Here is a 136,068-nt window from a genome sequence, read left to right on the forward strand (position 1 = left end):
GATGAGCAGTTGCTGAGCTTAAACTATTGGTGTGTGAGCCAGCTCAAGCCTCCTGCTGCTCTCCATGCTGCACGGCAGGAAAAGTGGCTTTTTCAGGGCACAGCACTCGATCCTGAGGTCCATTCCCAGTGTCCTGTTTTAAAGAGTTCCTAGGAAAAATGGATTGATAACTATTGAGTCTTTTTCTTGCCACCAGGGGATAATTCCTCTTGCTGTATGTGCATCCAGCCTCCTCAGTGTCCAAAGCGAAGCCTTTAGCCCAGCCTTTCCTCCCCACTAATTCCCATTTCAAAGATGATTTCCCCAGAATCAGCTTCCCCGGACAGGAAAGGGGGGGGGTCAGGGCTAAAAGAGCTTCAGGAGTCGTGGAAGGGACTGGTGACGTCTCCTGGTGTTTTCCAGCAGGTGATGAAATGCCAGAAGGCTCTGACACCTGGCATGGGCTGCAGACATCCTTCCGCTGCTCCCTGCACAAGTTGGAGCAGGATCAGTGCACGGCAGGTAGCCTGGGGCCTTGGTGCCTGCCGTGCTCAGCTCCGGCACCCGCTGCCACGAGGCACCCGCTGGGGCCAGCCCTGTTGCCTTCCCTCGCTTTAGTGTGACAAGAGCTGGGAGCAGAGGATGTGACAAAGCCCATGGGAGGGTTCCTGAAGGGGCACAGTGGTGGGGTCAGTGGGGAAGGGCAGAAGATGCCGGCTCTGCTCCGGGCTCTGCTTTCCCTGCGCTTCCCAAAGCAAGCTGCCTCAGTTCTCCCTTTTCTTTGTGTCCGATTAGCCTGGCTGTTTTTCTGGGTATGTGTTGCTGTTTGTTTTGCTTGGCCAAAGCCCTGCCAGTGGAGGAAAATGGAGGGATAAAAGCCACAGCACCTCTCCACTTGTGCTTGTGCGGCTGTGCGAGACATTGGCTGCGAGCCCCGGTCCCACTCCCAGTGTTAGCAAGGGGCAGGGCAGGAGCAGCACCAGGGGGTTTAAGCGGCTGACGTGGCTTGGGCTGTACAGGTTTTCTCAAAAGAGAGGGCTCAAAAAGTTACTGATCACATTCTAATCTATTTATTTATTTTAACATTACTGGCGAAGTTGCATCGATCCCAGGAAAATGCTGTTTCCTCCTTGGCACAAATCTTACTGAGGCATGCTGTATAAAGGCAATTAATCATCTCCTTTCAGCCTTTGGATTATTAAATACATACCTATTAAGAATTACATCCTCATCTACTTCCACAGTGTGTTCAAGCTCACTTCTATTGCTGTTCACAGAAATAAGCCCAACCAGCTCATATTTTCCCTTGTCTACCATACATAATTATTGTTCTTATTCTTTCATAAGAGTATAGAAGTGTTCGCGTTTTTTTTTCTTCCCAGTTTGTATTCATCTATATTTCTGTTTGTCAAAAGCTCTGTACACAATCCCTTCCAACAGCTCCGTTGCAATGTGTCCACTGGCAGTAGAGGAAGTGTTGTGTTAACTTCTAGGCAGCATTTAAGACCTGTGTTACAAAACACTTTTGCTTCTGCAACGTGCTGGAGAGGCAAAGAAAACTCATCAGCGTGGTTTTCCTCTGGAGCTCTGAGGCTGCTGGGGTTGGGGTGCAGAGTCCTGTGGCTAAGGGGGCTTGGACAGTGCCAGCTCCATCCTGCCTCTGTTTCTGCCTTTTCTGTGACTGGGACCAAGTGCTCTGAAGCCCACCCTGTGTTTTTGGGCCTCTCTAGGACCTGGTAGCTTTGGTTTTCTGCCCATGGTGATTATGGGAATGAAACTTTTCTGCAAACGCCACTGTGATTTCTTCTCTGCTTGCGATTTCTAAATAGGGAGCATGCATGGTGCCTCCCCTACTTCCCCTACGTTCCACTTGCAAACCCGCTAAAGCAGTGACCCTACTTTTTTTCAACTTCTCTGTGTAGCCCCTTGCCAAATGCTGGTCTTGGCTGGGCTGCGAGGTGCTGGTTCAGAGAAGGAACAGGGACGGGCTGGTCCTTGCGAGGTGTGAGCAGTTTGCTCCAGAAGGAGTAAAACCAACAGTGGAGGCTGCGTGCAGGGAGCAGAGCTGCTGTCATCCCCCGAAGCCTGACGTAGCATGAGGACGTGACCAAGGAACAACCAAATGCTGACGCAAACCCACTGAAAGCAGCTTTGTGGGGCAGGCTATGAGCTCAGGGAAAGCGTGCGCTTGGTGGCTGCTGGTGAGACGTGCCTGAAGCATGTGCAATGCGGTGGCTGACCATGCTGCACACATCAAATGGCTTTCTGGAGGATGCTGCTGAGTGGATGTCTCTTCACGGAGACCTTTCCCTCCCTGCCAGCTGGCAGCATCCTTGTTAACTCTGTTTGGAAAAGGGAAACAGCTCCTCCAAGCAGCCACACGTGCTGAAACAGCTGGGCCTTTTGGGAAGCTGATGAAGTTCAGCATCAGTCCCATGCTTGTAAAATGTTTCCCTCAACATGCTTTGCATTAGCTTTCAGATCTCAGCTTCTCCCATCACCCTTTCTCCCTGCTGGTCGGGTACCTCCTCCTGGCCGGCTTCTTGTGTGGGTGCCAGGCTCAGGGGCTGCGGGCGGGGAGCTGGAAACTCAGGCCAGTTTGTTTGCACAGCCTGCTGGACGCGCTTCCACTCGTGTCCTGGATACAGCATCCAGTTCCTGGACGAGCCTGAGGGTTTAGCTGAAATAAACAAAGCAGAGACTTAAAAATAAGCCAGGTTATCGGATCTGAGCTCGTCACTCTGGAGTAGCTTAGCCAATCGCTTTTTGTATTCAAACAAGCACCTTACTGTTCAAATAGCAGCGTCCATTTGGCCAGTCAAAACAGCAGTCTGGGAAATGAGACTTATTGTTGAGTTCAGAAGCAAACAAGCTGGGTTTCACACAGCCTTAGTGCTTTAGCAGAAATCCCAGGTTAACAACACAGCCAGAGGCAGGGCTTAGGCAAAACAAGGGCGCAGGGGTGCAGAGGGTTCCTCCAGTGCTGCTCACGTATGCAGGGTGAGAGGCCAGGTAGCAGCTTGTTGCTGGCAGGCTGCTTGGATGAGCTTTTCTCCCTCCACCCTGCACCCCTTTGTTCAAGCAGAGGTGTCAGAAGAACGTGCCGCAGGGGCTGAGCCTCTGGTGTGGCTCTGACGGCAGTCAGAGGTTTGTTTGCCTATTTTCTGGACTCCAGCCGGCTGTGTGCCCTGCAGCTGACATGAGCCCATATTTTGAGGTGCCAAGGGTGTAAAGCCAGCCTTTTTAACAGGCTTTTCTTCAGGCCTGAAGACTTGGTCTTGGGGGATAACCGGTAAAGAAAATTACCTCCACGGCCCAGTGATGCTTTGCTGGGTGCAATGCTCAGGGATGTTCTTTGTAAGAAATACTGATGCTTTAAAAGGAAAAAATGAAAAAAAAAAAAAAAAAAAGCTGCCACGAGGAGTTGCTGCGCAAGCAGAACAAGCCACGTGCACAGGGCTGGACGCACACGGGACTTGCAGTATGCACCAGGTTTGTTTGTGGTTCAGGTCCTTATCTGCAAGAAATGGTGATAAACGCATCCCAGTGTGGTTAGCCCGTGAGGTGTCTCTGTCGTTAGACTTATCGTTCCTGCGCTGAGCAATGCTGATGTGTCTATGCCCGGGTGTGCTGCACGGCCCAGCGCGGCTGCAAGGCTGCGCTGATAAGGCCGCACCATCAGGAGGCCGGCGAAGGGAAGATCCTGTCACTGTGCAGGTCCATAGCCCTCATCTGGAGTGAGGGGTGACAAAAATCATCCTCCCTGGGAGAGGACAGGGGGTGGGGGGTGTCCAGGGAACAGAGCAGTTGCTTCTTGTTGCTTAGGCACAGCTGCTGGGGTCAGGACTGGCTTTTTGCCTGGAGGTGCTGCCACATCTCCAGGTCTTTTAGGCTGTTTGTGTCCCCACCTGCAAGGCCCTGAGGTGGCGAGCCCACCCCTGGGAGCTGGGAGGGACCGAGGGAAGGCCGAGCTCCCAGCCATGGCCATGCAGGTCTCAGGGTGGGCTGGATGAGTCTGGGGGCCCCATCCCCAGCGCAGGGCCCTGTTCCAAGAGGTTTCATCACACGTGAGTCACACGAGCAAGAAGAACGTGTCATCATTGCCCTTTCACATCTCTGCGTAAAGTGAGACATCCAAAGCACGAGTCACTGGCTGATGCTCGTGGAGGAAATTGGTGACGAAAGCAGAATCCAGTCCTGGCCTGCAGCCAGATACAGACGCGGTGTTTCCCAGAGGCAAATAGGTGGTGTCTGGGCTAACACCCATGTGCCCCGCACGGCATGGCAGCATTTGGGGATGGGCAGAAGTCTGGAATGGCCTGGAAAGGAAGTGTTGTCATGAAGTTTCTCAAAAGCTACAACAGATGAAAGGTAAATGAATGGGAAAAAAAAAAAAAAAAGTTAAATTTTCTTTTGTGGAATTATCCCCCATTTACAGCGGCTAAAGCATAAAAAACGGATTTAAAAGCTCTGCCCAAATTCATGCCTGGTGAATGGTCTTGCACATTAGCATGTGACGTAAGCTGCCACACCAATATCAAGTGACAATAAAGAGGAAAGTTATTTATGAGACTTGTTAGCATAACTGTTCTTCTGAGGAATAGAGCTGCCACTCCGCAGTAACACAGCACACATGTGATTTATGGCTTGCAGCTGAGATCAGCAGTTATTTGTGTGCCAGCCTTTCCTGTACCTCATGTGCAGGCCTTCAGACACCTCTGGCTCATGTTAAAGTAGGTGATTGATGGAGAATCTGAGCTGGCACCTAGAGTCAAACAGAAAAGGAAAATATTGGCTCCCGTTTGGGTAGTTCCTAATCTCAGCAAAATTAGGAAAGCCTTGTGGCTAATGAAGTAAGTCATCTAGATCATCTTGACCAGCCCTTTCTTCTTGCAAAACTGTATTACTGTAAAAGAGGGAAGAAAGCACAAGTTGCCAACGTGTTGAGAATGTGGAGTAGAGATTGCCTGGAACTAGCTGTTAGGACAACATAAATCCACAGAAAGTCCCCTCCACCACTGGGGGGCCAAGGCCATCTCTGGGCAGGCCCATGCAGGCAGGGAGGGCTGGTGAAGGTGCCGCAGGGCTCATCAGGGGACACATCTCCCAGGGGTGCTTTTCTAGGGGCAACGTGTCTCTGTTGGGCTCAGCACTGAATTTGGACATTTAAGAGTTTAAAAACGGAGTGAGAGGGAAATTGAGAGCTGCAAGGCCCGACTCAAGGATGGCAGAAATTGATTAAGGGATTGTACGTGACTTTGCCAAGAGGTGACCGTGGGGCACCAGTGGGAAGCCAGAAGAAAACTTTTTGGTTGCATCTTCAAAACCACAGCCCAGCCTTCCTGAAACACTTTCAGCCAAAGGCTCACTCCTGGCAGAGCAGTGACAAAAAAGGAAAAACACAAACCTAAGTAAAAGGTTAAGGCCTGTCAGTTTTGAAGGAATAAGAATCATTTATTGCAGTAATCATGGTCGGTGATGTGAGATTCATACTTTGCAGAGGTGTGGAAAAGGCAAATTTATTTGCAGTTATTGCAAGGTGTGTGGCTGTTTCTCCAATCAGGCAGATTTCTGGGAAAGCGTGAATGGTAAGAGCCGCAAAGGACAGCCAGGGACATAAAGTGTCTTTGGAGAAATCCCCCAATGAGCAAACACAGCCCAGGATGCACAAAACTGCCTAGCAGAGCCTTGGGCTTAACCTGAGTGATGAAGGTGCCCTTTTGAGCAGAACGACCAGATGGTGATGAAGATACAGCAGGGCCGGCCAGTGCCACGTCACAGAGCCAATACGAAAGCAAAGAAACCAGAACGAGTGACAAAAAGTGACTAATTTGCCCAGAAGGATGTTGCCTGAGTAAGCAGTCAGTCATTTCAGGATTCAGAGCACCGACGAGCCCTCTCTCATGCGGTTATCTTGAAGGTCACAATGGCATGAGGTGCTGGGAAGCAGTCCCAAGGCTCGGTGATGAGCCTAACCTCAGAGCCACCATCACACACGGGTTGTTGAATTTCCCCTCTACCTATTATTTCCTGATTCAGCTTTGGCCCCTGTACCTGTTCTCTGTGAACCTGCAACCGGAGAAGGGACGGGAAACTTTTACCGGGACCGCAAAGGTACAAATGACACTTCAACTCCTTGTTGTTTGCTTTTATCCGCTCAAAAATATGTTTATATACATATATATGACTGAATGGAAAGATGGGGTGGAATTTTTTTTTGGTTGCTTAATATTTCCATGTGTTTTTCTGAAATGATTTAACGAATGGCTGCTGAAGTAGTTTGCGGTAAATGGGTAAGAGGCGTTAGCCTCGGAAACCGTACAGTTAGGCGACTCTCCTGCATCTCCAAGGTCCCTCCACTAGCTCTTCGGCCACGTGCAGTACATGTCCTTGCACTGACACCCCAGTTCCACCTCTGAAGCCTTGCCCTCAGGGCCCTGTGGCTGGGGGAGGCCAGGATGGAGACCCTGGCCTAGCTGCCAGCCCCCCATCGGAGGCACTTCCCGCGGGGCTGGGTGCTCCACCAGGCTGCACAAAGTGCTCGGTCAAAGGAAAATGAGGCAGGAGCCTGATATGAGCAGCTTTCATTCTGGAAGCCTTCCTGCCCATTGTTTCAAATTATGTTTTTTCTTCTTAATCTACTTCTCAGCTCAGAACTGATTAAAAAATGAGTAGAAGTTGGAGTAATTTCAGCATCTGCATGTTACTTTGACCCTATCCGGTGCTTTCTCTACCCCTGACCCACACATCCTTTCCCAGTGGAAACTGCAGCTCCATACTCACCCTGCCAGAGACAGCAGGAGGTGTTGGAGGATGTTTTCTGTTTATCTGAGGTGTGAAATATAATTACTTCTGCTTGATATTGCAAGGGTTTAAAATGATCAATTTTTGTGAAATCTCTGCAGTGGGTGCTGAGCCTTATCTCCTTCCAGTGCGCTGACAACACAGCCTGCATAGGCGAGTCCCCATTTATTTAGTCGAAATTTGCTAGTTGCTTAGTTGACTCAGTTCTCGCCCCCATCACGCGGTGCAGAACAATAACCTCCTGGCTCAGCAAACTGAGTCCAGCCCTGGGTAGGTGCATGTCTCTCATTCATTCTGAATCTGGAGCAGAAAGTCCAGACCCAAACCAGAAAGCAGGGTACGCACCGTCTGGTGGGACTGCTCTTATTTCTGAGCTTGGCTGTGGCTTTGGGACCAGATAAACCGTTAAATCTCTTGGCCCAAGCTCTGAGGTGCAATACCAAAATATTAGAGATTTTACCTTACTTTAAAAAGTTCCTGTGCTAAGCCAGTGGATGGAGGGGACTGGGTGTAAAACAGCCCGGAGTGGCTTGATGCTGGCAGGGATTTCCCTTTTTTTGCAGTGCTCAGAGACCTGGCTGGCAGCGTGGCGGTGGGCTGTGGAGGTGTGCTGAGCGTGTCCTGCCACGCTGGAGAGGAGTGGCTTTGCCACGGGAGCATCTTCTACTGCCTGCAGCAAGAATGTGAGCGTTTCACAAGGTCTGTTTTGAAGTGACTCTCTAAGGTTTTGTGCGTCTGTACGTGTGTGTTTGAGTGTGGCACTCTGCTATCTGTGTGGATGTGTCCCCAGAGGACAGGGGGGCAGCACAGAGGTAGGAAGGAGTTCACACAGTGCTCAGAAGCAGGAGCCATGCCCTGGCTCACGGCCATACCCGAGCAGTTCCTCTAAAGTACTTGGCTTGCTCCTTTCCTCCACTATTCCCTTTTCCCCTTTATCATGACAATGCACGCAGCCTCCACCCAGAGCCAGGCCTGCCTTGTGCTACTCCTGTTTGGCTCCCAGCAGAACCCAGCAGAAACTACCAGACTTGAATGTTTCCTTCCCATCGCTGCCTGTGGGACCTGCTGCAGCTAAAGGGCCAGGGGTGGTGGGCTTGGTCCTTCCCCCCCTGCTCCAACTCTGCTGGGGTGGGCAGCTCAGGAGCAGAAAATGTCACCCTGGGGAGCTGATTGTGCCAGGGTGGAGGAAAACCTGCTGTAGGGCATCCAGCCACTCCGTGTTTGGCTGCTGTTCCCCAGTCACAATTCCCACAGCTCCACACAGACAATAGTCAGGCATCCCTTGAGCCACATCAGCCCCGTCACACCAGCAATTTGTCTGGCAGGTCCCTGATGTGGGCTTTCACCCTCGGTGAAACAACAATTCCCTCCCCATCTCAGCACATGCTGTGTGGCACTTCCAAGTCAATCATCTCCAAGTAATCAGAACCAAGGTAAAACACCAGTTCTGCCTTTACAGGGAAAGGCAAGGCTGTGTGACAGAGCCTGGCAAAAACAAGGCAGCTTGAAGCCACCCCAGGGTACAACCATCTCCCGCCCCAACACAAAGCCAGGACGTTACAGGAGCAGGATTGCAGCAGATTTTGTCTCCAGCCTTTCAGATACACATTGCTGGGAGCTGTTTGCAGAAACCTTGGAGGAGGAGTCGGAGACTGGGGACATGGAGAGCTGCAGAGAATTGGTTCTGGGCTGGCTGCTCACCCCCAGCTTCCCTTCCTTGTTCTGGCTGGGGCTGGGAGTTGCGCTGCCAAAAACCAGCATGGTATCAGCCCATGCTCACCCCCGTCTTGCTGTGCTGAGGCTGAATGTGGTTGCAGCAACAACAAGCCTGGCACAAAGTTTTATTTTATTTTTAGCCTGACTGGAAGCAGAAAGCAATAGATATTTTGCCACTGAGCAATTTCCGTCTCTGTTTTGCAAACTCAAGATGATTCTGCAGCTCAGGTAAACATGCAGAATGCCCCAGGCTTTGCACCTCTCCTTGGCTTCCCATCACCTCTGCCCACCCCGAGCCACAGCAAGCAGAGAAGAAAGGCCGAGGCACCAGTCTGGGACTTGGATGGCTGGCGTGGAAGCCACAGAGCCTCTGTGTCCTTCCATCCCTTGGTTTTGTCCCTGATGGGGCCCAGTGCACAGGAGTGCCCTCAAATTGGGATGGTCACAGGTGTGCTCAGAGCAGCGGCGTGTAAATGCCACCTATAAATAACTGCCACGCTGATGGCGCAAGCAAGACAATTTTGAGCCCATACTGAGCACGTGGCTGCAGCTCGACAGTAAAGATGACACATTGAGAAATAATTCTCCTGGTTACATCAGAGCCAGGAAACTCTCTCAATTAGAGAAATATCCTTTCCACTATGAGACATACCCAACATTCACTTATCTCAGCACTCTCTTAATCCCAGGCGCCATGCCCTGCTTTGCAAGCACCCGGTAAGGAAGGTTTAATTTTGGAGCTGAGGTGCCCCGAGGCTGTAGGCAGTGAAACGTCAGCTGGGTTTTAGGGATGTTGCTTGTAGGTTGCAGCAAGACTGCTTTGGTCTTCTGCTGACTTCGGTGGTTTGCAATAGATCTGGCAGCAGTTGCCTCTTTGGCTGTGACGACCCCAGTGGTTCCACGTGGTAGGACGCAAAGAAAAAGGCCCATCCTCGTGAGTCTCAAAACTTTTTACCAAGTTCTCAATTTTGTTTTAATTTTGATTTTGAGATTTTCCCCATGACTCAGAGCTTGTTCCTTTTCTGCTGCTCTTGAACCGTGGCCTGCTCCTGATTTACTCCAATCCCAATGGAATCAGCCCCAAACCTCTCGTTCCCCACATCACACACAGGCTCCTCCAGCTACCTCAGCCTCCTCCGCCCTCTGTGCCAGGCTGTCCTGGGGCACCCTCCTGCACCTGCCGGGGACCTGCACCAGGGCACGACACGGTTTTCTCACTCTCCATCTCCAAATTCACCACTTATCTTCCTGTGCTCTGTGGTGGCCATCTGAGAGGGACCCAGGGCTGTGCTGGGGCAAAGCTGCCAGCCCAACATGCGGCTCCATTACTCTGAACTTTGGGTGTTCTCATCCTCCTCTGCCCCTTCAGTAATAAAGCTTGGTGCTGCTGGCTTCAGCCAACCAGCCCTACCTGCTTTTTACTTCCATTTTTTAACCATTTCTGCTTCTTTATCTCCTGCAAGCCCCACTGCTACCCGAGCTCTGCATAGGCTGGGCAGAAGGTGCTGAGGCCGGAGCTGATCCCAGCCCAGAGAGCAAGACCAAGGCCATTTGCTGGTGTCATCTGTGGTCCTGTGGCGATGGGGACAGCCCGATCATGGTGGGAGCCACATGGTGCTGGTGTTGCTCTCTGCTGCATTAATTTTTTATTTTTTTTTCCTTCTCTTTTTAGTGCCACTGGCAGAGCTTCCCCGCCTGCTGGTGTGCTCACTGATGTCTCCTGTGGGAACCTTGACAGGCGCCAGCTGAGCCTCCTCTGCAGCTGCTGTGTGGGAAGCCATCGAGGCTGAACCCTAATGGGCCCAAATATCTCAGATGGGTAGATGAGATCTTTGCTATTGAGAGGAAATTGATTTGGAAATGTAATGTGAAGTGCAAGCAAAGCATACAACTACTAAGCCCAAGGCTGTGTTGCCCTGCTTTCACAAAGCTCCCGGTTATTGTTTCCACTTACTGGGTTATACTCCAAAGGAACGACAGCTGTATTTGTTTCCACTTACTAGGTGCTCTGCATCTCCAGAACACATAAAAATGTCTTCCAATTTCCTGAAGCAAAGACAATCTCTTCAAGTAGTTACACTGAAGAGCTCACACTTTGCTAACCTCAAGCTGTAGAACAGGAGTTGGGGAAGAAGGTTTGCTAACATCTTCCCTGGAAATTCACTTTCCTGCACAGCAGAACATGCAGAGAATCTCTCAGGCCCCGCACCAGCCTGCTTTTGATGCTTGGAAAGACCATGAGATGAAGGTGAGCTGCCCGCCTGCACAACCTGCACCTGCCTGGCCCGCAGTGACACCAGTTTCTGGTTACAAGCACAGGGATTCCTGCAGCACTGCTCCCGACTGTGTTTGCAAATTGGAAATACTTCACAAATATCAACCCAAACAACTCTTCTCTCATCTATTTCAGTGCAGCTCTTTTACATGGTGTCAGTCATTCCTCCAGGGAGCAGAAGCACCAGCTCACGCAGCCACCCACTCCCCACAAATAGCAAGTGTCGGATGGGAACAGTCTATCTGAGATTAAAGAAATTTGGAGGTGACTTATTGATCCCAGGAGGAAAACTAAGCCTGACTTCAGTGCTTTGCTCCTCTGCCACGAACCTATGGGAAATGCGTGCAAAGCACTTGCACCAGTGGAAGTGGGAAGCCCTGATTTGGTGCCATCTCACGCTTGTTTTGCACAGAAGGGTTCCTTCCAGAAGCTATGAAGTGGTGTAAAACCAGCCTCGGTTCTTGACACTAGAAAGCTGAGCCAGCCCTACTTCCATAAAGCCCCCCAGAGAAATGACAACAAAAATACCCCTGCAGTCCTTACGGTTTCTCCTGGTGCTGTGCAGAGTGAAGATCTTTGGGACTGGGTCTCTTTCTGTCACCAACCCTTCAGCGTCCTGCTGGCCTTTCTGAAGATGGTTTTTCAGTGCTTTCGTCCTCTCCTCTCTTCTGGTAACAGAGCAGAGTTCTCTTCTCATAGCCCTGGCCCTGGCCGCATCCCACCACCTCCTGCCGTCCCCAGCGGTGAATGAGGTGGTGGCAGGAAGCCCGGCGAGGTCTCTGCACCGCGGTTTCTCGCTCTGCGGTGAGGACGTGGGCATTGCTCACACGGCAGCAGGTGCTGCGGTGCCAGCTCCTACGGCCACTGTGTGGTGGGCAGGGTTAACGGCTTTGTTTTCGCTCCTCACCCACAGAAACAAGCGTGGGTGCCGTCTTTCACTTTTAAGCTCGGTGGCTCGATTTGCCAGGTTGGACAAGAACAAGGTGTGGAGTGGATTTTCTCATGGTCTCAGCATCTCAGGCATTTGGCAGCATCATTTGGTGTGCCTGGGCTCTGTGCTCGTAGGTTTCCTTGTACTCTTTTATTTCACTGTCTGAATATGGTGGTGAGCCAGACTCTTTTGGTCATCTAACCAGAAATACTGTTATTTTATTTTATTTTATTTTATTTTATTTTATTTTATTTTATTTTATTTTATTTTATTTTATTTTATTTTATTTTATTTTATTTTATTTCCTTTCATTTCATTTCATTTCATTTCATTTCATTTCATTTCATTTCATTTCATTTCATTTCATTTCATTTCATTTTTTGGCACTGGACAGCTCAGCAAATAATGGATCATTAAAAGAAAAAAATATATATACTTTTTAAAGAGAGTTCGTGCAAGGTGTTTGCCCACTTTGCTGTCATGCTGGTTTACTGCAACAACTGTCAAGACCACTGCTGATAATGACACAGGAAATTTGATTATCGATACCAAGGACTTATTCTTGTACAAGCAGGTAGCAGCTAGCTGAGGTCCTCCTCCGCCTCTAAAGCATGATACTGCATATTTATATCATAAATAAATAAATTAAATCCCATCTCTCCGAAGGGCAGTTCAGGCAAACACCGAAAGCCTCTGGGCCCCACTCTGTTTCCCAATGCTTGGCATGGGGCACTGGGGGTTTCCTGGGGTGGCACCGTGTCCTGCTCAGCACAGCGCCTCAACAAGCAGCTGCCCTGGTGCCTGCAGTGTGAGCAGAGCCCTCTGAGAGCAATATTTCAATATTTCAATATTTCAGGCATATTTCACCTGAACTCATTCCTCATGCCTGCACATACCAGCGCAGCACTTGGCAACGTGGATGGGATGGGTTCGTGCATTTGCTGGCATCCAAAGAATGAAATACTGAATGATTTTCTGATGAATGAAAGTGAAGTGCTTCGAGGGCTGTGTGCGATTCACCCCCTTCATTCCCTGCCATCCTTAGGGCACTTTCCAAGAGGAAATCTGAACTGGTTCAGTGCCTAAATGTTCCCAGACATCCTGGCGATAAGGATCTGGCTTTGGCTCTGCATCTGCTCTACCTCCTGCAGAGACTGGAGGGGCTCCTCTTGCTTTCTTGTTTTGAGCAACTTATGGGAGGGCTTGGCAATGGCTTGGGAGAAACACAGAGGGACTTTTGGGGCTTGCACAGGTCTGATCAAAATAACTTCATCTCTTATAAGCCAGGAGCAAGCACAGGATACAGCAGTGCAAAGAAGTATGGGAAATAAAAGCCCTGCGTGGCTACTGTAATGAATCTGCACCCAAAAAAATGGAAACTGGAGAGGATGACTTTGGTGAGGACATCTCCCTGCTCTTCGGGACCTTCCTGGGCTTGCCCTGCTTGCTCTTGATGCCCCACTCTGCCTGTCCCTGCTGAACTTGCATTTGTTTTCTGTCCATGAGCTTTTCCATCAACCCCCACAGCCGCCTTTACAGACTCTGTGAACAAATCCACAGCCCCAGGGCTGGCAGCAGCGACATTCCCAGCTGCTGCAGTGGAGCCAGTTCCCTCCGTTTTGAACAGACATGTGGCTTACTTGGGTTTAGCTGAGGTTTAATTTAATTTACTTAAACTAAAGCAGCATAAGGCTGATTAAATTGCAGCAGGGAGCATCCAGGCCAGCTGCTGTGACTACTTCATTCAGCTGAGCACTGCAGAGCTGGGTGGCCTGGGGCTCCGTGCCTCGTGCCGCCTGCACCCTGCTCCTGGATAACCCCGATAAAGCCCACTCCCATCTGCACTTTCACAGATGTTAAAAGCAGACTCCCAGAACTTGTGTCACCTCTTGCTTCTTTATCAGGTCTGAAGGGGCCTTAAAAAATTCCTGTTCTCCCTCTCTGTTGCAGCCTTCTCCTTTACTCGGGAAATGCGTAGATTGGTGGAGAATTAATGAAGATGTCCTGGCAAGGAGACTTCTGCTGGGCTGTTTAAAGCTGTTTGCGTTAGCATTTATTTCACTTGAAGCATTTTGCAATCATCTCGAAGCTCAAGACCACAATTATTTCACCTGACCGATGGTAACACTCATTGCTAATTAGAACCAGGCATGATTTTTTTTTTTTTAATTCAGTGTTGTTTGAAATGTCAAATTTAGGTCAAACAAAACAATTTATTGAAATCTGCATTTTTTTTTTCTTTTTAAGCCAAATTGCTACATTTTAACATTTTTCAGTATAAAATTTTTCAATGTTACATTTAAAAATGAGGCTTCAGTGTTAAATTCAGATACTATTTCATTAAAAAAATGTGATATAGTTTAATTCCCATGAAAATACACAATCAGCCTTCCTCTCCCAACTTGTATTCTGTGTGTAGGAAGAAAAAATATTCATAGTGGATCTGACCTTAATTTTATATTAGATAAAAAAAAATAAATGTGTTATTTCTGAATCACACACGCAGCTTTTGGAGGCTGCAGCACTGGTGTCCATCCCAGCCTGCATCCAGCACCAGCCTCGCAAGGTAGGATGCAGAGCTAGAGGGAGGAAAAGAGAGAAGAGCAAAGGGATCCCCTTCTTGGTAAAGAGATCTGGGAAACCATCTCAGCTGCTCCTCAGTAAGCAGCGTGTACACGCAGCCTGCAGCCCAGCTTCAAGCACAACTTGCCCAACTTTGCTGCAGTCTCCCACTGCTTTCCACAAACTCCTTGCAATTTATGCTGTGAAATCATTGAGCATCTTTGGCGTGGTTGCAGCACGCACCATGCATATGGCCTGCCAAAGCCCAGTTCTTCTAAAAGCCTTCCTGGAGGCCATCCCACAGTTAAGAGACCAGAGAAAACCCCACCAGCTCTGCAGCTAAAACATGAGAATGTGTCGGGGGAACCAGGGAGGCTTGGTTGTCCTTTTGTGCCTTTACAGAGTGAATCTAGGGCAGAGACACGGGGATATCTCCAGCATAGGTCATCTCCAAGAGATACCTAGCTCTTATCAAGAGCCTTCGGAAAGAAGCCATCCAGGTGGATCACCATCAGCTGCAGAAGTTAAAAGCAGAGCAAAGCTCCATGTGTGCTGCACCACCTGAGCTGGGAACGATGGTGGCACCGGGGACCCCACAGGGTCTGCACACCTGCAGCAAGGCAGGAGCTGCTGTCCTGGCAGCTAGGAGAGGACAGGGACAGGCTGCAGGGGTGGCCTTTGCAGGGTGTGATCCAGCATATTTCTGAAGGAACTTTGTAAGTCTCAGAGCCTGCCCCAAGGAGACTTCACCCTGCCCAGGCAGTCAGTACCAACACATCCCTGTCCCCACCACCAGGATGTTTGTTAATGCCCAACAGTACTTTCTTGTTACAGTTTAACCCTGATCCTCTCTGGCATGTCCCAAGAAGCTGTGATAAACAAGGACAAAGTGCCATGGGACAGGTTTTCACTTGGTATTAATTGGCAAAATTCCCCAGAACAAGAGCAAAACATCCTCAGACCGGGGAATCACACCATAAGATCAATGGCGTGACATAGCGGAGGAGTCAGACCTGAAGGCAACTCCCATGCTTGCTGTTGTGATCTGCACAGAATTAGGAATGAATCAAGACTGCAAAACTTGGCTTTATCTGCTGTCTCTCCCAAAGGGCAGGAAGATTTCTAGTCTGGTCCCATGCTGCTGCACTGGCAGATACCTGGCCTGGAGCTATTAGGAAAGACTTAGCATTTACATGCAAATTATGGGCCAAAAGAAGAGCCAACTTTCAAACTCTGCTGCTGCTCTTCATTAACTCAGTCCCTTTCCAGGTGCCTGATGAGGGGCTGATTCCCATATCAGTGTCCTACTAAATCCTCCAGCTCAGTTTCTTCCTTTCCTTTCCTTTCCTTTCCTTTCCTTTCCTTTCCTTTCCTTTCCTTTCCTTTCCTTTCCTTTCCTTTCCTTTCCTTTCCTTTCCTTTCCTTTCCTTTCCTTTCCTTTCCTTTCCTTTCCTTTCCTTTCCTTTCCTTTCCTTTCCTTTCCTTTCCTTTCCTTTCCTTTCCTTTCCTTTCCTTTCCTTTCCTTTCCTTTCCTTTCCTTTCCTTTCCTTTCCTTTCCTTTCCTTTCCTTTCCTTTCCTTTCCTTTCCTTTCCTTTCCTTTCCTTTCCCTTCCTTTCCTTTCCTTTCCTTTCCTTCTTTCCCCCTGCAGAGCCACAGAGCTACTCTTCCCCCTCCTTCTCCCTATCTTTCCCCACTCCTTGAATGAGTCTGGCAGTTTGATTTCCGTTGTTATTAATGTCTATAGGTTCCTTTATTCTCAGGCCTGGAACTTTGCTTTTACCAACCAAATTTATCTCCATCAGAAATATCGACAGATCAGGGGATTCATCCAGGCATCTCTTATAATTGCTTTTTCCTTTTTGCTCAGCGGTAAGCAGGAGGTCTGTTGCTCAGCAAAACAACATTGGGATCGATGGCCCAGTTGTATTTTCATTTTTTGATTATTATTAAAATCTTTTTGAAGCTATTGTATAAACATCAGGAGCAGAAGAAGGAGCTGCAGCAGCCCTCTGTTTTTCTTTGTCTACCTAAGCTATTTCAAAGATCTATGCTGGTATAAATCAGCGAAGACACGAAATGGAGCATTGCACCAGCTGAGAGGGACGTGCCCCACGCCGAACTGTGGGGTTGCTGGAGCATCACAGATGCCTGTGAAAAGAGTGGGATAGATGAAGGCCTCCTGGTCTGCTGGGGTTCTGCGTGCTTCAGCATTTACATCTGCGGCCGGACAGTGTGTGGGCCCTGAGAGGTGACGGAGATGACAGCCGGTACCTCCATGGCAGGTAGGGTGATGTGTGTCCTCCTCGGCCTGCCCAGCCAGCCTGCTTCTCCTGAAAGAGAAACAGGCAATTGCTCATCAAAATCTGATTCCTGAGTCTACAAGGAGCCAAAGGAGGGCTGCCAGCTGCTTGGTTTGATGTTTCCAGCCCCCAGCACTCCCTCTCTCTGCCAGGGCCATGCTGTCAGTGCTTCAGCTGCTCTGCTTGGCCTCCACTCCTCTTCCCTTTTGCAGTCCATCGAGCTGTCACGAGATCCCAGGTGAAATGAGGGTCTCCCCTGTGCATGCACCTCTGCTTTGGGGGATGTGCTGGGAGGGGAGCTGCTACTGTTCAGTTCCCTTGTGCCGTGAAGAAGCTCCCAAAGAAAATGCTGTAAGGAGATTTTAGGTTAAAGTGACTCAATCAATATGGCACAATTTGATCCTCAAGAAAAAAAAAGCAGCATTCATTCCTCTTCCTTCCCTTCCTATGGAAGTCATCTGTGGTACCGCTGCCTAGAGGGTCCAAAATGGACACATCAGTTAAACCAAGTTTTTTGTAACTACCCCACCAGGTAACTGCCCCAAACCAGCAGGATTTGCATTGCTGGTCCTTAAGAAGTTTGTTTTATAACATCTCTTCACCTAAGCAGAGGGAGCTTCTTTGAGAAGCTGTCTCAGGAACATCCCAATGCTGTGCCTTGGGGTGGCCCCAGTGCAAGAGGGCTGCAGGGCAGCATTGCCTTCTAGGTGTGATGGGTAGCAAGGGCATTGAGACACACTTCTGACATCAACATTACACATTTTTCGTAGCTCAGCTGCAAAACCACTGTCTCAAAATACCAGACCTGTGGTTGAGCTGTGGAGCTGGGTTTACTCTGCCTTTTCCTGGCAGTTTCCTCTTGCTAGCATTGCCTCTAAGATTCAGGCCCGAACTGCTGTAACACCCAGCCTGTCCCACAGGGTTGAGGAAGTCATTTCATGTGCAGCCAAGATGACTAAAGCTATTTTTAGTAGTCTGCAGAGCATCCAGATCCATCAGCTTTTTCTTAGCCCTCGAGCAGAGGGACAACCATGTCGCACCTCCTGCCTTACTTCCCCTCTGTACCAGCTCCATCCCCGTGCTGTCAGTAACAGCGAGGGCACTGCATTTCCCACACCTCGAGCACAGGCTGGATGAATCCAGCAAAACCAAGACACCTTCTGGCCTGAAAGCCCCTTCAGACCCCTGACTGCCAAGCCTTCCGGGCTGTGCTGCGCTTCATCCAAGCACCTAGCAGCATGCAGTCAATTACAGTAAGGACGTCAGCGTTCAGCTTTGCTTCTTCCTCCTCCTTCTTTGCAGCCCCTCTGAGCTTGCCCAGCGTCTGTGCTGCAGCTGGGTTCCCCTTTCCATGCCAGCTGCCTGGCAGATGCGTTCAGGAAGCGAGCAGTTCTGCTTACGAGGTTTTGCAACGCTGACTCCTGCTCCTTGCTGCCCTTTCAGTTACTTCTCCTCTTCCCTTCCTGCAGGCTGGGACAAGGTGTAGCTGCTGCAGGAGCACCAGCCGCACGCGTGGCTGGCACCAGTGGTGTCCCAGCCTTGTCCATGAATAGTGTCTAGCCCTGGAAGTTTCCCAGGCAGGATGCTGAAGTGATGGGTGCTGAAGGAACAGATGCTGAAGGGACCAATCCCTTCAAAAAAAGGGCTGTGTGAAGTCATTGTGCCACATATTTGTGATGACAGGCACCGATACCCACAGTGCTACCCACACAGCAAGCCCAGGGGTACCTCCTGGCCACCAGCTAGCAGCCATTCCTGGTGTGACATTCCTTCTGTCACCACAAGAGGAAAGCTGTGTGACTATGTGCCTTAAGCAGCCCGGGACACTGCCAGCTCCGCTGTGAATGGAGCATGGAGCTGCCCAGGGCACCTGGCTCCTCCCAGTGTCCCCATGCTGTGAGCTGCCAGGCCAGTTACAGGGAGCAGGCTGGCAAAGCAAAGGATAAGTTGGAAACTTGGGACCTTCAAAGGTGACAGGAAAGGCACCTGGGCTCCCTAAGCACCTCTTTTTTTTTTTCTTTTTTTTTTCTTTTCTTTTTTTTTTTTTTTTTTTTTTTTTCCAGAGTTCTTTGATTTGCTTAGTCACACTGCAGCATGTGCTGCACGCTAGAGTCTTGGCCTTAAAATGCCTGGGCTTTTCTTTTGCTTTTGCAGCGGGAGCTGTCTTTGTCTTCAGCAGCAGAAAAGCAGACAACTACTCATTTGTACACACTTCATACGATGCTTTTTTTTGTTGTGTTCTCATCTCCTGGAAGATGTCGCAATTGGGTTCGGCTAAGCAGGCGATATTGTTTCCAGCAGTAGGGACTTCACTCCTCAGTTTCCTTGAAACTCTCTGGACTTATGTGACCAAATGGTCGGGGAAGTCACTGCTTCAGAGGGCTTAAAGCAGTGGAAATGTCAGAGATGTTGTTGACATCTCAGGCAAAGCTTTGTAAACATGGCAGAGCCGTGCCTCACGAGGCCCGTACCCAAGTTCAGGATGGTTCTGGAAGAGGGGAACCAAGCCTCTGCTTGCGAATGTTGAAAGAGGCCTGAGCTGCCAATGCCTCTTGGAGACGCCCATGACGAGGTCAGTGTCGCTGTCACGGGGTTCCCCAGAGCTCAGGGTGACAGGGCAGCCTCCGTGCCTCTGTGCTGTCCTTCGTGCCTCAGCAGGCCTGGGAAATTCAGCCCTTGCCGGTCCGTGGAAGCAGGCCAGATTAGATATTTTACAGATTTGCAGACTTGGGTGTCTGCTGAACGCACTCGAGTTTTTCCGGTCTGGCACTAGTTGCATGGCCTGGGTTTGCCATGCATGCAAAAACAACACCTGGAAACCTCAGGATGCTTCTGAGTCTTTTGATCTGATGCTTCCAAGGCAAGGCAAGGCAAGGCGGTGTCTCCGGTCTGAGAATGAATCACTGGAGACCTTTCTGGTCTCCTCCTGTCCCCATCCCCATGATGAAAGAGGTGACAGCCACCTGCAGCACCAAACCAGCATTGTGTCAGGCCATAGCAATTCACCCTCTGCTTGCCCCAGGGCGTGTCATGGGCTGGATATTGCTCTGGGAACACATGTGCTGTGCAAGAACCGAGCTTGGCCAGCACAGCATCTTCTGGCACGTCTCTTCCCAGAGAGCAGGGCCTTAGCACAGACCCTGGACTTGCACAGCTGTGGACAGACATCATGGTCTGGTTTTCTCCTTCAGCTGAGGTTAAAGGTCAAGAAGCAGATGGGTAGTTTTGTAATCTTGTTACAGTAATGACCCTTTTATATAAATGATCACTTCTATTATACTGTGCTGCTTCCTTTCCAGCAATTCTTCAAGGAAACCTCTGTCATATCCAGATGCTCTGCTTGGGACATTTTGTTACTGCAGCTTCTATTACTCAGAGACGGTGCAGCAGCTGGATGCCTGTTAAACTCATCCCACCTCAACTCCAAAACCAGCCCATGGCTGGAAGGATTAACAGGAGAGCAAACAGGATCATGCCGTGACCCAGATCCACATCACAAATTCCCAACTTTGCCTCACTCTGTGGTCAGCATGGACGGATGACCTTAATGTGTCAGGAGCACAGCTACGTCTCCCAGGACTGTCCTTTTCTCTTGATAGTTCATTGGAAACCTTAGGAGTCTTTGAAAACCATACTCACACATGCATTCTGCTGCCACCAATTATTTATTCAAAGGGCTGGAGACTACGCAGTTACTTTAAGAGAAGGGGAAAGGAAGCTGGTAATATTTATTGGGATGTGCTGATTCATTGGTAGTTTACTGAAAGCTCCTCGATGGCATTTTCTTTGAGGATCACACCCAACTCACTGCTCTGGGGATCAACTGGGGAGCCTGCCTCAGACTCAGCCAGGTCTTCCCACCCCGCACAGAAATCTGACGTCCTTGTCCCTGAGGTAGGAAGGGGTTATTCCAGAGAGATGGAATCCCACTGTCCTTAATCATTGTGGTTAGAAAGGCACCAATTCTGCATCATCTGTGTTTCTGTATCTCTACATCTTTGATAAGGGAACCTGGCAACAAACGGAGGCCAAGACCCTGATGACTACTGTTATCTCACCATTTCTCCATGGCAAAAACAACAAAACATACAATTTCTGACTTAATCAGATCACTTCAGAAGATATTCCATAGCGCATTACACATTGTGTGGAAAAAAAAAAAAAGAAAAAAAAACAACAATTAATCGGCACAGTAGAAAGCTTTCTCACTCTAAAGATTTATTTTTCCTTCAGATTTTTTCCCTGATTGTCATGTTTGGAAAGCTCAGAATATTTCTCATTGTTTATTCTCCTTATTAGTTATTCCTTTGGGCATGTCTGTTTGGTTGCCACCATCCCTTCTTAAGCAAGTCTGTTTTCCCTTATGAGCAAAAGCCTAAATACTTCCAAGAGCTTTCTCCTGCAAGCTCAACCCCAGGGATTTAAGTCACTGCTTGATTTGAAAGGAATGTGGAAATTACACTGATGGTAGGGATGTCACGGGGCAAGGTGAGGGAACTTTGGTTACAACATAGTCAGCTCTCTCACCAGCGCAGGCTTCTCAGTTCACCCTTTATGTCTTTCTTTCCTCCCTGGCCCTGTCTCCCCTTCCCTCTGTGCCCATGTCTGGAAGGCATTTCTCGGAAGGTGGACGGGCTTCCCATCAGCCCAGGGGCACATCCTCCCTTCCTTCCCTTATCTTCTCACTGCTGGGGAAGAGCCTTGGGGGTTCATCTGATAAGGGGATTCCTGGTGCAGCTGAGCTCACGGCTCAGTTCCTCCCACAGGAGGGGACTCCAAGGAAGGATCTGTAAAGCCTTTCATCAACATCTGCTTGCACTGTAAAAAATCTTAGAGAATAATATCCGGGTAGAGCTTGGTTTCCTTTTTATTACAGGACTAAAACAGGAACATCTGTCTTAATGACAAGTGAACTGACACAAGACACGTGCTTGGTTACTCGGGGCTTCTTTACGTTTCATTGCTGCTAAGTTCCTCAAGGAGCAATTTGACATTCTGCCCTCACCCCAAAGCAGAACTGACCTCAGGCCCATGCAGCACAAGGGCAAAGCCCTGAGGAATTGAGTCTAGGACCAGCAGTCCTCTGCCCGCTCCATCCTGGGGTGGGTGGCAGACTTCTTCTGAGTGCACTTATTTCTGTATGCAGAATTTGCTGTTGGTTGTTAAACACACTGCCTCTGTGCAAATTGCCAACGAAGAAAACCAAATTTTTTGAATTGTCTTGTAGGATCGAATTAATAAGTGTAAGATTTATAAGTAACAGAAATTCATTGAGGAAAACACTTACAAATAAGCAGTTAATCTATTAGGTTTTCAAAGTCCAATAGCTTTGTAAGAGAGCATAGGCTTGGATCATCCATCTGCCATTGGAAGTCTTTATCCATTTAAAAGCACAATGCATGTCTTTAATAATGTTGGAACAAGTGAGGCTATAACATAATGCTGTGTATTTTAATGTCTCATATGTTGTAGTCCACCAAGGAGGTTATATCATATTTTAAATTTATTCAATTATAATAAACAACTTCACGAACCAAGGAAAGGCTTGAAAATCAAGCCTGGCTTTAGCACTGAGTTTAAAATCCCAAGTGTTTACAATGGAGTTTTAGATGTTAGACCCAAAGGCATACATAAATTAGAAATCCTCTGTTCCCAGAAATTGGCATTCTTTTTTGGCAATTACATTTGTAAAAAGAAAAACAAACAAAAAGAAGCCACAAAACTAGTTACTGGTGATATTGTTAACATTAAAACAAAACAAAACAACAACAATCAAACAAACAAAAACACAAACAAACCAACCAGATCCTTTTGGTTTGGTTTGGAAAACCACACATACTATTCTTCTCATGAATCTGGATGAAGACTAGATGGAAATTCTGCTGAAATGTGCACTGCTGAACTGTTGACCTATGCTGTCAAAAGTTTTTATTTCTTCAGAATGGGTTTATCTGACATGTTCTGGAGTAGAATGCAAGCAGTTTTCTATGCTTGGTAAAATATATCTGAGTTGATAGAAAGTGTCTTCTACCCATCCCTCTCCCTTCTCTGGGTTTTAGTAAAGAACTTCAAGAAGGTATATTTAGGCTAGAACTAAAACCTTTGCTTCAGTGTTGCTAGAAATTTAATTATACAGAGCTTTCTGTAATTTCATCTGGAAGTTATTCAAGCTGCTGCCTCGCACATAACAGCAGTAGTGCAAGAGCCAGACTATTACTTAGTGCAGTGAACACAAGTGATGAGTAGGCACAAACTTGCTGTGAGAAATTCTTGCTTGTACAATGTAGTTTACAAATTACCACCTTGCTTAGAAATTCAAAATGGCACCAGCAAGAGCTTTCTTTATGATAGACCCTGATTTAGGATATAAGCATGAACAGAATTTGCCATTGGATCCTTGATTTGAGTCCCTGTTTCTGGTCTTCATGCCTTTGGTTTTCTTTCACAAATGAACCACTGACGAAGCTGCACTGAGAACAGCATTCAAATTTATATTCTAAGCTCAACTTCAATTTCGCAGACGCTCTTGATCCAATTTCAACTGCACAGTTGCCTTTACTTTACCTTTATGGAAATGTTCTGTGTGCCTTTTTCAGTGCAGCTGGCCTGGAGGGCATTTAGGTTGCTGCAAAAAGCTGCTGGAAATATCTAGCTTGTGTAAAGTTGGGGTCTAAGTTACTGAGCTAAGGTGCGTACATTAGCCCATCCACCCTTATTTTTTGAACAGGATACATAGAGCTGAGTGATATTTCAATTCAGGTTTGGTTTAGACCTCAGTCCCTGGTGTGATTCTGCACAGCAGAGTGTTGTTAGCAATCAGCCGTTCAAGGACAGGAGGCTCAGTGCACTGCTGGAACCTTTTTCACTCCCATTACTCCCTTTCATTTGATTGCATTTTGCTTTCTTTTGTACGAAGCCAAATCTTACTGGGACACAAGTAAAAATGCAATTTTGCATCTAGAAAAAGAAATAGGCAGTTAAGTAATACCCTTTCTATTGTAGATGCGTTGTTTTTAAGGACTTCTGGTTATGAACTGCCTTGCCTGAGAAGCATGGCATTCAGCTCCTGGCCAGGTATCAGGATGGTGCTGCTACTTCAGCTGTGGCGTTTTGCCACTGGCCTCCTTCTAAGTCTGCATCCAAAATGGATGGATGGGCCAGAAAGTGATTTTATTTAGTGGGTAGGTTGTCATAAGGGAGACTTTTTTCTAAAAATGAATGTCAGTTCACCAATGATCTGATCGTTGTTTGTTCAGTTTCTCTTTTTCATATTATTACTCTTAAATGCTAAAAGGTCTTGCTAAATGCAAGTCAAGATGAAAATAAATCACATTGGCTTTTAAGGCAAGCCAAGGGAAATCAATTTCTTTTTGTTGTGCTCTGATCAGCTCTGCTGATTGGAGTGGGGTCAGGCTCACATTAAATTACAGCCAGCTATTTTCACCCTCTTTAGGCTGTTTGTTTTGGCCCAGACTGGAGAGGTCAAAGTCACATTAGCTGAAAACCGTAAGTCTGGTTGCTTGCAAGCTGATGAGTGTAGGCTTGAAAAGACCAACTAGGAAGATGACTCAAACTATGTCAAGAGTTCCCTGTTTGTGATGAGATGGGTAGATGCCAATAGCTCTGCCATTGGTTGTACTATTTCTGAGGTATGAGTAATTCCTATGTGGGATGCTTCTTGCAACAGGAAGGGAGAGGCTATGTAGTCTATTGACTCCAGATATTCTACTGTTGAATATTTAATTTTAAAATTTCTGTATGTAATTTGTCTGAAATTGTATATACTGACCCACAGGGCAAGGTGTACTTGCTGCTACCTACACAGCAGTATTTATAGTGGGCTCATTTGACTAAGCACTACAAATGGCACTCCAATCCTGTTTGTTTCTGAAGCAGGTAAGCATGTCTGAAATCATACATTGGTTATTTGGGACAATACTCAGTGGCAGGCAGTGCAGGCTGGCAGTTTTGAAGACACATGAGTTCTTTGAATCAGAGGGAAAGTGATAGATTTTCCTGGCATTTTAATTGGAAGTTGCATTAGGATTCTTAGTGATTACAGCCTACTATAATTCTAATGAATCAGGTATCCTATTCCCATCCAATTTTAACAGAACACTTGGGAGAAAAACAGTCTTTTCCTGGAAGTCAAGGAAGTGAAACTGGACAACATCCATCACTCTGGCCTCTGACCAAAGATAAGAACAAACTTTACTGATCTCTTGATAGCCTCTATATGAAATGAAAAACAATTTTATATCTAAGAGGGTTTTTCTCTTTGTGTCACAGAAGACAAACTTATTTTGGTTAGCTTTCTCATGCAACCTGAACCCCATGGCCAGGAGATTCAACTCTGTCCAACCTTCCTAAGACTCAGGCAGTACCGATCCAGCACTTGGCTCCTTGTAACCATTGTTCTGTCTGACATGAAGCCTCTCAAGAGAAATGGAATGACAACGGGCACATGGGCTTGTTGTACCCCTGTGCATCCCCGGGTCCCATCTGGGGCTGATTTAGGGAATTCACGCTGCTCCTCAAGAGCAGGCACAGTGGAGTCATCTGGTTCTGGTCTGGCATCCTTCAGTTGCCTCGGTCAAAGGCTCAACCACTGTGATATTGGGAGGCACTTCCTGGCCTCCTGGTAGGCTCAGTTTTGTTCTGGGAAGATTTTGAACTCAGCTGATGTTCAAAAGAGATAATAGGGAGTGAACCTTTCCCTTTGTTCTCTAAAGCATGGTGAGAATCCACCCTGTTTACTGCTGATCCCTGCCAAGGTAATAGCAGGCCTGCTTCATGAATTTAATGTGGTGCTATTAATTCTTCTGGAAGGGCCTTTGGAGAGATATTTTGGCCTCTCCTAGCCAAGAAAACATCTGTGCTTGTTTTCTACAGTCCTGCAGGAGAGATGTTGGTTTTGGGGTTTGTCATGGTTCCATGTGTACATTTGGTTTCCTTATTCTCTGCCTCTTTGCTCCAGGCCAGTTACTTATATTTCGCAATATTCCTGAAGTAATAAAGCTTCACAAAGCTGTTCAAAGCTGCTTGCCCTCGCTTCTCTACCAGATATTCTTGGGAGGTTTTTGCGCTGCTGTTTCATGATGGCCATCAGCTTTGGGATCAGCCTCGTTGCTGAGGCTGGTGGAGTTCAGGACCAGCTGCAGAAAGGCCACACAAGGGATATTATAAAGGTTGAAGAACTGGAAAATGGCACTGGGAACTCTCCTGAAAGTTAGCAGCCCTCATTGCTAGTCCAGCTTTGATGTAGATGAATTCTGTGACCTTCTACTTCACCTCTGGTTCTCTGCTTTTTACCTTTTTGACTACTTAAGCCATGAACAAGTCACTAGAGGTTAGTGAAGGCGCTCACCAGGTTGTCTCCAGTGGTGTCTATGAGGTGTCATGGGTCTAGCATGCAGCACTGGCAGCATCTTAAGTCCCAGGTTGGTTTTCCAAGGTCTTAAGGTCTTAAGGGCACTCTTCTCCCTGGTTTTCATTGTAGTGTGCCATGACAGTGTGTTCCTTCACCTGCCACCTGCGAGGTCTCTGCCCATGCAGGGCTAACATCCTTCTCTGCTTCCAGCCTTGGCCCTAACTTCAGCTCCCCCCGATGCAGGACTTCCCAGGTGAGGCCTGACTTCACGGCCACCCATCAGTGACTGCAGCCGTCTGCCAGGCTCCTGGCAGATGGGCACTCAGGGATGAAAACCAGCAGGGAGATGTGACAGCCCTATGCAGGGGGTGAGACCCCAGCAGCCCAGCATGCCCATCTGAGCCCAGGCTGTGGTTTGGGGTGCTTGGCTCCTTGCCTCTGTGTCATGCACGGTGACCTGAGAGCTGTCCCTGGTCTCCTCAGCACACTTTGAATCACAGAATCACAGAATCACAGAATTTCTAGGTTGGAAGAGACCTCAAGATCATCGAGTCCAACCTCTGACCTAACACTAACAGTCCCCACTAAACCATATCCCTAAGCTCTACATCTAAACGTCTTTTGAAGACTTCCAGGGATGGTGACTCCACCACCTCCCTGGGCAGCCCGTTCCAGTGCCTAACAACCCTTTCAGTAAAGAAGTTCTTCCTAACATTGAACCTAAAACTCCCCTGGCGCAACTTTAGCCCATTCCCCCTCGTCCTGTCACCAGGTATATGGGAGAACAGACCAACCCCCACCAACCCCCACCTCGCTACAGCCTCCTTTAAGGCACCTGTAGAGAGCGATAAGGTCGCCCCTGAGCCTCCTCTTCTCCAGGCTGAACAAGCCCAGCTCCCTCAGCCGCTCCTCGTAGGACTTGTTCTCCAGGCCCCTCACCAGCTTCGTCGCCCTTCTCTGGACCCGCTCAAGCACCTCCATGTCCTTCTTGTAGCGAGGGGCCCAAAACTGAACACAGTACTCGAGGTGCGGCCTCACCAGAGCCGAGTACGGGGGGACGATCACCTCCCTAGCCCTGCTGGTCACAGTGTTTCTGATACAAGCCAGGATGCCGTTGGCCTTCTTGGCCACCTGAGCACACTGCTGGCTCATATTCAGCCGACTGACATACGAGCAGCTGTTGTGTCTACACCATGTCAAAATAAATTAAAAACCAACACTCCTATTTTCCTTATCTTTATGCTTCATAAATACAACATCCTGTTCCATTTCATTAATGTAATAAGCCAAGGACGGGAGTAAATAGCAAAAAACCCCAGAGTTCCCTAGTTTCCCCTACTGTCCCTCTTCCTACAGCGGTATTTCCACAGAAACCTCTCACAGCAGCAAACCAAGCAGAAAAAAGGCAGCCAGGAATAACAAAACAAGGAAAATATCCCTTGCAAGCCAAGGGCAATGGGATTTGGTAACTTCAACATGAGCTGTGGAAAGTATTTATGTCTGCGCAGAGGTTTCAGTGCCGGGAGCAGCTTTGTCTTGCAACCTTCAGACAAAGACAGGAAGAGTCCGAGCTGGAGGTGGCATCGGGTGCTTGCTGCAGGTCAGAGGGCTGCTTTGTGGCTGGAGATGTTATTTGCTAAAGGTCGGAGAGGATAATTTGTAACGATGTTCAAAAAGTGGGGAAATGCTGTCCTGATTTTCTAGACAGGGTCAGTAAATTGCTGAGGCTGGAATCGATCCAAATGTCATCTTTGTGCATGTCTTGCTAATGCATGCCTGAGTGCTATTATCAAAATTGTTAACTGTGGTGTATTTAGAGTTGGTGGTTGGCATGTTAATGCAAAATAAGCAGAAAGAGAAAACTGGGCTGGCTTTGTTGGGGGGGGGGCTCTCCTCTCTGCCAATTCACCAGGGCGTTTTTCCAATGTTTTGTCACACTTTTTGTAAAAAATAATCTTTTTGATGACCTTGAAGACAAAACTGCCTTGTAAAATTCAAAAGCAACTTTGATTTTTTTTTTATTTCCTGATCTATTTCCCTTTTTTATTTTTCCTGCATGTCTCATTTCATTTGTATGTTAAAAGGCTCTTGGTTGTAAGCTTCTTCCTCTGAAAAATAATGTGAGTCATTTTCTGGCTTCTTGTCAGTGGCAAAGTATGCGTAGAACTAACAAATACATACTCCAAGTGTAATGGCATTTTCTTCAAGGTCTGCAATGTTTGTTCATTGTAATTTAGTATGAAATGAGTGGCATGGTACTGAAATACCTGAAGTATATATATAAATATATATATATATACTCTCTCTCTATATATATACACTGAAATACTCCTTTTCAGAGCAATAAATCCACTATCATTCTAAATTTTATTTTTCTGTGTCATGTTAGGTGTTTCTGTGTGGTGGTTTGAAAATGTTTTTTGAAAGAAAGCCATTAAATAGGGTTCAAGACCTAAACTTGAAATTTTATTTGAATAAAGGTTGAATATAACTAAAACAATAATCCCAATGAGACATCATGATACACCAAATTGGGTATTTTTCATGGGAATATCATGTTCTAAAGCAAAACTTCTGGTTTTAAGATAAGGAAACTTCAATGAAAAATGTCTGTAGGGGAGATGTTTTGAAACACCAACATTGGAAATGAAATGTATTTCTTTAGAAATTACAGAAGTTTTTGTTTCAGCTTCTTCAAAGAAAAAAATTCTTGGGTGGCTATATTCAGTGAACTTTTACATTTTTACTTTTCGTCCCCCTTTAAGGTAGAAAAAGCAAATGTCAGAAATTGCCCTGGGATGGAAGTTCTGGTTTCGAGTGTGGTAGACTGAGGCTTCAAGGCCACAAGTCCCTCCGTGTTCCCATCATTTAACTTGCTTAGAAAAAATCATTGTTTGTATGAATTCAACCTGTTCTTCCCTCTTTGCTTTGCTAGTTTTGCATAGTTGAAGGTTATTCAAATAAAGCATTTCAAAGCTGTTAGATGTAGAGCTTAGGGATATGGTTTAGTGGGGACTGTTAGTGTTAGGTCAGAGGTTGGACTCGATGATCTTGAGGTCTCTTCCAACCTAGAAATTCTGTGATTCTGTGTGACTTTTAACTGAGGAGTAAATGCAGAAATAAGTTTCTTCTTTCTTTCTTTCTTTCTTTCTTTCTTTCTTTCTTTCTTTCTTTCTTTCTTTCTTTCTTTCTTTCTTTCTTTCTTTCTTTCTTTCTTTCTTTCTTTCTTTCTTTCTCTTTCTTTCTTTCTTTCTTTCTTTCTTTCTTTCTTTCTTTCTTTCTTTCTTTCTTTCTTTCTTTCTTTCTTTCTTTCTTTCTTTCTTTCTTTCTTTCTTCCCTTTTTTCCTTTTTTTCCCTTTTTTCCTTTTTCTTTCTTCTTTTTTCTTTTTTCTTTTTTTTTCTTTTTTCCCTCCATATCTTTCACAGTAGGGCTTGAAGGAAGGCAAGCAAACCATTCACTACAGATCCTATGGCATGGAGATGACCCCTCACATTTTCCTTTGGGGAAAGGATGTAAGATTCCCATGCTTGCCCACTGGCACAGTTAGGTTCCTGTTACCTATGGACGGCCATCACATTTTTCCAAACCTCAGCCTCTGAAATGTCAGGTTTGATCTAAAACCACCCCTGGGCATGTCAGGGAGATTCAGAGGTGACTTCCCCAGAGGAAAAGCTGTTCTACAGCCCCGTGGCAGAGTTCACTGGTGTCCAGCAGCTCCTGCCATTGGGGATGGGGAAACCAGAGCGAGTGATGCTCGTGTGGCTGCTCGGGGGCTCGCAGGTGAGCGCGGCTCTCAGCAGCTCCCCTCGTAGGGTTTGGTTAATGGGAGATCGTGGGGCTGGGGCTTTGCACCTCTCGTGCAAGTCAGTCACAGGAAAAGAGGCGTTGAAGACATCGGGCTGCATTTTGGAGGTCGAATGCCACGACCAGTCCCCCACTTGGCAGAGCGAAGCTGTCTGTCTCAAGGCACTGAAAAGAACCAACAAAACCAACATGCCCTAAAGCAAGTATACCAAAATGAAAATCCCAGTTTGCTCAGTGGTGTTGAAGAAGTGTGAGCTCAGATCTACCTCCTGGCTGTGCTGTGGAATTTTGGAAAGTGGAATTATGTTTAATTTCCCCATGCTATGGTCTTCAGGTTTTGCTAGTCTCCTGCCCTCTGGGTGCTCTGTTGCTTTGCTCCTGGACATTTCCATGCATTTCTGTGCTGTGCTCCTCCTTCCACGTCTCCTGTTTTGCCATTGTCAACATATCACAGAATCACAGAATTTCTAGGTTGGAAGAGACCTCAAGATCATCGAGTCCAACCTCTGACCTAACACTAACAGTCCCCACTAAACCATATCCCTAAGCTCTACATCTAAACGTCTTTTAAAGACTTCCAGGGATGGTGACTCCACCACCTCCCTGGGCAGCCTGTTCCAGTGCCTAACAACCCTTTCAGTAAAGAAGTTCTTCCTAACATCTAACCTAAAACTCCCCTGGTGCAACTTAAGCCCATTCCCCCTCGTCCTGTCACCAGGCACGTGGGAGAACAGGCCAACCCCCACCTCACTACAGCCTCCTTTAATGTACTTATACAGAGCAATAAGGTCACCCCTGAGCCTCCTCTTCTCCAGGCTGAACAAGCCCAGCTCCCTCAGCCGCTCCTCGTAGGAACATATCCCTTTGCATGTTTATCTTGGCTCCAGCTTTAACAGACAAGTCCTTAATTTTGCTTAAGTAAATTTGGGAAAGAGAGAGCACTTGGTGAGGTCCTGGGTGAGAAGCCCTGGTGGCATCTACAGTGCTCAGTCCCTGGGGTAACTGCAGGGAGGCTGGCTGTCTGTCTGTGCACAGGAGACAAACAGTCAAGGTCCCAAAGTTTTTTTTTATTATTTTTTTTTTGGTGAGTTTGCTCAGCATACTTTGTTTATTCAGTGAGTCTAGTTGAGTAAGGGAAGAAACACCCTAGGGAGGGATCCCTAGAAATAGTGAATCCGTTCTAAAAAAATACTTGAAGGATAAAGTTGATAGCGACTAGCCATTCAAGGAGAGGGCTTGTCCAAGAACCTTGGTGCATGAACACTTGGTCAGTTCAAGTTAAAGCTCAGATGCAGTTCAGCTGTGCAGGCAGATGTTGTGCACGTGGTTTTTGGCATGGTGCAGAACAACATTTGTGCTGCGGTGCAGCCAGGCCCCTGCATTCATCCAGCCTTTACTCACAGCATCTGGCAGTCTGCTCTGGTGCAACTCTTGCCAGAAAGACCTTCAGTCCGACACCCCAAACTCTCAAAAGTGCAGCGATCTACAAATCACGCACAGCATGCAGGTTTTATGGCTCTGTTAGATGTTGTTCAGGAAGTCTCTGATTTCAGAGAGATTAGTCAAATAAAAGGTTATCTCCAGGGGAAAACGAGATTAGTCAAATAAAAGGTTATCTCCAAGGGAAAAAAATATTTGGACACCTAATCCCAAAGATTCCTATAGAAAAATGTACTTGGAAAATTCAGAGTCTGCGTAGAAGTCTACGTAAAAGCTTGTATACAGCTCCCTGGGGAGAGGAGGTGAGTGTCCTGCTGCCAGTCAGCCTCCTCTGCGGTGATTTACCTCCTCCTCTTGCTGATGCTGCTCCAAGGAGGCCAATGCTTTCCCTGGCTGTGGAGCATGAGGAGCAGAGATGCTCCAGGGTCTCTGCGGGAGCACTGTATTTGTCAGCCAGCACAATTAAACTCATATTTTTCTGCTTGCTTTGGCAGACTGCAGAAGTTGGGGTGCTAACTCAGTTGTCCTCTGGGATCTCTGGAGTGCAGAGTGTGACTTTACTCAGCTGGAAACATCTGTGGGAGGTGATGTCTTGCTTTATGACAGCATGTTTTCTCATGAGCTGTGTCTATTTAACAGGTCCAAGGGTGCATCTCAGCCATGATTTGAGATCACACCCTGGTGTGTAACAACAACCACTGCCCCCAAACCACAGCAATTTCCATGGGGGGGACAGCTGGATGCTCAGGACAGGCGGCAGCAGCAGCTGGAGCTTGCATTTCCCACTGAGCTGGGAGAGGGGGGCTCTGGCCTCATGTCAAATCGTTTGCATTCAGTGTGGAAAAAACTTCTGCTGATGCTGGTGGGGATTGGACAGGCTCTGGGAGAGGACAGGGGCTCCTCTGCTGGGCATCAGCCTGTCCTATCGAGGTGAGGATGGCTGACATGCAGCCACTGATGCTGCTCATGGGAATGTTATTTAGGGGACTTCACAACATTTGGTGAACAGCCCCTGGTAATTATTCTCTGGCACCTCCTTCTCCTGCTTGTTGCAGCGGTTGGTGAAGGTGTTTCATGCCAGCAGATTTCCCCTTGGAGGCCCTGCCACGGGGATCTCCTTGGCTCTGCATTACCCCTGGAAACTGGTGAGGGGCAGCCAGGAGGAAACACGGGGTGCTAACAGCAAAGCAAGCCACTTGGCTGGATAGTAAATGCTTCGCAAAAGTTTATTACTTCACCGCAAATCTGGAAGATGGGACAGATATTTGTTACCCAAAGGAGCTGTGTGTGGGACCTCTCGCTGCCCCTGTGACTTCAGCAGTTTTGTGGGTGGCCGGGGAAACATCAGGGAACTGCTGAGCTCTGAAAGCTCCACACAGGCTTTGGGCAGCTGCCGGGCTGCAGGTGTGCCTGCCTGCAGCTCCTGAGCAGCACTTGTCCCTGTTGTCCCCAGCTGTCCCCAGGGCTTGGCAGGCTGCTGGCTTCCTGGCTGGTGACTCTCTGGAGTGAGACCAGGAACTGCAGTTGCTAATTAGAGGCTCTCATCTTGCAAAGGTGATAATAAGTCTGGGAATGAAAGTGGATGACCATAATCAAGGACTGGATCAATAGCTTTAGTTCAGGAGCAGAGACGGCCCTTATTAATTCAAAGTAAAACCCTCCAGGCTGGGATTAATCTGTCTTCCTTTTTTTTTTTTTTTTTTTTTTTTGGTGTCTCCAGCAGAGGTGGATGAGGACAGGAATGTTGCGTCGACATTGGCTGTGGTTTCCCGTTAAGACAGCAACAGACTGGACATGAGTGTGGGGAGACACATTGCGGGGCAAGAGGAGAGAAGCCAGCAGGCAGGGATGGATGAGGACACAGAGGTGAGCCCTTTGCCAGCCCCATAGCTGCTGAGCCTGGCTGTCGGTGTTCACATCTGCTGCAGCAGAGGTCAGAAACCTCTGCTCTGCTGCTTGCTAGGGAGCCTGATGGACACATCCAGTGTGTGCTCTGCTAGCCCATAATAACTGCTGGCAGCTGCGTGGCTGTGGACCTTCAGCAGTTTCCTGAGTGCAGGGTATTCCCCTTGGCTGTGAGGGTTTTCCCAAGGGTATCCAGTCCAAGGCACACGTACGCTGCAGAGCCAGCCTGCCCTGGGGCCATCCTGGAGATTTTCTTCTCTGGCCCCACTGTGATGTGAGCTCTGCTCACTAAATCCTGACTTCCCTCCCCTTTCCCAGTGGGTCACCACAATGGGGGTCATCCTCTTCATAGCCCAAGCTCCTCAGACAGGACACATCCCATAAAAATGTCACGGGGAACACAGGAACAACCCCTTTTTTTACCCAAAGAGGGTTGCATTTCCACTGTATTTCCACTCTGTTTCTCCAAATATATTTCCACCCCTGATGACTGACCATCGGGGGCTCTGCACTGCCCCATGGGGAGTCTGAGCATGGTGTTCCTGGGATCCTTCACCCACCTGCTCCTGCACTCATCCAAGCCATCTCCTCGGTGGCTGCAGGCAGTGGCGGGCAGGCACAGCCCATGTCACAGCTCAGGGGACAGCAGTGGCCACCGCTGGCTCAGCCTGTGCAGGAGGGGGAGGTCTGCACCATCCCTGCCTGCCCGGCTCCACACATGGGGGCTCTTGCTGTCTCCTGACCAGCAGCTCCCACATCCAGAGCTGGGGAATGGCAAAGAGGTGAGAGGACAAGCGGCGACCTTGGGGGACCTGTCTGATTCCCTTTTCTTCCTCCCACTGCAGATTTCCTGTGTGACTGTGGACGAGTCATTTAGTGTCTCCGCAGTTCCCCATTTGCAAAAACGGACTTTCCCTATCTCACAGGAATGATATATGGATAAATACGCTAATGAGCCTCAGATACCGTCCCAATGTAGGCCAACCGAATCCTGCTAAGTGAATACCTCCGCTGAGTAAAAAACCACAAAACATCCTGATTTTCTGAGAATGCATTAGTTATTCCTAAGAAAACAAGCAATATATTTTATGACGGCATCAGAGCACACGGTGGTCTTTGGGAGACATTCTTGATAACTAATTTGATTTGGTATTTATTGAATACTGTAATTCAGTTTCATTACAGGATGCTGCTTTCGGTTGTTGAATACAAGAAGGAAAGGCTGTAAAGACAGAGGAAACAGAGAGTATGGAGAACATAACGTGTTCTCCAATGTAGACAGTAAATGTTCTTGTTGAGAACATCAGCAACAAGGAGCTTACTAGTGAAGGGAGCCATCTGTGGATGGGGATCAGGGCATCACTTGCAAGTGGGGTGCACAAGTCAGAAGACTGGTGATGGGAACCTTGGCTTGGAGGCCAGCCCCATGCAGCAGGGGAGAAGGATCCTAGAGATCTCAGAGGGCTGGAAAGCACCAAGGCAGTGCTAGAGGGTTTTGATCTGGTTTTGTCGGTTGCTGTATTTTCCTGAAGAGGGAGGTGCAGCACAGAGGGACTCACACAGAGCTTGCACTGGGTTGGAGAAGTCCTCCCAGGGCAGATGGGCTGATGGGGTGGCACTGGCTTGGGTCAAGAAGGTGTTAATGATGGCTAATTGGCTCCATTAGCCCCAACTTGCTTTGTTCCTGCAGCTGTGTGCTTGGGGAAGATGATAAATGGGTGAGTGGGAGAAGCAGGTGGTTGTGTTGTGCTGGGGGTCCTTATGTGGGGGGAGGTCTGCAGTGTGTGCCAGGGCCCATGTGTCTGTATGCCCTCATCCCTGAAGGTATGGGGGAAAGTGAGGTGTTTATGTCTTGTCTGGGGAGGCTGGCTTCTTACGTTGTTTATTTAGCTATTTAGTCAACTCTGAAAAATATTCTCTTTAAGAACATGAGTGGAAACTGCTCAAATAATGCAATAGTTTAGGCTAATGCTTATGTTATGTTTCCTGTTCCATGTGACTCTGAGTTAGTGCTCAGCTTCTTCAGCCAAAGGCTTTCTCTGCTCCCTATCCACAGAAGCAGTTGATAGGGATGACTACTGGGTGAGTGAGGAGATGTTATTCTGCTGTCTGAGACTGTTGGCTTGACTTTTGAAATTCCTTGTAAATCCCTGCTGTGTGAGAAGGCAGTGTTGTGGCAGATAGCAACCTTATGCTCCTCCTTAATCCCTGGAGCATGGCTCCCAAGAAGCGTGGGGTGGGCTCCTGGCTCTGTGACCATGTGCTCTGGAATCAATTGGGACAGAAGAGAAGAAATACATGGGGTTTGTTGAGGAGCCATATGGGAAAGCCTAACAAGCCAGCTGATCTGTTTTCTTTCTGTCTCCCACATCAAAGACTAAGGGCATGTAAAGATGAGGGAAGGAAGGCAGGACAAAAAGGTTTATCTTCTCAGTGGTGTTTCTTATCAGAGATGGGAAGCTAGCTGGGACTATCACCTAGTCCTGGCCTCTTTGACTAAGTTGGTTCTTACAGCTCCCTTTGACACAGGGCCGTAGTAAGGATCTCTCTGCTCAATGGAGAATGCTCTCTAATGTTGCTGTAAGCTGACTGCCCTCTGGGTTATTAGCATCTGTGCTGATTCCTGTGGCTTCACATCAGACTTGGTAGAGAGGAATGCCTACAGCTCAGATGCTGTATCCCTATGGGAGGGAAAGATTATGTGGTTGTGGCTTCTGATGAGGTTCCTCTAATGTGCTACAGGATCCTGGATGACAATCAACAGGAAATGTGGATGTTGACACAACTGTCGTGTTCCAAAGCCTCAGCCAAGAAGGAGAGTGTCCCGGATGAGACTAATCTCATAGCTCCTGTGCTCCAGGTGAGAGGTGCTGCCCTAGCTCAAGGGCTTTTCTAATCTTCAGGCTGAAACTGATAGGAGTGTTCTGGCACAGCAGACATGGAATTTAAGGAATCCCTCAGAGGAAACTAAGGCACAAATAATTATTACCAACTTGTTTACGGAATGACTAATCTGTTCACGAGTCTTTCTTTTAGTCATGAGTTCAATATTAAAAGGAATAGGCATGAATGTACTTTCTGAAATTATTGTTACAGTGAATGGTGATGCAATAGTACAGGAGGGAAATGCAACAAAGACAGTGATCAGACCCATGTGTTTTCCCTAAAAAGCATCTTCTACCACTGTTGTTAAAGGTCTAGCCTGATATCTTGTGATGTTTCTTGTGCTTCTATGGTCTTCAGTCTTTGCTTTAGTGGGAGAATGCTCTTGCTGCTGGGTTATTGACTGGCAGTGTGTCTCGTACACCCCAACAGGCCTCCTGGGAGGTATGGGCTGTGTGTAGAGCACTTGGCGAGGGGAGTAAAGGTACATTCAGGGCCCTGTATGAGAGCCTGGGCAAGAGGAACCTGCGGCTTCTATCTTCTCCTGGTGTGTGTAATTCCTTCCATGGAAAGCAGGGGAAGGGGTGAGATGGCCTTTTCCTGGGTCTGTGTGGTTTCTGGTTCTTGCCAGGTCTCTTTAGACTTGGCAATACTCCTGGCTATTGTAGCTTATGTCATGTGAAAAGCTCCAGCTCAGAAAAATCACTTTTTAGTGGCACAATCCTTGGAAGACGGGTCAAGGGCTCTGAGAGCCTTTGTGGAGCATGGCAGGGCCTTGCAGGAGGGGACCACTGGAGGACCTGCACTGTGAGGACCCTCAAGGTCTCCAAGGTTGTTAGAAATCTCATTTCTGACAATTTTTTTTCAAGAACTTCTGTTAAAGCTGTTGTCTCCTCACAAAAACCTCTTGTGTTACCAAGTGGTGTTCTGGGAGGTGAAGGGGTGACCTTCAGACTCATACCAACAGCTTGTCCTGAGGCAGAGCTGTTTGCTCCCGTGACTTCCGAGAAGAAGGGAGTGGCAGTGTGAGTGTGATGTTAGCCTGACTGCTGGATTGATAACAAGTGTAAGAGAGGTCAAAGATGCCACTTGGATTTCTTCCCCTCCTCCTGCAGCTGCAGTATGGGACAACTCTGAAGTAGTGTAAGAGAAGCAATGAACTGACTGAAGTGTGCTGCACGCAGCTGGTACTGTATGTGTAATGGGGTAAAAGTCTGGTTTCCTTCCTCTGAGTGCTCGTAGGTTGCTTATCCAAGGCTTGGAGGAAAGCCACTGAAGGCAGAGTGTTCTCAGAAGCTGGGGGTAGTGATTCCTGAGGTCAATAAATTATGCTGGAGCCCTTCAGTGAGGACCAGGAGTGTGTTTTGTGAAGCATGAGATGAAGTTGCTGTTTGTTTGCTGACTTCTAAGCTGTAAAAATATAAAACTAAATGTGTAACCAGGATGTGTACTGAACTGGCACTAGAGAAGTCTTAATGTAAAATAGTCTAAGCTGTATTGTCTACTGTGGGAGCAGAGGGACCTGGGAGCCTTTAGGGTTGGGGGATGAGTTTCCTTCTAAAGGGGTGGCGGGGTGGGTAGAGACAAGCTATGTTGGGGCTGTGCACATCAAGGAAGCTATCAGTTACCTTCTTAGGCTACCAGAAGGTGGGTATGAACCCATAACTTAGGAAATAAGGATAGCTGGCTTTAGCACTTGGAGTTTTTATCCTGGCAATGTATGTACTAAAGGGTGGGTGACACAGCTCAGAACCGCTGGGCTTGGGAGTGTCCCAGAAACCTGCCTGGTGTCCCTTGGTGTCCCTTTTCTTCTGGCCTGGGCCTGGCTTGGGTCCCAGAAGATGCAGGCAGGTAGACCACAGGCACTGCTTTGACCTTCTCTCTGCCTGCAGGAGGTCAGCCCTGAGGTCACAGCTGACTCACTGCAGCCATGCTCATAGCATGTGTGCCTTCCTCTGGGATTTTCCACAAAGTAGAGATCAGGTGCTGGTGTAGCATGATAGTCAGCTTTATCACTTAGGAGATCCACCCTGTGACACAGTGGGGCATTTCTGGGAAGAAATTTCATGAAAATTTCTTGTGGCAACTGTGCCAGTGTGCTGCTTTGCCCAGGATCACTGCAGTAAAAATAGTGGGCTTTCCTCAGCTACCTCTTGGGAGCTGTCTATGAGAATAAACAAACTAAAACCTCCTTAAAGAACTATGGTGTCCTTGTTGCACTTACAACCTTAAAGCACAATCCCCACGGTGCCCCCCTGAAGCAAGAAAGGACTCCCAGAGAAAACTATGCTTGCCAAAAAAAATGGTTTGTGGTTATGTGCTTTGCTTTGATTTGTTGCATAAGCACTTTCCTGAAACTTGGACTGTAATTGAGGAGCTGGGGTAAGGAATAGCAAATGTATTCAACAGGATGTGCCAAATGAATCATCATCCAAGTCTGGTTTACGACTGTAGAGGGGCAGCAGTAATGGGATACACAGATCAGTCCCATGCTTCTAGCCAGAAGTGACAACTAGATGCAGACAATGGGTAAAGAAAAAGCCTTCTTCAGTCCTCTTTGTGTCACCTCTTCTTTTAACCTCCTCCTTTAAAGTACAAAGGGATGACCTCTGAAGGAAAACTAATGAGATGTCACCACGATTAAGGTGGTGGTAACAGCCCAAGGAACTGTCTAGTTTCAGAGGACCTAGATATTTGTACAGACAGGGGAGTTCTCCACACGTTAATACCTACTTGCCAGATAATTCAGTAGTGAAGAGGAACAGTCCCACTGCTATAGGAAAAAAGTTGTTTCATATCTCCTTGTTTTTGTTCTAGAGATTCCCCTGATTTACATGCAGAAAAGGAAGTGGGACATCTGCAAAGAGTGAAGTCATCCAGCTGAAGGGCTGGGACATGAGCAGCACTTTCTGCTAGCCGTCTCTTTGAGAGGATGCCGTTTTCCCACCTATGCTTTTAGGAACTTATGAGAGAGGGGAAGTGTAGTGAACAAAACTATTTTGCATGATTTGACAGATAATCCTGCTCTGGCAGCTGTTTGCTTGATTAAGTTCTCTTCCACTTTCACCTTTGCATGCACAACTGCCTCTGTGTCCTGCCTGCAGAGGGGAGATGGCTGCGTGCCTCTGGTAATCCCCTGGCTGGACCATCAGCAGGGAGCAATGGACCTCTTCCCCTCCTGTGGTACAGTGTAGGGCTCTCCTACTTTAATGAATTTATATCAGATAAAGGGGTGGAATACAAGGGAAAAGCCAGATGCCTTACTGTAGTGTTGGTTGTTGGAGGGGAACAGCCACAGGGGCCGGTGCAGTAGCCAGCTTCAGGTCCCAGTTCTGGCAGCTGCTGAGAGGCTGCAGACCAAATAGTCACTTTCTTAACCCAGAACTGAAGCTCAGTGTGTGATTTCTACTGCTTAACCTCAGCTGTGCTGGAATTTCTAGCTGTATGCAGTTAATAGAGAAAGGAACATGTACCCAGAGCGCAAGTCACCCCATCTCCCTCTGGCTGCTGAGGAAGTCAGACTAATGACAGGCTTCTGGACTGCAGGTAGGAATCACCACTAACTTTATTTGTCAGCCATGAACAAAATGCATTACTGATTTTTAAAATATTTTTTTCATTGCCATTCTGGCAGAAATATTAGCTTATAGGGTTGGTCAAATGGATCGTGTTGTGAGACTTAAGAATTCAGTTCGCCCACATAAAGTTCTTTTCTGGACTGCAGATGTAGTCCTGCTCAAATGTTATGAAATTCTATATGAATCTCAGAACATAATGAGTTTTTACTAAATATTACTGGTATTGAACAGAAAGCAGTTAAATAGGGATTTTTTTCATACCGAAGCATGGTAGGTGGTTTTCTGGATATACTGACTCTTTGGTGTTTTTTTTTTCTTTTTTGTTGCCACAGAGTTAAGCACCTTAAATGATGGTGAGATTCAGCTAGCTTTGTCTGGGGGAAGGGAAGGGGGAAGAGTAACAAGACTATAACTTTCAGTTCCCTGATATGATTGTACACTACTGGACCAAAACATTCTAATTGCAGGTGTTAAAGGCTGAAGAAAATGTCTGAAACTGGTTCTCAGATGAAGACCAGTTCCATGCTCCTGAAATACCAGGATTTATAACTTGCTGAGTGTATATTCTGTATGCAAATGTATTAATAGCTTGCATACAAAAAAATCTACACATCTGTGAAGTCATGTATTTTGTGAAAAATATAGCACACTTAACCATGTTGTTATGGGTAAACAAATGTCTGCCTTTCCCAGCTGTAAATATGAGCACTTGGTAGATATTAGAATACAGACAGACTCAGGAATCAAGGTGAATAGAAGTGCTTTTATTTTTTATTTTAAGACATGTATTTAAAAAAAATATTTATAAACTTGCTTGTCAAAAGACATCAAAGCCATCTGCTAAAGTAAATAGTTAAGTTTAATAGATCTCAACTTTATACCTTGTCTTTTACAATTTCTTACGTATAACTGACATCTATATATACAGTACCAATAAATATGCAGTAAACATTTTCAGTGCCTTTTTGGCATTCTGATAAAACTTTACAATCAATGAAAACATAGCTTGATTTGTACAAGAATGAGAGCATCTGGAAGCTAGTTTAGTTCATAATTCAGCAAAACCACCCAAACCTTCCTATTTACGGCACTTAATAATATAGTATTTAATAATTTAAGACAATGTAATATTAAATAACTTAATGACATACTATTTACAGTAACCTGGTGTTAATGGGTACTAGGCTCTAACTTGTGAGGCACTGTCTTGCATGCTATTCCAAAGGACTTGTAGTAATACTTCTAAGGCAAAATGAATTTGGAACTGCTGCTATTGATAAACTTGGCTTGTTGCTTCACTTTTGAAGAGATTCCTGTCTGGCTTTGGCACCAGGTGTCAAAAAACCCGAATCAATGGATTCTTAGCTTTGAGAACCTGTCTGACAGCTGCTGAGTGTGTTGGAAAAAATGGGCCCTTATTCAGCTGCCTGTCGATGAGCAGGGACTCTTGAAATAAAGTCTCTTCCTATGAGTGTTCCTTCCATTCACCCGCTTTGTCTCCTAAGCATCTTGCAGGAGCACCAACTGAGACAGTCTTCTAGCCCTGCCAGAGTGAACTCAAAGCCTCTCCCAAAAGCTGGGTGTATTATAAGTGACTTTTGAACTTGTTCCCAGCCTGGAAAAGGGGTCTTCATGCAAGAACAAAGCTGGTGTGAGCAGATCTAGCTGTGGTTGAGCACCTCAAGAAGCTAAACTTCCCTACTGTCCAGGGTCAATTTAATGGAATAACAAATGCATCACATGAAAGTAAGATTCTCCCTTCAATACCCATGTCCATGGATGTAGTTAACACCAAACCCCGTGAAGATTCTGCTCGGGCAGTAACTGTCTGGGCAGCTTTATCCAGCCTTCTTGGGAAGGGAGTGCAGTGTTGTGTGGGGGCTGGGGATAGCTGTCCCTTGCTGAGTGCTGCTATTAGAATCTCACTTGCATTTAGCTAGTAAAAATTTATTTTCATACAGTCCGCTGCAGCTTTGGGAGAGAAGAAGGTCTCATCTCCACCCATTCCAGGGGATGTAGCCTTTTAGAAATCTCTACCCTTGCTAGAAAGAGAACATAGAAATTCATTAAGAATATCCAACTTTTGGATGAGAAAGGTAGGGAAAATGAAGTAAAATCTTCATGTGGAGGGAAGGTACATGCCAGTGTATTTAGACCACAAAGATAGTAACTCAAGCTATTACTGCTATGCTACTGCCATTTCACTCTAAACAGAGTAAGTACAATAAACTGAGGGAATTCTGCTTAGCTCATGCTAAAGCAGGAAGTTTTTCTTAAAAAAGGAAAACACTTTTTGTATTCTTCAAATCTGAGGTAGCTATTGAATTCAAAAGAAACGCACCGTTTTGTTGTGGAATTCTTATGGGCGAAAGCCTGTTTCCTACTAATTAACTCCTGGCTGCCACCTGCCTAACAAAATATCTCAGGTATGTGAGTGGATGAAAGCCAGGGTAAACATGCTTCCTCCATCAGAGTTTCCAAGTGAAAACCTTACTTGAGTCAGAGCACGTAGCCATTAATCAGAAATCACTTCTGAATTAACTTAGAAATGATACTTTGTTCAAGCCAGGAAAATGACAAGTTGTGGAGATAAGAAATATGCCTACTGGGACAATGTTTCTGAATTTTTCTAGTGGAAAAGGAAGAGTTTGTGCTCTTGGCAGCAGAGGATTGAAGCTAAAACCATCTGGGATGAGAAGTAGATATCCAATGGGTACTGCTACTCCACTGAGAGTGTAAGGACAGCAAAGCTCAGTGCAGAACAGGACCAAGGGTGCCCAGAGCTCTGTTGCCTTCACTCAAGACTTGAACCCTCACTTGTCCAATGCTTCCCAGCTGTGTCACCTCTGACAGTCAATAGCAGAGAAATTGGAAACGCTGAGTTTCTAAGCTGCTAAGGTGCTCTCATGTATAGCTCTAGTCAGGGCAAACTTATTTTTTTTTGTTCGGGTGACGATTTAAAAAGCTGGCTGGAATAATGTGGTTCCCATCTCCCTTGTCTGCTCAGCTTTGGGCCCTGACTCAGGATTGACAGTATGACTGTGATGCAGTTTCTGATGAGCACTGTTTTTCCACAGGGCTTTCTTCAAAATATACTAAGAAATGGCAAAGAAAAAAAAAAAGGAACCAGCTGTTTCCCACACTGCAAAGGGGAAAAATGAATGAAAAAGAAAATCTGGTCAGCTTTTGTTTTGCCTTTCGAAAGGGAAGCCCTATTACCTCCTGGGGCAAAGAAAAGCGTTTGAGTTTACTCAACGTGGGTGCAGGATTGCTGACTGCAATAACAATGACTAACACACAGCAGCATGGGTGTTTGGCTGTATTAGCTGATCACCCTTATGTGTGCAGTTGGGTTAGTGTCTTTGGAAGGGGACCAGGATCAGAAGCTCTCACATTAGTTAACTTGCATTTTTATTATCATAAAACTTAAAAACAAGAAACTAAGTCTGTTCTACTGGTAAAAGTGAACATCAGTACTGAAGCATAAGACAATATGCAATCACTTAATGAAAATACATTACAGTAGCAAAATGCTATACTGGTGCTTAATACCCAGATTTGGGCAAAAATTCTTGACGCTGTCTGATTCTTCTAAAGAACGAATTTTCTTCTCATTTCTCATCTGAAATGATGGGCCACCCAGGAGATTAATAAACACAGAGCACAGTGTGGTCAGTTATACAGAGTTCAAAAAGACAATCTTTCAAAATATGGCTTATCTGTATTGAAAATCACAAGTAACACCTTAATCCATCCCACTTGGTCTGTGCTGCACTTTGATACAGACTGGTTGCATCCCTTCCTTCTGGGGGTCTACTCAAGCTGACATCTGCTAAACTGCGATGTCCAAAATCATCTCGGCAGCCTACTGTTTGTTCTTTGGGTCATGTTTTACTAAGGAACATGACTTTTAACTTTCCACCTCTAGACCCTAATCCTGCCAACATACATGTGCTGACGATGGTCTGTGAGTGCTCCTATGTTTAGGGGGTTACTCCTATAATAGTGTAGTTCACGGTAAACACAGTTAAAACATTTACATCACTTTTAATTTGATTTTACTCCTCCCATACACCAGATAGGAAAACTGAGCTCACTTTTACAATGTCACTCATCTTAAGCGCATGCTTAAGACTAAGTAAAGCGTATGTTGGTAAGATTGGAGCTGTAATCCTCTGTAGCTTGATTTAAATTTACTTGGATATCTATACAGAGAGAGAGTTAATGCTTATTAGTTTTTAAGGTGAAAGGAAGCAGTAAGTAAGTGAACCATTATATGAATTTCGGTTATATTTAGTGTTAGCTTTTTGGAGATCAAAGAGATTGGGGAAGAACAAAAATCCAAAGAACAAAAATATTTTGACCATGCTTCATACTAAAAAATAAAATAAACATTGGAAGAAAAATGATTTTTTTTTTTTTCTGTATAGTGCTTAAATATCTCTTTTACTGGAAAATGGAAGGGTCAAAATCTGAAATCACGTAATTGTTTTAGTTCACGTAGCACGAGCTGCCTACTTGAACCCTATTCCTCCAGCTTGGAGTTTTTCTTATAACTTCTAGTTTCACATCCACCCAAAACAAAACATTTTCAGTCTGACCACAAACTGAAAGGTCACTTGTTCACAAGGCCTGATTTCATCATCTTCTCATTCAAGTGAAAATGCTGATGTATATGCATTTTCACATCTCCAGAAATGATTTACATTAAAGAAATGTTCTAATTCAATAAATGTGATTTTCTGAGAACACTTCTATCCTTATTTAGCTCTGGGAAAATCAGATCACTTGCAACTTGGGTTCAGTCTACTTATGATATTTCTCTTTGAGCCTGAATTGTCTTAAGCAGCTTTACCCTGAGGTTGTGCCATTGGTTTCTGTGGAATCCCTGGGTCAGAAGCAGCCTGTGTACTTGCTATTATACTTGCTAGTCACTGTTACAGAAGCATTAGCACTGTATGTGGGGGAAGAGAAGTGAAGGGGAGAAAGGGGGAATTTCCTCTGGGGTAGATGTGTGCACGTTAATATGCCTGCACCACTTTAAAACAAGTAATGCCAGATAAATTACTTTATGATATATACAAAGTGTGCTACTGTGCTAAACGTGCTAGAAGCTGGTGTAAATAATGGGGTAGGAGAGCTTGCTATGGACTAAAATAAATATTTTTGTGGTATGGCTAATGGAACAAGAGTCATATCTGCATTGTTAGAGCAGCAGTTAAGTTTTTGCTTGAGAAAATTATCATCAGTGTACAGTGGACAAAAATGATGTACTTTGTTAGAGAAAGGGCTCGTTATTGCCAAAGCACTTCCTAAAACTTGTACGGAATATGCATAAACACACAAGCATGGCTATATCTGTATGTATTCCCTAGAAGTTTCTTTTGTTATATATTAAATACTGCATGCACAATTCTGTCCTCTGGAACTCATATTTATCATATTCAGTGCAACAGTCATTAAGTGATGATGACTTCAAATTCAGTTTTTATGGAAATCTGCTCTACAAACCTATCAGGATTGCCCTATGGTCTCAGAAGAATACTATGTTATCTCACTTGTAGAAGTAAAGAGCTTTCTGAATTTCTGTAACTTAGTACAGCTAGAATTGGCTTTCCAATTTTCTCCAAGGATACGTCAAATTCATCCTCTATAACTTCATAAAAGCTTTCCCACGTAGTTGCTGAGAATCACCTGTCCTGGAGTGGTTGCTTAAGTCTCCTCTTTATGACATATGCCATGTTCTTTGCTGTGCTAGTCACATTAAGTGCCTCCATATGGTGGTCTGCAAGACCTGCAAATATCATGTTTTCATGAATTTGGATCATATTTTGGGCACACAACGAAGGGATCAGCAGCTCAGAAGGACTTGGTGTGGGGTACTGAGAGAATGTTTGAGAAAATCTAAGAAATGGCAAGTCTTAGGGTTTCCCTAAGAACATCTTTTTCCTGAACTTGCGATCTCACCACATTTTTTGATGGTACGAAGGGAAAAAATGGGATTTCTGAGCCGTAGGAACAGCCCTGCCAAGGTGGTGAATGATGAGTTGCCCTTTCAGAGAAATAACAACTAGATTGCATGCTAGGTGCTGAGTAGATACATATGGAGTAACTCTTATGCTAAAACTACCTCTTGGAGACAAGAGACTGAACAGATGAAGGAAACATAGCAATAAGGGTTTAAAAATGGAAGTGAATCTAGCTAATAAAAGAATTACAGGATATTTTGGCCAAGAGCATTTGCAGGTACACCACCTTCACTTTCTGATGTCTTGATCTATTTTCAAATAGCAGTTTTCTGACATGATTATAAGAGAGAAGCGTGTAGAAATTTAGATTTGGGCAAAGGGGTGTATTTATACTTAATGGATAGGGCCAAGAAAGAAGGAAGGTGCCTGAGGGAGACATGGATCAAGAGGACAGCTGGGATGTGGGTGTGGGGAAAGTGAAGACTTTGACAAGTCAAAGAAAGGATGAGAAGCTGAACTCTAAGGAAGGTTTGATGCAGCAGCAATGTCAAGGTGTCCTAGGTGGGCTATACTGCAGAGTGGACCAACATCTGATGCCTAGACTTGAGGAGCAGGAAGCAAGAAAGACATCTGCTGAGGAAAGAAGAGCAAGGCAAGATGCCAACACCCTAGCTTTAAATACTGTGTATTTCAGTACTGTGCTTAATACTGCCTCAGTGTAGATAAAACAGTGAAGTGTGACTGAGAATCTACTATGGGACCAAGGCACTGCAGAATAGGGAAGGATGGTCAAAAAGCTTGCTTTTCTGAGATAATTTAACTAGATAAAAGATCTGCCAGGATTAAGAAGCATAGTCGTGTTGTTAGCCCAGAAGTGCTTATACCCAGGCCATGAAGAGGTAGAGACCCAGATATTGGTTGGATTTCTCACCTCTCTGCCTCTCTCTTCCCTTTGTACCCTAATCTGCTTGGCCCTTCTCTGTGCTTCAGTTGTGTTTTGCCTTCTCATCTCAAACAGATCTTTATATAGCAATAAATAGTCTCTGCTTGGAAGAGGCTTGCTGTGGCCAAAGCAGCCCACTGCTGGTCAGGCTGCAATGTCGCACGTGGTCTTTTGTAGCTGGGCAGTCTCTGCCAGAGAGCTCCTCTGCCCACTCAAGCTGTTCATCTGCAAGCCCCTGTCCCCAGTCCTGTGGGTCCCCTGGCCTTGGTGCCTGTGTGGCACTAAGAGCGTGCTTTTGGGCCCCGCCATGGCTTTGGGTGGAAACAATAGCTAGGGAATCACGCCTTGCTCTCACTTCCGCCCAAGAAGTAGAAAACAGAGGGAGCCTGATGAGGTAAGGAGGAAAAAAAATAAAAAGAGCTGCAGTGAGCAAAGCCTGGCCACTGGCCAGCCCCTGCAGAACAGCTAAATGGTAGGTGCTTAGGTGTGAGACCTCCGGGCAGTTAAGAGTGTGAAGCCTGCATCTACTGGAATATGACCTGAGTCATTGTCAGTGATGTATTTATTGTGGGAGGAGAAGGAAAGCTGCGGAATTTCCCTGAGAGACAGCAAGGCCCATGAAAAACAGTAAGTGTGAGATGGGAAGTGAGTGCTCCTGAGCTCTGCACCTGGCTGTGGCTCACCATGACCTTGTCTTTAGATCCGAGAACCTTTTGTATGGGCGGCTGGTTGGCAGCCCTCGCCCAGGCAAAGGCTGGGGAGTCCTTTGAGTTTCGCAGACTGCTGTAGCAGTGGTTGCAAGGGGGAGAGCACCAAAGCAGTGATTTTTTTTTAGTTGCACTTGCTTTCAATTAAACGGATAGGAAAACCAGCTATTGCAGAATGTTTCTCTTGAAATTTCAGTGGTTGATTTTCAATAGTGCAGAAAATTTTGTTGCGTGCCTCTGCTTTGTTTTTTTTTTTCTATTTTCCTAATGTTAGGATCTGACAGGGGGATTCCACTGTCATGCTGAAACAGAAAGCATTTCTGCATTTTCCCTAGAAGTTTTACATAAAGGCCTAAACCTACATATTGACTTACATAACTGTAAACAATTTACTGGAAAAAAAAAAAATCAGGTAGCTTCTGCAAAACGCGATATAATTTTAATCTACTTTACAGGGAAGTTGGAAGGGATTAATTAAGCAGTTAATGATTACTGTGGGTTTTATATTAGTGCAAAGTACTGATCAAATCTATTTGTAAGGAAATGATAAAAAATAATTACCTTTTAGAGCTGAGAGTCTAAAGTGAGGTAATGGAAAACTATACTGGAAGTGCCCGGGAAAGTTTAAAGTGCTTTTTTTTTTTTTTTTTTTTTGAGATGTGGAAATTATATATTAGAAGAGGAGTTAGTGATGCAGCCTAGCTGTAGTATTCAGGATAAATAGGCCTGTCCCACACATATAACAGGTCCCTCCCAAGCAATCAAAGTTTTGAAGAGCTCTTAGCTTTTGCTTTCAAAACCTTCTATTTTCCTCTAGCCTGACTTGCATTTTTTCTGGAGTTTTTTGCTTTGTTTCAATTCAGCCTGTGGCTTCAGCTTTCCCTACCCCATAATTTAAGGCTGCAGAGAGTGCTGCAGGTGAGTGACAGTACAAAAGGAGAACAGCACAGAGACCAGCACCCCAACGTGCCCTCACCAAACCAGAGTCCTGCAGGGCCATGTCAACCCCCACCAGCTGCTGCCAGAGACCTACAGTAAAAAGGCACCGAAGAAGGTTTTGTGCTCCTTAGTGTAATCCACCAGCTTAATGTCGCTAACGTTGACCATCAGCTTGTCTCCCACTTCTAAGGAGACCACAGCTCCCAGATAAATGGGCTGGAACCAGCTGTTCCCTTCTTCACGGAGGGTCTTGGTGCTGGTCAGCAGCTGGGTGGGCTCGGGGTAGCTGTCAGTGACTTTGGTGATGATGGCCGTGACAGAATTTGCTTTCCCTGAACTTTCAACGTGCCCTCGGAAAGTGACCTGAGCATAGACATAGTAGTCCCCAGACACAGGTATCACCAGTGAGTTGCTGAAATAGCTCAGGTTGTTCTTGGTAAAGGCCAAGCCTCGCTTGTCTTCCCACTGCAGGATTGGCAGGTGGTTTCCCACGGTGCTGGCAAAATCTTGTTTCTTCACTGTGGGACAAAGAGAGAGGGAGAAGAGATGGGTTACTTTGCATCCTGCTGAATGTGCTAACGGATCTCTACTCCAAAGGGGAATTAAAACACCAGGAGAGAAACCTTCTTATTTTACAGCTAGAAAGCTGAGACAAAGTTGGCTGCAGGCCAACCGGCAAGTGGCATTTTTGGAGCATGCCTAGCAGTGTCCAGATCTGAGCCATCAGGGGCCAAAACTGAAAAACCTTGGCCAGAGCAGGTTGCAGCAGGGCTGGGCTACAACTGGACACCCTAGGTGGTGTGACAAGGCCGTTCTTCCCAAAGGCTGAATCTCACAGCACCATGGGGAAGTACAGATGGCTGAGTATAAACCTTGTCCTGAAGTGAAAGCAGTGCTGGGGAGTTGTACAGACCAGTGCTGCAATGGTTCACACCTGTACATCTTGGTTCGGGGCACTAGTAACAGGCATTAGAGCAACGTTTTCTTGAGTTGCAGTGGGCTGAAGTTAAGTTTATGCCACCATAGTGCTAATGCAGGATAACAGATGCTATTTGCTTGCAAAAGTTTCACAACAGTCAGCACGATCTGTCATCGAGCACTGAGACCCTTGAACTTTTCCTGCCAAGTTGCTTTTGGTTAGCCCTTGCACCCAGCTTTCCCTGTGGGTGTTCACAACAAAATCTTTTGCTGTACAACTGCCTTTCATTTACTGGTGCCCTGTGATTTTACCATAAAACTAGAATACCCCAATGTGCTTTAAAAAGACCAGTTTCAAAGTAACACTTTGTATTAAAACCCAGTTTTATCTCAGTGTTTTGAAAATGTTTCGACGGAGCAAAACACTAAGCTTGATGTTATCTTCAGCTTTATTTCTTACTTAACTGCCAGACCATTTGTTTGTTTTTTAACAGAACTCTAATCCAGGCCCTAGCATTGGTCTGATCCAAGCAGAGGCTGAGGATGCTCCTCAGGTTGCAGAGGCTTTCGGGAAGAATCAGGGAGCTGCTGCCCTCTTCCCTTCACCTCTCCTCTGCTGCTCTGACTTTATTCACATGACAGTCAGCAAAACAAGCCTTAGGACTTATTCCTTCTGCACAGCAGCAAAAGAGCTTTCTCTGCCCTTAACCAACTGCCACATAAAATTGTTGTGCTAAAACAGCAGCTGAGGTGGTGAAGAGCATACATACTGCGGAGATTCTGCTAGGTGTTAGAGCAAACCTGGAAAGTTGATGTTAAACAGCGAGAAAGACTGAGTCAACTGATTTCCAGGAAACCAATCCTTTTTCTTTTTCGTGAACTTAGGTTAATGTTTAAACTTGATTTTGATTCAGTGTTTGGGGAAGAGGTGTGTGCATGGGCAGGGAGGCAAGCTGAATGCAGGTAAGGGAGAGCTTTGAAGTGCTTGGCAATGACCTTTAGGTTTACCCTGGGTGACATGAGATTCAGGAAAATGAATATGCTCAGTCCCGTGGCATCCTTTTTTTCTGGCAATAGATAACCAATGAGGAGACAAGCAGATGTTAGAAGTGCAATTTCTTGCATATTCTTCAAGTAGACCAACAAAATAATGGCATTTTTTTTTCTCAGCCTGCCTGTCAGCGCTGCTGAAGAATTATATCTGTCTATTTTTACCCAGGAGGCAAAGCACATGAAGAGAGTATTTCTGTATGGGAAGGCAATAGACAGGGATTGTGACAGCAAGCCAAGCCAAAATATAGAAGTATTATAAGGACTATGAGGCTTACAGCCAACAAAGCGTTGCCTGATACACAAAGAGGAGTAAAAGAAAGTGAAAGTATTTGTGGTCTGCCTTCATCCTCCTCTACCTTCATCTCATCTGCCTCGGGTGCCTGTGCAGGGACTGGGCTGCATCCTGGCAAAAACTAAAGTAGCAGCTGGGTCACGCTGATTACAACAGCTTGGGGTAAGACCTCTCAGAGTTGAGGTGGTAACAGAGGGAAGCTTGTTTGAGGTAGAGGATCAGAAAATTTCCCAAAAATGTCCTGGGCTCTTTTCCATCTTGTGAAGTTTGTGGGAAAATTGAGGAGAAGCTTCATGAGAATTTTTTTTTTTTGTTGTGTACAATGACGCACTTAAAATGTCAGTGACACTCAATTCTTCAATGTTTTTAAATAACTAAAAGGCAACTCGAAGTACATGATTTCATAACTTCTAGAATTAGGCAACTCTAAGTTTTGGAGCTATAACCTTCCTTTCAGGCTAGTGCTCACTGCAATGATGCTCTGTTTCCATGTTGGTTATTTTTTTCTATGCTTTAGAGATATGCCAAGAGGAAAAAATGCATGTTCAAATGCCTTTGAATATGGTATAGCTTCTTTTCTAGCAGTATTTGTACTTCTCATTGATTTATTTCTTAAATATATGGAGCTGCACTTTCAGCAAATATACATATTATACTAATCCTCAAAGTAAATAAAATCTGCTTTTAGTAAGGGATTCATTGCTACAGCTCCTTCAAGTTTCCACTGCATTTTTAATTTCTGGTATCACGTGCCAGATTTCTTCTATTTTCCAAAGATCCCTTTCAGTTTAGTTTCTTGTTGGGGAATCCCCATTGCTTAGCAGCTCTTGGGTGCATTCATGGCATGTTGGTGAACTTGTGGGGTTTCTACAATTCATGGCCCTCACTGGTGTGATGGCCTAATACTGTCAGCTGTATTATAAGAAAGATGAGGGGCTGAGTCTCCTGTGGAGTACAGCTTTGTGTGGCATGTATTGCAAAGCGCAATGGCTGCAGAGTCACTGTTGCTCAAGATCATGCCCTGGGAGTTTAATTACTATTCTTAGAAGGCTCGACAACCAAGTTGAACCAGAAAGTGTTTTTCTACCCAGATTTAGTGGAGTGCTGATTATAATTAGCATCATGATAAATGCCACCCAGGTACTTGATGGGGTTTCTGCAACATGCTGCATCCAGCTGTGCTCCAGGCTGGTGACAAGGAGGAGTAGGCATTGGTCTGCATCTTTCCCTTTATGCTGATTGTGCCATTCTTTACTAGCTACAGCCACCAGGGAGATGAGATGTCAGTGTCATGATAGGTTCAACATGCTCGATACGTGTTAAAAAGGCCAAGAGCAGGTGGAGAGTTTTTCATAAAGGAACAGAGACCAAAACATTGAGTCATCCTGCTACTGTTAATTCAGTGGTGCATTCCCATACTAAGTACTCCAGCTAGTTCTCATTCCCCTCACTCCTCTGTTCTCACCCTCATAATATATGTTCCTAAACCTAGAACGAGACAGGAGCAGATAGAGATCTGGAAGAGATTTCCTGTGAGGGAGAGTACCTAGTCTACTATTTTCACTGTGCAGATGGTGCCTGATTTGGTGGAATGTAGGAAATATCTAAAGAATAATTATTCCTTTTTTGCTTTCTATGCACGAGTCAGTCACAGTTCCTGAGAACCAAAGAGCAGGATGACACCCAAGAAGTTACTACATAACCAAGTTAGAATAGCACAGCTTTCTGACTATGGTGCACCACTAAGTTTGGGAAGTCATTGCTTACAGGGTGTGGAGAAGCCCCAAAATATGCCAGGGCTCAACAGGCTGCCCGGAGGAGCTGTGGGTGCCCCATCCCTGGCAGTGCCCTAGGCCAGGATTGATGGAGCTGGGGGCAGCTTGGGCTGGTGGGAGGGATTGGATGGGTTTGGGCTTAGATGGGCTTTAAAGGTCCCTTCTAACACAAACCATTCTGAGATTCAAAAAAAAAAAAAAAAAAAAGCTTAAAGACAAGTTCATGGAAGTCTGGTTTCCTGATGGCTATGTAGCACAGCAGCCTAGGTCCTGGACCCCATTTTGCACAGAAAAGGAGTGAGAAAAACATGTCAGCTTTTTCCTTCTCATGGCTAACAGTGATGGGGCTGAAACAGCAGGCTGGGGAGGACAGGCAGCGTCCTGGGGGCACTGCTTGGGAATGATGGTGAAGGAGTTCTTGCAAACGGGAGGCCTGAGGAAATTTGTAGTAAACTGTTGGGTGCTTCCCTGCGACAAGAGGACTTTTGTGCAACCCAGGGAAGTTCCTGTCAGCAGCGCAGCGCTTCGGCTGCAGCTCTGAGTCAGCCACCCCGGGAGCTTTTGGGTCTCAGTCATGTGGCAACTTGGGAAACGGGGGAACCTCTGTTAGCAGATGTGGTCCTTCTGCTCCTGCCAGCTTGCATTTACGCAAGGATGTGCTTTGAGCAAGGACAGGCCCATTTGGATGTTCTAGCAACCTGCGTGAGGAAGGAGATGGGACCGAGGGTGTGCATTAGGAAGGAATTTGTGGATTAGTGAAAGTAAACAATGCCAGGGAAAAACTGAGCCCTGAAGCACTAGTTGCTTCAACCCCGTATGTAAATTTGTGTGAAGCTTCATGCAGCTTCTTGCGTGGTTCAGGTTACTATGGTGCTCCCCTGGGACAGCAGCACACAGGGTGCTGGAGAAGCCTCTGCAATACAAATTGCCTTAGTGGACAGATGGGAGAAGCTCAGAGCAGCTGGGGGGTCCTTCAGCACTCCGTCCCATCCAGATGGGAACCTGCCGTGAACCTGTTCCCCTTCTGGTAATCCCTACATTTTCCAGGAAGGTGGCACTGGTGGGAGGGGGGAGGGCTCAGGACAGCAGCCTTGGTGTGATGGGAGCCCCAGCTCCGTGGTGAGATCACCCCCCCCTCCCATGGCAGCGCTTTGCGAGGGCGTTTTCCTGTCACGTACGGGCTCAGAGGGGTTCAGCTGGGCACAGCTCTTCCCTTGCTTGCTCCAACGTGTTAGAGATGATCACACCAAAAACAGGCAGCTATTTCATAGGAACGTAGTATGTGTGGCTTCAGTCAGGACTTGCAAAAATAGGGGCCCTAAAACTGGACTTATTGACCTCATTTGGCTTCAAAACTGGTAGTTCTTCCTAAATCACAGCTCACTTGGGCTCCTTTCCTATGAAAGTGGGCACTCATGCTTGGTTTCAGGGGCCTGAGCACTCACTCAGTGGCAGCAACCACCAGGAGAAGTGGCACTGGTCCCAGAGGCGCTGGCTGCCTCTCCTCTGTGGGCCCTTCCCTACGGACACCTCTGTGTTAAATCTGCAGCGCTGAGCGAGGCAAAGCCGATGACTATTTCTCCTCTGTTTCTTACAACACCTGATCCTATCACAGCCATATAAACTGAGGTTTTTGCACTGCAGCAGCTGTAAGGCCCGAGGGGAACGCTTTGGTATTGAACAAGCATTACCTGTCAGGTGCGCTCTTGGCTTCTCTGCACTGGGAATTGTATCTGTAACTGAAGGGAAAAGAGAAAAAAAAAAGGGTTAAGTGAGTGGAGGGGGAGTGCTCCTCTGCTTGGCTGGGCGCAGGGTGTGCATGGGCTCCAAATCTGCACTTTTACTCTCTGGGGGAGTTGTACTGGTTCCAGTGAGCTGCTGGGGAGGTGTGGGCCCATGCTGGGATGGGGACAGAAATGCTTGTCCCTCACTACAGCCCCAGCTGTCCCCCATCTCCCTGTCTCCTGTGGCTTACTCTGCCCTGCCTTGTGTGGATCTGGGCCATGAGCGTGGGTGAGGAGGTGTCGGCACTGGGCGCAGAGGCAGCAATTGCAAAACCTCAGTAAACAAAGGTGCCGGGGATGGGAAAGGGACAGCAAACTTACCAGTGGCTACTGCCCGCTGCTTCAGAAAGTGAGAGCCCCGCTCGTCTGCGACCTACGGAAGAGAAGTGCAAATGGTTACCTCCAGGGCTCCTCCACAAGGGTCCGGTTTGTGTTATCCCAGAAAACGTGGGATGGTACACTGATACTTTCCACCTCAGCTACAACTTTTAAGTAAAAGGACAAGTCCCAACAGAGCTTTGCCTGAGTTTTTTCAAGAGTTTTTGCAAGAGTTTTTTCTTTTTTTTTTTTTTTTTTTTTACTGTTTGTTTGAAACCACCCACATCTTAGAAAAGGTGCCAGGGACAGGCTCCTGTGATGGCTGGGTTTCGCTCCAGCCTTGTTCATGGCTGGATGAGCCCACGGCAGTGCTGGGGCAGAGGCCATTGCTAACTCTCCTGTGTGACCATGTGTCCACCCAGCACTGCTGCTTGGTGACTCCTGTCTCCATGCATGCAGCAAAACAGAGCAAGCAGAGCAATGTGAGACATTCTTCCCTTCTTCCCTGCTTCACATCTCAGCAGGGCTGAGTAAATTGCATCCAAAACGCTAGCAAAGAACGTGAGAGGTGTACTAGCCACAGACCTGCTGCTTCCCCTGCATCCCTTTCTGAGTTATTTCAGCCTGTAAGTCTATCGCTTAGGTCTGCCTTGAAATCTTGGGAGCCCCAGGGCAAGGCAGGCTGTTTCATGTTTGCTTGCATCTTATATGTAAATGTTCCTCTAGCACTGAGCACCAGCATATTTATGACCCATCCTTGTGGTAACAGGGCCTGTACCAAGCGGTGCTGACATTTGGGTCAAGCAGCAAAAAAGGGGCAGCCACTGGCTGCATGCCATGCGCCTCCGGGTGGCTCCCGACTAATCCTGCATGGCCCGTGGCTCCTTGCCAGGAGCAAGCCCTGCTATTGCAGCCTGAACCCAGCATGCTGCAGGGGGAAGGAAGGAGCTGCGGGATGCTGACACTGGATGTGGCCTCCCCGTGGCATGGGGAGCATCTGCCCTTGTGCTTGTGCCAGGCACAGTGCTTGGTAGGATGATGCTGGCAGTGCGGCTGCAGGTAGCTGGTGGTTGGGGATATGCGGCCAGCTCGGGGCTGCCTGGTGAGGTATGGTGTGTGTCAGGGATGGCTGCAATGAATTTAATGGGGACTGCAAGCTGCCACTGACCGGCTTGCAACAGACGGTGTGATGCGTATTGGTCAAAAACCAGGCTGAAATAATATCAGCATGTAGGTGCTGAAGTTGTCACCTGGTGGCTGCATCTCACACAGCTCCACGTATTGCAGGAGAAGTTGAAAATGCATAATTTACACAGGTCATGGCAAGGAGAGTATGTGAGGAGAAGAATCAGGTTGTATGGGACTGCTGGCTGCTCTGGTGAGCCCGAAGATGTTTCACCAGCAGTGAGCAGCCGTGTGCTGCTGCAGAAAAACATCATTTCTGAAATAATGGCTACAGTGTGTTGGAAAAGAAATGGAGAAGGAAAAATCTTTTTTTTTTTTTTTTTTCCCTTCCTTTCTGCTGTGAACACATACACACAGAGCCCAGGCACAGGCTGCCCTGCAGGAAAGGTCATCTAGGAGAGAGGCTGGGAGAAAGATGGGTGATGGCTGAGAGAGGAATGGTGCTGAGGTGTCTGCGCCTCTCGTTATCACCAATGACTTTCTCTGAGGTCCTGCCTGGTTGCTGTGGTGTCTGAACACAACTGATGGGACACAGTCAGAGCAAGGTGACTGTCCTTCCCCTGGTGAGAAGCACAAGGTCGTGTCGAGGATTTCCCTCAAACATCCCCCTTGCTTTCTGCCAGATGTGTATATTTGCAGCTTTATTTATGTGGCCCTTCCTATATATTTACCAAGTTACATATTTCCTAACAATGCTAAGTACCACAGAGTTATTAATCAATCACAAACCTATGCTTAATCATCTAACTTCACTAGGACTGGTTATTTAAAGCCCAACTTCTGCCGAAGTAGTTTATATACGCACAGCGTTGCAATACAAGCAGAAATGATGGGGAAGTGGGAAGGATCTCAAGAAGAATCCTGCTGCTGTATCAAAAATGCTCAATTTACTTGTTTCCAAAGAACAACGAGTGAATAGTCCTCACAGAGTGGCTGCTTTTCTACATGCTAAGGGACAGCGCATTGCATTAGATAAGCAGGGCATTACAGGGTGTGAATTATTCTTTTATGTGGCAAAGGTAGTTTTTTTTTTTTTTTTTTTCTTTTCCTGATTGTGCTGTTTGATTGGGATACAAGTCTTCTAAAGATAAACGTTCTAAACGTTCAAAGAAGAATACTTCAGTACCAGAAAATGCTACATAATGGTATTAAAAATATTTGTCCTAAAGATTTACATTGATGGTGCAGTTGAGGTGCATAAAGACTTTTCAGGATGAAGGAAATGAGGGAGAGCCAAGCAGCATGAGACAGTACAGAAATCATTTACACAATTAGATTTTTTTCTCTGTTTTCCCTTATTCATTAGCTGTGATTCTGAAAAGTTCAGACCATGGCCTCAGTTTTCCCTTCAGTTACTCCAGAGAGATTGTAGCCAGTGCCAAGTGACTTTGAAAATGCTACCCTACAGCTGACGTGGGGACAAAGGATTTCTCCAACAGCTCTGCTTACCCTGAAGACTGCAGTATACAACACACTGCTCTATTGCTTTGATACCAAGGATGTCCAAAAGCCCCAGTGCATCTACATCCATGTCTCGCTAAAGCCAAGGAGAAGGACCAAACATCCCCTGAGCACGTGCTTTGCCTCTCGTACCTCAAGGACAGGCTGGGGTTGTCCAGGGGAACTGCCTGGGAAAAGCAGCTTGGTGCTGGAGGCAGGGGGATTAATAAGCAAAATCCCCCCCTGCCTCCCCACGCTCCTTCACTGCTCTGTTTTTAGCACAAGATGCTAATTTACAGGCAGGTCTCTGCGGGGCATGCACGGTACCCGCACCCCCAATTTTGTTTGCTCCAGGGGTGCTGCATGGCCTGGACAAGATATGTCTGGTCCCCTGCTGCTGAAAGCTGCCCTTGGTGGGAGCTTTTTGGCTGGGCCATGGCATGTGCTGACGGCTCTGCCCATGAAGCATCAAGCAGCACTTTCCTGATATTTGGAAGGGCAGTCCCGCACACGTAGGACTGGATGCAGTGCTCCCTGCTGCTCCCCAAATACCTCCCCATCCCTAAGGATCAGGAAGCCATTTGGGGGTCTCATTCCCATTTGGACAGGCCACGAGGGCTTCTGGCTCTGCACAGGTTATAGTTCTGCCTGTTTCATCTAAGCATTGCTGCTGTATCCTTTTGTACTGCAGGAGGGAGATCCAGGTGGAGCTGCTAAGACTTTAAAGTCCCTCCCATCCTGTGGCACCTCCCGTCTCCATTGCAAGGCTGGCATGGCACACGCATTCATGTGCAACCCTTAGGACTGTTTCTGGATTGAGTTTCCCATTTCACTGCTTGTGGCCCTGCCACACAAAGGATGCCACCAACAGAAGCCCAAATACCAACATCTGCAGGTCAGGACTTGACTCTGCGTTATGGGGCTAGCAGAGTGAGTTGCTAAGACAGATGGAGATACTTTCCTGGCTGCTGTGTTCTTCCCCTTGGTGGATCTGTGCACTCAGGCTGAAATTTGACTTCCCTTTTACAGATTTCCTGCTAATAGCCCAAGCCATGTGTCATTGCTTAAAGATCTCTCTTTCCTCACCTCGCTCTGTCTCGAAGCACGAAAGAAAGTGATTTGTACTTCCAAAAGGGAAGCTGTGTAGTGAGCCTGGAAGGTGTCCAGGAAAGCCAGCATCAAGGCATCAATTATTCATGCAAGACGCAACATACCACAAGAAAGAGAGAGCCGGTGGTTCACACATGTTGCTGTAATGACATAATTTGCCCTGCTCTTTCCTGAAAGGGGCATTTCCAGAGGAAAAGGTGAGTTTATGCCCCTTCTGAGGAGTATGTGACAGCATGTGCACCCACACAGAAGCTGAGATGAGCAAACCGTCGTACCCCGTAGGCAAACTGAAGAGGCACACCCCTGTTGCACAACCCTTCTCATCCTCCTTGCTCCAGGAAGGACGGGTTCAGGGATTTACTACGTTTGCTGCTCACCTGCCTGGCTGCACCGGTGCCTCCCAGGAGGTGCCGGGGCCAAGTCCCTCCTGCTGCCCCGGGCTGGCCCAAGTGCAGGAGGAGGGGACAATCCAGCGGGTGCAGGCTGAGCTCTGGGCCTGGGGCAACAAGAGAGCTCCTCCTGTGAGCTCAGTGCTGCAAGGGACAGGGAGTCAACTCGCATCTGGTGCAAACTGGGACCAGTCCACCTGCTCCCAGTATGCCCAGGACACCCGCACCCAAAAGCTGTGTGCAGAGAGCTCCAACATGCATGCCTGGTCCCAGACAAGTTCTTCTGGCCCAGGATATCAAGGGTGTGTGTGAAGAAGGCATCCTTTAACCATGTGGTTCACACTCTTCAAATGCAGATGGAAACGCAAAAAGATGTGATCCTGAGAGCCTATACACCCAGAAACTCTCCCCTGGACTGAGCTGGGCTGTGCTGAGCTGCAGGACTGAGCGCCTGCACTCAGCCCACAGCATGGCTCTTAGGGGGATTAACAGCAAACTCCGCAGGCAGACAAATCCACCCAGCTGCGCTCTGTTGCTGGACAACACTGGTGACGCTGTCAGTGATCCTTGGAGTGAATGAAATAGGCAGCAAAGGCAGGATCCTATGGAATTGCAGCTAGGCACTCCACCCACTTGGCTTGGCACAAGCGCCGTGGGCAGGCAGCCAGCCCTGATGATTTTCCCTCCCTCAGTAGGACACGCGGCTGTAACTCATCTGATCACCTCGTTACATCACTGTGGGAATACTATGCACTAACAAGTCAGTGTAGATGCACGGAAGTACATGCTCGTGTAATCCAGGCTAGAGCAAATCTAATGGTTTATACTGCGTTTTTCCTCTAAAGAAGCCAAACCTGGTCACAAGTATTTTTCTCCGCTAACTCTGCCAGCAAGGTTAACTGCCAGGAACACGTTAGTCCTATCAAACAGCTAGAGTTATATTATTTCTTTTTACAATTGTTTCAAGAATGGAACTTTCTGCTTGGTACTGGAGAACCTCAGAGGATGGGAACAGAAAGAGCAATGAGACCGTCCAAAATGCCTTTTCACTCTGTGTGCACCCGCTCCAACTGGCCTAAATAATAGCGAGGACAGCGCAGCAGCATGTACATGTGCAAGAAATCAGTAAATTCAGCAGTCTGATGTACTATGCAGGGCTGTCACACTTCCTTTCAGCTGTGCCTGAAGTTACAACTGGGTAATGTGGATGGACTCAGGAGCTGGCTCTGTTTGGGTGCGAGATGCCAGCCATACAGACTTGGGGTCAAAGCAGGGCTAGTGCTGCTCTGTGCAGCCAAGCACGCACATGCGTGCAGCTACAGACACAGCTGACAGACTGTCCAAACATCTGCAGGCAAAATGTTCCCTACATCTGAAGTTCGCTCTTAAGGCCGCTTACTAACACAATTTTCTTTTGCTGTTCCATAAATATACATATGTGACAAGCAGGCTAATTAGGTGGGGAAATTAAGACCTGAAGCTAAAATTCCTTTAAACCTTAATTCTTCAGACCCAAATGCACAACTCTTCCTCCTGGCATGGGGCAGTCCTGCTGGATTCATAGTCTGCAGTGGGCATAGACACTTGCAGGCTAACATAAGCAGGAGTGGGGCAGCACAGGAGAGCATTAGAAGTGACCACACCAGCCAGCCTGTATTGCTAGGAGCAAAGAGTTTATCTGTCTGTCAAAGAAAAAGAGCTCAGAAGTTCCCTGGATATAGAGAAAGCTTTGATGGGGAGTAAAAAAGTGGGATGCAAGCTTTAGGATCAGACTGTAGTTGTCCCAAATCTTATCTCTGCAGGAGTTTGCATTGATAGTACAGGACAGCCCCAGCTGTCTGCCCGATCATGTACACATGCACTGACCCACTGACATCAGCAGCACGCTCAGCAGATGTTTGCTGGAACAGGACATGGTAGGGGAAGTCTCAGAGCTAATCCAAAAGAAAGGTGGAAAATGAGCCGTAGTATCAAAATCTGGCTGAAATCAGTGGAGACACACAAATTTCCATCAACTAGAGCTTTCTCTTAAGCATTTTCTGCAGCACGCCAGGAAAAGTTTTAAAGGTGTACGCTGTGCTGTGACCTTAGTGAAATTACGACAAGAGGAACAGAAACCGTTAGTTAAAAAGCCCGAACGATCGTAAGAGTTGTCCCTGGCAGACTGTCTCTGAGTAAGGAAGGTGGAAGGTAACGGTGAACTTCTTGCCTTCCCTTAAACACGAGAAACTCATAAAGAGAGAAGAAGAACCAGAAAAACAAATAAGCAAACGACGGGGGAAGGGGAACGCCACGCTCCCCTCCTCGCGGGGCAGCAGGTCCGATGCACGGCAGAGCCTTACCTGGCCAGAGCAGGAGGTGGGGGCTCGCAGGTTTCCAACCAGCAGGTAGGCGGTGGGCAATGCCAGCAGCAGCACGGCCAGCAGGCACAGCAGCACGGCGCATCGTATCCTCCTCAAGTCCTCCTTGAGGTGCATCCTGGAGGCTTGGCCGATCACCGGAGCCTCCTCCTCCAGGGTTATCTCAGCCCCGCGGTCCATGCCGGCGCTTGACGTGTGAGCTGCCGCTGAGCCTGGCTGGGAGCTGGCAACGGCAAAATCTCCTCTGGCTTCTGCCCTGCATGGAGACCCCCATTAAATAAGAGCTGCCCCGAGTGTGGGAAGGCACCGACACACGCACACCCTCCCTCCCGAGGAATGCACCGCCTACAATAGAAACCTAGCTCAGGGAAGGGAGCACCGCGGCTCATCGAGCTCCCCGAGGTGCCTGCTGCCTGCCTCCCTCTGCCTTTTTTTCCCCTCGCGTGTAGGAGGAAGCTAGGAAAGTCCCAGTGGGTGGAACCAGGATAAACTCTGCTGCTGGGCTGGATGAGCTTGAAAGCTTTTCCGTGTGGCAAAGGGAACGTGAAACCAATGGGAGTGAAAGTGAGAAGCAAAGGGGGGGCGCGAGGGCGAGTGGCCGCAGCGCCACAGTTTCAGCGTGGCCTGAGGACAAAAGGGACTTTTAGGGAAGGTGAGCAGGCTGCAAGTGACACCCAGGAGTCTGTTTCTCTGAGATGTCACTTTGTTCCCACATAATAGGACGTGAGGCAGGCTGCACGATGAGTGCCTTTTGCACCAAGCAGCCCGGGCTCAGGCCCCAGCCCGGTGTTTGGCTCCCTGGCCGATGGGGGCTTGCTCTCTGAACTCGTCATCGCCACACTTTCACAGGAGCCAGTTGTCATTACTTGGAAAGGGAAAAGCTGTGACTTTATTGCACTTGGAAAATTGTGAGGTCATTTTGCTTTATTGATAGCTGCTATCTGAGATTAAAAAGGGCAGCTGCCTATCAGCACCCCAGGTGCTGCAGGGCAGCAAGATCTGGGGGCGCCAGCTCGGCTGCAGCGCTTCCTGGCTGTTTGCTACAAGGGCTGCCTGTGTGCTTGCCCCGTGCCGCCTTGTCCCCAACCATGTACTGGCCTCAGGAGGGCCTTGCTAACAGCCTTTGATGGAGATGAGGCATTTGGAGTGATCCAGGTTTTTGAAATTGGAAGGTTTTTCCCGTGAAAACATGGTCTGATCAAAAATGAAGCTTTGATTTACACACACACACGCTGATGCATAGAAACTTCTTTTTTTTCCCTCCATGTGGAAATGTATTTTTTTTTTTTTTTAGTGAGAGAGCAACAAGTTTTGGTTCCCCCCACCTCCCACATTAGAAAAAAAAAGACATTTTTGTTATTACAAAATTATACGTAAGGAGGAAAAATTTTTGTTCATATCCTAATGTCTGCCACTCCCAACCCCCCACCCCTAATCCCTCAGGGAGGACGAATAGTCAATCAAAATTCATCCAGCTGTTATCACTTGCACTTTGATAGCACTGTTAGAAATCTCCCTATTGCAATAGTCCTGTGCAGTTGGGTATATGCTAGGAAGCCAAAAGCCATGCTGTGAGCAGAAGGTGTCTGTCTCGTCGTGGGTATGGCTGGGGCCCCCAACACCTAGGCTGGGATCCTTACTGGGGCACAGTGTTACAGGTCAGGGAAAGTGTGAAGGTAAAGCAGGATTTATTGAAGAATGGTTTGGTTTAGGGAGGTGAGATGAAAGCTGCTAAAACACCAAAGGATGTGTGCTCTAATCTATGCGAAGCCACATAAACCGTTTGTGACCTTAGACAGGTCTCTGACTTTATGTCCTTCTCTAGGTATTCTTCTTTCTTCATTGTTTGTGTTCATTTAGGCTGTTAAATCTCGAGGACAAACACTATCCTCTGTTTCTTTTTCCCAGCATCTGGAACTGATTTGAGGGCATGTGTGACTCCATTTGTCTTTTTTTTTTTTTTTTTTTTTTTTAAGAAAGGGCAGGAATGTGCTCCTAAGAGTAGTAGCAAAAAGAAAACTCATATTTCTGTGGAAGGACTGTGGGGAGATGTGATTTTCTGTTTGCTAGAATTCCAGATGTTAATTCTAGGGCACAGTGTTACAAAATGAGTACTTGTATTGTGAAGATGAGCATCAGAGTTCATTTTCTCTTCACCGTGAGTACCTCCAACTACTTAATGTATCTTCATGTTATGTGACGTAAAAGCAGGCAGCCACTGCTATCCCCACCTCCAGGCCAGCAGACCCTCTGGAGTTGATTTTTTTTTTAAATTTATTTTCTAAGGAATTTGAACAGAGCCAGTTCTGAGCTAAGGCAGCTCGCACCAGTTTCTATTGGCCGGAGAGCCCATATACTGGTATGTGACCTGCGGACCCCGGGCTGTAAGGGGATGAGCTGCCGGAGCCTTTGGGATGAGATGGGGGCAAGTTCACACCCTGCCCTTGGCACGTTAAACCAGGCTCTGTGCTCACAAAAATCTCTAGAAAGGAAGGAGATTTTTTTTTTTTTTTTTTTTTTTTTCTTGTGAGAGCTCAAGTGCACCTTTTGTTTGCCAGAGGGCAGCTCAGCAGGAGCGTCCCAAACCAAAGGCACAACTGCAGACCTCCTGCAGCCCAGCTGTGCTGCTAGGCACAGGGAGCACCAGGTTTCGCTGCCATCCCCTTGCTGCCCGGGCAGGACCAGTGATCCAGGGTACTCACGAAGTTCCCATTGCTCCCTCCCGCAGTGCTGGGCTTGTGCAGGCATACTGCAAGCAGGGTCGGTCCTGCTCGGCTGTCTGTCTATTTCTGTCAGTCCTGGTGCTCTCCAAATGCCTCATGCTGCTCCCCCTCTGCCCCCAGCTCAGCCCAGAGTTGGGTAATTTCCCCTGCTCATGTCAGGCATGTCCCCGCCTGCAATCCCTGACAAGTTTGTACTAATTAGAGAAAGTCTGCAGTGATTACCAGACAGCTCACTTCCATGGTTTAGTAGGGGGGGGGGGGGGGGGGAGATATTTTACTGTAGAGTTAGATAGGACTTAGAGATGTTTTTGAGAAGGAAAAGTACCAAGGGAGTGAGGCATCCTCAAGAGGAGGAAGAACAGCTTGCCATCGGGGCTTGCCGCATGCATGCTGCTGCCTTGTGTCTTCTTTCCGCAGTGCTTTTTGTTCTTTCTGCAAGCTTGTGCATGATATGCATGAGGACATCTTGTCTGAAGTCAAATATGCTGAATCACGTATATTGTGAAATCAAGTACTACACACACAGGTGGTACTTCAGGTGCTGTTTGTCCTCTGTTTGGCAGATACTCAGCACGCAGCATCTTCATTCATTCCTTGTCTACATCAGGTAGTGGCTGCAGTTTTAGTGTTTAAGCTTGCAGCAACTTTGGAGAAATATTAATTGAGCATTCAAAGACTATGTCACATATGTTCTGAGAGTGCTCTTTTTTTTTTTTCACCATGTTGAGCATGGTTAATGTTTTAGCTGTGAGATTTAATCCCATGAGGTTCCCTTTAGAAAGGCAGAGCATCCTTCAGCTGCGAGGAGAGGACCTGCATGTGATATCTGCCCCTGTCAGCCTCGCCACCTCCATCTGGCTTGGTGTCTTGCGAGGAGGGATGGATGCTCATCCTGCAATGCCCAGCAGCACCTAGGAAGAGATGTGTGCCCTGCTTCGTGCACCAGGGCTGTGGGAGGGTTTGCTGTGGGCACAGGCAGGTGCGGGTGTGTGTTACGAGGGGCTTTTCACACCCGTCTTTGCTGTTACACAACCCCGCTCCCAGCCACAGATGAGCAGAGGTAGGCCACGGCCGATGGCTGTGTGGAAATGTTTCCGGTTAGACTGGGTTTGTCTCCAGAGAGGAGATGGGGACCTGCTCCTCGAGCTGCCCCTTGCCAGGGCATGACGTGAGACGGGAAGGAGTGGGAGGGCTCGGGATGGTTCCCTACCTGCAGCGCCATGTCCCGGCCGTGACCTCTCATCTGCCTGCTGCTGCGCTTCCCTCCCACGCACACCGAGGAGACGATCAGCCTTTACAAACTCTCCTGCGGTGCCAGCAGCTGCAGGAGAGGGAATGTCATGGCCCGAGGGGACGCCACTCCTGTATCCTTGGCACCAGCCTTGGCTGGGGAGGAGGCAGGGGCTGCGGGATGGGAGCTGCTTCCCCAGCTGTGCCAGGGCCTCTGCGAGAGCCCTTCAGAGCAAATCCTGGTCTATCTCTGTGTGTGTCCTTTGGCAAATTGTGGTCCCTGTTGGCATGATGTAGACAACCTGAAATATCCTGAATTTAAAGCAGCTGCTCTGGGCGCCGCTCCTGTGACTGTGCTGAACTGCCTCACCCCCTGCTGCTGCCGCTGCCAGGAGATGTTCCCAGCAGCAAGACACCAGATGGGGCACAGGCAAAACAGATCTTTGGTCTTCTCTGGTGCCCAAGCAGCCTTTCTGCACCCCTGTACCTTTACTGCAAGGAGAGAAAGGCAAATAACACACAGGGTGGTCTGCACCCTACCAGACTTCTTGTATTGAGGGCACTGGGGTAAAGTGGGATGGCATAAGGGGAGGGCGAGGTCACAAGGTCTCCTAGAATAATTTTGAGGCAATAAATTGACAAAACTCTGATATGGTTCCTGTGGGGTGTAGACCCTGGAAGAAATCATCTTGCATTACCCCGTCAGGGAAACTACCTGGTTTGCCCAAAACTGGTGCCCAAGAGGGAGCAACATGCACAGCTTTTAGGTGACCAAGGGATAAGGATCATGGCATGACACAAAGAAGAGCCAACTAGACAAGGGAAGAGCACCTTGGTGTCTACCCAGTCTTTTGAAGCCAAGAGACCTCAAGTGAGGGCTCTCTAGTTCTCCTCTGATTCAGCTTTCTTCATTTACCCAGGGTGTTTTGCTTCCAGCACTTTCTTAGGAGCTCTGGCAGTTCAGCACCGCAAGGTGGTTTACTTGCTCTGAAATTCTTTTGTGGTGATCTGAGATCCTTCCACTGTCTTTGTTCCTTTCCATCCATGAGCAACTCAGCTTTTCCTTATACTTTTCCTTCTAACAAATTTTCCAGGATCAGAAAATAGTCAGAGATAAGGAGGAAAGGTCACGATTAATAACAGTGGAAAATGTTCTGTGAGCCAAAATGATCGTTTGTCATTTAGTTTTGCAGTAGTCCATGCATAAAAAGTCACAGAACTGAGAAAAGTATTCTTAGCCAAACTTAAAGCAAGGTTTTAAAAAAGATGCTCAGTGGCAAGTGCTCTGCTTCTGACCACATCAGTACAGATGAGTTGAAGTTGGCTCATGAAACCAGTGCACATCAGTCAAGAATGAACTGCCCTGCTGTTGTCCGTGTGAAGTTCACACAATGTACCTGTGCATGATAGCAAAGTCTGACCCCTGCTCATTGTCAAGACTTTTTTTTGGGAACAGACAGTGCCTGAGGGAAATAATATGATCAGGTCAGACATATAGGGTTTTTCTCCTGGGCTGAGTATAAGGTGTATGTACAGAGGTGTTGTTTATCCCCGTCTGTTGCTGGAGTATTGTTTGCTCAAGTTTTGCAAGAATGCATTTGTATTGTTAGTAACAGGTTAGCTGGATGTTTCCCCACCTGTTTCAATAATTACAATTTAGCTGGCTCCATGAAGTGTTCTTCTCACGACACAGGGTTTTGTTTTCCTCCTTGCTGCTAACAGTCCCTAGCAAATGAACCAGTGAATCAGGGCTCTTGACTCCCAGGACTAACGTGCCTGTTAGTCCTACAGAAGCACACCACAGCTACCAATTGTTGTCTTAACATAGAGTGGTTGCTGAGGATACACCAAACAGCATCACAGATGCATATTTCTGTGGTAAATGCAAACAAGTGAAGAAAATCTGATTACACAGTGAGTTCCTGGTAATTTTGTAGAATACATTATATGGCATAGATTAGCGGAAGAATGACCTTATCGTTGCCTTACTTTTATATGTCATGGCCCGTCACAGTTGAACTTTCCTTTTCCTGTTGCCTTCTCTGGGAACAATGCAGTCTGGAAAGTGTCAAGTGTGAGCAATGGGATCACAGTATCCTGCAGCTCACTTGGTCCAGACTCCAGCTTTCTGTATGCAGGGCATTGGTGGCTTACTCTCAACTCAAGGTCTCAGCATGTATCGCCCTATGTTCTCAACGTCCCCTATGTTCTTTGTGGCTCAGGCTGCCAAGGCATGTTTGTGAGTGATGCCCATTTCACTTTTGAGACAGGGATTCAAGTTTTAGGCTGTTACCAGCATATAATGTGTGCAGGTACTGGTTTAGGCTGGGATAGGGTTAATATCCTACATAGTATCTGGTATGATGCTATGTTTTGGATTCGTGATTAAAACAGTGTTGATAAGACACAGATGTTTTAGGTGTTGCTGGGCAGCACTTACACAGTCAAGGTCTGTTCAGTTTCTCACCCTGCCCTGCCCACCACCAGGTTGGGGCTGAGAAGGGACCCAGCCAGGACAGCTGACCCCAACTGACGTCATGTGCAGCATGGGGAAAAGAAGAGTTATACTTATTTTCCCAAATAACTATTAGATGTGATGGATCCCTGTTTTCCTGGAAATGCCTGAACACTTGCCCACCATTGGGAAGCAGTCCTTATTTTGCTTTGCTTGTATGCACAACTTTGGCTTTATTTTTCAACTGGCTTTATCTCAAACCATGAGTGTTTTCATTTTTGCCTTTCCCTATAGGGATGCCCCATGTCTCTCCAGAAAAGGTCTGCTATTTCCATAGATGACATCTGCCAAATTAGTCCCAGGTGTGCCTGAAATGTGGGATGCTGCTGTCATGCCAAGCAGCAGGGCTGTGTGCCAGCCAGGCACACGGAGCAAGAGCTCAGCAGAGCCAGGGTGCCATTGCCACCGCTGCCCTTGCTCCTGCTACCCTGTGCTGCAGAGGCATCACCAAAGCATGCAGGGATGTATTCACAGGCAAGAAAAATTAGGAAGCAAAAAGCAGATGCTTTCAGATGAAGCTCAGTGAGAAAGAGTTGTTTTGCACAACGAGTCAGGAATTTCAGGAGGTGTCTTCCAGATATGCTCTGAGAAAGTTTGTGGCACAAGGTTTGTGTCAGATCCATTTTTTTCACTGTATTTCTGGTTTCTGTATTTCTCCAGTGCTGAAAAGCCATTTTAGAAAGGAAAAGGTTCTGACATCAGACTTGGCTCAGCGAAGAGAGGTGTCTGTGGAGCCACAGAGAGAATAGCTTGGCAAAAGATATAGCCCCCTCGCTGACTGAGTACCGAGATGATTGAATGCAGACTCACTATGCTTTGGGAAACAGAACATTCCTTGGGATAGAAAGGAAGATTGCTCTGCTTGTATCAGAGCATTGTTGTATCACTTTGCATAAGCCAGTATGATTGTAAAACCTCATCTCAGGCATCAGGCTTGGGCCAAAGGCAGAGGCAGGAAACAGAAGTCAGTGTGGATTAACCTTAGCATTTCTACATCTTTCTGTGCATGCCAGTAGCACAGCAAACTTTAGCTTTTGTATCTGAGAGTAGTTAATGTTTCTCTATGTGCTGACAATTTCCCGGTGCTGATATGACCCTGTTTTTCTCTTGAAATGAGCTGTGTGGTATTTTCATTCCTATTTACGCACCTCCTGCCGCACTATTTTATCAAATATTTTGCTCTTCATGTGTTTATTAGCTTTAAGGCTTGCTTTGCTGGAGACTTTATGGCCCATTTCCCTTCACTACCCTAGCAGGTAAATAAACAAGCACAGGGTCAGAAACCTTCACTCACCCTTATTTCAGAGTTCTTCCCCAATGGTCCTGGACTATGCGTGAGCAGAAGAGACGCTTAACTCATAGCCACATGTTAGACATGCGCTGGAACTTTGACTCCTCAGCACGCAACTTGGAGGTAGGACTTGCATTTGGCCCAGCTCAGCCATCATTGAGCTTTGTGATGCATAGACCTGTGGTCTGTCACCATATGAAAGTTATTAATGAGCATCGTGATACAGAGAAAAGCACTTGGTTGGGTGGAGAGGATGTAATAAGTGCATGAGAAGAAACCTCAGTGAGGTCATTGCCTCCCTGGTTTTGGCAGGATGTTCAATCTTCAGCAGACCAGAATTTCAGATATTTAGAATATTTAGATATTGCTGGTGAGGACATCTACAGTTTGGTTCACACTGTGGTCTGTGAACATCTCAGGAAGTTGCATATGTACTTTACTAGCCTTCACTGCCAGGTCTTTATGTCCACCACAACCCAAACCACTTAAATTAAAGATGGGATGGGTTTGCCAGAACGTAATGAAAATCCAGCAGGAGATATGTCCAAAAAGAAAAAGAAAAAATAATATATATATTTTATCCCCCTCCATATTTAAGCTGTAGACCTCCTTTTTGGAGGATAACATGGATGCTGAAAGTTGACTTGGGTTCAAGGGCTTATTAGATATGTTTACAGAAGGGAAGTTCTCTGTGGGTGGCAAATATTCAGAATTCGTGTCTGTCTCAGGAAGACTATGGACCTCCAGTTGCTGGAAGCTGGGGAAATGTTTTGCTTAGGTATTTTAAATGCTTGCCCTGTACATCTACGTCTGCATCAGGGACAGAGATATTTGACATGTTCCTGCGGAGATGCTCTGGTGGAGGATCTCCAGCTGCGGGCAGCACTGGGACACATCTGGAAACATCTCCAGGGTGACTTCCTGATACTGGTGACTTATCACTGCTTCAAGGGAAGGAAATAGATGGAGTCACTGGACCAGGTCTCGAGGCTATAGCTGCAGACTGGTATGGGTACATCTTCATGACCAGCAGATGACGGGCACCCACATCAAAAGAGGCCTACGCTCAGGCTGCTTCCTTCTTTTGTATTAGTAAAATTAGACATTTCCTGAGCTGAGCCTTTCAGCCCACTTGTTTGTCTTTTCCAGAAACTTGGTCATTTGTGTAATACCTCTACAGTTTCCCCAGGTGGGTTGCGGAAGAGTATCCCCAAAGGGATTGCTGGCAGTCGTCTTGTGTGCTCGGCGTGGGAGAATCCTCGCTTGTATCGCTCCTCTCCTCCCGCCGACACACCCTTTCTGTTGGCTGCAATTCTAAAGAACCTCTTGCCCACACAAAACTCTTCCCCTGTCTCAAAGGAAATGCAGGTACTTGAGATTAAGAAATAAGTGCACTTTAATAAAGGCTGGAGAGTCAGCTTGGTTCACATGTCTGTTCCTCAGGAGCTAATGTTTGAACCATGATGTATTGTGAGAAAGTTTGGGTTTCCAGGGTGGAAATAGGATGGGAAAGTTCCCTGAGATCAGTTTTACATTTCTGAATGTGTGACGGAAATACACGTTTCAGACCTGAAGTAGGCTGAAAAGGGCAGGGAGACTGTATGCAGCATTTTTTTTCAATTTGATCTTAACATTTCATCTCTTCTCTCTTTGAGGTCCTGTGTGAGACTGCACAGTCTCATTAAAACAGAAGGGGTTTACTTCTAATGACAAAGAAATTATGAACTTGCTACAAGTGTCTTTTTGTTGAATTAGAAGTAGAAACAAGCAATTGTAGATTTTTGTTATGACAGAAAAAAAGATGCAGGTACTAATATTGGTCAGGCTTGAGCTCATACAATTTACCTTGCAATGGGGTAATTGCTGCTTATTGATTTTCCTCCAGTAAAAAATATGCTTATTGGTTAATGAAAGCAAATATTTCATGGTACTGCAGCCCAAATATTGCTTTGTAGAGATGAGAGACAGCAGACTGTTAGATGTATAAGAAAGCATGGTGAATATCCTTCTGTTTCGAAGCTTTTTGTTCAAGAGGGATTAATAAATACTGTTGCCAGAGGCACAGAAGATGCTCAGATCTTGCTGAGGGGAGGACAGTGAGCTCTTAGTGTCAGCCTTTGGATGTGTTTGTAGATATATGCTTGGAAGATATAGATACGTACTGAGGATGATGTTTCTTTGTTGCAAAACTCTCAATAGATGTATATATTTTCCATATGTATATACATATATCGTACACCTGTATGGCCTGGTGATATGAGACAACTTGTCAGATAGCATTAACATGTTTTCCATCTATCCATAAAAGGTTGACCTTGTTTTTCATCCCTGGAAATGGCAATGCATAAGTGGCTCTGTTGAATTATATACAGTAAAGATCTTTGTGATTCATATGGGTGTTTCAGCCTGAAATGCAAGAAAAAAAAAATCAAAAATCAGAAAATCAAAGCAAGAGACGCTGTGGACTTCAGGACTCAGGAGCTGCTGCTGTTGGTGGACAAATATGTATGGTGAGCCAGGAAATCAATTACCTTATACGAGGATGAGTGGGAGAGAAGAAAGGGAATTACAAAGAGATAGAAGACACTATTTTTGTGTTGTACAAAATATGCTGTCATGCCTTCCAATGCAGAAGTGACACAAATGTGAATGAAGAGGGCCTGACTCAAGCCTCGTTCACTAAAGCTTTGCTATATTTAGTGATGAACAGAGTCGTGTTTCAGAGCTGAAATAAGCATCCGGAAAATCTGAATAGAAGAGCAAAACTATGTTGGTTTTACAGAATTAACAAAACAATCAGATTAGCTCTATGCATCATTTACCTTGAGTGTTTACATGGCTTCTCTCACTGTGTTCTGTCAATATTAACTTTCTGGACCTCTCAGCACCCAATAATGCAGATATCATATGAACCATTACTGAGGTCTGCTTTTCTTTGACAGGTTAGACCTGTTAAACTTGGACTAATGTTCATAAAAGTGAAACAAACTGCAGCTTCCCCAAAGACAAAGTGGTGCATTCCTGAGATGCACCATTTGAACTGGAATGAAGCCAGGGAATTACCTTGTTTTCTGAGCTGACTTTTGTGTGGAGGAAAGTCTCCTATCAGGAGAGCTATGCGTTTGCATGCATTTCTTCCAATGCAAGTGCTTTGAGTTTTTTGCTTCGAGATTCATAATTTGACTTGAGATTTTGATTTCAGATTTCTAATTTCATTGAAATTGGTCAGGGAACTGGGAATTGGTGCCCCCTTAAGATTCGTTGTGGGAGTATATCCAGTGGCAAAAGTACACCTGCAGCTTACACTGGCTCACTAGTAAGCTGAGACAATCTCCTGCTGCGACCTCTTGGTGTGTGCAGAGGGCTCACTGCCCAAATGCTGACCAGGGAGAAAATAGCTATCTGCACCAGAGCCAACTACAGACCAACAAACTGAGTTACAGTACAACGGAACCAATAAAGAGAACCGCCCAGGTCACTCTGTCGAGGGGGTATGAACCTGGTGTAGGTAGGAACTGACATAGGAAGTGAAGTTCTGTCATGAGCAGAGCAGACAAAGGAAGTGCTTCTGGTGGACAGACTTGAACCATAGACATATCTGGCGTTGTGGATAGATGTGGCAGAAGGAGCACAGAGAGCAGTCAGGGAAGACTTGATTTGTGGAAGGCTTGATGGCTGAATCTCACAGTTAACCTGTGCAGAAGGACTTGGTGCAGGTTGGTAATTGCTTAGCCACTAGGATCTTGGTTGAGTGGACCTGAGGTGTGAAAATGAATCTACTATGTCCAAGAAATCAGGTTAGAGAAGGCTTGAATGCAACCAGATAAAGTGTGCTCCAATACTGAGCCAGTTTTGGTAAAAGTAGTGGTGTAATTAGGATGAAGCTGCACCTCTGAAGCCTACCTGTTTGGGACAGTAGAAGAGTATAAGAGGAGGGAAGATTCATCTCAGCAGAAGCAAAAGCTGCTGGGGTGTGGTTATTAGGCAATTCACTGCAAGGTAGTATTGCACTGTCAGCTTCCTAGGTTAAATTACCTATTGAGTGGGTGAGGAGGGAGACTTGTTGGAACAGCCCAGGTTCAGATGAAGGCTCCTGGTAGGAGTCTCTGAGGCTAACGTTTCTGGTTGCTTTCTGAGGTCAGAAGTTTGCTTCTTCTTAATTGAGCCTTTCTCAAGGGCCACGGAAGTTAATGAGTCAATTCCTGAAACTTGTGGCAGGTCGGTATCCCTTATCTGTTTTCCTGGGATCTCTTGGCAGAATCTCACCTATGGGATGCGGAGCCCTCTGCTATTTGCCCAGTCCCAGTCTGTGGGTGTGCTCTCAGTCCGTGCCCCTCCTGCAGGCCAGAGCAAGAGCTGGGACCACAGCATCCTCTGGCTGCTCGGGGATGTGCGAGTGTGGGCATGCAAATGGGGAGAAAGCCATCGTGTGCTCCAGTATGTCCATGAGCCTGGACAAATGGTGCAACAGCCCTCATCTCCCAGTCCTGCTGTGTGGGCCAACTCACTGAGTCAGTAACCTCTGGGAAAGAGCAGAAATTATCTGTGTGGAGCATTGGAGCTGAGATTTCCGGTGGTTGAAATAATAGGGTTGCTGGTGTATAGCAGTGGCTCTTGGAAGGATCACTATCTCTTGACACAGGATGTGACTATACCACAACCAAAACTCTGACTTTTTGACTATCTGATGAAGCTGATAGGGTCTAATTAAAGTGCATTACTTTTGCGGAGCTGAACTCTCAGCTGAAGTTGCTATAGGAAGTTATTGGTTAACCTGTGCAGATACTGAGCTGCAAAAGTTCAATTTTTAATAGCTGGGATCAAGGAATTATCTGAAAAATCAAAATATGCTAACAGCTTGTTATTTTGTCACACTTGTGACCTCTCTGGCGCAGCAAAACAAAAGGACGGTAGTGGATATTAAAAGTATTATGCAGGAAAAATTCTTAGAAACAGCTGCTCAAACAAATAACATAGTCTGTGCGTTATCACAAAATTGTACCAAATTATATAATTCATATCTTTAAGTGCAACTCATTTCCCAGGTTAAACATCAGCTTGCCTTTATACTTTAGTCTAAAGTCATTGTTACTTACATATAGTTGTCATACCATAATGCTTCGCAAATGATCAGCTTTTAGAAAGCTTAATTACCCAATTTGTTGGGATTTGAACCAAACAAATTAACACACTGGCATTGGTGATCTGAACACTTTGTGAGTTTTGAGTCTTATAATTGGAGAAAAAATGTCTTGATATGCCTAAGCTACGACATGGGTAGCATGCAGGCCTCTCAGAAAAGATGCTCCCTGATACCTGCCCCCATTCAGTTGTTAAAGGCAAATAACTTCTGTTTTTTCTTTGATCTGCAAAGTTCTGGCCGTGGTAATCTAAAAATAAAAGTGTGGTGAGACTGTAGGGAGGGTGAGAACACTGCAGGAAGTAAAAATTCTGTTAGACAAAATGATATCCTGCAGTGCAAGGGAAGAAGCATGTCAGAAGTATTCTGTGTTCCTCATCCAATTTAATCTTGCGGCATATAAATGTCATGTAACATACATACAGATAGATTAAAGTGTTCTGGCTGTATCAGCCAACAGTGATGTGTCCATCCAGAAGGCACCCTGGGCCCAAGTGCATCCTGCTCTGCAGGCACAGAAGTGCCTTCCCAAGGACATCTATTTCCTTGTCAGCTATGTGGTGAGCCCAGCTTTAGGACTGGGAAGGGGCCAGATGCAGGGCAGGTTGTGGAGAAGTGCAGATGGACTGTGAATGGGCCGTGGTAAATTAAACAAGTTGTAGGCAGAAGGATTTCAGTCTCATCTCCTTATTTATTTTTTTTTTCCTGCCCTTACATCTCTCTACTACCAAGCTGAAAAATGTGAACCAGGAATTTCAGAAATATCTGGAGAATTTGAGCAAATCAAGTTTAGGGGTTCAATCTGAAGTACTTACAGAGAATTTGATGTTTAGGACTTATTAAACAACCTGGAATAAGAGAACTGGCACAAATCACAGTCTCTCCCTCCCTCATGCTATACACATGTGGAACAAGTAAGGTGAACACAGCTTCCCTCTGTGCCCCACTGCTCTCCAAAATCTGCAAAATAAAAATAGCCAACGTTCTAATCTCTCTATGTCATGTATAGGTTGCATGGCATCATCCATAGCTGAAGGACTAATGTCCATTTATTTGCAGTTATTATTGAAGAAAATCTCTTCTTTTGTTGCTGGCTGGTGAATTATTTTGGAAAGCTATAGCAGATCTCCATAATGGCTAATAAAGCTTTTCCATTTGTACAAACACTATGTAAGTTGCCACGTCATTCCCAGAAACATTTCCTGTAATCTAAAACTGTGAAGTATAGCAAGTTGGGAAAAACATACCAAATCATCTTGTATGCTGAGAAAAGCCAGTGACCTTAAAGTAATGAAGCTGTAGAAATCCACAGGAGGGTCATTGTAGTGACTCCTACAGCTTTTCAGCAAAACAGTCTTGACAGAAATAGTCAACATGCGTTCATTTTGAGTACATGCCGAGTGAAATATCCCTTGCACTTCCTTTTTCCTGCTCCACTGAGCCTTTAGTAGAGCAGCCTTCCCAGATACACGGGAAGAAAGAAATGGACCCAGATCACGAAGCAGTTCCCACTGAGCTGCCCAGGCTAGCAGATTCCTCTTTTTGTTTTCCAATGGACCTGTCCACCATTTTCTTGAGTCACACTGTTTCTCTTGTCTTCCCAAATTGCTCCCTTCCCTGTTCCATCCCCCTTCCTTGCCCTCTGGGTCATTCCAATAACGATTTTTTTATACCACTGAATGTTCTTCCTCTATAATTTGGACCTTAGCCCCAAACTCCCAGTGTCATATTTCATCACTGAGCCCTTTGGATTTTGCAGGAGCTACCTAAAGCCTTTGGAAATCAAGGAAAAATCTCCCTTGAGGAATTGTCTAGGACTAGTTCTTAGAACAAGTCATGAAAGGGCATTTGGGTCAAAAGGTATTAATATGAAGAATGACCAACTATTGTCTTTAATGGAAGTTACAGACATTTGGTAGATAAAAAAGCTAGTAAGTCAATAAAGGCTTTTATTTCACCTAGGGCTGTCTTGTTCTTTCTTTCATTTTCCTCTCTCTCTATTTTTTTTTTTTTCACAAATTGTGTTTAACACCACAGTGCAGAGGGCTTCTTGCAGGTATCAAGCTGTTCAGTTCTTTCCTCATTCATGGGTTTGACTGTGCTTGACTGCTCACAGCAGCCAGATAATATAAACAGGGCTAATAGCTCTCATTCTCATGACTGTTCTGGTGGCAGGGAAGTCGTCTTGGCCTTGGAAATCACCGCCACTTCTTGCACAGTCCCTGGCACCTACAGCACTTAAAGATGTGCCATGATCCACCTTGTGCTGAGGTGCCAGGGGACAGCTCTGCAGCAAGGGACAAGGGTGGCTCCATTGTCAACCCAACAATGTCTTGTGCAGCCAAGGTGCACAAATCACCTCTGTGGGGAGACATGGTCCTTTGGGGGACCATCATCTTTTGGAAATCACTTTCAGAGAAGGCTAGTCAACTCTGTGTGTTTCAAAGCAGCTGAGCATTCTCAAAGAGGTTTTCTATTGAGCTCCCATGGAAAATAATACCTGAAAGAACACCATAAGGTGCTATCTTGTACTTTCCTCTAGCATCTATGTAGCAGCATGTTCAATTAAGGTCTTCTAGGAAAACTGAGTGAGGACTACTAGAGGTACGGAGAATGTAAACAGCATGAGGCATAAACACAGATGAAGTATGTGGTTAAAAGATGGCTGCAAACTTATTTGAAAGCTACAGTTATTGCATAAAATGCCTTCAAGAGGAGGAGAAGGACAGAGTGCTGACCTGCAGTTTAAAAACATTCATTCTGCACTGGCTAGTTGCTTTGCTTGTCTGGGCTTTGAATTTACACCTGGAAAATACAGGCTATGACACTGGGCTTCTTAATTGTAAAGCGCCTGGGGATTTCCATAATAAATTATTACTATTATGTAAAGAGTTGTCTTCAGCAACAGGCATTATTTACATGCTAATAATGTTTTCACCTGCAATAACAGTGTTGTCAAGATTAACCTGTTTAGGGGTGCAGCTGTAGTATGGAAGTATGTTTTATATACGTAGTATGCTTTCTATGTCTCCCCAGATCCTATAACACAAAGCGCATGCCATCTGCCACGCTGACTGTGGAGAGGGGAACTTACACATCGTTCTTAGAGGGCTCACTTTTCTGTACTGTTCTTTTATTCATTTGGGAAACCAGGTGTGGTAACGTGAGGCTGATCCTTGGTGCAAATGCAGTAACACTCATCTGGAATGGTTCTCATGTAATATATTTAGTTGCTTTTGGAAATCATTCTTGATGCCTGTCAGTGAAATAGGTGTTGAAGTGTTTTAAAAACCTGACTGCTACACAATGGCCTTTGCCACAATGGTCAACTTCAAAAATAATAATAATCACGTATTCAAAATAATAAAAATCACGTATTGCCTCTCAGCTCCATTGCAAGACAGTTTGAACAGGGGTTGTTTCATGCTGTGCATGCAATGCATGCAGCACCAATGGGTTGCACCACAGTTGGTGCAGTTTAACACAAAAATACCAAAATGCATCTGTATGAAAAGGAGGAAGGACTGTCCAGGACAGAGAGGTGGTAGCAGCTGAAAGGAAACTTGGGCTGGCAACTCTAAGGGAAATTTGTTGTAATTTAAGACCAGTTAGCTCATGGGACTCTTCTCTTGGTCTGATGGGAAACCCCTTCACTGGAATTAATACAGAGGTCTGCCAGCCCCAGGCTGGTCACTTGCTGCATTTGCCATATGCTGCAATGATGAGCTCATCTGGAACCTGAGTCAAAATCATGGTATGGCAGAGAATATGAGCACCAGAGATAGCCTGGTGTTACAGGGTTCAGAAAGTATGCGATCCAAGCCATCAGCCCCAGGGCACATCCATCCCTTGGCCCGTCAATTTGTGCCACGTTACATATGACCAGAATAATTCTGATAGAAATGTTTTTCCTCTGGAAGAAGATTTTGCTTGAATGAACTGAAAACTCTTGGAGGAATGGCACTATTTTTGTCAAGAATAGTCATTCATAGGTTTAACTATAATGATGCTTGGTTGTCCTGTTTTGATTTACTTGGACAACACTTCCCCCCCCCCCCCCCCCCGCCTTGGCTTGGTCAAAATTGCAAAGAAGCATCTCAACTCTTATGAAATTCAACCTTACACAAATTATGAAATTCTGTTCAGGAAAAAGTTTACATTCTTTTTTATTTTGTACTAGACGAAAACAAACTCAGAAGTCTGAGCGTTGCCCACAGAAAGGAAATTCCAAGTATTCTTGCAGTAACAAAACAAAACCTATGACTGTCATAGTATGCGACAGTGACCATGAGAAAGCGAGTATTTATGGTAATACAAGCTGCACTGCACAAGCGCATTTCCAGTTGTTTACCATGTCTTGAGGTCACTGGCCAAAAACAGCTGTTGCATTATTTTCCTGTGCAGTAGCTTTGTTTTTGAGCTTAGAAAAAGGACTGTGCTAAAAATAGAAACAGAATTTTAAGCTATTTCATGTTAAATTTGTTATGACTGTGGTGCAATCAACAGACGTTCGCAAGACGGTCTCAATGTACCCGTCTGTCTACTTTCCTCTGATAGTTTTTCTATGGGTTCTAGCTTACATTTGCCAGTTTGAGCTCTTCCAAATATTCTCTGAGGCTACAAAAGAGACCAGACCCCAAGGCAAGGCCGGCTTCTGATCGTTCACCACCTCTCACCTGGCCATCCATCATCTCTGCCAGAAAAGTCTAGGCTACGAATGACTAAATGCAGAAATGCAAAGGCTTGGGTCTGGGACCAGGCTTAGGGATTCTCCAAATGTCATTTTTTGCAGAGCTGGATGGCTTCGACTTTTGATACTTCCCCTCATACCGTTTCAATCAGATCTGCTATGTACTCATAGCAAGCAAGACTGGGGACAACCTCCTGATCCCAGGTTGAGAGCTGCACAACTCGCCACCTCGGTGCGTCTGCTTGTGCCAGTGGGTGTTGGTCTTTGCACAGTGGTCCTCAACAGGACTTCTCCTAAGAAATATAAGAGAAAGACTATTTTTTCTGCTTGCAGTTGCCTCTCTGCTTTCACAACTGGCATCCTGTGCTGCTCTGAGCACTGAGACCTCTTGGTTGTGATCTTGTATCGAAGCAAGCCCTGTCTGGTCAGCCCAGCATTGAGGCTGCCAGCTTCAACGTCTGTATGGTGCTTTCAGTCTTCACCAGCCTCTCTTACAGGTACCACAAGGTGTCAATAATTCCCCCTCCCCGTTCAGCACCGACCAGGGGGTTGGGTATGTCTGAGCTGAATCAGAAGTTTTAGTGCCTCAGAAATGTCCCTGCAGTGATTTTTGACCTTTAGTGGGGGGATACCTCAAGACAGCCACTCACTGCATGTTTCCTGAGAGAGATGCTCTGGGGAAAAATGCTGATGAACCCAGGGCTCTAGGACTCCACCTGGCCCCTATAGAACTGATTAAGTCAGAAGATGTTTAAGAAAGAAGTCAATATATGTTCTTTTCTTTTTTTTCTAATCCTGTTAGTTGAGTGGAGCCTAGGAAGGGAGGGACAGCTCTCTTTATTTCATAAAGGTCTTGAGCTACGGCAGAAAAAAATCCCATTCTTTCTGCTGGGCAGGAGAGGGAAGTTCCAGAAATATGGCAAAGTATCATTTTCTTGCATTATTGTTCACATGTCCAGTTCTTTCCCACTTCCATCACTGTATATGGTTTCTGTAAAGATGCGTCTAGGAAAAAAAAAAAAAAGAAAATCTGGGAACCTGTGCTTGTGACCACATGGGATGAAAGTCCCATAGCTCTCCTCGACACCCACTCTGAGAGATGTTTCCTCCCCACCACTGCATCCGGAAGCTGCTGAGAAGGCTGCTTCCATGCAGAGAACCTGCTCTGCATTGCCCTGGCGAATGAGGTGCCAAGGAATGATGTGGGTGTTGCAGCCGCAGGGAGCTTTGACGCTGCCAAGGGAAAAAAGGGATTTAAAAAATACTTTCCAAGTACCTGGGCTTGAAAGGGATGCAGCGAGACGTAATGTTCTCTGCAATCCCGGCTGGGTGACGCTGCTTATTTGAACGAGGGAGGGGGAAGCCCGAGTATCCTAGGAAGGAAAATTCAAATTTGTGCTCTGTGGGCATCTGGCGGCATCATCCGATTTGTGGCAAAGCCAATAAAATACGAATGTCTGATCCAGTGAAATAAGTGGAGGGTGTTCCACTGTTTTTGATGAAGTTCTGAATCAGGCCTCACTACACCAAACTGAGGTGTAGGATTGTAGGTGTGGGTGGCAAAGAAAGATAGTTTCTTTACATCATGATGAAAGTCTGGAGGAGTGCGGCCAGCAGACCAAGAGGCATTGTTAGACCCACCACTCTGTTTGGTGAGGATGAGGCCAGATCTGAAATACGGTGTCCAGTTTTGGCTCAGGAGGGATGCAGAGAACCAGATAGAACATCATGGGGACTACAGGGATGCTCTGGGTCCTGGGCACCATGACCTACTAGGAGATGTTGAGGGAGCAGGGCTGGTTTAGTCTGACAAAGGGGAGATGAAGAGCCTTGGTAATGGGCAGATAATATATCAAAGAGCTATTCACAGCCATGAAGGGCATATTAGGAACCTGATGATGGACAGTAAGAGGAGCTTTTTCACTTGGACAGTAATAGAGCAGAGGAGCAGGCCATCGGAGAGGTGCCCAAATTCCTTCCCCAGGAAGCTGTCAAGGCTTGGCTAAAGAAAGCCATGGCCAATCTGAGCTAGTGCTGGCCGTGGTCTGCCTTTGGGCAGGAGGTTGGGCTAGAGAACCCGAAGATCCTTTCCAGGCAGTATAAATATGATTCTTTAACTCATCAGTTAAAGAGAGGAATGCATCAAGGTGCTTATGTCTCAGATATTGTAAAAAGTGAAAACCAAGTTCTGTAGCTAAATTCCTGCTACTTCCTGAGCTAGCTTCAGCTTTGCTTAACATATCTGTAAGATACAACCAGCAAAACAATGTTTTTTTCAACACACAGTTCTGTCTATTGCTTTGGGACAGGTTTGGTTATCGCTGCATACAAGTTTATATATGAGATAACTTGCTTTATCTCAGAAAGTCTGGGGAGACTTCTGTGTGTCCTTAAGACACAACTGCAGTGATAACTGCTCAGTGTAAGAGAAGAGATGGCCACATGCCACTAAGACAGCACAAGGATAAGAATGAAGCGAGTGAAGTTTCTGTGCCTTTGGCAGGGTGTGCTGAGCAGAGCTGCCAAGGGCACAGTGGGGACCTCAGCTTCTTTTTGATCTCTTTGGGGCAAGTCATCATTTGCTTCCCCAGGGTGGTGCAGCTCCAGGGAGGCAAAGCAGGCTGCGTGGTGGCAATTGGACTTGACTTCCACAAGAGCCCAGGCACCAGATGTGGTTGGCAGCAGCTCAGATGCACAAGAGCAAGGACCTGGAAGGATCCCAGGGAAGATGTGGGAATGGGTTGTCACCAGCAGCACTGTGGAGCTGCAGGAGGACGGTGGGTGTCGCTGGGACAGGGGAAGCTCTGTCCTTCCCATGGCACTTCCAGATGTGTGGTTGTCCACAGATCAAGGTCCCCTCAGTGGGAAAGCAAGTGTGGAAAAGGCTTACCCTTTCTGACAGCTCAGCGGGGGAACTAGGAAGCAAAGCCATGTCTCCAGAGGTGAAACACACCTTTACTGCCACCCTCTGCACCCTGTCCTTTTGGTGGGTTAACTGTGAAATGTCTCACGGCTTAGGATGGATCTGGACCCAAGGGCTGTCCCACGTAGTTTCTTTGTTCAGTCTTTCTTTTCTTCAAGTGTATATCCCAGAAGCAGAGCTGTCCCTCCCTGTCGAAATGGGATTGGCCCAAGTCCTGGAGTCACTCAGATCCCTGTCAGGATGCTATTTATTTTGCAATGTGCCCAGTCAAATGTGCCAAAGAATTGACCTCTGCGTGTTGCAGAATGAAGCCAAGAGCAGAGGAAAGCATGTGCAGGGCTCCCTGCTGTGCACCGTGCAGATTTAGGTGCAAATGAGAGAAACTACGATGGGAGGTACAATAGGACCTTGAGGTCTTGTGCTGATCTTGATGAAAATATTAACATAAAACGATGTCAAGTGGGTTGTTGGCTACTTGTCTGGACCTTTGATTAATGTGAAAACTCTTAAAATTAATATTTCAAGCCCTTTGAAAAAGGGGGAAGCTCTTTCATGGCATCGGGGTTGTGGTGGAAAGCAGCAGGAGGTAGGTGCTGTATCTCAAAGGCGTGTCTAAACACATGTAAAATAGGAACGTTCAAGATCTGCACTGCAAGGATGTCATCGTGCTATTAGGAAATTACGTAGGTTGTTTTGTTCGCTTCTGAGCAAGAAGCCAGGCATATAAGGGGAGCATGGAAATGCAAGGCAAACTGCTCTGGTTTCTAGGCTTGTGATCTTCCTCCTCATGCTCCTCATGCCCCTTCCTTTGTAATGGAGCTCCTTGCTCAGTTATGGAAAAAAGCGGTAAGGATGGTATCGTTGCCTCCTCTGTCACAGAGGCCTGAAAAGAGACAAGGCATATAACAATCCTCTTAGCAGACTGAACAGCAGTTGCTGGCTCATGTCTCATAAAATACTCTCATTCTCCCATCACTTTTCGCTTTTAGCAGTGGCACCTGGGAGCCTCAAGTGTCACTGTCTCGGAGACTCGGGGACTTTTCACTGCTTGCATTTGAATCACATCTTCCACTTGTGCAGGACTTGTGCATACCCCTCTTTCCATCATGGAGGTGATCAGAGGTTTTGAGCTGACCTCGTGGATCCTCTCCTGCATGGTGTGCAAGTTGTCACCAAAGGCTGGCTGTTGAATTCGGACCAGGCTGCCCCAATGCCTGAAAAAAGAGTGTGTAAAATCACCTCCCATTGGTCTGCCTTCAGTGATTTCCTCCTGTTACTCACCCAAACGATTTGCTGCATGAATCAGAGCCTGTTATTTTTTTGTTTGTTGGTTTGCTTTGATTTTTTTTTTTTTTAATTTATTTGTTTATTTGGAAAATTACTGGGTATCTTTTAGAGCCTTGCATTAGTAATACATATTTGCCATTTTATCTTGTGGCTCCATTTGTATCTGCTGACAAACAAGAGGGTCAGGCTGCCAAAAGCCCTTCCTTTCCTGATGAAGAAAGTCACAGGAGTGACAGGAAAAATACCGGCATTCCCAAAGAAATTCTCTGGGTGGTAGTATCTGGCTCACCGGGGAAAGGAACAGCCCTAGGGATTTTCCCCTCCTCACCATGGCTATGGGATGTCCAGGCCTGACTGCAATGAAAATCAAACTGTGTGACTTCATTAACGACTTGCCATAAACAAATGAGGTACTGAGCTCGTGTCGCAGCCAAGAGTCGGCTACGGGATTTGCTGTTCCAGATCTGATTGCAGCTCGGGTTGCGGTGGCTTTGCACTGCACGTAGACAGCTCTGCTGCAGGGGCGCCAACCCGGGGAGGGTGGGGACGTGGTGGGGGAAAGTGTGAAAACCAAAACGGTTCTTGGGCTGCACGCTGTGCTTGACAGCTGCTGGCTGTGAAGGGAGGAGGGCTTTTCCTTTTCAGTCATAAAAAGGAAGAGAGGGAAGGTAATGAGAGTCATGCTTGGAGTGAAACATATGAATAACTGCATAAACGTTGTTTGCAAGATTTCGGGTATTCAGCAGCTCCAGGTTAAGCTGGTAGGAGTCTGTCCAGTGTTTATGTTTGCCTAGGACCTTTAAGTAATTTTTCTAAATATTTTCTAAAAACTAATTGAAAGAGAAAGACCTTCCACTGTACTATACAGATAATTATTTTTCTGCATAACATTATTTTTTTTTGCCCATTCCTTCCAACTCATTATAATGAGTCCAAATTTCTGATACACCATGTCAAGATTAAATTATTTTGAGTAACCTGATATATTGCAAATAGAAAATATGATTAAATAGCAACACTTTGAACAGAGGAATGGACTGCAATTTAAAATTCAGTTTAATATCAATAGTAAACATTAGCAGAATTAAACTTTACAGCATTTTTCCTCATGATTTGTTCCTTGGAAGACATCTCTTTACTTGTGGTTGAAGTCCTATGTGTGATGAATGATTGAAACATCTTCCAGCTATCTTCAGTCTATCTAAGCGGTCAAGTTGCTGTAGTTATTTTGTGTTTTCATATAGAATAGTTGGATCCTGACTAATGGTACTGTGGGATCTGCCTGCATCACTTCTGTCACAGGGATTGCATGCCTGGGGGTAGTTCATGCACACCCCATAGGGAAAATCAACCTTTTAAACCCGTGTCTTCTATGGATACATTTGTCATCATCATAAGTTTCTCTGTTGGGGTCACCACTGTAATTTTGGACCGCCCGTCTCATGATGCAGAGCTAACGTATTGTTAGGTGTTTTATTGTGGATCAGAAAGCATAAGACTGAGGTGGGATATGAGCCAATGTTTTCAAAAATGGTTGCTCATTTTGTGCAAGTGCTTTTGGAGGACAGTGAGGGCAAAGATGCACCTCAAGCAGTGCCTGTGAAAATGAGGACAGCCTCCAAAGGTTGCTCTTGACTTGCTGGAGCTTGCAGATGATGCATTTGCATGCTGAATGCGGTTTTCAGCAGGATCCTGACTCCAGCCTTGCTGTCCTTTTGCTGTCCCGTGCTGTCAAAGCATGGTCTGAGATGAAACAGAAACAGGCACAGCATGAGACTCGGCAAGGGATGTTAAGGAAAAGTAAGCCTTAATACAGGCCATGAACACATCTGTCAACAGATGCACTTGGCCAGCCTCACTGCCGGCCCCGTAGCAACATCACTGGTCCCAGCATCCTTCCCAGGATGGCACTAGCCTTGCTCCATGTGGCAGGGGTGGGACTTGACATACCCTGACCCCCACAGGTGCTGTACCAGCAGCATCCAGCACTGCGACCAACACCATGCAAAGACAAACTCTGCCCTGAGGTCAGCGCAGGCACAGCCATACAGAGACAGTGACAGAGCTGGGAATGCATAGAAATATGAGATCGAAAAGAGCTGGTGGTCAAATGTCAGAGAGTTTCTAAGCAAGCTGTGTTCTACTCCAACTATTTTTCAACTTCTTGGAAAATCCCAGCCAAAATCCATCCTGAGGTCTGGCAAGTCAGAAGAACATTGCGTTCAACTCACAAAACTATTTTCTTTTCTCTCCTATTCCTGCCACATTTTTTTTTCCTAAGAAGAGGAAGCAGACATTGGTGTCCCAGTGCCCTTCTGCTAATAAGTTTCTGTCTGCCTCTGTCTTCAAGACATGGCACCTCTCAGTTGCATGACGCTGCCCGAGAGTGCTGGAGATGAAGGTGGCAGAGACCTTAGCCAGCATGAGCAAACGGGCACAAGAGAGAGATGCACTCGAGGAAAAGGAAAGAGGAAGCACTGGTCAGTAGCTTGCACTTTCCACCTTCCTCTGTGGGAAAACAAAATAAAAAAGAAAATAGGTCCTGGCACATGTTTTCCATAGATGGCTTTGCTTTTAAGAGAGGAATCAGAGCCTGATGCCAGGAGGAGAGTGAGGCATAGCTGGAACATACATAGGAATGTGGGTGAGGGTGAGTAGTCCCGGTGCTGCTTGGTGACTGATGCTGTTCCACGCACTCTTCCAAGGGAGTAATTTGCAAAATCCAGGGGGTGGGGGATGGGAACTGCCCTCACCAAGGAGTTGCATAGGATTTTCCAGATGAGCCCAACAACTACAGTCTGTAACTGTTGAATTTGGCTCCAGGATTGCTTGTCAGTTTTGCAAGTACTGCAAACCAGAGAATGGAAACCTATTTTCTAGACCTCTGGTACATGGATAAGGCATTCAGGTTCCCTTGGGTGAAATCAGGACTACCTGCACCACCGACCCTTCCACTGGGCCCCTGCAGTGCTTTTGTCGCAGCAGTAATCCCCAGCTGGGAGGGCAGTATCTCCTCTGCTGCCGAGGACAGGGACACCCCAAAAGCATGTTATTTATCCTGCCTCTGGGGACAGCCAGGCCACCTGGATATTTTGTGCTCATGTCTTGGTCTTTCTGTGGTTTTGACCAGAAATTCCAGCCTGGTCTTAGCAACTTCTGCTGATAACTGTTTCGGTGAAACTGGTGCTTTCCAGATAAAGAGAAAAAGTGGTTTTGTTGAAAACTCATGGCTTTCACTTTCTGGGATATTGTTTTACCTTGTGGGGCTGAGCCCTGCAAACTTTGAGGAAAATAAAAAAAAAAAAAAAAAAAAAAGAGGGGAAGAAAATCAATTTCATCTTCTTTTAAGAGAACTGGCCTTCTTTTAAAGGCTGGTTGCCTTTAACTTCACCTGTAGGCAACTACTAATACAGAACTGAGAAACAAATTTTCTTCTTCTTCTTTGGATCCTGTTCTTTCAGGAAAAAAAAAAAAAAAAAGGAAAGGAAAGAAAGACAGAAGGAAATAGAAAGAAAGAGAGAGAGGGAAAGGAAGCAAGAAGGAAAGGAAGGAAGCAAGGGAGGGAAGAAGGAAAGAAGGAAGAAAGAAGGAAAGAAAGAAGAAAAGAAAAAGGGAATGAAAAGAAGAAGAAAAAGGGAAATTTAATACAGTTTCCCATCAAGCACAGATGCGCATTTGGTCTTGGAAGACTGAGAATATTTTAGAATTCTGAAGGATAAATCAACTTATTAAGCCTATTCACTTCTGAAAACAATTAAAGGATAAACTTTCTCACTATTACAAGCCAGAAGTTTTGCTAATGAACCAGAACAGATTTGAGTCTGATGGTTTATGTGTTGGTTTATGTGTTGTAGTTACTGTTGTTCAATGCATTCACTGTGTCCATTTGACAGGTTGTGTTGCAAAACCAGATGATTTCTACAGAAACACAGTGTGTAAAGCCAGAATAGCTGAATGATCTCAAAAATTAAGTAGGCGCTGTATGACTTGGCTTTTCTTCATTCATGTTTAACTACTCCATCTTTCATGCTTTAGCTTCCACTGCCTACACTTCAGTTAAGGATGGTTCCTCCCCACATTTACTCACTTTCGCTTGGTTTTGTGGATGGCTTAGATAGCAACAGGAGAGAGAACATGTGGGATAGACTGTAAATCCCCTAAAATCAGCTCTGACACCTCAACTGAGGGACATTTGAGTCACATCTACTTTTGGAACATAATAAGAAAAGCCAAATAACAGTGTGTCACTCTGACAGAATGGCATAACCTACAAATGAGGAAAAAGGCTTATTTTTTCCCTAAATCTCCAAAGAATTCATCCGTGGTTGCTATGCTCCATGATGATCGTGAGCTATGAGATTTTAAGCTGATCTGTAAAAGCAATGGGACGTTTATATATATATAGCATGCTAAGAATGATAAATGGAAAACATGGTGTGAGAGCTGCAGGCAGTCTGTGGGGACAGGATGGTGCCGGGGCACAGGCACCATCTCATCCTTCACCTGTTAATGGGGGTTCAATGGGGGGGGGTCAGACTTCAGCTGGCAGTCTCTGATAGTTGCTGCTAGTGAAGCCTGTCCTTGACAATTAATAACATCTTGGTGAGTCTGCCTTAATAATTCATATTTTTCTTTCATTGAAGTCCTGCCATTGGTAAATCTCAGACCTCAATAAAACAAAAAAAAAATCACCTTTTGAATTGTACATGGTGCGTCCCTTGTGGTATTGATTATTTATAAAGCTGTTTTCCAGTTTCTTTATCTTTTACAAGTGAGTGCCTTTGTTTGATCTGCACAGAATTTACAGTAAGAGAACTTGCAGGTTGATTCATGCCTATTTCTTTTTTTATGCAAATGTATGGTTATAATTTTCATTAATAGTTTAATTTAAAGTTTTAAAAAATCAGCTTAATAATTTTTTTGATCTTTGACTCTTCAGTTCCTGTTATCCTTTGAGTGACTTTACATAATACCTAAACAAAATGCACACCAAAGTCCTTGGTGCTTAGTGAGTTTTACAACCTTAAAGTTGAACTGAAATTATTTTGAGCTCAAAAAAATATATATATATATATAAAAATTACACAGCAATGAAGGATCAAAGTCCAAGGAAAAGCTCAAATGACTCTTCACAAATATTGGCACCAGAAAAATACACAGTAGTGAATTGTTCCTGTAATGCCATGGTCCGAAATTGCTCAAGCTTCTCATACAAAAGCACCTGAACTCTTGCACTGTGTCTCTCCCTGTTTAAAAACACTCAGGGATTTAAGTGGCTGTGTGGTTTCAGAGCCTCCTGGTTGCTATTAAACACCTGCTTGTAGGGAAGTGTACCCTGCAGTGTTCCCCTGAGCCACAGCACAAGTACTGAGAGCTTTCCAGGACTGGATTCCAAACCTTTAATTAGCACCCAAATAAATGTTTTAGCCAGTCAGTCTTCATACAGACATTTTGTTGTCAGCAGAGAAAAGCAAAAATTTGCAGAGCATTGAAGGACCCTGCTCACTTTGTGCAAGTTTCTCTGCCTTTGTGAACTCACTGCAGGCTCGCAGCTTCTGTTATGTTTTCAGGGGCCAGATCCGCCTCTCAGATTCCCATTGTATCACCCAGACACTGTGTTCAGGCGTTTTCCACCCAGACGTGTTTGATTAAAGACACGCTGCACTGCAATATGAATCAGACGTGTTTATTCAGGAAAACACTCCCTCCCCACCCCCAACTCAATATTTTAACTGGAATAATTAACAACATCAAAAGAAAAAAACTTACGTCATTTTACATGATACAATTATTTTGACATTTCATGTGTCTATTGCTAAAGCTCCCAATGCACTGTCTCACAACACAGTCAGGTTTATACATGAAAAAATACCCTTTAAATATAAAGGCTCTGATATTCTGCACACAATCTGCTTGCCAAAGGCAGAAGTTCTACTCTTCTACCACTGTCAAGCTTGAGGAACTCCTTGAAGCCCCTGGAATTTACATTCATATAAAGTATTAAAAAACTGCATATTCCCATTTTTAAGCATTAAACTTATTATTCCTCTTAAGCGTAAGCTTTAGAAATACCTATTTTTAAACTGTTGCATATGCCAACACACACTCACATCCTCAAAGTTAGAGTATCAATAGACCTCATTTAACTGTTCAATCAGTTTTTTTTCCCAACTCTTCATGTTTTGGTGGTTTCCTTCCTTTTTCCTCCTTTACATTCTAATTTTTTTTTCCCATCCATTTTTATGAGAATGAAAAATAGAATCAAAAAGGGGAAGAAGCAGAAAAACAGAAAAACATGGAAAGGAGGAATTTTCAAAATTTTTCTGTCACTTCAGTGCCTTCAGCAGGTTTGAAAAAACAACAACAACAAAAAACAACACTTAATAAACAGTTTTAAGTGAACAAATGCTCCCTTCAAAACTTAAATACTTAATTGGTGCCTAATTCCAAAATGTTGCCCCCCCCATCAGTTCTGGACAAGTCCAAGCAACATGCACTAGTGGTAGTGAAATGGCCTAAGTGGGAGAGACTTATTATTTTTTGCACTCATACATCTAACAACTTACTCAGTTGGCACTGGCGTTTTATCTTACAAACGTGCTCTGCAGGAGAGCCGCGGGCTTTCCAGGAATCTCACCCTGCCTCACAGCACAGGTAGTGCTCTGCTCAGAGCTGTAGAAAGTGCCATAAATTATCAGGCCACAGATTAAATGATCGTTTATCATCTCATCTTGAATGGAGCTGTTGAGAGCCAGGGCTTGGTGGACTGAGTAAAGATTAAGTCACCAGCTGACAGTGTGTAAAATAGGCGGCTAATTTGGGTACTCTGACTCACCGCCTGGACATTCTTGCTTTAAGACAGCTATACAGGGAAACAGGGATCCTAAATTTAGATGGTGTGGACATGGCTGAAGGGAAATGGTGTGCCAATATCTGCAGGATATGGCATCTGAGGAAAAACTGATCTTACTCATGGTCTACGACATCCTTGTCTTGCAGCAGAGGAGGGTGGTTGCTGCGTACAAGCAGCCCAGAGGTGATGGTGAGTGTGGAGGGGCTGAAGGCTCTGGCTGTGATGCAAAGGTCTCACAGCAGAGCCTGCATGCTGGGAGCTCTGGAGCTTCACTCTCCCTAAGGCATCTGAATTTTGGAATGCGCTGTGCCAGGCTTCTTTGGTCTCTGCTCTTTTCAACTCCAAATCTTCAAGCTCATGGGACCATTTCTGAAAACAGAAATCAGGGGGTCCTAAACCTGAGCTCCCCAAAACATTTTTCCAAGACTCCATATCCTCACAGCCCATCATGTTTTCTTGCAGTTGAGCCTATTACAACCATAAAAAGCTGTAGCTGGAAGAGGTTTTGAAGGTCACTCAGTGCAACTCCTGCTGTCGCAAGTGTTGCTTGTAAGAATTTGCGTCGTTACAGCTGTTCCTCCTACGGAGGATGCCTTTGCTTTCCCTTATTCTTCATACTGAACACACATTGTATCACTTCCACTTTGGAAAGACCTGCCAGCAGACGCAGTTAGAGGTCCCCAAGATCAAAGGCTTCTTATTTATTTTGCTTTTTGGTTGGGTATTTGTGCTGGTTCGTCCCTTTCTTACTTTAATTGCATGATAGGGTACTTGAAAAAACATAGACCTGCTTGCGCTTTTCATATCTAATACTGAATTATGAAGAATAACTTTCAGAAGAAAAACATACTAAGAGCATGAGCTAGTGGCTGAGGCTTCTGCAGAATGTTGTTTGCTCTCCAAAGGAATTTGGGTACGTAAGAGGCATGTGGAGTCAGGCAGTTAGTTGGCAGAAGGCCAGCGCGGCATTGATCCAGGTGAGGTTTTTCAAACAGGACCATTCATTTTTGGGTAATCCACAGCCCCTTGTCTGGCCCATGGCACAGTAAGGAATTTCTCTCTAAGTGACTAAGATTTCCTCCTTGTGGGAAGTGTGGAAAAACATAAAATAAAACAAAACCAGAAGTGAAGCGAATGCAAAACTCCAACTCCATCCATCAGCACTTGTTCAGCCTAACTAGCGCATGTGTGTCAGATAAGCCGTGACCTCATTTTTGGATCTGCACTTTGAGGAGTTTGGGTTCAGGCCAATTTCATGGGAGGTGTTAATGAGCCCTGTGCAGTGTAATTACAAGCCTGAATTAAAAGCCTCTGCAGCTTTGGGGAAATTTGGATCCAACTATGTAATCTCTGATATTAAGCTTGATTTGATTTTGATTTGCTGCCCCCGGGTGAGCTTGGATGGAAGTGTATTGCATTGACTTAACTTCATTTAAGTTCCTACAAACATTTCCTACAGCAATTAACAATGGCCAGAATTAAACCAGTAATACACACTTTTTCTATTAACCAGGATTACAAATAACGGCATGTATTAACTCCTGTAGATGCTTCTTCCTCAAGCAGAACACGGTTTAAGAGAGCAATTTCTTCAGTGTCTGAGAAGGGCCAAGAAACCTCATCAGAGCAGACTTCCTTGTGAGATTGCTGCAGTTTCCTGTTTCTGGTCAGGTTAGCAATAGAGCATATGCACAGAAAGCCACAGGTTTGCCACATCTGAGGACCAGGGGAGGAATTTTCAAAATTTCTCCGTCACTTCAGTGCCTTCAGCAGTTGCCCTTTGCCATGGACTGATGGCTGTGGTGGGGCACCAGAGCAGGTTCTGCTGCTGCTTGGGAGCTCCAGCGCTTGGGGAAGGGCAGGTCTGGGCGAGGACCTCAGGAGCAAAACGGCTCTGCTGCCAGCAGGGAAGCTGACACCACGGGAACAAGTTCTTCCCCAAAGCATTGCTGTTGTTGAAAAGATGTGGTGGTGTGTAGGATCCGCTTGGATTTTTTTTTTTTAAGTATTGTTGTCAAAAATAATCTGCCTCAAAGAACTAGGAAATAAAAGAAGGAAAGTGATGAAAGAGTGAAGTGACGTGGAGTCTGCCAGAAAGTAAGGAGTCTGTGCTGCTTGGCTCGTGGCCCTGTTTCAGTGAAAGCTATTTAACATTTTTATAACTGATGGCAAAATTGCACGCTATTAATGGGCCCTCTTTATGGCTCTAATTTATTCTTATTTCTCAGAGGCAATGAAGTAGAGGCCAGATTGCTTTATCCTGCGGTATTAAAAAGCCTGGGGCTGAGAAGCTTAGCACTGCTTTGTCAGGATTTTCTCCATCTGGCAAAATAATAGAATAAAATCATCCTATGCAGAGAGCTGCTTTTTTTTTTTTTTTTTTTTTTTTTTAAAAAAAATAATGGTCTTTCTCCTTCAATTCAAAGCCTTCAGGGAAAGGCAGTAGTGGAGGGAGTAAATGCATATTTTCATTCATTAGCTGCCTTTTCGATATTCAGGAGCTATGATTCCTAACTGCCAGACTATCTTAAACTTCTCTGAGTATTAGTGGTGTGTATCGAGGTGGAGGCAGACAGAGGTTAAAAACCCTGTTCCAAGATGGGATAGATTTACAGGGGCCAGGCAGGTAATGTGATCCGAGTGGAGGTTACAATGTCATAGGCAAGGCAAGGGAATTCTTATAAATATAATTTTCCTTTCTTTAAGGAGGAAAGAGAAAAAGAAAACATGAATTTAGTTTTTTTTTTTCTTTTTTCTTTTTTCTTTCCCCCAGCTATAGTTAGCAAAGGAATTTTTGCTTTCATCAGTATCTGTCAAAGCAGAAAGCAGGTATCCCTAACAGTGAATGAGCTTGACTGTTCATGATCCTCTGAAAGGTTTTTGTGTATTTTGAAATCACCTGGTCAATGGATTGAAACCTCAAGTATGTACCAGGAGTTTCCAGTGAAATAACACAAGTAGGAAATTAGTTCCATGAGGAGTAATTTGAGTGTGCTCACACAAACCGTTCATCAGATAAGCCTGAATAATAAAAGACTTCCTGGGTTTCTGATGCCAGAAACTGATTTTTTAACCAAACTCATGACTAAAAGGTTTGGTGAAAACTGTTCACCCAGCTTAATTATGTATAAGGAAGAATGCAGAGGTACCCAGGGCTGAGTTCCAAATAAAACAGGCTTTAGTAGAACCTCGGTGATGAAGAGAAAAAGGAAAGCATGAGCCCTTTGTAACTTTTCAATCCCTCCCCTCACTTTAAGAATTACATAGAAAGTAAAAGTCTGTGTTACTGAAATTCACAGAATAAGAGGGCCTGAGATTATTTTAAGTACACTTAATTATCTAAACTTCTAATTCAAAGAATATCAAATGACCTATGTCCACTGGACTGTCTGAAATCATCTTTGGGGAAGTCTGAACCTCAGATCTAAATCTCGGATTTTCCAGGAGTGCAGTCTTTGGGTGTGTTTGCACACCGGCATGCCATCGTGTCACTCAGGAAACTGCCAAACAAGCAGAACAGGATTTGAGGAAAATACATCATAACAAACTTCTTTGTTATGTGGCACAAGATTGTTATTTTAATACTCTTTATGGAAAAGTCTAAAAGCCCTGGGTGAAAACAGAGGCTAAGCATTGTGCATATACGAAGTCTCTGCTCCAAAGAGCTTAATATTAAATAGAAAAAATGGATAAATAGTGAAAAGGAAGACACTTGGAACTAAATTGCATAAAGTCCATAGCAGAATGAAGCCTGGAAATGTCTGGTGAGTCCCAGGTCTCCTACATCCTGTCCCAGAGTTTTAGCTACCAGCCTGGGAGTCAGTAATTTCCTCATCTTTACTCTCTATGTTCTATCCATAAACCTGCTCCAGAGTTGTGGTTGCATGCTCTAGTTGAAAAAAAAAAAAAAAAAAAAAAAAAAAAGCCTTAATTACAAGCTTTGACTGTTAGTTAATTTTTTTTAATGACCTTGCCAGTGACTAGACCATAAAATTTAGACAAAAGGATTTCTCCATCTCCTGAGCACAGGCACCTTGCCAGCAGCGCATTAGCCAAAAAGCCTTGATATTGTGTACTCTTCCCATAATGTGGTTGTATTTTGGCCTGTATTTGCACAGCATTGTTTTGAGGAACCACTGGCACGTCTGTGGATTGTGTGCTGGATAGTCCAACACCAGTCCTACCCTGAGCCAAAGCAGAGCAACCCTACATCTGCCAGATGTGGGTCTTGTAGCTTTAGATTTCATTCTGGGACACAAAGTTCCTTGTTTACCCTAACAATGAGGTAAGATAGGAAACGTGAAACAAGGTGTAGCCTAGTAAAAGCAGGCTGCTGTCATTCAGAGAAAGACAGAGAAAGTCTGGGCAGCAGTGGGAAGTCAGAGGACTTCTCACATTTCATCACTGTACCTCAAGACCCCAAGAACATTATCATTGGGAAGGGAAATTTCATTCAATAATTTAGGATGATTAAGTGTTACTGATATCCGGTCCTCCACGTTCAGGTACGTCAAATGCAACTGGAACAAGGTCTTAAAAGTCTTTTCTTGGCACGTGTCTGATGCGCACCATGTGGATAATGTTTGCCGGTTGACTTTGCCGTTTACAAGGAACTCTATCTTGAGGTCCGTGGGGCTGTTTGAACAGTTGGCAAAATGAAAGTTCAGGTGGCAGTAGATCAAGTAGAGGCCTTGTTGCCGTATCACCAGCTCTTCACTCTTGCACTGGATGTCTTCACATATGCCCTTCCCAACCAAGCTCAGTTTTGAACCATTTACTGGACTTGACACTAGAAAGAAAAGCAAGGAAATTGTAAAATGAGCTGACGAACTTCACTGAGCTAAATTCAAATGTATGGGATGTGCAGCAAGGTATTTTCTAGTAAATAGAGACACCTGCTCTGAGGTTGTCCCATAGGAAACTCCCAGAGAGAGCCCCAGCAGGGTGGCTGTGAGCTCACTGATGGAAGTGGGGTGCTGAAAAGTCGCACGGACTGTGCAGCCCTTTGGGAAAGCCGAGACAGGGAGATGTGGTTTAAAATGGCCTTCTGCAATATTTAAGGGAAGTGGAGATGCATGTTTGTGTGTTTGTGTGGGGAAGGCATCTATTATGCCTTTTGAAGTTAGAGAAAATATTAATGGGATCAGGCAGGGCACCTCACTGACCTCTCATGTACGCAGCGGCTCCCTTGGTCGGGACATTCTGTAGAATTCTTAAAAAGTCTTCGGAGGTGTTCCCTGAAGGAAACAACACGTTAGGTGACCAATCCTGATTTCTTTGTACTGTAAGACACACCGTCAGTGTTCGGCACCTCTCCTGCTGCACCCGGGCTCTGGACAAACCGCACAGCAGCAGCCAGAGGCGTGCGTGCTTGGGAGCTGGTTCCTGCACCTTAGCTGGTAACACCTACCCTGCACGGGGCTGCCATAGCGCCGTAGCTCCCTCGGTAAACCCTTAACACGCTACAGCGCCTGTAGGACGCGTTTCTCGCTCCCAAACGCCGGCTCCCCGCGGGCCGGGGCTGTTCGTGCGCTGGGTGCGCGGGGCCGGCTCCCTCCCGCGGCCGCGCCCGGCACTGCCGGCGGCTCCGGGGCGCCCGCAGCGCAGCCCGGTGCCACAGCCCGGCCCTGCAGCCCAGATCCTGCAGCCCGGTGTCACAGCCCGGCACCACATCCCTGCACCACATCCTGGCCCTGCATCCCAGCTTCTGCATCCCAGCTCCTGCATCCCAGCTCCTATATACCAGCTTCTGCATCCCGTCTCCTGCATCTCACCTCCTGCCTCCCAGCTCCTCCCTGCCCCTATCCCCTTCCCCACCTGCTGCTTCCTTTCCCATTTCACCTCCCTTTCAGCCACCTTTCACTTCCTCATCTACTTTTCCTAAGCCTCTCCTCCTTACTGAGCGCTGAATGCATGGCACTGATTATTCCTTTTATTCTGCGATTATAAAGAGCAGAGTTAGTACAGCTCCGTGTAGCCCGCATGCCTGTGGATTCACAGATGAGATGTACATTCGGGAAAAGAGCGTATCCCCCATGGGGCAACCAGGCAGGTTGGTGGTTGTTCCTCATTGCACTGACCTCTCCTTATTTACATCTCCTGGCCCTGCTGAAGCTGGGGAAAGAGCAGCTCAGATGGGAGATTGGGAATTCCCTGTGTTTTATTCCACAGCTGAATACAAGGAATGCAATATGAAGAAATTTCAGGAAAGCCCAACCAAATTATACAACCCTGTCCCAGGGAACACAAATCATCTCTATTTTCCTGTGACTTCATTTACAAAATCGGTATGAGTCATCCACCCAGAAGGGTCCCTGAGGTACCAGTTAATACGCAGAATTAGATATCCAAGACATCAGATGACATATAAATCATTCCTTACATGAAAAGTATAGAAGTTTACTAAATACAGAGTGAGTCAAGAATCTTAACTTCCACAGAATTCCTGAAACTAAAGGTACAAGAAAGCACTTCAATCTCCAGATGCTTACAGTGTCTGCTTAGCCTGATTTTTCAGAGATGCTTGGTCAGGAGGATAGATAAATGAGGGAAAAGCAGGTCTCATACACAGGTCCCACTGGTTTGTAACAGTGTCCCCTTTGCACTCATACTGTTGGAGGAGGCTATGTATGTCTTGAAAGAACTGTAATCTCTCTCTGACTCGATTAGCTGAAACACTTTTGAGGGGAGCAGGTGTTCCCTGCTCTCCAAGAATGAGTAAATCGTGTATCAAAGTCCCTTTTCTGTGCTGGAAATCCCCAGAGAAAAACCAAAGCCTGCTTTTCTGATGTTAGTCATATCAACACAGAGTTTTAATGAGTCTTAATGAGAAATAAGGAGATGGAGAATAGAAGAAAACTCTTCTGACCCTTATTTCAGGCTAATGCTGATACAGTGATAGCGAGAGTCTCTTCTATGGCAATGCACGGCCAGCATCCTCAGCCCACTTGCATTACTGATGTCCTTCAGGAAAGAAGAGTAGTTTTAGAGAAACTCAGTGCCATTTCGGGGCTTTACCCTACAGAGCAGAAAATCCCCTGCTGCTCAAGCAGACCTTGGAAGCTGCAGCCCCACAACTTCTGCTAGGCAAGCAGAAGTGTTGTACCCGCATGCAAGCACCTTGATGTTGCCAGGAGCCCCATCAGCCCTGAGCTATCTCAGGATTTTCATGGCATCACTCAAAACCTACCCCTCACTCATATGGCTGTGCTTGCACTTTCAAAGCTGTACTTACACCCATTGATGTCAGCAAGTTTTGTACATGTGTGTTTAAGCCATTTGTTTGGTGACATCAGCTGTGTTTCTGAGAAGGCAAGTTATGGAAAAAAACGTATAGAGACATTTCCTGCCCTCGCTCTGCTGAGACAGCTTGTAACCTTTTTCTAGTTTTATTTCTCAAGTTACTTCTTTTATCTGAAACATTTCAGCACAAGCCGGCAAAGACTGAAATTACTAGAGCTTCAGGACTGATCAATGGATATGTTCAATCACATCGCCTAATTGGCTTTTCTCTAATAGCAGTGTAAATCAGAAGTAATCCCACAGAAGTCAATAGGATTATATCAGTTTAAAAACACTGTGAGAAGGAGGAATAGCAAAGCCACAACTGGGTCTAAGTACCAAGGAGCCCACACTGGTTTCATGTCCGCTGTGATGCACGGACGCTGCAGATCAGGTTGCTTGAAAGAAACCTGCCTATAAGGAAGGACTCGTAGCAGGAAGCCATTTAGGTTATTTTGTCCTAAGGAAGCCCTTCGGAGACAATGCACTTTTGTCTTCCTGACCCCTTTTACCACAGGATAAGCATCCAGAGGGGGGCAGCCCTGAAGGAAAGGACTGAGCAATTTTTGTGTGCGTTACGAAGCTTTTCCCCACCAAGCCAAAGGGGCTGTGAAATGGCTCAGTGGAGCTGCAGCATCACTGCCACCTCCACGATTTCCACCTGCAAAATGGAAAGAGCCTTGCATTGAAACAGCAGGACCCAGAGAGGCTGTGTCTGCCTGCCAGGAGGAACCTGAGGCTGAAGGACACACGGTTGTGTCTGAGCCAGGTCTAAGGAGATGTGGCTCCACCTGGGGAACATTCCTCACCACTTGCTGCCTCAGTTTCCCCACCTGTGAGATGGGTATAACAGGAGCAGAGGCACAGGGCAGTGGTACCAAGAGCCAAAAGTGGCATGACAGATCAAAGCATTGCTACCCGGGAAGGAAAAGCCCCTTAGATGTTTTGTTTGTTTGTTTTTGAGGCTCCTCCTAGTACCAACCACCCATGTGTTACGGTGAGGTCATACAGCATTAGGGCTGGCTGGGGGCTGAGTGAGGACAGACAAACAGATCAAAAACCTATCTTATCTTAAGGATAAATTAAATAAGAAAAATATCCTTAAAGGTAAAGAAGGCAAGAAACAGCTTTCAATCCTTTCTTATACTCTACCGATTTAAATGCTGACAAAATTAGGCAAAGTGACTTCATATGTTTCTGTCAGAGTGCTGGAGGCAGCAGATCTTGCTGTGCTTTATTTCTTTATGACACCCCACAGCTCTCTCTGACCTCCCCCCTTCCAGTTTCAGTGTTCTGCAAGCAGCTGCTGGCCAGCACTGGTGGAGAGCCCCAGCTGCGTGGTGCTGTGACAAGTGCCAGCTCGGTGATGTCCTCTCCTGGGCTCCACCTGTGGCTGCGCTTGTTGTGCATGCACTGGGTGTCTTTGGTCCTTGGGAGCCCAAGGACAACCACACTGGTCCTGGGCATGCAAAGAGGCAAGAACTCAGCTGGCAGTTTTGCCTCCTTCCAAAAATTGGAGGCTTCAGAAGCATCCCTTTCTTTCCTTCGGATTTGGGAGTAGCATCTTAGGAACTCCTCATCCCAACAAACCTGACTACTGCAGGGTTTTTTTGCACAGAATTTAAGGCCAAAACTCTTCAAGGCTTTCACCTGCTTGCCAGTATGGCGTGGTTCACATAATTTCATGGAGCTGTTTGTATATGTATATATATGTTCATCTATAACTTGCATTTTTAGTATTGGAGAGGCAGAGGATCTAACATTTAGCATTTTGGCAATACTAATCATCTCGTTACTAGCTAAATAAGCCCCTCTTATGGCTAACTGGAATCAGGCTAGCAGCAGTTTCCGCTGGATGCTTGCCAAGGAGCATGCCTCTGCACTCCTTCTAGCATTTGCAAGCCCAGGCTTGACAAAATTTTCTGAACCGAGAAACACAGCTCATCTGCCCTGACCTTTCTGAGAGCAGACAGACCCTCATACAGTTTTACATATATTTGCACAAACATGCATGTGGATTGTAGCTGATAAAGCAAAAAAAAAAAAACTGATGTAAACATCAAGTGTCCATTTCTGAAGAACCTGTCTGCACTCAGATATTTTACCACAGTTCCGGAAAGACTGTTTGCTTCGCCAGCTTCAGCCTGATTTACCCTAGGGTAGAAAATAATGTATAGGTGAATGTCACCTGTATTATCTTTAATTCCTGGGACCAGATTTTCTATTTGCGAAGCTATTTCCCCTTGCAACTGTGAATGGAGTGCTGAATTTCCTTTGAATTACCTTTATACATATGAGTAGTGCACGTGTACCTATGTATCTGCAGGTTTTTCATTTTGTGAATGAGAGCGGATTTGGTTTAATGTCTCTGTAGTCCCAAATAAAAAGAAAAGCCACCAGTCCAGGTTTATAGCATTTCAAGGGAAATGAGGCTTGGTGAGGACAACGAGGAGAGGATGAGGACTGAACATCTCCAGATGCTGGCAGATCATAAATTTCTCTGTGCCTTGTTTTTTTTTTTTTCCAACAAAATGAATCTACCAATCATATCCTTCTGGCCTGTATTAATATTTATGGCAACCTGTGATTCCATATTTATGAACGTGGATGAGTTTCTGCAGAGAAATATTTCCCCAGAAACAACATTTCACAAACATTTACCTCACGATGAATTTAATGCCTTCCTCTGTTGCTTCAGCAACGATGGCACAGGGGTTTTCAGGAAATTGCTATCGTTTTTCACACAAACATTTAATTAGCTGACGTTGCATCTCAGCTACTGCTTGCACATTTCTGGAAACCCATCCATTGAGGACAGAGAGCTGAGTCAGGAACACAAAACTCCTATAGATCTGCTTTAGTGCCCACTGGTGTATAGCTAATAATAGAACACAATCTCCTTGGAAATCTAAATGCAAATCACAGTGTTTTTCCTGCCTTGAGATCTCTAAATTAATTCAGGGAAGTAGCCACGTCTGGACCACTTTCCCTTCGTGGTGCAATGCACTCTGCCCGAGTGAGGCGCAGACGTTCCCACCTGCACACTCCTGCATCCCCTGTTAGCATCTCCGAGAGGCTTTGCACAAGTTGGCCCCTTCAGCCTCCCCATTTCTACAGACACAGGGTTGGAGCAAGGCTGAGCACCCAACTGGCAACTCAGCAATGCTCAATTTGCTTTCTCGGCCTCCTTTCAACTCAGGGCTTCCAAGTCCCGTTGTGAAGCAGGGTGTGCAACACCCTCCAAATTACATTATCAACACTGTCCGAGGGGCAGGCACAGATGCAAACCTAAATCCACAGCCACTCCAGCCTCACCACCATCGCCATCCTGCAATATTTCTTATGCTTCTGGTCTTGCTCTGCAGCTGTGGGATGGGCCTTGCAACAGCCACTGAGGCTCCCTGCTTAGAAGTCAGCAAGCGATGCCTGGCAGCGGACAACAGAGCTCTGTGCCGAGGGGCCCGCTGTAAATTACCCACTGGGATCTATTAATCAATTAGCCCTGCTTTATGCATTTTAAGAGAAAAATAAAAGGCCATTGTAATTTGCTCACACTTTAATGCTCCATTACCCCATCAGAGCTGTGCAATAGAGCCTGACAGGAGGGGAGGTGTAGGCTGATCGAGCACCTGCACACACTGCAGACAGCTTTCGGCAGCCCTTCCTGCCTTGTGGCATTTTGCTATGCCCTCCTTTCTCTTACACTAATGGCATCACTGCAGATTTAACAGCAGAATTTAGAGCAACAGGATTCCTGTAATTGATATTGACCCAAAGGCAAAATGTTTTCTAGCTAAGGAAACACGTCTTGTAAATTCCTGGAGAGAACATGCTCCTCCTGCCTGGCACCTGCCAGGTGTTGATGAGGAGAAAGAACAATTGGCACAGATCGTGAGATTTGAAAATAAATAAAATTGCAATGCAACTTTTTTTTATTTTTATTTTTTTTTTTCTCAATGTGAGACCTCGCCTTCCTACCCTGGGAATGCCAGTATTGCTTGTGTTTTGCTTTTACATAACCCTGACCTACGATAGGGGCTCAGTGGCTCCTCCTCTGTCAATCACTAGACACCTCTCCGACGGCTTTCACTACCTCTTTCTAATCGGTGGTAAAACTCAGCCATGAAAACCAGCGCCGTTCTGGTGATTTCTCTGAGGTTGGGCTGGCTTGTGAGGCAGAGGCTCTGCTCTGGGGCTGCACCGCTCCACAGGCACTGGGGACTTGCTGCCACCATGGGGGATGTGGGCAGCCAGGCTGAGGCTTTGCAACCACTTAGGTTTGCAAAGCTCCTTTCTGGGCACTTTTGGGGATGCACTGGAATGAGGCTGTGATAAGGCTGCCCAAACTCCCTTATTCAAATCTGCCCTGCATGTTAAGACCCTGCTTTATTTCTGAGGATCTTCAAGTACGAGCTAAAGTACCAGAAAGCCATAGAAAAACTTAAGGAGATATATAGAAGATACACAGAGATAAAAAAATGCAACTAGGGGACATCCTGAGGGGAGAAGAAAATCCCTCCTGTTTTACAGGAGTTTGAAAACACACAAAAATGATGGTGAGGTTGATGCAAAGTTCTCAGGAAGGGCAGTGGGACAAGCAGGGACAACTTCGTGTGGTATGAAAAAAGCCCAGTACAGAACAGTCCTGGATTCAAAAATTCTGCTAGTTAGAGTGAATGTTGCCCAAATGCTGCATTATGTCACCTGTGCACAAAAACAGAGGTGCAGAAAATATAGTTATGTAAGGAAGGTTTTCTGGACCTTGATCACTGTGCTTCAGTTTTCCCATCTGAGGAGTGGGAGGTGATGCTATCTCATATCTTCTGGGACTAACTAGGAACTTGTATTTGCAAGTCAAAATACTTGGTGCTAAGACCAAAGAAACAGGAAGGCAATAGAAATTAAATAAACAGTGCTTCTCTGATTTATGCTAAGGGAAAATAGAATCTTGGTTGGCTGTCTCTGCTAGTCTAGTTTGAAAGGTTTCTTCAATTTTGGGTTCCCTATGTCCGTACTCTGCTTTGTTTAAATTCCCTGCTCCTTGCCTTTTGCTGCTGTTTTCCAGATGCCTCTCCTTGACCTACCCCTTCCCCCCTCCCTTCTTCCTGCAAGCCAGTAAAAAACATGTAACTACTCCAGACCAGAGGAGTTCAAGAGTAGCTCCTGTTGTTTTGAAATATGTGCTAACACATTTACACCCTGTCCGAGGACAGGGACCAGGGACATTATGTCCCCATGTGCAAGAGCCAGCCCTTAAAATAAGACCTAATAGAATGATGTTCACATCCTCTGGCAAAAATGCTTTCTTGCAAAGACAACTCAGGGCAGATTCAGAAATGCTTGTTATTTCCTCAGCTATGCCCTGGTTTCCGGAGGTACCGAGTAATTTGAAAGTTTTGTTCTTCTTCTTCTTCTTCTCTCTCTCTCTCTTTTTTTTTTTTTTTTTTTCCACTTGGCTTTTGGCTTTTCACCAAGAAGTGACTTTATGTGAAATGTTGAGATGTGCATAATTGCCTTACTCACAATCCTGGGCAATATTTGCATTACAAATGAAACACAGCACAGGCTGTCAATTTAGGTGTCTTACCTTTGCGGATGCGTTCTGTGATGCCCTCTGTGGCAGGATCAGCTGCCTGGAAGAGAAATGAGAGTGGGGAGGTTATTCTGGGGACAGGACACACCTGTGTTCAAGTGGGACTCTACTTGTCAATATTAAAAGTTTCCATTGCATCCCAGGAAGACACTGCAGAGCTGGGAGTTACACAGCATGTGGCTCCTACAGAGCACCCCAGCATCCCAGTAAGGGAGAGCTGTGGAGCACAGCCCTTCAGCAACTCTGCACTTAGAAAATTCATCCTCAGTCATTCCTCATCACAGCTTTTTTGTTTGTTTGTTTGTTTCCCTGAAAGTAGTAGAAATCTACATTTCTGACACAGCAGATTTCCCAGTGCTGTACGAAATGTGTGTGGCTTTTGTTGGGGTTGTTTTGGAAGCAGAAGCCCTGAAGCTCTCCCTGTGGCTTGCAAAGCTTGGGGGGAGTAGGACAGAGTAGGACTGGACACCCTTCAGAGCCAGTGTTTGGCCCTGGGAAGCCTGGCTGGATGAAAATAAAAGCTGCAGAGCCCCAGCACGGGTCTGGGAGCAGAAGTGTTGTCCTGCCTCACCTCTTCTCCTACTTCTTGCTTCTTGACCCAAAGGTCAAAAAGGAATGGGGAATTGTCCTCTGTCAGCATGGCCTGAAAACTTCTCAGGAAACATGCTCCAAGTGTGAAAGGTGGTAGGCTTCCTCTGTGGTCTAGCTTCAGTTTTGGCATACCTCTCTGCTTTCCAAACATGAATTCCTCGGGCCTGTGCCTGCTTGTGTATCTACTTCCATGCAGGTTATAGCTCTAACAGCTCATAACTGTACATCAGTGCCCCCAGGGAGCAAACAAATTTTCCTGACAGCTGTGGAAAGAAACTGTGAGTGCCTCAGCACTTGAAACTCTGTGTCATGTCCCTTCGCTCACACACAGTGCTAATTTCAGTATCAGGGAGTGGTTTCTATTCCCTTCCAGGCTATCCTAAACTGACTCTTTTATTCTCAAAGCTAATGACCTGGGCTAATTGTGCTGTGTAACCTGGCCAGGCCCAATTCAGCGTGTCCAAGGATTAGAAAGTTGGGAATCTGGTACTAGCTTTGGCAGAACATCTGTTATCTCCTGGGAAAAGCAAGGCAGCCTATACACGTGGCAGGAGACACCATCATCCGCAGTGGTCTGGAGATCTCAAGGGTCTTAAAATATGAGCACTTTATTTCTAGGTGTAAATAGAATAATGTGTGGCATGAGGAGAAAGAAGATGCTTGGACAGTAAGAGAAGTCACACTGTGTCTGTTTCTGGTACTTAACGTTGTGGCCTTAGATGTTTAAGAATACATTTAATTTTGACTTTGGCCTAAAGTGACCATGCTTTCAGCTACAGCTGAAATGTACAGAAATGTCTGTTCCAGGCAAGCTGAAATTATCCTTTGGTCTAATAGCAAGATATTGCATCCTGCAGATAGAGATTGTATAGGTGCTTTGTGATTTGGGAACCTACAATATCTGAGTCGTTCATTTTCTCTTCCCACACCCATGTAAGACAGGGAGAAAGATGCTATCTCCCCAGCAAGATTACGCTCAATGAGATCAGAAAGAAAAGCCATGGCTGCCTACAGAGAGGTTGGTAAAGTAACCGAGATGTTACTATCAGTGAGGTGCTCGCCTCTCAGCCCTCCCTCAGGGACAGCATGCAGGATGAGGCTGATGGCACACAGCATGCTTTGTAGCCAGGGCAACAGAAAAAGAATTAAAATGAATTAACATATTGTGTCCTCACTTGGGAAGTCTCCCAGTGGGTGAAAACATGAGATATTAATTCAATTTATTTTAGTGGCAAGTGACTAGGTATTCAAATAACACTTTAGATCTTGCTTTGAAATATTACTAGCATTGCTGTTTTCTCTTGTGACAGCCAGCACATTGCGTGTAATAGTGTAATTTGGAATGCACAGGGACACATGCTAGGAGCTCAGAGAGGTTTAACAGAGCACTGGCTCAGGAACCATTCGGTACAATGAATTCACCCTGTCTGCAGTGATCTGGGTGCTGCTGATGAAGGATCTTAGACATGGCAAGCAGAAGAATTTGAGCTTGCTTCATTAGAGAAAATGATAATCAGGTGCCAGTGAAAGTCCTGTCTTTCTTCCTTCCCTTAATTACTTTACAAGAAAGTTTCCCAAGCTGAGACAGACCGATGCTGTTACAGTAGTCACTGAACCACAGAATGGCACGAGTTGGAAGGGACCCACAGGGACCATTGCATCCAGGGCCTGGCTCCGTTCAGGACCACCCAAAAAACAGACCCTATGTCTGAGAGCATTGTCTAAATGCTCCTTGAGCTTTGGCAGCTCAGTGCCATGCCCACATCCCTAGGGAGCCTGTCCCAGTGCCTGACCACCTCTGCGTGCAGAACCTCTCCCTAACACCCAGCCTGAGCCTCCCCTGTCACAGCTCCATGCCGTTCCCTTGGGTCACTCTAACACCCGGGCTCAGAGCTGAGTATTTGTTTAACCAGAAGTCTCCAAAATGCGTGCCCACCTCTACAAAGCCCAAGACAACGCACCCCAAAACACAGTGCCCCAGAAACGAGCCTGAGATCAGCTTCATGAGGCCCAGGGCTTTCGCAAGAGTGTGTCCCGCAGGTCCCAGCAACAGAAGCTGAGGACATTAATTAATCTCCGGGCCTCAGACCTTCGTTACCCGTGGCTGGCTGAGCCGGGGGGCAAAGCAGACGTACTTTGGTGTTCAACGAGTGGGAAATTGCTGGCAGGGGCTATTTTCATTTCCTTTTTCCTTCGTTTTTGTCAGGGTTGTCCACCAGAGGGGGCCAGCAGGCTCCGATGGGCCTGCTCTCGGCAAGGCTCCTTACAGACCTGTAAGCAGCCATAAATCAGCCAAAGGCAGCGCAGGGACGTGGCTCCTGCAGCCCCACTGCTAACGGGGTTTGCAGGATAACTAGCGGCAGGACAAGAGGGAACGGCCTCAAGTTGCACCAGGGGAGGTGCAGGTTGGAAATGAGGAGACATTTCTGCTCAGAAAGAGTGGCCAGATGTTGGAATGGGTTGCCCAGGGAGGTGGTGGATTCACCATCCCTGGGGGTGTTCAAGGAGAGGCTGGACGTGGTGCTTGGGGACATGGTTTAGTGGGTGACATTGGTGGTAGGGTGATGGATGGACCAGATGATCTTGGAGGGCTTTTCCAACCCTAATGATTCCATGATCGACTCCAGTGGCCTGAGGAGGAGACCAGCAAACACAAAGACCAGCACTGACTCCTAGCAGTCAGCTGGTGCCTGAGCCACACTGAGAGGACTTGCCCATGCCGCTTAGAGGGTAACCATATGGACCCTACAAAATGCAGAGCAGTGACAGACTGTCCCAGACTTCACCCAGAATCTGTTCATAGTGCTACACCTCATGGCCTAGGTGTCTAATACAGCGTACCTTGCAGTATAGTCCAAGGTGTCCTGGGCTTTATGTGTCCTAATTACAGTTCTCTATTCCTTTCTTACCTCTTCCACTGATTTTCTCTCTCTCCATATATATAGACATCTACATAGGTGTGTGTGTGTTTATCTATATCTACCATCTATATCTATCTATATATCTAGCAGCAGTGAACCGCAGCAAGCAGAAGCACGGAGGCCTCATGGCCCTTCTAACAGTGTTAAGAGGGAAAATGTAGGCAAAGGTCCACTATGCAGCGACTGCTCTTGTCTGTGAGGAAAAACAAAAATCACTTCTAAAAGATGTAGGTAAGTGAATGGGCCAATACAAAGTGTTTCTGCAGATGAAAGCTGGGAACTGAACTGACTTCAGCTCTGAATGTAGTTCCAAAAAATGACACTTCCCAGGTCTGACACTGTGCTGTACTGCCTTTCTTGAAAACAAAGTGTAAAGGAAATTTCTTAGGGTGTTGGAAAATGTGGGGGGATGAATAATGTTTCCAAATCTAACACTGTTTCCGAAGCAGCTGCAGTAATGTCATTACTCTTTTAAATGAAAACCTTGACTCTTTCAGTAATATTGTTCCTCTGGCAACTGGTGTAACTGCATTTATCCTGATGGAGAAGTAATTTAATGCTTACTTTCATAATAAGTACAAATGAAAGCCTCATTATATAGGAAAACTGTGGCAATTCTGTAATTACCCAGGCTGTTATTTTAAAGATCTCCCTTAATGTCCCACTATTTATCACTTGAAAATCCCCATGTCTCATTCTAACTGTCTCCAAACTGCTTCTCTTTTGGAAGAGCGCTGATTTCAGGTAAATGACTCCTTGCTGGTACAACTTAAAGAAGTATCAGTCAAGCTTTAATGGTTTAATTTCTGGGTAATGAGCATACACAGATACATAAATTGTACAGGATCAATTTAGTAAGAGAAAATATTGTGCTGAATGAACATATTTTGTTTTCCATGGCCAGCATCATTCAGCAGCTCCATGCTGGTGCTTTCATTCTATGAATCATAGCAGAGATGCTTCAGCACTTAGATTTTTGCACTAAGATTTCAAAGGCTATAAAACTTCTAACATGATATTATACTCTGGTAAAATTCGTAGCAACATTCCTGGTAGGATCAGAAATGCACCTTTTGTATTCACAAACCTGTACCTCTGTCCTGGCTGGACCTGTCTCACTGATTCCCCATTCAGTCCCAGATCCTCTTTATTTTAAGAAGGGGGAAATGTCTTTAGGCAGAGGGAAGAGTTCTTTTTCTCAGACCTTGTCTCACTTACATCCTTCAGCTATCCTTGCTATAACTATTTTTTCATTAAAAAATCACTCCCAAGAGCAAGACTGACAAAAATGTTGAGGCATCACGAGGTTCCTTGCCACATCCACTGCTCAGGGTCGTTCAGGGGAGCTCTGCTTCACTGCCTCTCATGGCATCCTAGCAGACAGCACCACACAGCGTCACACAGCCAGATGGCTTGTACTATGTCCATCCCTAACAGACACTGCCAGACCAGGCAAGACCAGACCAGACCATCTTGGACAGCGGTTGCTCTCCAGAGAAGTGGCAGGGGATACATATAAGCCAGGCAGCAGACACTGAGGCACTGATATGTCTTCATTCCACTTCTGCTCCTAACTAGACTGGACATAGTGTGGATTGACTCTTGGATTATGAGCTTCCCACTTCCATTCATAGAGAAGAAATTACACTCTAGAAATAATGTTGCCCATGGAGCAATGATTTCTTTTTTGAAGGTTCTTTTCTCTCCCTCTTTGTTTTGTCCCCTATCTTGTGTGTGTACTCATTACAGGTGGCAGAGATTAATCTGCTAGCTACAGAATATTATTTGGAGAGAGGGAGGTTACATTAGAAAATAAAGAAAAAAGAACAAAAGAAAAAGGCAATGAATTAAGTGAGAAATTGCTTACCGTCCTCTGAATGACTAAGACCATGATGGTGGCTAGTGCAAAGATGAGTAATGTGGCGAGGGTAGCGATGATGAAATACAAACATGTTTTGTTAGTGGCTCCAAGCCTCCTTGAAACGGTGTCTTCACTCACATGCATGGCTGATTCATGAGAGTCCTTCACCTGAAAAAGTGTTTGCTCTTGTGCCGAGCACATTCTTATATAGCTCTCAGGGTACTGCTCTGTATCTCCCCTTGATCAGGTTCAGGTCGCAGCCCATCTCTGTTCCTGGCAGGATTTTCCCCCTTCATCCTGGCTCATGTGATCTGGAAAAAAAACTTCATCACTTGTGGTACGAAGAAAGAAGGACCTGGGGGCGTGATGCAGGTTGCAGCTGTGAAGAGGGGAAGGAGCTTCATGTTCTTGATCAGGGATTTCGCGACAGCCGTCTTGTATGCTGCATTGGAGGTTTCTGATGTCAGAAGGTGAATAGTTACCAAGATCAGTCCCCCCCCTCCCTGCCGCTGGCTTTCTGTGAAACAGAGAGCTATGCAAATTTTGTTTCATTTTATACTCAGTGCAGCTACAGCTCGGTACAGTACCTCACCCCAGAGCGCTGCCTTCCTGTTGCACAGAGTAATTTCTTGTGATTCTCCGCAGCGTCCCAGCGCTGTGATCGCCGGCGCTCTGCATTGACCTGGGCTTTGTGTCTGGTGGCTGCTGCTCCTGCCTCTGAAGTCTGCAGATGCTGGGTGAGATTATGCTTGAACATTTCTCAGAAATTGTCAGGAAGATGTCTCTGATGCAGGACACAAATTCTAGGCAAAGGCATAGACAGAAAGTGGTCACACCAAAGTAACTGAAAGCATGATGTCAGGATGTGCCCGCAGAGCATGTCTGTATTTGCCTCCATGCCTTGACAGCAGCTGCTGAATTTATCCTGGTTTATCCCTTGCCCACAAGTATCTCTGTTCCAGGCTTGGTCTAGCACCCAGCCATGAGGTTTCTCACCAAACCCAATCGAGACTTCTCTAACTGGAAGCATCCCCACTCCTTTCCAGCGTGGAATCATCAGTAATACCCAACCCTGCATTTTTTGTGTGAGATGACTGCTTTCTGGCTAGCCCAACTCGAAAGACATTTTGGTGTTCTGAAAATTTTCACAGTTAGATGCATGTCCTCTTTTGATTCATAACTATGGAAACCAAATAACTTGTGTAACAAATCAGGATGACTAGGATTATTATTTATCTTAGCTATTCCCAGTTCACTGATGTACGGTCATCAGAATGAACAAACAGGATCTTACCAATGGTCCATCTATCTCAACAGCTTACCTTCTGTAGAGCACAACAGGAGATGCCTCGGGAAAGATATCAGAACAGAAAAAGCAGGTAAAGTTATTTATTGAGTGTAATTATCCAGGTTCCTCTGATTTTGGCTTATGGGACTCCCAAACCAGACATGGTACCTTTCTATTTTAATCCAGTTCTGCTTTATGCCCCTGACATTAAGGCGTCCTGGCACCTTACTGTTATTAATACTTAGCTTTAAAAAATATCATCAGAGCACAGCAGTACAAAAGCTTGTATAGATTTCCAAACAGGGTTTTTCAGAGCATCGCTTATCACTGTGGAAACAGGCAGTCTATTTTAATCAGGAGACAAAGGGAAGAAACCTCCTCTCCTGAAAGATGAGATGATAGAGTAAGATGCTTGGTCAGGGCTTCCTCAGGAAGTCTGTCACTCAAGCCTGGGAGGTGGGATGAGGTGGATCTTCACCCTCTCAGTCCTGCCTCATGGCAGCAAACATTTTGGACAGCACCTGGAAGCAGTGGTTCTCAATCACCCTGCTATGCACTGGAAATTAGTCTTGATTTGCAAGGAAAAGAACTGCACATTCCTGAAGGCTCTTTTGATTCCTTCCAGCAGCCAGTCCTGCAGAGCTTCAAACCTATCCTTGGGAAAGCAGAGCGTGGAGGTGTTTCCAAAGAGCATCATTGCTCCATAGCAATGTGACAATTGTGAAATGCAGGAAGATCCAAACTGCAAAGATCTTGCAGTGACTGACGGCATCTATTATACTTTAAAAGATATTAAGCATCTCTTGCTCATGGTGGAGCAGATACATACCTCAGCAAGGAAGATGACTTGCAAGAGAGTAATGGTGTTGTAGTTTTAAGAATGTCCCAGCATCCTCAGTGTCATGAGGAGAGCACCGTCCTCTGTGTGCTTGTAGGTGTTTGTGGCTGTACAGAGATGTGCATGGTCAGCTCTACCTGCAAATGTCAAATACTTGTGCTAGCCTTACGTATAAGTAGACAACCAGATACTGCAGTGGTGATAATGATAAAATGAGATCAATGAAGGCCATTAGAGGAAAATGGGAAAAGTTCAGCCCCTGTGCAAGCAGGTGCAAACCAGATTAAATTTGGCTTGTTACTTTCTAGACTAAATTCAGTCAATCCACTAGCATGGCACTTGAATGCTGCAGCGTTTAGTGAGCCAGCAATGCTGAAGTCTGCGCAGAAGGTCACATATAAAATATATGGCAGGCACAGAGCATCTGCTTGTGCAATGATATCATGCAGTACAGATTTCCAAGACAGCAAACACCTAAGAATGCCCCAGGTAACAGCAGGATCAATGGATGATTCCCCTTCTTTCACCGAGGAGGGTGAAATGCCTTGAATTGTCGAAGGGAAATACTGCTCAGCTGAGCCAGATGTACAGCTAAGGCAGCCAGTAGTTTTGCAGCAGGATAACATGACAGGTTGACTGGATGCTTCTGCTCCTGTAGCTTTGTCTTAGGCAGTAGATAAACCACCTCACCTCCCTGTGAAATAGCTGCTCTTGGGGTACAGTGGCTGTATACCCTGGCTTGAGGGTGATGATGCACTTTAAGACATAACTTTAATGCAATGCTCTGTTACCCTTTATGTCCAACAACCTCACTCTACAAAACCTATCATGCCAGCTGCCTGATTATGCCTGATTTCCAGAGCCCAGTTCACTGTTTTCATGCCTTCTGAGCAATGTTGTATCCATTCTCACAAGCTCCAGTTGAGAGGCTAAATAGCAGGTGCTTACCCTGTATTTGCATTGACTCTTCAATATGAGGCGCCTGCTGCATCCTCTGCAGCAAAGAGCTTTGCTTAAAAGGACAAAGAGGGAGAAAACAAGTGAACCACAACATCAGCAGTTCTAATGATTTCTTGGTAGAGTTTTCAAGTGAGTGTCTTTAGAAGAAAAATATGAAATATCCCAGCCCCCTTTTTAATATTTATTTATCTACTCCTCCACTGAAAGGAACCAAATAAACTTACTGAGAACTGAAAACCCATCCATGTGGTCAATGGAAATTCACCTTTGACTGAAGTTTGTGAGAACTGAAAACTTTTCTGAAAGACATTAAAAGCCAATTCTTCAGAGACATATATGTGCCAAGCTGCCACTAAAATCCAGAGGCGTGAAGAGTGCAAATGCCTTTAGCAGTTTCTGTTTTGATCCTCAGTGGGAACTGGGTCCGTTTCTCATCAAAACCATCATTCATGTTTATGCTCATATAGTTTACTGCCAGAGCTTTGTCTTTAGATTTCCACGATCTAAGAGAGCTTAGAATATGTACCATGATGTATCTTTTATTATCGTGTATGATTCCTCACCTCATCCTCCTAATTAAGGGTTTTAGATAGCAAATATGCTTTTGGGCTCTTACCTTCAAAGAGAACCTCTTAAAGAAAGAGCTCTTTGACTTCAGCTAAATTGTAAATCACTTGAAATGGAAATGCAACATCAGTAAACTGAGGTTACTGCAAAACATCATTAGTACTCAAGGTATGAATCACAGGATTTTAAGTTTCCTCCGATGAATCATTCTCTTGTATTGTGCTTCGGTGTTATGTATGTACTCTGCATCTCAGCCTGAGCTGAGGGAGATGGATGCCTGGGCCAGGGTCCTTCTGCTTGAGCACTCCTCACTCCTGAAAAATGCTTCAGTAATTGATCCTGCAGGAGTAGCACATGCACTCATAACCATGGATCAGCAGAGGTCTGGTCCACCTTGCCTTTCATTTACTGAGACATGGTAAAGTACGTTACCTGCTAGATGGGCAGGTTATTGTGGGCATCTCCAGAACAGTTCTGCCCCCCACCAACTTCCACCAGGGGGAGGAACTAAGAGGATATTCAAAATCCCAGTGATGCCTAATTTCCATTGAAAGTCAGCAAGTCAAGGATTGAGAAAGATCTTTTAAAATGGTATTTATTAAAAACTGTACCTATTTGTGTGATCCTGATCCAAGGCTGGTCACAGAAGGAAGTAAATGACATTCCAGTATCACACTAACACTGCTGTGATGATATTGTTGGCAGTTACCATAAAAGAGTCTTCTGAGGGAGATGCTGCATATCTCATCCAGGCCTTCTTCTGCTCTTGCAACACATTGGAAGAATTCCAAGAAAAGCAATGTTCTTTTCTCATTTTGTTTCTCCAGTAAAATTACTGAATAAAAATAGACATCAGACAGTAGGAAAATAAGAGAAAATAAAAAAGGTTAGAACTGCCGTTGCACAGTATTATCTCCTCGGGAAGCTACGTAGTGTTTATTTGTGCTGTGCGACTGTCTTTGTTGTTCAAAAGAATTATATCACTCAGCCTTGTAAGGCAATAGAAACACAGGTATATTAAATTAGCTGAAAATTGGCTATAGGGGGAAAAACATCTTTTTATACTGGAGGTGATATGCACCATCCATCTCTCTAGAAGTACAGGTAGAAAGCAGAGGTGTTAAGATAGATAATAAAATGCAGTAATAAAGCAGTATAAATGGAACAGTTATAAAAGTACAATAACTTCCACAGATTTGTCAGAGAGTGCATTTGCTCAGTAGGAGTTTTTCTCTTCCCAGACAGTACCAGTTCTGCCCATGTAGCATCCTTCCCAAAGAAAGGAGCTGCCTACTCTCCTGGAAAATCTTTGGTATTTTTCAGCAACATTTGCTGTCAAGAGTCAATCAAAACAGAAATGTTCTTTTCGGAGCACTAATCCCCTCTGCATTCTGATGAATGGCTTGGGAGTAACAGGAAGGAGGTAATGCATGAATCACCAAGCTGTAAGAAATAGGAAGATTAAAAACATACCTTAAATCAGAGGTGCAGAGTTCTTTAGGATGTGATTTTTTCAAGCATGTCTGGAGTTTTCAGGTACCTCAAATTCCAATTATTCAGTGAAAAAACACTGGAAGAATCTTCATGCCCAGCATGGTGTTCATCACTTCCTGAACACCAGGCCATTTCTGAGTGATTTGAGCAGTGTAATCAAAAATGGAGCCACCCAGAGCTATACTCAGGCTCTGGTGCCTACTCTGGATTCTACATTTAAAAGAAGAAGGAGGCATGCATCACTTTGCATGGCAGGAAGAAATAGCTGTAAGCACTGAAAGTTGCAGAACCGAAGGACTTTTGGAAGAGGTCTGCAGAGACCGTGCTTTGACCCTCTGCTGTGAGGGAAGGCAGCACTGCAACCCGCCACATCCAGACATCCCAGGGCTGGCAGAGAGATGCAGCACTGTGACCAGGGCATCTTAGAAAAGGATCTTACAGTCAACATACATAATAGATTCCTAGCTTTTAAGTCAGGAAGGGGCTATTAGATCACATAATTTGGCATGCTACTCAGGTAAAGGCCATACAATATTACTCAGTCATTCTCAGATCGGCCAAAAACCTTGTTGGTCATTTTGTTTGTTTATTTGTTTTCAGGAAAACAAACAAACAAACAAACAAAAAAAAACAGGTTGATGAGCCATGCAAAGAAACATCAGGTGAGGGCTGAGTTGTGAGACAGGCAGATTTTTGTTTTGCTTGAGTTGTGAGACTCAAACGGATTTTTGCAGCTGTGTATGGCCATCCCACCCAAAATAAAGAAGGGTGAGGCACATAGACACCTGGGGCTGCAGGTGAGCAATGGGTTTGGTAATGAGAACAATGCCGATGGAAAAGGGAACTGAGGTGTCTTTGAAGACATCAACATAAGTGCCTAGGGGGAGGAAATGCCCTAGGAGGGGCATTGCTCTGGAAAGTTGAGTCTGCAAGAACAGGAATTTTCCTGTGTATGAATATGAACATGAATATGAAACTTGGTAACTGGTAAGAAATTGAATCCTGAACTAACAACTAGTTGATCTGAGTTAAGTCAAAAACTATTATTTGTGTTCCTTGCATGAGAAGAGTGTATCGAAAACATTTGATTGAGGAGCGATGAGTAATTTGGAGATCAGGTGAAAAACAGTGAAACATTCCAGGGGATCAAATCATCTCTGGTTAAACTTCACTAGAAGGGCAGAATTACATGACACCTGAATTTAGCTGACAGTGTAACATACACAGATCAGAAATAAAGGCCACATGAAAGCTGGTCTTTATTTGATGGCTAATAAATCTCCCTGTGTCTTATAAAAAGGGAAATATACATAACTTGCTCGGTGTGGCATCTGGACATTAAACCCTATCGGGAAATAATATGTGAACCAGGGAAAAGCCAGTCACATCTAGCTTGAAGCACAGTTCATATATCACAGCAGGAGCATAACTGCATTGTGAAAACATATTTATAATTCTGGAAAGGTGAAAGACTTCTGTAGTTCATCCTCCTCAAAATAGTAAAATACCATCACTCACCTTCTCAAAGAGGAGCCTGGGAAGTTGTTTATTTTTTCCCAGTCCCTATAATGTGAGGAGGGAAAGAGTTTGCAAAAGCTGCTACGCCACTGTAGGCATATTGTGGAGTACATGCTACTGTATACATACTGTACATACATGTGTAGTGGGTTTATGTGGCAAGGTTTTGGTAGCAGGGGGCCATAGGGGTGGTTTCTGTGAGAAGGATCTAGAAGCTGCCCCATGTTTGGTAAGGGCCCCACTGCTGACCAGAGCCGAGCCAATAAGCGATGTTGTTTTGCGCCTCTGTGAGAGCGTATTTAAGACAGGGAAAAAAACGCTGCACCACACAGCAGCTGGGAGAGTGAGAGGAGTGAGGAACGGCATCAAGGTCAGTGTAGAAGGAGGGGGAGAAGTACTCCAGGCGCCACAGCAGAAGTCCCCTGCGGCCTGTGGTGAGGACCATGGTGAAGCAGGATGTCCCCCTGCAGCCCATGGAGCACCACGGTGGAGCAGGGTTCCACGCTGCAGCCCGTGGAGGAGACCACGGTGGAGCAGGTGGCCCTGCACCGACAGAGGCTGCCGCCTGTGGAAGACCCCTGCCGGAGCAGATTCCAGGCCGGACCTGTAGCCCGTGGAGAGGAGCCCACGCAGGAGCAGGTGACCTGGCAGGAGCTGCTGCCCGTGGGGGAGCCAGGTTGGAGCAGTTTTCTCCTGAGGGATGGACCCCGTGGTACGGACCCATATCTGGAGCAGTTCTGGAAGAGCTGCTGCCTGTGGGAAGCCCACTCCGGATCAGTTCATCAAGGACTGCATCCCGTGGGTGGGACCCCACAGCACAGGGGGCGAGAGTGACCGAGAAGGAGCTGCAGAGAAGTGCTGTAGACTGACCATAACCCCCATTCCCCTGTTCCCCTGCGCCACTCAGGGGGAGGAGGTGGAAGAGGGTGGATGGGGGGGGGAAGGTGCTTTTGGTTTCTTTCCTTTGTTTCTCACTTCTCTAGCTTGTTAGTAATAAGCAATAAATCTTACTGTCTCCCTATGCCGAGTCTGTTTTGCCCGTTACAATAATTACTGTGTGATCTTCTCGTCCTTATCTCAACCTTTGAGCCCTTTTCATCATATTTTCTCCCCATTCCTATTTGAGGAGGGGGAGTGAGAGAGCGGCTGTGGTGGAGCTTGGCGGCCCACTCGAGCGGAACCACGACAACATGCTACTTCACTCCCCCCCCCCCAAAAAAAAAAAAAAGTAAAAAAAAAAAGGTCATAAAAAAGGAAATAAACACTTTACCTGCTCAGACAGTGACCTAACCACCAGGCCATGGTTTTCCTCAGGATGTGGAACTGTAGAAATATTAAGAATGGGGCAAGAAAATTGTTTCAGTAATCATTAAATGATGAAATATGGCGCTTTTTATTTGTGGCTTACTCAACGAGGTCAGGTAGAAGCCACTGGCAGCTTTTGGTTACTATCAGGCAGCAGCTGCTTTCTAGTGGCCCATAGATAAAGGTGAAAATCACCATAAGAAGAGCAACACATTCCCTCCTTGGAGCCATATAGCCCTTGGGCGCAATCAGCACCTCTAAATGGAGATGTTCAGAGTCAAGCCCTACTTATTTACAATTACACTGATTTAAAGTTGTGTTCATTTACATCTCCAGATGAGCATTGCTTTTGCCGTGAATTTTCAGAGTTGTTTAGCATCAGGCAAACTTGGTTCTCACAAGCTCTGCTTTTTGACAAGGGGCAAGATTTTCAGAAACCCATTGGACAAAAATGCATCTGGGCTCACCGGGTCAATCCCAAAGACAGGTGTCAGCGTGAGCTAGACTGTGCTTCCTTGGTGTTTCACCCCAGCCAAAAATAGTTGAGTTATATGGGGTGAATCATTTTGGTAGTGCTTGTGTTCCGAACCAATGGCATGGAGAGATTGTGGAAACAGCCTAGACAAGTTGTTCGGTCTAAGTACCTGTCAGATTTCTAACTCTAGGGAAAATGACTGGGGGATCTTGTGATATAGGATCATAAGCCTAATGAGCAGGCAGTAGATGAGAGTCTAATTACCAGAATTATTGTGAAAAATCACACCCACTATGTGGGAGAAACACCACCTTTCTGAGAAGGAAGCCCAATTAAAGATAACACACCACGTTTGGGAATGAAATAATAAAAGGCCATTATCAAGCAGGAATGAAGTAGGGATCGAGAGCTACCTCGGCTAGGTGCATCCAGGGTGGAGTGGTATCAGGAGGATGCAGAAATCATGGCATCACTGCGTCACAAGGCAGCCAGGGCTGCCCTGGAACTGCCAGGGTGTAATTGCCTCTGGAAAAACTACTTGTTCATTTACTTAAGCCAGAGAAAATGTATGAGTCATTGGACGATGAAAAGGCAAAATTAAAAAGACTGTAGCCTTGAGCTACAGTCCTTTTTTGTGCGTAAGAAGGTAAATATCAGGCAAAGTAATGCATCTGACAGTATTTTCACCAGACCCTAAAAATGTCCAAAGCTTTTATCAAAGCTGTATTTCTTATCCACAAGAAGGACATCTCCAACATGGATCCGGTTCTGTCTGCCCTCCCTGGAATTAAATTTGGTGTTTCTGTCTTTGATTTCAGTCACTGCATACAAAAGCTCTGTACATTTCCATTGATATTCAGAGCATTTCTACTTCAGCTTCCTTTGAATTAATGTAACCCAGGAACCTCAGCAATGTCAGTCTCAATTTATGCAGGCTTAGGCTGAAAATTTTAATCTTGTCTGTTCTTGATTTTTTTTCACCAAATTCTTTTTTTCTTTCTTTCTTTGATGCCTTTATGCAAATATCTCAGTGCCTCAATGGGTCTACAGCACTCCATTGTTTTTTTTTGTTTTGTTTTGTTTTGTTTTGTTTTTTTTTTTGATGGAAAAGCAGTTTTTTCATCCTGTCCAGAAGAGCTAGACACTGAGATGTTCCAAGGACAATCAAGAAAACTCATCAGCATGAACAACTGTACCAAACAGCAAGTGGTTTTCTGTCAATGTTACTTCTCCATACTTTTTCCCCAGACTTTTATACAATGGAGGCATGCCGGCCAACACAACGGTATCCAGCTGATAAGAACAAAACAGATGGAATTCTGCAAGAGGAGTCTCAGCCATGCCTTTGAAGGTGCTACCTTGAAAGCAGCAGAACACAGGTACAATTCACAAGTAGCCAGAGAGTCATGGAGTCCACCAAACACCAGCCATGGTTCAATGAGTCAGCAGCAAACACAACGCAGAGCAACTCAAAGTGCTGCTGAGCTCAGTTAGCAAACCTGACCTGCGGTTTCATACAAACCCTTTTTCCTTCTTTTAGACTACATGGGTTCATGCCCCCTGAATTTCGCTCTCAGTTTCAGGTATGAATGAATTCAAAATCTTTAGGTAAAATTCAGTGAGAAGAAACTACCTAGTTTTGACGGGTTTCAGTACAAACCCAAGCAAAACCACAAAATTGCTCATGGTTTCCAGAGCAAACCATATATTTCACCTAGTTTTTTGGGGGTTTCATTATGAAATTTTCATGGAGTCAGAAAAAAAATAAGCATGCAGCTTAATGTCCCCAAAGCACTTTGAACTGCTATCTACACTTCTGTTTTCTGAGAATAAAATATTTGAAAGTGTGTATCTTTTCTATCAGCCAACGGCAAGATAACTGATTGCAAAGAGATGGTTCTCTGCACCGTGTGAACCCCCAGTTTGCTTTAAGTGCAAATAGATTGGCTTACTGACCCTCCTTGGCTCCTGGGCTTTGGATTTGATTTTGGTCCTTGTGTTGGGCTTGTTAGTGTAGCTTCAGCCTTGAGTACTTGCCTGGAAGAGAAAAATAAATAATTCTCCTTCTCAAGGTGGGAAATCTATGGATGCTGCAGGCACAGCATAGGCAAGTCTGAATCTTTTACACTTTCTAGAGTAAAGAATATCTCTGGGTTTAAAGAGACTTGGAAAATACTGAGACTCCAATGGTGTTCTTTCTTATTGCTTAATAGTGGTTTCTTCCAGCAGAGAATAAAGCTTGTATCATTTTTAAGTCAGGTCAGGAAATTCGTCAAGCATTTGGTAGCTACAGCTACTCATACATGTGTAAGTGTGGTGCAACAGAGGCTGTGCATACTAACATAGCTTCGGACTCAAACTCATGATAGTCAAGCAGCAGACAAAAGAAAATAGCAGTGAGGCGAAGACACTGAGAGACATATATTTTACTACAGAAAATTTATCACGAGATATAATGCATTTTCTGTGATACATAAGCAATTTTTTTTTTTCCTGGACACATTTCTGAAGGCTGTGTCTCACCTACTGAACCAATTCTGTCATCTAGAATACATCAGTACTAATTCTCTTGCTGAATTCCATAGGAACTAGGTTATTGAGCACAACTGAACCAGGAAACTCAACTAGACTAGAAGATTTCATTTTAAAAGACGTCTAGCTTTCTTTTCAAAGACTTCAAGCCATGATGGAGTTGCCATTTCTTTCAAGGAGTCATGCCAGTATTTAAGTAACCTCAGCTTCATGGATTTGTTTTTCTCTCCTGTGGAGTTGACAGAGGCAGGCAGACAGGGAGATAGAAAAGAGGAAAGCCCTGGGGTTTGTTCACCTCATCTGTCATTAACCCTCACTTCCAGTGGTCCAAACTTTCCTTTTCCCAGTTAAATTCACATGGACCCAGCATCAAATTTTCTTCATTCCTCAGTTTGATTAAATAAGTAGACCAAATTGCTTACATTTCTCTAAGTAAAGGCATTTTCTAGACCCTTGATCATATACTCATGCATACCATTATAACTATTTAGCAGGGAAAACTTGTAACAGAGGATTTTTCTCAGAACATGCAGGATGGGAAACTGCAACTTCAAATAGTGCTTCGAATGAAAAAAAGAACACACAGCAAATAATTGAAAGTTAGAGACACCCACTCAGATGCAAAAATATCCCATACCTCTGTGGCAAATGTAAATGTAATTAGGCAGTTTCAGGATGTGTCTTGACAAGCTGTTTTGTTTTGTTTTGTTTTGTTTTAGATGTTTTCTGGAGGGGTATGGCCTATTGGTAAAACTCAGACTGAAAGGAAATCTGGTTTCACATCCGGGCTGCACCACAGCCTTGCTGTGTGACCAGTGCCATGTCACTCCCTGTGTCCCCTTCCCTGGCTGCACAGGGAGGGAAGCAGCACACTTCCCAAGGCCAACATACGGCTTTGCTGTCTGGCAGCATCCCTTGAAAGAGCAAATTGTTTTAGGTGAGGTGACTTTGCCTTAGTTTCATAGGCCAAAAGCAGAAGGGAAGAAGGGTGGGAGGTGAGGGAATGAGCGCTCTGCAAGGAAAGGCAGCCGTGCACTCTCTGAACTTGTCTGCTTGTTCTGCAAGGAGACAGGTTTGAACCCAGCAGTGAAGAGGATGCACTAATGCCTTCGGGTATATAAGTGTGCCTGTCTCCGGCATTTTCGTCCCCAGAACTCTTATCTTTTTACAAGAAAGATCTAGGTGATTTCTGCCACTTTACAGACAGAAAAACTGAGGCAGCGGCTGGAGAAGTGACTAATGCAGCAGGGACATCACACGTCCTTCTGAAGCCTTTGCCAGATGCTTTTTGAAAACGAGATCCTTGGGGCTTCTACTGTGAACTCAGCCAGCCTGCAGAAACGGCATCGGGGCCAAGGTTCCACGTGCCCACGGGCAGTCCCTAATAGCCAGGCAAGCCAAGGAATGAGGGAAGGAGTCTGGTGAAGATTATGAGAAAGAGGAGGAGGTGGTGTAGGTTGTGAGAGAAGATGAAACAGCTTTGACACAAGCAAAGGAAACTTCAAGTTTGGAATTTCAAAAAATCGACTCAACATTTCTGTCGTAGCAGATAAACATCTATCTGCTTTATTACTGGGAATCATTTTTTTTTTTCTGATTATAAATAGAAACAGAATGCTACTTCGTTATTTCCTCTGGGTTTTTTGGGGGTAGGTACATGTGGGTGGTAAACAGCTTGCAAAGAGGTTGTTGTTATTATTATTAGTCAATATGAAGAACCAGAGGGTAGCGCCTGAGGCTGCGACACACTGGGTATGGGATAGCCACAAACCAAATATAGGTCATTCACTCAAGCACATCTATGACGAAGGGGAGAGAGCACAGCCGAACCACTAATCTGTAGCTGTGATTATTGTTGCTTTGCGATACTATCTGTATTGCAATACACATTTTTTGTGTGTGCCAAAAGGCAAGCAGAGGTACAAAAAACCTCAAGGGCTTAAACTAACAATGAGACATAAAACCATCAATAAGCAGCTGAACAGAGCTATCAGTGTGCTTGTTTAAGAAAACTTTTTAGCCTCAACAAAGCCCCGCTTGTGTCGTGGTAACAGCTAGCAGTGGAAACGTGCGGTATTGGTTGCTGTACAAACATATTACAAGACGCTTTTGTGAATCTGCAGTCTAAACAAGCGATATAAGGTCTGATAGGAAGACAAGCACTGAGCTCAGGTTATTACATTATATCAGGCCGTTATGGTGCCATCTTCCAGCCTGAAGTGCACGAACTGCCCTTGCTTACTTGGAGCATCCCCAGTGATGGGCAGCAAAGCCCATCGGGGCTGGGGATGAAGGACTGTCCCGTGAGGCACCGGTCTGGCCTTGGGGAGAGAGAAAGGTAGGGATGACCTGGGTGGGGATTCTGGGGATGGAGCTTCTGGGGCACCCACAGGCATGTGGGCTCCAGGCAGGGTGGGGAGTCCCAGCAAGTGATAGCTGGTAGGTACATGCCAGTAGGTTCACCAAACACAACAGGAAACTCCATCCCATGGGAGAGCCCTGGGTGCCATGCTCCATATGTGGCTATTGTGGATCTATCAGGCCAGTACAGGCTTTAGAGTGGCCTTCAGGGCAGCCCTGATTACCAGTGTGGCTCTGTCCTGAAAGATGTGACCTGGGACAGTCAGCTGGTCTGTGCCAGCTCCCACACCGGGACAGGTCTTCTGAGTCCTGGTCCAAAACGGGTGCAACCAGCTGGGAAGGATTCAGTAGATTCCCCATCACTAAACAATGCTGTTTTGTTGAAAGCTAAACCCCTTATCAGAAAGATGGCCATTCTGATAACACAGGTTGGAAAATTTAAGAAAATAATAAATTAACAAATTTGAAAGAAACCATTTCAGCATTTTGAGAACTGAATGATTTCATTTTTCTAAAAAAATAATGTTTTGTTTTGGAACATTTTGCTTGATACTATTTTATTTATTCGATGTATTTATTCAGCTCGAAACTCTGGGAAACAATCAAGCCCTTTGATCTCCAGTTGCTACACTTTTGTGGTGGAGAAAGGGACTTTTGCTTTGTGACACATTTCTACACCTCAGTGTAATAAGGACCAGATGACGTTGCACAAAGACACGGGGCGAGGGGTCAGGGACCAGCAGACAGGCAAGGCAGGTGGGACATGGGAAGAGCTGCGGGAGAAGCAAGGAGCAATAACAATTGGAGAGGGGTTGTGAGACTGAAAGATTAAATCCCTGGGTCCACAGGAATAGGGCTCCCTACCTCTGCCACCACTCAATCTCATTTGGGAGCATTGTAATGCACTGGGCCTCACTGGGAAGTAAGCGTAGGGCTACCAAAAGGGGGTGTCTATTCACAGCATAGCCATACACCCCACAGAGGAACTGTGGTGCTGTTGGTGACTATATTAAAGCAAGATGAGATGGGGCTACCTTCTAAGCAAGAGTACATCTTCTTCCCTGCTCGCTGCAGCACTTGAGAGTGGCAGAGAGCTGGAGGAGGGAGCTGGGGAGAGGGGGTGCCTGGGGTGAGCCTCAAGGTGGGGGCAAGACAAGAGTGGAGAGATTGTGAGGCTCTTCTCTGCTCCACACACCTCCAAACTGGGGAAGGGATGGAGATGGCCGAGGGGAGGGCACAGCACAACCGGGCTTTGCTGGAGGAGCAGGTGCCTGTCCTCATGGGTGACCACAGGGGTGGGGGCAACTGCTCCTGCGGGGCAGCAGACGGCCACTGGTGACCACACTTCATGTGTGGGGGGAATTATTGGCTTGGGAATCATTTCTTCCGAATAAAACCAGCGGCTGTGACAGCTTCTCCACACAAAGGGGAAATTTCTGTAGGGCACAGAGGAGATTTTTTTCTTCCCTTTCTATATGATGTCAAAATCTAAATATTTAGCCTGACCTACAGCTGACTGCGTGGCATAATGGAAAGGAAACCAGCCAGGCAGAAAGCAAAATGACAGCTCATGGGATGGGCCTGCAAATCAAAGCTCATCTCAATCATAAGGAGACTGCAAAGGCTGATAAGTTTAACCCTGGAAAATAGTGAGCTGAGTAGCTGGATGGTAATAAACGTGTTAGGTTAGTTGAAAGAAGAGGAGGAGGTACCACAAATGTTCAGGTTACCACAGAAGATACTCCTAGATGGCTGCTCTAGATGGGTTGCGCTTTCAACACTCCTACGGTGGAATTGGTTGTGATAGTCATCTCTCCAAGCAAAAAGCCAGCTTCCATCAAACGCTGCAGCTCGAAAGCTAGGAGAAAATGGCTCAATGAATCATCAGTTCATTGGAATAGGAACTTTCGGGCTGGTCAAGCCAGTTCATGAATGTGAGTTGAATTTTGCTGAATGGTTGTGGCAAAACCACATAGTGCGGAAAAGTTCTGGAAGTACTGAAATACTGGAATTAAGCAAGATTAAACAGTGTTCTAGGCAGATCCAAGCTGAATTGTTTTGATACTTCTGGCAGGTTTGTTTCTTGCCAAAACTTGAGGTAAGCGATAGAAACCTTGTTCCTCTTTCATTAACTGGCTGATGAAGATACTAATGCACACTGTAATAACTGTAGATATGATCTCCTTCTCTGACTAATTCAGAGCACAGATTTGAGCAATGCTCTCCCATCCTCACAAAATTATTATTAAATAGTATTCACAAATCAGAATACCATTAGCAGAATGAAAGAGTAGGGAAATATCTACTAATAATTTCCTGAAAACTGCATGTTAAAATCCCCTCCCTGGGACTCACTTTAATAGGATGAGTAACTATTAAATAAGTGTGAATTCAGCCATTCATGACCCAGACCTTGCAGGAGATCAACAGTATTAGTTTTCAGCATTAGTTGGATAGGGAGAGTGCTGTAATTTTATCTTTACCCCAGAAACAGCAGCAATAGGCACTGGAAAGGTGTGACCCATATATACATAAAACCATTGTGGAGCAAGCAGATGCAGATTGTCAAGGGACACTTAACAAAGCATTAAAAGAGGTCACCACCCACAGTCATTGGCCACTGGAGTGAGTCAGAGCACTGTTCTGAGTCAGACCAAATACTCATTTAGCTCAATACACCATCTGCAAGCACAGTCATCAGATGCTTTGGGAGAAAGTATAAGCAATAGACAAAATATAGCAGTCATTCACCTGAATTATTTAATTTCTATTTTAGTTCAGATACACACTGTGACAATGAGATCCATAATTGAATTGTGCTACGTAAAAAACAAATTTTCCTTTCATTTATTTTTATGTTTTGAAGGGCTTGCTTTCCTGGAATACTTATTTGACATGACTGCAGGGGGTTCAAAGGAGGGCCATGAAGATGATGAAAGGGCTGTAATACCTGGCCTGTTAGAAAAAGGCTGAAGGAGTTGGGTCATTCCACTCTGGAGAAGAGAAGGCTCAGGGTGGGGACCTCACCATAATATTCTAGTACTTAAAGGATGGCTACAAAGAGGATAGAAGCTCTCCCTTCACAAGGAACCACATGGAGAAGACAAGGGGAAACGAATACAAGTTGCACTGGAACAGATCTTGTCTTGATATAAGAAATTTTCTATAGTGAGACCAACAGGAACAACCTCCACAGGGATGTGGCAGGACCCCCGTCACTGGAGATTTTCAAGATGTGGTTGGGCAGGGTGCTAGATAAGCTCACCTACTCTCCCTTTCCCACAAAGGGCAAGACCTGATGATCTTTCAAGGGCCCTTCCAAACTGGGCTTTTCAATGATTCCGTGACAAGGGGGGATTCACCCCTGGCTCACTGCATCCATGACGTTTGATATTTTCCAGTGCTCCTTCATACTTCCGTTCTTAGGGGTGATGGTGAAGCCCAGAATCTGTTACATCCTCTAATGCTTTGTGCTGTCCCCTCTGCCCGCTCCCCTCCCACCCATCCCACTCCATCAGGGCTGAGCATCAGCAGACATCTGTGACAGGATTTCTCTGCATATTGCACTCCACTTTGTAATCAAGAGTACGAAATAGGCACTTTTCAGAAGCTTTTGCCTAGCTCATGCTATGTACCTGTTTTGGGGTGCTTTGTGCCCTAGAAGCTGCTGGCTCTCGTCCGTGACTCAGCTGCTGTCGTTTGTGCTATGAGGGGGCTCCATCCCTGGCACACTGGGACAGAGAGCCCGGCTGTGTGGAGGTGCGGCCACCTGAAGTCCCAGACCATGGGAAAGAATAAGGACTGCCCAAAAGCAAGGTGTGTTCCCCAGCATGAATCCTACAGGGCAGCGAGACCAGAAGGGGAGCGTCCCCCAGCAGCAGTTGCTGGTGATACCCAGGGGACAACGAGGGCCGGGAGTCTGTGCCTGTGTCTGCACTTGGAGGAGGAGGTGCAAAAGGTATAAAAGTGGCAGGGGACTGCATTGGCATGGGTCCTTGGGAAGAAGCCCAGGACCCCCACATGTCCCCCCCAGGCTGCCACCAGGCAGGGACAAGCTGAGCTGCCAGGCTGCAGCTTGGGAGCTCCTTTACCACCAGCTTTACCCAAGAGCAGAAAACCCTAAACTTGCAAAGAAAAATTGAAAAAACAAACAATATTTACACTGTAAAGTATCTGAAGCAGTTTCTTACGTTTGTTTTTGTTTCAGCTGAGGCCAGGTCAGTTTTTCTTTTGATCTGTAGTAGTCCCCCCATCCCTTGCGAGGCACAGTGTGAACACACTTTAGACTAGCTGACAGATTTCTGGTGTGGTTTTGTATGGTTTCCTGCGAATCAGGGGCCATTTGTTGTTTTGCAATTTTTCAGAAACCCACAAGTATGCCTAAGTGCTACGAAGACCTAATAAACAGGCAGGTGTTGTGAGAGGTTAAAAAGGGGCAAAAAAACTGCAGCACTGCCATGGCCAGCGCATCGCCTGGCCCCTCGCCCCTCGCTGCTGTCGGCAGAGCCGTGCTGAGGTTGCCGGCAGCAGCAGTGAGCACGCCGCGCTGAGGGATTTCGCCATACCGATGAGGCAGAGGGTTGTGGAGCTGCAAGAACAATGCGGTTAGATTTTACTAGCACCTGTGGCAAATTCCTCTCAGAGGTCCTCCCACAAGGCAGAGTACGAGCTGCACATGCCAACGCAGACAGAGCAGGAGGAGGGAGGTGATGGTGTCATATGTTCCCCTCGGGCTCGCTATTTTATTTCTGAAAAAAAAAAAAAAAAAAAAAAAGCTTTAGATTTCTTTGTTTTTTCTTCTTTTCTTTCTATTCACAGAGGACATTCAGTGGAAACTATTATAATGGCACTGTAGGAAAGAGCCTTGCACCCTCTGTCTGTGTGCTGAACTCATCCTGATCCCTGTGCCTACAGGAGGAGAGCGCCAAGGAGGAGAGGAAATGCTTGCATGGTTAAAACAAGGGGATGGCAGTCGAGGGAGAAGGGTGATGCTTCTGGCTCTGGCATTTGTATGGATCAAACCCAGCATTTACTGCCTCAGTGCTTGGGTTTTGACACAGATAAAATGCAAATCCCTGTTTGGAGCAGCGGGGCTACTATCCCTTGGCATGTCTGAGGGGTTCCAGTAGGAAGTGCTTTCCATCGAATTTCTCTGAGAAGAAAAATTTAAGAAGAAGAAAGATTAGGAAAATATTTAAAATAGAGAGTGGCAGTAAGTAGCTCTTATTTTGTACTCGTGCCCATGCCCACATGCCCCTGGAGCACACACATTGGTGGCCATGCTTTTTTGCAATTATACAAGCAATGACAGAAGGGTAGCCTTCTCCCATAAGTGTTCGTATAAGAAGAAAGCAAGAAAGTTATAGTATCTTTAGACAATAGATGATTTATGAACCAAACCATCTTTCTCTCCCCAACCACAGCACCACACAACGGGTTTTCACTTTCTCCCAATGGCCCTGAAAACATCCTCAGCTCTAGGAGCCGACTGTTTCGGCTAACGTTTCTGTACCTCAAGCTATGAAAACAGGCTGCGGCTCTCACTAGGGAAGGCACTCCAGTGTAATTGCTGATATACCTCTTTCTTGGTTGGTGGGTAAGAAGAATTAAACCACTATCCTGTCTCTTACTCTAGAACATACAAACCAGCTCTTGAAAGGACAAGGACATGAAAATCCTGTGGCTCTTACAAGCACTAACTATGTATCCTTTGGCTTAAAACAGAAAAAGCACCAGGACCATTTATTGCTGTACACTCAGCTAGAACCAATGTAAGCAGGGAAATATGCTTCTGATGTGAAAACTGGCTTTTTAGCCAGTGATCAGATTTGGACAATAGCTCCACATATCAAACTTTTTGATGTCCACCTTGATGAACTTTTTACTGATTTGCTGAGTATCTTCAGACCCATTGGCAGTCAAAGGGAAGGTCCTGCAGCTGAAGAAAGAAGCCTCCAAACCTGGCCACATGGGAATAGAGTGCCCCCAGCATCAGAGGTGACTTCCAAAGAGTGGTCAGCCTGCCTGAAGTGAGAGCTCTTTCTGCCTGGATTGGACCTCCACAGGCTGTAGGCTTCAAGCTGTCAACAGCTTTAAGCCATAAAGAAAGAGTCTACCAGGGAAATGTGTTGGAGTGATGCCCAGACTGCACTCATGGCTGCTTGGAGCTATCAACAGGTGGTTTAAAGTGATGCATCACTGCAGTAACTCCACTGAAATAAGCTGTGGTAATTCAGGGGAGGAATTTTCCTTGCTGATGAAGTCCATCCGGCAGCTTACACGCAAGCGGGCAAACACAGCACTGTCTTTGGGGCTGTGGTGCCAACTCACAACACTGCTAAAATGCAAAGCTTTGTTAGAGATAGCTGAGTGGGGTGGCATTTTCTTTGAAGAGGGTTTGCTTTCTGTGCTTTATTTTTTTTTCCAGGAAGAGATAGCTGAATCTCAGAACTGATGTGCTCCAAAGTCTTAAATGCTGGCACTGCTTATTAGTTGTTTGTGCAGTGAAGAATATTCTTCCTTATATAGGCCTTACAGAAACTAGGTCAGAGGATTAACGTGAGTACTGGTTGCTAAAAATCCTCTTTGACAGCCTGCCTTCCTTTATTATTTTCTCGCCTTGCCATACAGAAGCCAGCACCCTCCAGCTTCCCTATTGATTCCTGCTGGGGCAAGCTGCGATGGGCGCCGCACTCCCTGCTGCCCTGCAAAAACCTTGCCTGTGTTTGTTAGCCCCTGACATCAGATGTCATCCCAGGAAGGGGATGGTGTTTTTCAAAGAAATGTGGCAGTGCCACGTTCAGTTGATTTGTCAGTGAAAAAATATCTAAACGCAGTTGCCTGCAGGGGCTAAGGGGTGGCACACTCAGGATGCCCAACCTTTGTTTTCTGAAGGCGCTGTACTGAGAAGAGGACAGCTGGGCTGAATGCCAGGTGGGGTGCTGGGTGCTTGTATGATGCTCCCCTTAAAAGTTATCATCTCTTCCATCAGGGCTTCTAGGAAATAGTGCATTGCAAATAACGATAATAATAATAGAAGCCTTCTGCGAAATGTTTGCACTGAAACATAAAATGCCATGGAATATTCTTGCTTTTAGACACTGTTGTTAACTCTGAAGGATCAGTCGCCATACATTTGAGCTGATGGGTTATTTCTTGCCAAGTTATTTACAGGAGATGACATCTTTCTGTGGGATACACATATATAGATAATACACGTACCCACTCATATTCACACATGCACATCACCGATAGAAAACTTAAAAACTATCATTATACACCTACTTGCCTAAAATAAAGTGATTTCCTAGCAGGAATGACACAAACTATTAGAAAGATTCAAGGTACATACATATATTCTTAAACTGATTCCTAATCTGTATGCACATACGTACTTAACACTGAAGTGTCACAAAACAAGCCTCTCAGAGCAGATTTTTACGTCTCTGGATGCTCACTTAGTAAAGTGCGCCTATTTCCAGAAAAGCCAGGTGCACAACAGCCCCTGCCGAAATCTGCTGTACATTCAACACTGTGAAAATGTGATCACCTGGGAGGGAGCAAGGTCCCAACAATGGGTTCTCCTCCTGCAGCTCATCTCACAGCCTTCCACTTGAAACTACAGCAGCTGAGGTTTCTTTGGCCAGTAATGTATGCAGAGCTCAGTTCTCTTTGCTACAGAAGCTCTGGGCTTGATCGCGTGTTCAGTTTGATTTTTCAGTTGGAATCAAAGTCACTTGTCAGCCAAGCTTTATCCTTCCTGCTTTCTTCCCCAGACCCATCATCAAATCAAGTGTGCGCACAACATAACCAATTTAATGTGGGCACTGACTGTTCTGACAGCCGAGCGTGCCCATGTTTTGCTTTCTGCCTGCTTGCTAGCTCCAGACTGCCCATTAGCTGCAGCTGCCTTTGGTTTTCTTGCCTTTGTGATAGAACCGATGGGATATTCTCTTTTTTACTGCTTCCCATTTAAATGTAAAGCTGGTTTCTTGTCTCAGAGATGCCATGTGTCTCCATTTCTGCTATACTGTAGGGTTCCCTGGGTAGCCACATAGGTAACGTGATCTGGTGGTGTTTACTCAGAGTTCAGCTATGATGAAGAAAACAGACTTCTCCAGAACTGAGTGTGCTACAAAGCCTCCCAAATCCTTGCTTTATTGAGATGAGAACTGATGAGAATTGCCAAACTGTAGCAAGGAGAGAAGCTCTGAAGTTACTGAATGTTAAATACTTCCCTGAGAGAAGCAAAACCTGAGGAGCATTAAACAAAGCTACGATTACACAATTACTGTGCTTATTTGATTATGTTCCCCACCTGCTTGGGCCTTAGGCTCATGAAGCAAGCTTTGGTCTGGGACGGATCCTTCCCAGGACAGAGACACCTTTCTGGTTCATCCTTTCCTTTCTTCTTCTGTAATGTACTTATACATATAAACAAGTGAATTAAATATAAGCATATACATAAGTGAATGAAGTGAATCACAGAATCACAGAATCATCTAGGTTGGAAGAGACCTCCAAGATCACCTAGTCCAACCTCTGACCTAACACTGACAAGTCCTCCACTAAACCATATCACTAAGCTAAGTGATTGCTACAGAAGTCATAAAATTCCCACTCATAAACAAGCTATAACAATAATAAAATCTATAACAATAAAAGAAATGTGATTTTATCACACACTAACAGTAGAGTGAAATGAAGTATCCAAATGTGACTGCTTTAAAGTATTGGCGATTTCTGTTTGCTGGAAGTGTGGGGCTGCAGGGATGTTGCAGCCACAAGCAGCTGCTAGCTGAGGGCCAATGCTGAGCTCCTGTATCAGAAGGCAGCAGGAACAAAAGGGTTTCTGCTCCTTTTATACGTTGCAAGAAGTGCTGAAATTTATGCTGAGCTGGTAGCACTTTCTGGTCTTTATACCCATGACGCTGAACACGTACCAACCTTGCAATGATTACATAAGTAAATATATGTCTGTGTGCACATTTTTACATACAGGTGCATGTTGTCCGTGTGTATGCACACACACTCCAGTGAACAATGACACACTAGTGGAGCTGCATTTGTGGGCAAGCGAATATCCAGACAGATAATTCCTGAATATGCATAGATAAACACACGTGCATACATACAATACATATACACATACACACTGGCTGTTTAAATACAGCTGCCTTGAGGCTGAAACTGTTTGGCAGCTCACGGCAGAGTTCCCCCGCACTTGGGGCATCATCCAAGCTGTGGAGGGAGGAAGGTTGCCTGGGTGCAGGATTCTAACCCAGTCTGGGCAGCTGCTGGGAAAAGCATTTGCCCAGGCAGAAGCACAGCCCAAAGGCCTTGACAAAGCCGCAACAGCCCACACCAGCCTGTGCAAGGCAAACAGGAAAGAAAACGCAAACGGGACAGTACCCGTAGCACTGCATTGCGGGGTGGTGCAGAAGTGACCAGGGATGTGTCACCTAAAGTGACTTATTACATCCTCCAGCGCTTGGGGTTTTACCAGGGGAGTTTCCTGCCTGAATTCTTGCACTGGTCTGATGGCACGATGGCAGTCATATGTACGGCAGCGCAGCTAACAGGCGCGCACACTTCCGTCTGCACTCGCATACGTGAGCGTTGCAATCTGTACGAGGAGCAATCCCAGTCCCCTTGCAGCTGAGAGCTGCTCTGAGAGCAGCACTTCATGGAAGAGATCCTGGTCAAGGGTCTGGGACAGGGGTAGAAAGAGGGCTTAGAAATGAGGCTTTGCTCAGAAGCCCTGAAATTTTGGCAGCTGAGAAACTAGCTTGTTTCAATGAGAAGGGTTCAGAGCAGTGGCTGGCACTGCGATCGCTTGGAAACACTTTTGGAAAGGAAAGTCAGGCTGGTCGGATGCACTCACACACATGAACCTGGGGAATTCCCTCCCAAGGATCCGTGTATCCAGGTACAGTCACAGCTGGAAGCTATTCACTCAGAGCTTCAGAGGTGTCTCCTGGCCTCTTGGCTACTGGGTGGCTGCCAAAACAGCGAGGTGCCTCCTGTGTTACTTGTTCTGATGAGCTTCTTAGTAAAAACGCACCTGCAATTAATCTGACTGATGTACCAGCACTGCAGTGTGGTGTCTTTTTTTTTTTTTTTCCAGGCAGTCTGTCCTGGAAACTATAAGGCAGAGGATGCACACAGCCTGTACTTAGAACATTAAAAATGACATATCTGGGGTTGAAGCTCATTTTTACCATTTATTTGCTATGGAAAGTTCAAATGGCTCAGGGTATAGGCATACTATAGGCATACTCAGAATACGATGGATTTTTATTTTTTTTTTCACTTTATCTCAGCCAGTTACACTTCATGGATCTGTCATAATGGGCTAGAAATTAGGGAAGATAGCATGGTGGTTTTTTTTGTTTTTTGTTTTTTGGCAAAGTGCCTTCCTTGCAAGCAGCACCCTGTTTGCAGGAAACCTGCAACATCTTATTAATAAAAAAGTCCCAGCTCTTCCCAAAGCTCAAGTCCTTTACACCCGGATTGCTGAAAAAGTGGAAATTATCTGCAAGGATAAATCTGGGTAGTTCTGCTCTCTAGTGACACAGCTGGGAATTTTTTCTTCCACGTGGACTGAAGAGCCTATTTCATGTTGCTTCTCCTCTCTCTTTGCCAGTTACAGAAATAGAAGGGCAAAGCAGTAAGTAAAGTAAAAGTAGAGGCAGAGGAAGGGCGGGGAGGAAACGAGCACTTTCAGTCCTGAAAGTAGTTTCAGTTTAAGCAGTGGACAAACTTTCAGGTTCGCTGTTTTTAACCCCTTCTGCACAACCAGAAAGCAGGGGGATGCCTTCGGCAAAGGGAGCCGCAAAAGTGGCAGTGAAAGGGATTGTCTGTACTGAAACCACCCTTGTGTTGGTTGTTGGGGTTTTGTTTTGTTTTGTTTTTTTCCCCAATCTGTCTGTCTGTCTGTCTTGCTCTCTCTTTCCTCTTCACAGCATATAATTTACAGTAAAAACACAGGAAGCTGAATGATTTCCTCTGAGGAAAGTACCTGACAAAGAGGTGAACGAGTAAAATCAGCGTGCCTTTTGACTTCATCAGTACCCGTGTATCCTCGAGGGTTCGCAGATGCTACCTCATAGCGCAGGCCTTTCAAGTGGTTTTGCCCAAGCAGGCCGGCCTGGTGGCACACCAGGCATCAGCCTTTCCCCGCAGCAAGCCAAGCAGACCTTGCTTTGAATTTGGGAATGCCAGCAGCTATTAGTGGCACTGCCTGTTGTATACCAGCAAACCTCTGAACCATTACTGCCTCGGTCACTACTGCTCATTCTGCAAATGGTGCTTTGGAAGCTCATCTTCGTATCCAGAGGCTGCAAAGCGAGGCTGCCAGGCTGGCTCCTGGGAGCTGCAGCAGGAATACGGGGCAGGAGGAGGCAGGTTGCGAGCTCCTCGCTGTGCAGCATCGCCATAGCTGCCATTTCAGGTCTGTCCCCTCTATTCCCCTCTGCAATCTTCTGGAAGTCAAGCTTGGGAAGCAGCTGTGACTTGAACCTCCTACATCACAAGGCCCCATTGAAAAGCTAAGCTTGAAATGTTGCAATTTCAGAGATCCTGAAGCGGGACTTTACCCTAAAAAAAAAAATAGCCTCAATGTCACCCAAAAGGGCACAAATGAGTAACTTTTCAGATACCATCTCAGTGAGGTCTCAAGTTCCCCATACTTTAAAAGTGACTACAATGAAGTGGGTATTTTAGTGTGCATGTATCGAAATGTAGGAGTAGAAGGGATGAAAGATAGAGATTATACACTTGGGTAGATCAGTTACTCTGCTTAACTACAGTGCAACATCTTCCTCTATCTTTCTTTTCCATCTCCTACTAGCTCCATAAAACCATCCTTCAAATTACGGAGGTGTTGAAATGCTTGCAGGTGGTTTTATTTTCCTGTCTTGTCCTCCGCTTTGGATGTCATTTCTACTGTGGAATGAAATAGGCCTGATTCATCTTGCAGAAGGAACATGATTGATACAAGTCCGGATGGAGACTCATTCTCAACCCTGTGGAAATTCCTCACCAAGGTTGCTAGTCAAGTGAAAACCTCTTCAATGTACAATCATCAGGGTTGTGTTACTGTTCCTAAGCTGCTTGGGCTGGAGCCAGGGAGAGTTTGTGAGCATCTGAGGATAAGCCAGAGCTGTTCTTACATTGTCTATTTTTTTTTTTTCCTGAGAATTGTCTTTCTCTCTCACCTAAACCAACTTCTTCTTTACCGCAGAGAGGTCATGTTATTGTCTAGATTGAAGGTCTGATTAAGATGTGTTTTTTTACAGTGAGGCTGTCAGCCTTCCAAGAACAATCATCATATGTGCAGCTTTTGCTGATATTTGCTTGCAGTCTCTTGGTTACAACCACTCCTTGTTTATCAGGACAAACATATGTTGTGCCCACACAAAGCTGCTATGGCACTATGGGCTGAGATTTCTTTACCTGTTGAGGTTTCTGGGGAAATACCCAAGAAGGAGGCATATGAACAAAGACTAAAGACAAGAGGGTTTCTAAGCAGACTTTTTTCAAAGAAAATGGTAAGGAAATCCTGAACAAGGGGTATCCCCACCTGGAACGCTAGTGCTGCTGAGGGGTTTGTGTCTTCTTTCCTTTCTTTTACACTAACCATTGTTTCCCCCACTTCCCATAAAATACATTTAATTATTTTGTCTGATAGATAACTCATAGAAGATCTTAAATCTGTAATGTTATATGGTGATGTCTGCTGTCTGCTCACTGTTTCCCGTCTGTCTGTAGCTCCTGACCAAGTGCAGAGAAGCAGCAGCAAGCAGCCAAGCACTGTCTCAGCACTCCCAGCTGTGCTCCAGAGGCCTGTGTCACCTGGGAGGCAGAAGTATAGCAAGGTACCTATGAGGCTGATGCCACAAGAGCAGATATTTCATACCCTGGGGCTCAGAGCAGGCCCTTCCTCCTCCAGTGCTCTGCCCTAAGCAGACAGTGCAGCTCCTTGCCATTTTCTGGGTGGAAGACCAAGCTGCAGGTGACACCTAAACATTTCTATTCAGCTCACAATTCTACTCATCGGGGTCTGACTGAAAAGTTTCATTACGTTAAGCACACAGAATGTTAAAAAAAAAAAAAAAGAAAATAAATGAAAAGAAATCAAAAAAGTACTGCTCCTGCAGAGTTTAACAGCCCTCAGAGTTAATGCGGCAGCTGCAAGAAGGTTTTTGACAGCTGCAGTTTCGGATTCGGGTAGTGAAAATTGAGGCCAAAGGGGTAGCTGGGACAGCCACTGGACCGCTCTATACTTGACTGATAGTTTTATGTGCTCTTCAAGCCCTGGTTATACCCAAGTGCTCTTAAAGTAAAGCAAGTCAAAAATGTAATTTCGAATGAAGTGACCTTGTACAGGAAAGATGGGAAGCAGAAGGTGCCTTCTGTTGCAGGTCACTCCAACAGTTTGGGCTACTTGTTCACTAATGCAGGCTCAGAGAAGATGCCCAGGTTTTGTGGTTACATTTAGCCCAGCAATAGATGCAATTAATGCCCTTGATTAACAAAGAAGATGAAATAGTCAGGAAGAGAGCTAAAGAGCTCCACCTAGAGATGGTGTAGCTGAAGAGGGTGATGTCCTGGGGTCAAATTGAGCTGGCCTTAAGGTCCTGCTCTGGTTCAGGCAAACAGAAGAATTAAAAGTTTCATCATCTCCCACATCACAAAGGAGGGCTCTAGCCACTCGGTCAGTGTGGCTGCACCCTCATGCTTGGTATAGAAAAAGCAGCATTTAGTAGTCTGAGTCCCACTGCAAGCCAGATGCTTTAGTAACCTAAAAGCTGCCATCAGCTCCAGCCTCACTTCCCCAGAATGCCCTATCCAGCTGTCTTCTGCCCAAAGCTTCAGCAGCTGGCCCGAGGGCCCACCTCACCCAAGCTTGAGTAAGAAATCTAAGTCTGAGATTGGGGCTGCAGTATAAGAAAGGGTTTCTGCAGGGCTGGGCATGCACCTGGACTGAAGGAGGGAGGTTAAGTCCAGTGGAGCTGAAAAAGATGCTTTGCCACCTACGTGTCTCAAAAATACCCCTTATGGACACTGGCCTAACCCCATGAATCCCATTCACTTCCCAAAATACCTCCTTCTGTACCTCTGAGACCTTAAGACTAGCTGCCCAAACATTTTTGAAACCCTTCCCCTCCTGCCCCCCTGAGGCTCCCACACTGCTTTGTCATGTAAGTGATGTTTTCTTTAATCTGACAAAAGACAGGCATTTGGTGTGCCCTTGGCAGGTTTATAAATTAATTTCAAGACTGTGTGTGTTTTTAAGCTATTCTTGCAAGTTAAAATTAGGAAAGGAGCAGAGAGAAAAACCTGAAAGCAAATAAATGTTAAAATAGCCATGGCTGAGCTGCTTGGTACCAAATCAAGCTTGTGTCAGCTCTGAAGGGTGTTTTGGCATGTGCTGCTTCAAGGGTTTGCCAGTTTCTCTCTCACAGTAGTAATCAAGAAAAATATCAAGCAGGGCATCTGACAGTGAGTAATTACAGGAAATATCATCTTTCTTCTGTGCAGCGAGTGCATGTCACTGCTGGAGCAAGGTACAAATCTCAGCCCATCTCCAGCAGTCCTTCTTGGCTCAGCCAAGCTACAAGACATCACAGTCAGATACAGGCAGCTTTGTGATGTTACCAGAAGCAAGGAAATAGTTTTATAGATGTCTATTCTTCCCTTGAATGTCTGCAAACACACTGCAAGAGCTCTCAAACCCCCAGTTATACAGATTTAGTGGAATTTTCCAGTAACAGAAAGAACATCTTTAAAAGGGAGCATGTTTCTTCATTACTGGGTTTGCTTTCTTTTATAGTGCCAATCACTTGCTCCAACAAACAGCAAAGAGGGGCTGTTAATTATAGAGAATGGATTTAATATGGTGCTGCAGGTCAGCCCCTTGGCAGCGTTCTGGAAGGATGAAGGAGATTGTGCTCCCTGTGCGAAACAAACAACATGCACTTGTACAAACTCACACTTGGAGGAGGGGAGGGGGGAATGTGTTCAAAGTATGTGGAATAATATTAATGAAGAAAGTAAACAGGAGTTCCTCTTTGTCATGTGCTTTTGCTGGGACCTA

The 136,068-nt window shown here is 45.7% G+C and overlaps 2 protein-coding genes and 2 long non-coding RNA genes across 7 annotated transcripts; 2 read left to right on the forward strand and 2 right to left on the reverse strand.

Moving 5' to 3' along the window:
* Window positions 1-3,283: 3,283 nt before the first annotated feature.
* LOC137842792 (uncharacterized) lies at window positions 3,284-11,747 on the forward strand. Its single transcript, XR_011089216.1, has 4 exons — window positions 3,284-6,093; window positions 6,885-6,936; window positions 7,347-7,482; window positions 8,243-11,747. It is a non-coding gene; the product is annotated as an uncharacterized lncRNA (long non-coding RNA).
* A 23,055-nt stretch (window positions 11,748-34,802) lies between these two features.
* Window positions 34,803-115,557, forward strand: LOC137842657 (uncharacterized). 4 transcript variants are annotated; one of them, XR_011089141.1, is made up of 6 exons: window positions 34,803-34,912; window positions 35,831-35,948; window positions 107,878-108,100; window positions 108,276-108,367; window positions 108,948-109,009; window positions 110,924-115,557. It is a non-coding gene; the product is annotated as an uncharacterized lncRNA (long non-coding RNA). The 4 variants fall into 4 exon arrangements; XR_011089140.1 differs by having other exon boundaries at window positions 112,525-115,557; XR_011089138.1 differs by having other exon boundaries at window positions 108,948-115,557.
* On the reverse strand, window positions 42,481-60,911 carry TNFSF15 (TNF superfamily member 15). The gene is made up of 4 exons (XM_068656970.1): window positions 60,714-60,911; window positions 54,251-54,302; window positions 53,837-53,884; window positions 42,481-48,625 (listed from the first exon to the last, which is right to left on the reverse strand). The coding sequence occupies exons 1-4, from the start codon at window positions 60,909-60,911 to the stop codon at window positions 48,198-48,200; spliced, it is 726 nt and encodes a 241-aa protein (XP_068513071.1). The 3' UTR covers window positions 42,481-48,197.
* Window positions 91,780-107,936, reverse strand: TNFSF8 (TNF superfamily member 8). The gene is made up of 4 exons (XM_068656971.1): window positions 107,637-107,936; window positions 102,252-102,297; window positions 94,549-94,620; window positions 91,780-94,172 (listed from the first exon to the last, which is right to left on the reverse strand). The coding sequence occupies exons 1-4, from the start codon at window positions 107,829-107,831 to the stop codon at window positions 93,775-93,777; spliced, it is 711 nt and encodes a 236-aa protein (XP_068513072.1). The 5' UTR covers window positions 107,832-107,936; the 3' UTR covers window positions 91,780-93,774.
* Window positions 115,558-136,068: the final 20,511 nt, after the last annotated feature.

Source organism: Anas acuta, chromosome 20 (genome assembly GCF_963932015.1).
Source record: "Anas acuta chromosome 20, bAnaAcu1.1, whole genome shotgun sequence".
Taxonomy (NCBI): Eukaryota; Metazoa; Chordata; class Aves; order Anseriformes; family Anatidae; genus Anas; species Anas acuta.

Excerpts from the sequence above, each read along its gene's own strand:
- TNFSF8 (XM_068656971.1), bottom strand. The coding sequence starts at position 107,831 with ATGTGCTCGGCACAAGAGCAAACACTTTTTCAGGTGAAGGACTCTCAT. Across the intron at positions 102,298-107,636 it reads TCTTAGTCATTCAGAGGACG|GCAGCTGATCCTGCCACAGA; the intron begins GTAAGCAATTTC and ends TTTCTCTTCCAG. Across the intron at positions 94,173-94,548 it reads AGCCGCTGCGTACATGAGAG|TGTCAAGTCCAGTAAATGGT; the intron begins GTCAGTGAGGTG and ends TTTTCTTTCTAG.
- TNFSF15 (XM_068656970.1), bottom strand. The coding sequence starts at position 60,911 with ATGGACCGCGGGGCTGAGATAACCCTGGAGGAGGAGGCTCCGGTGATC. Across the intron at positions 53,885-54,250 it reads GCAGCGGGCAGTAGCCACTG|TTACAGATACAATTCCCAGT; the intron begins GTAAGTTTGCTG and ends TTTTCCCTTCAG. Across the intron at positions 48,626-53,836 it reads GCCAAGAGCGCACCTGACAG|TGAAGAAACAAGATTTTGCC; the intron begins GTAATGCTTGTT and ends TTTGTCCCACAG.